Raw genomic sequence first — 144,179 nt, 5'->3', positions numbered from 1 at the left:
GTGAGATTCAGGCAGGCCCATCCTGGGAGACCTCGCACTCTTCAGATTCTTGCTTGCTTCAGTGACCCTCCTGATTTGCTAGACCTTCCTCAGATGACACAGAGGTCCTGGAAACTTCACCCACTCTTCACTCTCTCCACTCAGGGTCAGACTTACATCATGACTGACTGCTTCTCAAACTTCTGCACTTCCTCCCTCTATTCTTTCACAGGCATTTCCCCTAAAAAAAATCTGCACACTTGATCCTGTCTTAGCATCTGCTTCTGGGAGGACTCAGAATACACCCCTGTGTGTATCTCTAACTAGGCACCCACTAAGCTGTAGTGTACTTGCACATCTGTGAGTTGGTCTTCTATACAAGACCACCATCTTTTTGTCACTGGGGATTGGGCCCTCTTCTCTATCCTCAGTGGCAACATTTAGTAAGGATTCAATATGTGTTTGTCAAATGAAAGACTGCATCACTCACTTTACTGAGCTTTCAGTCCTACAGACAAATACAACTAAATCCATTTAAAAAATTGACTTACTGTACGGCACTCTGGTTGCCATAGGATACAGAATGCTATTAAGATAGCTCCCCATTTCTCAGCCTATAATTTTAGATCTGGAGAGAGAAAATTATAAATACATTATGCTTACATAAAGATGTTTGTGTGTGTGAGAGAGAGAGAGAAAGAAAAAGAAAGAAAGAAAAAAGAAAGAAAGAAAGAAAGAAAGAAAGAAAGAAAGAAAGAAAGAAAGAAAGAAAGAAAGAAAGAAAGAAAGAAAGAAAGAGAAAGAAAGAAAGAAAGAAAAAGAAAGAAAGAAAAAGAAAAAAGAGAAAGGAGGGAGGGAGGAAGGAAGGAAGAAAGAAATGGTGCTATAAGAGATTCAGAGAAAAGTGAATTTATTATAGGCTGGGAAAATGGCATAGGTTTCATCAGCCATAGTATTTCACTTGACAGTGTACAGATTGCTTAGGGAAAGAAAAGATTATATAATAGCGAAGAGAAGGACAATAATAAAATCTTGATGAGAGTGCTTATGGCGTCTTTGGGCATGAGCAAAGTGTTAACAGTGTTGATATAGGGTGATAAGACTGGATAATGTTAAATGCCAAACTTGGGAGTTGTTTTATAAGAAGTTTCTTCATTTTCTGTCCACTAGCCACCCATACTGGCCTCCTTGCTCTTCCAGGAACATTAAGCATGCTTCTGCCTCAGGGCCTTTTCACTTGCTTATCCTTCAGTATTATTAATTTTCTCTTTTCTTCCAGTTTTTTTTAAGTTTTTATTTAAATTTCAGTTAGTTAACATACAGCATAACATTAGTTTCAGGTGTACAATACAGAGATTCAGCACTTCTCCACAATACCCAGGGCTCATCACAAATGCACTCCTTAATCCCCATCACCTATTTCACCCATTCCCCTATGCACCTCCTCCCTGGCAACCATCAGTTTGTTCTCTATAGTTAAGAGTCTGTTTCTTGGTTTGTCTCCCTCTCTTTATTTCCCTTTGCTCATTTATTTTGTCTCTTAAATTCCACATATGAGTGAAATCATATGGTATTTGTCTTTCTCTGATTTATTTCACTTAGCATAATACTCTAGCTCTATCCATATTGTTGCAAAAGGCAAGATTTTATTCTTTTTTATGGCTGAGTAATATTCACATTATTTTTATCCATTCATCAGTTGATGGACACTTGGGCTGTTTCCATAATTTGGCTATTGTAGGTAATGCTTCTGTAAACATTAGGGTGCATGTATCCCTTTGAATTAGTATTTTTGTATTCTTTGGGTAAATACCTAGTAGTGCAGTTGCTGGATTTACCAAAAGAATACAAAAATACTAATTCTTTTTTTTTTCCAGCTTTTACTCGGGTATCACTTTCTCAGTGTCTCTTTCCCTGGTCATTCTAGCTAAGGGTTCAAACCCTTTCCAACATTTCTCTCATGTTCTCATTAGTTCCATCACTAACATTCTATATATTGAACTTCTTTAATATGGTTTATTTTTTACCTTTCCATTAGCATGTAAGCTCAATAAAAACAGAACTTTGTCTCTTTTGTTAACTATCATATTTTCACTGTCTAGATTAATAGCTAGTACATACTAGGCATTCAGGAAATATTTTCTGAATAATTGAAAATTAAGGAATCACTAAAGATTCCTAATTGAGGATGTGAATATTATGTACAGTATTGTGAAGGAGTGGCTGGAAAAAAAAATTCCATGCAGCTAAATTTTGCAGAGCAAGTCACTTGGGGGTGGGAGTAATGATGGGAGTCAAGGAAAGGAGGTAGGCAATCATTGCAAGCTGACAAGGGCCAAACTATAATAATGGCTATGTTTATAAAAACAATGATTCTCAAAATCTGACTCTTGAACAAGCATCATCATCATCATCTGGGAATTTGCTGGAAATGCAAATCCTCCATCTCTACTTCAGGCTTATTGATCAGACACTGAGGATAGGGTCTAACAACCAGTGTTTTAACAAGCTGTCCAGGGATTCTGAGGACACCATAGTTTGAGAACTACTGATATAAAGGAAAAGCTTAATCTAGGTGGGTAAATGTAGGAGGTAGATGAAATGAAAGGTACTATCGAAGATTATTTAAGATCTAGCAAGTCTTGACCCAAGGCTTTAGTTGAGGACTAAAGAGTGGTAATTCCATGTAAAGGAATAAGGAAATCCAGAAAAATAACTTGAATGGGAAAATACATAATACTTCAAAATCATATTTTCACCAGCCTATTGATTTACACACGCACATGTATTTATTAGTTAAAAAATCTTTAGTATTGTACAATACTAAATTAAATTCATTGTGTCTGATCTCTTTGTTGCAAACCAAGGTGACCATTGATGCAGATCAGAGTATTTGGATACTTCAAGGACTTCCTGTCATCAATTTCCCAAAATGTAGTGATGCTTAAAAATATCTGTAGACTGTTAATAGCCCTTGTCACAGCTCATGAACTTCATAAAACATTTGGTTATCTAATTTTTTTTAAATTGTAGAGATCAGAAAGATAGCCATGAAAACTATCTAAACTAAGATATCTAGTATCCTATCTAAGTGCTAATATTTCTGACAACATTTTACTGAGAAGCAGGAAACTAAAATATATCCTCAACAAATATTTAAAGAAAAAAAGGATACAAGTAGAAAAACTCATTGACTTTTCCAGTATGGACTGAAACTAAAGGAAGAAAGCCATATGAATCTCACTGATAATTTTTCCCAAGTTTTAAGATGTTGTTGTCAAAAATTTTCTAAAAATTAATGGAATTCCATAGGCTCAAGATTGTTTGGCATTACCTATGGGAAAAATCAGCCACACACACACAAAAAAATACTTTCTGTACTCTTTGAGTTTAATTGTTATTCCCTCTATGATTCTTCTGAATCTTAATACTTCAAACCTCAAACCTCAGTAAAACCTTGTCTTCTGATCTTGACTCACCATTTCTATAGATGTACATAATAACAGTTATTTTAGGGAACATTTTTTTTCTAAATGCTCATGCTGCTAAATTACTGTGGAAATAATTTGATTCAAAGAGTAGTTGCACTCAGAAAAGGCAGAGTGCTCGGCTGGCACTTACTCAAAATCCTACTATAGTAACCGCTTCCCTTAGGTCCTATTGTAATCTCAGGCTCCTCACATATTTTAATGGATACTGGAAGTAAAATAAATACAGGTTTATTTGATGAATGCTGCTTAGAATTTTCAGATGAAAAGGACAAAAAAATTCTAATTTTCATTTCCTCATCTACTATTTAAAAAAATGCAGAGAATGAGACAGTTGAACATGACTTTTTATTACAAAACTGAGCCATTATTGTTTTTGGAATATTAGCTTTCCTTTCTCATAATAAGTTTTCACACTGAATTAAAAAGGAGCACTTCAATTCAATTTTATTGATTTACTTAACATGTGATTTTGTAGTCCCAGAAAATTGCACTCTTCTATTCTGATTCTCCCATTCTTATTTTTTTTTAATGATCAAGGATTCTGAGAAGAAAGTTTTGCTTCACATATCTAACTCAGCCTCCTCCAAGAAAACTTCAGTTATTTTCCTCTTTTCAGTGCTCAGGAACCAAGCACAGAAACATGTTCTATAAATTTTCAGTTTTAATATATCAGGTTATGGGGGAAAATCATATCATCATTCCTCTGCCCAAATGTATAGACAATGTGCTCACTAAGAGCAAGTCACCCTACCGAAGGACAATTGCAGTCATTCTAGTTTTTTATATCACTTTGAATCCCAGGCAAAGGCTTTGATTATATCTGTATTGTTTCAGTAATGAGAAAGGAGATTTACTATTAGCAACTTAAAACAGAAACATATGTCAGAAACATAATTCTGACACATGAATGAAAAGTTTCTTAATGTTTCAGATAGGACTAGACACAAAAATAAACATGTGGACATGTCATTGTTGGACATGAATAATTACAATATATGTTTTTTTAATTTTTGCCTGATTACTCCTCCCATATCTATTATGTCATAATCCCTAACCTTCACTGAGTGCTTCTTTTGTGCCTTGATTCAAATGGAGGTAGTCTATTTCTAGGAATTGAACTCTTAATTACTTCATTATATTCATCAGTCTTATAAAGATACACAGAATTTTATAGAAACTGTTTTTGAGGGAGGCAAAATGTAATTCTTAAATAAAAATTATTAGAAAATTATTAGAGCTGCTAAACAGTAGTAGAGATTTAACCTTTATGTTACGCATTTTACATAATAATTTTACATGATACAAATACAGTTACAGCAGTAATACATTACTGTTTTTTCCTGTGAAGAATTAAACCATTATTTATAATGAAAAAGCCTCCTTTTCGTATGCTTCCTGTACAAGTCTGCATTTCACTCATGGTGAACACCTTTAGGGTAAACACTTTTTCTGGTCAAAGGTTAACAGGGATTCTAGAGATACCTAGGGATTTAGGGAATGTACCCACACTTGACTGTATTAGCCTGATTCTTTCCTGGCTTATTGTGTGTTGTATCTTGCAGTATACATTCTGTATAAGGGCACATCATTAAGTGCTCTTGACCAGTGTGAGGTAGTCTCTGCTAAACTGGATGTAACTAGATGTTAAGTTAGAAACTAGACAAGTACAGGGATATTCTTACAGATTTATGCTTCTAGAAGGTCTGGAGTTACTGTAAGTCATCAAAACATTATCATGTGCAATTTTTCACTTGCTGGTGAGGCATTGCAATAAGTAATTATCCTGACCATACTGATGTCATAAATTATAAGATTTGATAATATATTCTCCTACTTTGTAACTTGACATTTCCTATCTAAACATATAAGAAACCAGCAATAATTTATAATCATTAAACTAAAATTTTTTATCAAAAGGAATTCACAGGGGTGCCTGGGTGGTTCGGTTGGTTAAGCGTCCAACTCTTGATTTCAACTCAGGTCATGTTTTCAGGGTTGTGAGATCGATCCTTGTGTCAGGCTCTGCACTGAGTATAGAGCCCGCCTAAGCTTCTCTCTCTCTCTCTCCCTCTCTTTCTGCCCCTCCCCTCCCCTTCTTGCATGCCTGCATGCACACATGTACTCTCTCAAAAAAAAAAAAAAATGGAACTGACAAAGTATAAGTATCAAAAATATATAATTCTCACAAATAAAGTCCTTTACAAAAAGTGATATCCATCAACTATAACATAATAAAACTAGACACCAGCCTCAAAAAATAGAATTCATATAATTGATAACTTAAAAATTCTAGATAACTCTGATTACTGAAAAAATAGTAAGTATTTAGGACTGAATTATGACAGAAACATTTGTTAAAAGTCTGCAGAATGTAGTCGAAGAGCTCATCAGATGGGAATGTAGAATTCTAATGTTGTTACTATTTTCTTTTTTACAAATGATACTGAGATGTACAGTTTTACTTACTAGCTCAAGATCACACACTAGTAAGTGTTGTAGATAGGATTTGAATCTAGGTAGTTCATACTCATACTGCCTATTACAGAACAAGGTGATGGACATAAGTCTAAATAATCATACTGATTATAATAAAAATGCCAATGTAATAAGCTTTTCCAATTAAACTAAAGCCTCTTAGTTCCAATTACAAAACAAAACTAAACAAAATGCCATTTAGGAAGAATGCATAAATTATAAATGGAAAAAAATCATGCAACATTACATAAGGCAAGTATGAACAAAATGAAATCGGTCAATTACAATAGTTAGCCTAGGCAAAATGCAGTCAAGGCAAAAAATGAAGATGATTGTGATTAATATTTTGCAATAATAAGGGGTAAAAGTCACAAGAGAGAAAGAATTGCCAGAGACCTTTCCAGTGTAAATAGTGTGTCTCTGAATCACATAGACCAAAATTAGTAGAAATACAAGAATTGAACAGAAAAGTAGTAATGCTGGAGAATAGTTCTACCATACAAATAGGCAAAGATAATAATATGAGCAAATCTTTTTGCAAATTTTAATTCAGAAAAATCCTAATATTCTGTGGCTCTCAAGAGGAGAATGTAATAGTTGAGCTGATCTAAACAACAGGAATCCGTAAAAGATTACATATTGCAAAATACTTAACTTGGCATTCTGGTTACACACTTTGGTTTTAGGGACTGTAAATCAACGTCTCCAACTCACATGTACCATGGAAAGTAGTTAAACATCATTTATGAATCTGCTCAGGGGAGTACAGGGAGCTAAGTTGCATGTCTCATCATTATGCTATCATGTGACTGGCAATTGCTTCCATTGGCTCCTCACCTTCTCTAGAGAATCTTTAATTCAAAGCTTCTAGGAGTTATACGAAAGACTTATCCCAATAGAGATTTTCAGAAGAAATTTTTGACCTACACTTCTTTCTTTACCATAATTTATCCAGCCCGTCCCCTGACTGATAGGCTTTGCTTTGTTTTCAGACTTACATCTGTAAATAAAGCTTTACAGATAACCTTGGACACACTTTGTTTTGCATTTTTCTAAGATATCTTTAGTATGACACTCCTTCAAATTTTTGGAATTTGATGAGTTTTATTAGAAATTGAGAATACATTTCAAAGGTAACGAAGATTGTTTTTGCTTGTTTAAAAATTTTCTCTTAAGTTATACTACTTTTTCCTTTATAACTCCTTTTTGGTTATAGACTGGATAAAAAGGAATTAAATCCAACTATGTAGATGATAGATAGATGATAGATGGATAGATAGATAGATAGAGGATAGATTCATTATTGCCTGAGGAAAGCAAAAATAACAATGTGAACTAATTGTCACCTGTGGCAGAAATAGCTCGGTACTTATAAAAATCCATTTCTTCTCACTAGACATAAAATTAAACCACATTTCCCCAGCCTCCTCTGCAGATAGGTGAGACCTTTTGCCTGAGCAATATTTAATGGGATGAGTAGAAGGGTGATGTGCTGTTTTCAGGCCTGTTCCATAAAATCCTTTCAAGTGTGACCACTGTGTTTATTCTCCACTTAAGTGATTTTCAAAGTGGGGTACCCAGATGAGCAGCAGCATCACCAGGGACATTGTTAAAAATACAAATCCTTGGCCTTCACCCCAGTCTGTTGAATCAGAAATTCTTCAGGGTGGATTGAATAATCTTTGTTTTAACATATCCTCTGGGTGATTCTGACAAACACTAATTTGAGAATCTTGGTTCTATTCATTGGCTGAATGCAGAGGATTCTGGGGCCTTAAATGAAGGCAGAGCCACAATGTGGAAGATAACTTGGATTTCTGGATGCCATGTAGAAGGCCATGCTCTAATCAGGAATACCTTTATTTGTCTTTAACCTCAACAGGAGAGGATGTATTACAACAAAGACATTTGTAACAACAGGAATATATTAGTGACCAAATGTCCTCAGTCTCTGGTGGACATAGCTAATCTGTTATTGTCTGTCAACAGTATTGTTGACATTCTTGACATCACAGTATAATTATAGATGGGAATGGATGAACAGCCATCTCCTGGTGTATAAAAAGGGGATAAAGAGGGTAAATCTCTGCAGATTAGTTTACATAAGAGACTTAACAATATAGGGTTCTAATGACTCTAGTTATTTCTTTGTTTGATAATTTTTTGTTTTTAAGTAGTTTCTGTATAAATGGGAAGTTGCTCTTAGCTAGTATACATCAGTTAATCTAGGTAGATGTTGTAATGTTCCTGTGATCACTAAACAGAAGTGCAGATGTCAGCTTTTCACAGGACTTTGAGTAGCAGGCTGTTGCCATTTTTAACATTGGTATTACAAGCATGATATAAAACAAAAAATTAATAAAAAAGATGAAGCAGTCAACTGGGGAGCAATTCAACTCTGTTCTTTATCTTTTGCTAAAATAATCTTTGGGTCAAAACTCAGGTATATTTTTCTGGTTATAAAGACCAATATATGTTATCAAAAATAAGATAGAAATGCCATCAAAGCATGTACAAGGGCAGATAATCAAGCTTTGTTAGGTGCATGCACATTTTTAAATTCCCTCCTGATTGTTAGTTATTTTTTAGTTGACTATCTCAAAAAATACTATAATAGGTATGTTTTCTTTTTTTATGAAAGGCTTTCATATGCCACTGAGTCAGAAAGTTCTGTACAGGACTGATTATCATGAATAATTAAGTATTGGATTCAAATCATATTTGGTTCAGTAATTACCTTCCTCCTGGGATTTTTGGTAGAATACATCATTCATATAGTTAATGGCCATTTCATGCAACCTGGTAAATTTATTCTCATTTTGCATGATGATGTACAAATCATTTTTAATTGGTGACTCAGGAATATACTGTCTTATTAAGTGCTAAATGTAGTGAGACACACTACCTTTCACTTAAAAATAATTATCATTAATCTTTTTATTCAAAGCAAAACAGGAAAGGCCATTGCCATAGAGTCGAGAACATTTAAAATAAAAATGAACAACTGAACTATATTGAACAAAGAACTGTTGAATGTTCATTGTAAGGTGTACTGTTTGGCTTGATTGCCAGGAAATAATTCTTGAGAAGTAATCAATTACAATTAGCTTGTTAATCCAAGTAGCTCTAATATGCTCTGCTATGATTTATGTAATTACACTAATTAAAGCCACATTTACGTAGAATTAACTGCACTAAATACCCAATATAATTATTTTAAAAAATCTCATGAAACATCTCCATCCTTCAGAACTGAGGACAAATATTTTAATAATGAAATTTGAGCCTACTAATTGTGTTTGATAATTGTAAAAGACAAAATTAGAACAAGATTGTTAAGAGAAGAAATGCTAAAGAACTTTCTTCTGAACATCACCTGCTTTGAAATAGAAGGGAAAAAATCTGTGTATTTTTATAAGGCCAGCTTGAGAAAATAATACTCAAGGGAAGTGTTTGCAAACAAATTCTAAATGTTCTTTTCTCAGACATCTGTAAGTAAAGTGAACAAAGTGGTCTTCTTGGATTGGAATGAGATAAGGCCCAGTAGAAGGACCTTTCTACCTTTTTTTTTTAGATTTTATTTGTTTATTTGAGAAAGAAAGAGAGAGAGAGTGTGAGTAGCAATGCCAGCCACAGAGGGAGAGGGAGAAGGATAGAAGCAGACTCCCTGATGAGCACGGAGCCAGACATGGGGCTCATGGGGGCTCTTGGGGCTCACACCCAGGTACCCTGAGATCACAACTGGAGTGGAAATCAAGAGTCCAGTGCTCAACTGACTAAGCCACACAGGTGCTCCAGACCTTTCTACTTTTGATGTTTACTTTACTTTGCTAGTATATGTTCTAAATTTTCTTCATAACATTGAATTTGGAAACAAGTGTCTTTTTTCAAAGAGGCATTCTTTCTTTATACTTAGTGCACCTAGATGCCTTGTGCCTTTTAAAAAATATCATCAAATGTTTAAGTATTTCACTAATGAAAAACCAACAATCTCAGTGTCTTCACACCTAAAGAGTTTGCTTTCTTTCCTATATTAGGATCTTGTATTTGGATTAAATCTCCAGTGCTCTGTAAATCTGGATGGAAATAATAATGCATAAAACTCAACTCTTGAAGGCATATTGCAAGATGATTGCCTCTGATGACACATTGAATCAAAAAACACAAGACAACTGACAACTCATCACTTTAAATCTTTTTGCTAAATGCATTTCATGGAGACATGTTAGAATTGTCCATTAAATAAAATTAAAAGTTGATTTAATTTGAGACAGAAAGCTAGTGTTCTCTGTTCTTATTAGTAGGATTTAAAACAGATATGTGTTACACCAAAATGGAAAAATTTCTAATTGAAATAAGTTTAATGGAAACCAGTGAAGGAAGTAAGCAACAGAAAACAACCCCCCTCCCCAGACAAACCCTAAAACTATATGGAAGAAAAGCCTCAAGAGTAATTAAATAAAAGGAAAACAAAGAGCTCATTAGTAGTCAATAATTTTGGAAAGATTTCTTCTTATTTGTAGATTATGGAGGACTTCCTCCCATTTATGTCATGAATTTTAATTATCCACATCTTTGCATTACAATAGTGTTGGCCTGAGTAGTTCTTTAGTAGTATAGTTTTATTATTATTATTATTATAACAATCCCCTACATTTCTATAGCACGTTATATGTCCTTTCATGTGTTTACTGCATTCAATCCCTATACAGCCAAGATGATGAAGAAAAAAAAGACTTTCTTTAGAAATATTCTTTATTATTGTTCTTAAATTCATAGTTCTCCCCTACACTAAGATTCTACCAACAACAAATTTGAAATGATAGATGTGACTAAGAAGTCATACTTAGCTTCTTGTTCTAATCTTACATTTTTATATAATATCTCCATGTATATGTTGCCAAGAAATAAGTGATTCCATGAGATAATGGAAAGAGCTCTGACCTAAAAGGTAGACTATCAAGTCCTTCCAGGTCTGTTTTCACCTAACTTATGGCCCAAGAACTCATTCAATATATCTGATAATTTTTATATATGATGTTACTCCCTTACTTGACACATGAATTATGTTATTGCTGAGATTCCTTTAGTTTTGAAAATCTGTGACTCAAAAACTACTTTGGGCTCCTTCAAATAAATCTGCTACTTTATCTTTTTTTTTAAATTTTTTATTGTTATGTTAATCGCCATACATCATTAGTTTTTGATGTAGTGTTCCATGATTCATTGTTTGTGCATAACACCCAGTGCTCCACGCAGAACGTCCCCTCTTTAATACCCATCACCAGGCTAACCCATCCCCCCAACCCCCTCCCCTCTAGAACCCTCAGTTTGTTTTTCAGAGTCCATCGTGTCTCATGGTTCATCTCCCCCTCCGACTTACTCCCCTTCATTCTTCCCCTCCTGCTATCTTCTTCTTCTTCTTTTTTCTTAACAATATTGCATTATTTGTTTCAGAAGTACTGATCTGTGATTCAACAGTCTTGCACAATTCACAGTGCTCACCATAGCACATACCCTCCCCAGTGTCTGTCACCCAGCCACCCCATCCCTCCCACCCCCCACCACTCCAGCAACCCTCAGTGTGTTTCCCGAGGTTAAAAATTCCTCATATCAGCGAGGTCATATGATACATGTCTTTCTCTGATTGACTTATTTCACTCAGCATAACACCCTTCAGTTCCATCCATGTCGTTGCAAATGGCAAGATCTCATTCCTTTTGATGGCTGCATAATATTCCATTGTGTATATATACCATATCGTCTTTATCCATTCATCTCTTGATGGACATCTTGGCTCTTTCCACAGTTTGGCTATTGTGGACATTGCTGCTATAAACATTGGGGTGCACGTATCCCTTCGGATCCCTACATTTGTATCTTTGGGGTAAATACCCAGTAGTACAATTGCTGGATCGTATGGTAGCTCTATTTTCAACTGTTTGAGGAACCTCCATACTGTTTTCCAGAGTGGCTGCACCAGCTTGCATTCCCACCAACAGTGTAGGAGGTTTCCCCTTTCTCCACATCCCCGCCAACATCTGTCATTTCCTGACTTGTTAATTCTAGCCATTCTGACTGGTGTGAGGTGGTATCTCATGGAGGTTTTGATTTAGATTTCCCTGATGCCGAGCGATGTTGAGCACTTTTTCATGTGCCTGTTGGCCATCTGGATGTCTTCTTTGGAAAAATGTCTGTTCATGTCTTCTGCCCATTTCTTGATTGGATTATTTGTTCTTTGGGTGTTGAGTTTGGTAAGTTCTTTATATATTTTGGATACTAGCCCTTTATCTGATATGTCATTTGCAAATATTTTCTCCCATTCTGTCGGTTGTCTTTTGGTTTTGTTGACTGTTTCTTTTGCTGTGCAAAAGCTTTTCATCTTGATGAAATCCCAATAGTTCATTTTTGCCCTTGCTTCCCTTGCCTTTGGCGATGTTTCTAGGAAGAAGTTGCTGCGGCTGAGATCGAAGGGGTTGCTACCTGTGTTCTCCTTTAGGATTTTGATGGACTCCTGTCTCACGTTTAGGTCTTTCAACCATTTCGAGTCTATTTTTGTGTGTGGTATAAGGAAGTGGTCCAGTTTCATTCTTCTGCATGTGGCTGTCCAATTTTCCCAACACCATTTGTTGAAGAGACTGTCTTTATTCCATTGGACTTCTTTCCTGCTTTGTCGAAGATTAGTTGACCATAGAGTTGAGGGTCCATTTCTGGGCTCTCTCTTCTGTTCCACTGATCTATGTGTCTGTTTTTATGCCAGTACCATACTGTTTTGATGATGACAGCTTTGTAATAGAGCTGGAAGTCTGGAAATGTGATGCCGCCAGCTTTGCTTTTCTTTTTCAATATTCCTCTGGCTATTCGGGGTCTCTTCTGGTTCCATACAAATTTTAGGATTCTTAGTTCCATTTCTTTGAAAAAAGTGGATGGTATTTTGATAGGGATTGCATTGAATGTGTAGATTGCTCTAGGTAGCATTGACATCTTCACAATGTTTGTTCTTCTAATCCATGAGCATGGAACGTTTTTCCATTTCTTTGTGTCTTCTTCAATTTCTTTCATGAGTATTTTATAGTTTTCTGAGTACAGATCTTTTGCCTCTTTAGTTAAATTTATTCCTAGGTATCCTATGGTTTTGGGTGCAATTGTAAATGGGATCGATTCGTTAATTTCTCTCTCTTCTGTCTTGTTGTTGGTGTATAGGAATGCCACTGATTTCTGTCCATTGATTTTATATCCTGCCACTTTACTGAATTCCTGTATGAGTTCTAGCAGTTTTGGGGTGGAGTCTTTTGGGTTTTCCACATACAGTATCATATCATCTGCAAACAGCGAGAGTTTGACTTCTTCTTTGCTGATTTGGATGCCTTTGATTTCTTTTTGTTGTCTGATTGCTGTGGCTAGGACGTCTAATACTATGTTGACTAGGAGTGGTGATAGTGGACATCCCTGCTGCGTTCCTGACCTTAGGGGAAAAGCACTCAGCTTTTCCCCATTGAGAATGATATTCGCTGTAGGTTTTTCATAGATGGCTTTTATGATATTGAGGTATGTACCCTCTATCCCTATACTCTGAAGAGTTTTGATCAAGAAAGGATGCTCTACTTTGTCAAATGCTTTTTCTGCATTGATTGAGAGGATCATATGACTCTTGTTCTTTCTTTTGTTAATGTATTGTATCACATTGATTGATTTGCGGATGTTGAACCAACCTTGCAGCCCAGGGATAAATCCCACTTGATCATGGTGAATAATCCTTTTAATGTACTGTTGGATCCTATTGGCTAGTATTTTGGTGAGAATTTTTGCATCCATGTTCATCAAGGATATTGGTCTGTAATTCTCCTTTTTGATGGGGTCTTTCTCTGGTTTTGGGATCAAGGTAATGGTGGCCTCATAAAATGAGTTTGGAGGTTTTCCTTCCATTTCTATTTTTTGGAACAGTTTCAGGAGAATAGGTATTAATTCTTCTTTAAATGTTTGGTAGAATTCCCCTGGGAAGCCATCTGGCCCTGGGCTTTTTGTTTCTTGGGAGATTTTTGATGACTGCTGCAATTTCGTTAGTGGTTATAGGTCTGTTTTGGTTTTCTATTTCTTCTTGGTTCAGTTTTGGTAGTTGATACATCTCTAGGAATGCACCCATTTCTTCCAGGTTATCCAATTTGCTGGCATAGAGTTGCTCATAATATGTTCTTATAATTGTTTGTATTTCTTTGGTGTTGGTTGTGATCTCGCCTCTTTCATTCATGATTTTGTTGATTTGGGTCATTTCTCATTTCTTTTTGATAAGTCTGGCCAGGGGTTTATCAATCTTGTTAATTCTTTCAAAGAACCAGCTCCTAGTTTCGTTGATCTGTTCTACTGTTCTTTTGGTTTCTATTCATTGATTTCTGCTCTGATCTTTATTATTTCTCTTCTCCTGCTGGGTTTAGGCTTTATTTGCTGTTCTTTCTCTAGCTCCTTTAGGTGTACGGTTAGGTCGTGTATTTTAGACCTTTCTTGTTTCTTGAGAAAGGCTTGTATTGCTATATACTTTCCTCTCAGGACTGCCTTTGCTATATCCCAAAGATTTTGAACAGTTGTGTTTTCATTTTCATTGGTTTCCATGAATTTTTTTAATTCTTCTTTAATTTCCATTTTGACCCATTCATTCTTTGGTAGGATGCTCTTTAGCCTCCATGTATTTGAGTTCTTTCCGACTTTCCTCTTGTGATTGAGTTCTAGTTTCAAAGCACTGTGGTCTGAAAATATGCAAGGAATAATCCCAATCTTTTGGTATCAGTTGAGACCTGATTTGTGACCTAGGATGTGATCAGTTCTGGAGAATGTTCCATGGGAACTAGAGAAGAATGTGTATTCCATTGCTTTGGGATGGAATGCTCTGAATATGTCTGTGAAGTCCATTTGGTCCAGTGTTTCATTTAAAGTCTTTATTTCCTTGTTGATCTTTTGCTTAGGTGATCTGTCCATTTCAGTCAGGGGGTTGTTAAAGTCCCCCACTATTATTGTATTGTTGTCAAGGTGTTTCTTTGCTTTTGTTATTAATTGCCTTATAAAAGTGGCTGCTCCCATGTTAGGGGCATAGATATTTACAATTGTTAGATCTTCTTGTTGGATAGACCCTTTAAGTAAGATATAGTGTCCTTCTTCATCTCTTATTACAGTCTTTGTTTTAAAATCTAATTTGTCTGATATAAGAATTGCCACCCCAGCTTTCTTTTGGTGTCCATTAGCATGGTAACTGGTTTTCCACCCCCTCACTTTTAATCTGGGGATGTCTTTGGGTCTAAAATGAGTCTCTTGCAGATAGCATATCAATGGGTCTTGTTTTTTAATCCAATCTGATAGCCTGTGTCTTTTGATTGGGGCATTTAGCCCATTACATTCAGGGTAACTATTGAAAGATAGGAATTTAGTGCCATTGTATTGCCTGTAAGGTGACTGTGACTGTATATTGTCTGTGTTCCTTTCTGATCTATGCTGCTTTTAGGCTCTCTCTTTGCTTAGAGGACCCCTTTCAATATTTCTTGGAGGGCTGGTTTCATGTTTGCAAATTCCTTTAGTTTTTGTTTGTCCTGGAAGCTTTTTACCTCTCCTTCTATTTTCAATGACAGCCTAGCTGGATATAGTATTCTTGGCTGCATATTTTTCTCGTTTAGTGCTCTAAAGATATCATGCCAGTCCTTTCTGGCCTACCAGGTCTCTGTGGATAGGTCTGTTGCCAATCTAATGTTTCTACCATTGTAAGTTACATATCTCTTCTCCCGAGCTGCTTTCAGGATTTTCTCTTTGTCTCTGAGACTCGTAAGTTTTACTATTAGATGTCGGGGTGTTGACCTATTTTTACTGATTTTGAGAGGGGTTCTCTGTGCCTCCTGGATTTTGAAGCCCGTTTCCTTCCCCACATTAGGGAAGTTCTCTGCTATAATTTGCTCCAATATTCCTTCTGCCCCTCTCTCTCTTTCTTCTTCTTCTGGGATCCCAATTATTCTGATGTTGTTTTGTCTTATCGTATCGCTTATCTCTCGAATTCTGCCCTCGTGATCCTGTAGTTGTTTATCTCTCTTTTTCTCAGCCTCTTTATTTTTCATCATTTGGTCTTCTATATCGCTGATTCTCTCTTCTGCCTCATTTATCCTAGCAGTTAGTGCCCCCATTTATTCATTGCACCTCATTAATAGCCTTTTTGATTTCGACTTGGTTAGATTTTAGTTCTTTTATTTTCCAGAAAGGGTTGCTCTAATAACTTCCACGCTTTTTTCAAGCCCAGCTAGTATCTTTAAAGTCATGATTCTGAACTCTAGATCCGACATCGTACTAATGTCAGTATTGAGTAGGTCCCTGGCAGGTGGTACTACCTCTTGTTCTTTTTGCTGAGGTGATTTTTTTCATCTTGTGATTTTTGTCCAGAGGAGAACAAATGAATGGGAGAACAAAATGCTAACAGGTTAACAACATCCCCAGCAAATATACTCTATACAAATCAGAAAAGACCTGAAACCAGGGGAAAAGAAAGGGAAAGAAAGAAAAAAGAAAGAGAAAAAAAAGAAAAAGAAAAAGATAAAAACAAACAAAAACAGAATAAAACAAACAAAAAAAACCAGAATATGATCAAATATGATCAGGCTAGTGCATAGATCAGTGCCACACACTAGGTTTTGGGTGTATTTTGGTCTGTTAGAAGAAAGTGCCTCCTAAAATTTTAAAGGAAGAAAGACTTGTATATGTACAAATAAGGGTTGATACAATGAAGGGATGGAAGATGACTGTAAAGATGAAACTTATAAAAGGTTTTATAAACGGAATTGATAAGAAGTTGTTTGAAAGAAGAAAGAAGAATTAAAAAAAAGAAAAAAAAATGGGAGATACTGTGATCAGGCAGGAGACTAGAACAAAGCCATACACTAGTGATTTAGGGTATATTTTGATCTGTTAGAAGAAACTGTATATCAAAATTTTAAAGAGAGAAGAACTTATATATATATATGCCAAAAATAAGGGTAACTACTATGAAGGGATAAAATATGACTCTAAAAATGAAAAATAAAAAATGTTTTTTTAAAAGAGGGATTGATGAGATGCTGGTTGAAAAAGGGAAAAAGAAAAATTCAAAAAAAACCCAAAAAACTGTTAAAGAAATTAACTTTGAAAGACTAAAGAATCATGGTAAAAAAGCCATGAATTCTATGTGCAGTATTCCCCTAGCGCTGGAGTTCTGCCGTTCTCCTTCATCGGTAAACTTGGTCTTGGCTTGCTGGCTGTTCGTGCTGATCTTCTGGGGGAGGGGCCTGTTGCTGTGGTTCCCAAATGTCTTTGCCATAGGCAGAATTTCCCTGCCCTTGTTGGTCCGGTCTAAGCAAGCTGCTTGGGTTTGCTCTCAGGAGCTTTTGTTCCCTGCAAGCTCTCGGCACAGCTTTGGAGGACCAGGGTGAAAATGGTGGCCTCCCACTCTCTGCCCAGAGGAGCTGAGAACTTGGGGCCCTGCTCCTCAGTGCGCCCCCAGAGAAAAGCAGTCAATCACTCCCGTCTCCCCGGTCTCTGGCCGCACTCCGTGCTCACACGGCCTGTGACCGAGCGTTTCTATCTCTGGCACCCGACCCCGTGTGGAGTCTCCAAACCCAGCAGATCCCTGCGGTGTGCTCCCGCGCCGCTCCTCCCGGGGGAGGAAGGGGAGTCTCCCCGGCTCTGCTGCTTGTTGGGTCCCTGCTGAAGGCGCAGTGGCCCGAGTGGGCCGCGGATCACAGTTTATGGCAACCCCGAGCTGCAAGCCCGCGCCTTGGCTCCGTCTCTGCAGCCAGCTTCCCCGCTCCACTACCTGGGAGATCTGCTGCACTCAGGCACTCCCGGTCTTTCTGTGACCCCGAGGGTCCTGAGTCCACACTGTACCACGAGGTTTCTACCTCCCGCTTAGCCACTGGAGAGACGTCCCTCAGCTGAGCCGACTTCTAAAAGTTCCGATTTTGTGCTCTGCGGCTCTATCACTTGCCGGTAGTGGCCGACGGAGGCCCCCTCCCCCACCGTCTGTCCTCCCGAATATCGCCTTGGATTCACTTCTCCGCACGTCCTACCTTCTAGTAAGTGGTCGCTTCTCTGTTCAGAGAGTTGTTGCTACTCTCTTCTTCAATCTCCTGTTGAGTTCGTAGGTGTTCAGAATGATTTGATCCCTATTCAGCTGAATTTCTGAGACCAGACGAAATCCAGGTCTCCTACTCCTCCGCCATCTTGCTCCGCCCCCATAAATCTGCTACTTTATCTAAGGGAACTATTAAGCTACTGGTTAAGACCTAAATTAAAAAAAAATCTGAAATTGTGAACTAAGACCTAATCTATATGGAAATTACCTTACAGAAGTAGGACCCTGACAGCACTTGAGTTGACTGTAATCTCTAATTACATTTTGTTTGGCTTGCAGAGATTATAAAATAATTTTAATTAATTGCCAACATTTAAAAGCTTTGAGATTTAACATAAAAAATATTTAGATTTAAGATTTTTCATGAAAATTCCGGAGATCTAATAACTATCTGCTAAAGCCCATTAATGGTTTCACTTTTAGAAAAGGCATGCATTACTCAATTTGCCATAGTCCCTACCATACCTTATTGTTAACACTGCAACCCCTTATTCATTTATGTTACCTGTCAGTCTCTTACTGGAAGTAGACTGGCAAACCAAGTATTTTGTGTAGAAAATAAGGTCCCCTTAAATCAAATGCAGTGGTTTCTTACAGATATTTTCAAGAATGAGCAAAGAAGATATTGGACATCTGCCAAACCTATTACTACCTACATGTGGGCACGGTGACTTTAAGGAATAATTGTTGCAAGGTACATTATACAATATAAAAATAAAATGCTTTTGTTCAGTGTATAATAACCACTGGATAAGTATCCTTCAAAATAGGTAACTTTTAAATGAACATTTTAAAGACTCTATCTGGCAAAAGAAATAGGAAAACAATAACTTGGTGCTTAATAAATAAATCTTTGTGCTTCTTTCTTAAAATAAATTGTTTTATAATTAACCAAGAGGATTTGCCACAATTGGGTAGCTCAACTGTGGCTAAACTAATAATGCAAACTTTCTTGCACTAAATTTGTAGCACCTTTAAAGAGACCTTAAAAACAGTGTTAAAAGAATATTATGCAGCCATCAAAAGGAATGAAATCTTGCCATTTGCAATGATGTGGATGGAACTGGAGGGTATTATGCTGAGCGAAATAAGTCAATCAGAGAAAGACATGTATCATATGACATCACTGATATGAGGAATTCTTAATCTCAGGAAACAAACTGAGGGTTGCTTGAGTGGTGGTGGGTGGGAGGGATGGGGTGGCTGGGTGATAGACACTGGGGAGGGTATGTGCTATGGTGAGCGCTGTGAATTGTATAAGACTGTTGAATCACAGACCTGTACCTCTGAAACAAATAATGCATTATATGTTTTAAAAAAAAAAAAGAACAAGAAGAAGAAGATAGCAGGAAGTGAAGAATGAAGGGGGGAATCCAAGGGGGAGATGAACTATGAGAGACTGTGGACTCTGAGAAACAAACTGAGGGTTCTAGAGGGGAGGGGGTGGGGGGATGGGTTAGCCTGGTGATGGGTATTAAAGAGGGCACGTACTGAATGGAGCACTGGGTGTTATACGCAAACAACGAATCATGGAACACTACATCAAAAACTAATGATGTAATGTATGGTGATTAACATAGCATACTAAAAAAATAAAAGAATTAAGACATTACATTACATTACATTACAATACATTAAGAATTAAGTCATTAATTCTTCTACATATTAATCGTTATTTTACTTATTTTACAATAGCTACATGTGCAAATTTTACAAGTCAGGCACCCTGGTAGAGATGCAAGGGCATATACATTTATTACTCCCCAGATTCAAAGGTTTCTGAGAACGTTTGAGGAAAAAAGTTGAAATTGAAGATATTGAAATTGAAGATATTGAACGTTTGAGGAAAAAATTTGAAATTGAAGATACTGAGAACGTTTGAGGAAAAAAGTTGAAATTGAAGATTTTATATGTAAAATAATGTTTAGATGAGCCAGTGCCTAGACTGAATGTACAGAAACCTCTTTTATTTTTTTAAAAATACCAAAAATAAAACTACAAATGTGTATGTTAAATAAATGCATCATTTTCCCTCTTGAATTATTATAACTAGATTCTGCGTCATTATTTTCAGTTGTTACCTCTTCATTAGAAAATTTCCAAATATCTCTTCCCTAGTTTTTATTAAAGAATAGCAAGCAAATCATTTATACATTTAACAGTAACAGACACATTGTTTTTCTGTGTTTGATTCCTTATCACATGTTTTTTCCCTTTCAGTTGTTAATAGTCCTGGACTCTGAATCAGGCTTGGATTACTTTGGGTGAATGGCCCTAGGGTATAGGAAAACTGGAATGAGCTCTTTCTAACCCAGATTAGATCTCCACGTAAAAAAAAAATTGCACGAAGTCACAACAGCCATCTCCTTTCTACATTTCTCATCCACCCTCCTTCCTTACAGACATGAATAGAGTATATCAGGTGGCAGAGTGGGCAGTGGAAGCATGTTATGCCCATGAATAGAGCATCATGGATGCAGTCAGTTCTCTGTCTTCCATAACTTTCCCCAAGGTTTCACTGAAAAAACTCCCACTCCTATAGCATGGCTTCTCTTCCAGTTTTATCCTTAGTCCCAGCCCCACTCATTTTGTAGTTTCCAAAAAACAGACAATACTAAACTCAATTCCTTGTGGTTACCAAAAGATTACACATCAGTTAATTCACAAATCTCAGAATTATATATGAGATAATCACTATAAAGATGGACTCACCTTATAAGGTAAAGTACCCATTTTATGAGAGTGACACGCTGCCCACTGAGCTAAGAAGGCGGTTAAAGTACCCATTTTAAAGACCTTTACACTTAGAAAGCAGAACTATGTGACTCCAAAGGGTAGATTTATTTCAAAAATATTTCATAAATGAAAATAAATGAAGATTCATGTGTATTTTGCCATATTTGTGCCACTGCCCTTAACTGGCTTATAGAAAGCTATTTCTATGTGTACATAAGTATAAAATTGACTTTCATATATTGAACTTGTATCCTATGACCTTGCTACATTTACTTAGTAGTTCATATTTGACATATAATAACTGCATATATTAAATTGTACAATTTGATAAGTTTTGACATCTGTATACACCAGTGATACCATTTTCACAATCAAAAAAGACAACATATCCATCATAAAGTTTCCTGAGACTTCTTGTAATCTCTTCTTTCTATCCCTCTCCAGATTTCTCCCTCATCCAGACAATAACCTGCATTTTCTAATATTTTTATATAAAGTCATACTTTATATACTACTTCATGTATGGCTTCATTCACTTAACATAGGTTTTTGATACTTATCATTGTGTTAGCATGTATTGAGAGTTCAGCTATTTTATTCCTACTTCATATTCCATTGTATGAATATAACACAATTTGTTTATCCATCCAACTCTTGGTAGATATTTGCTCTTTTTCCAGTTTGGCTACTATGAATAAAGCCACTATAAATATTCACATACAAGCTTTCGAATGGACATATGTTTTTATTTCTCTTGTTTAATACTGACATTTCAAATGTCTGGGTCATAAGTAGGTGAATATTTAACTTTTTAAGACAATGTCAGCCCATTTTTCCAAGGGGCCTATACAATTTCACACTCTGATTTACAATGTATGAGAGTTCTATCTGTTCTTTATCTTTGCCAATATTTAATGTAAGTCTTTAATTTTAGCTATTCCAATAGATGTACAGAGTTTTCTCATTTTGTGGTTTTTTTTTTTTTTGGCCTTGTTTTTTTAATTTTTTTTATTTTATTATGTTATGTTAATCACCATACATTACATCATTAGTTTTTGATGTAGTGTTCTATGATTCATTGTTTGCATATAACACCTAGTGCTCCATTCAGTAAATGCCCTCTTTAATACCCATCACCAGGCTAACCCATCCCCCCATCCCCCTCCCCTCTAGAACCCTCAGTTTGTTTCTCATTGTGGTTCTAATTTGAATTTGCACAGTGAATAATTATGTTGAGCATAATTTCATGTGTTCACTATCTTCATCTTCTCTGGTGAAGTGTTTGTCCAAAGCTTTTTGCCCATTTCTTTTTTTTTTTTTAAGGTTTTATTTATTTATTTGAGACAGAGAGAATGAGAGAGAGAGAGAGAGAGCACATGAGAGGGGGGAGGGTCAGAAGGAGAAGCAGACTCCCTGCCGAGCAGGGAGCCTGATGCGGGACTCGATCCAGGGACTCCAGGATCATGACCTGAGCCGAAGGCAGTTGCTTAACCAACTGAGCCACCCAGGCGCCCTTTGCCCATTTCTTAATGGGTTGCTTTCTTATTATTGAGTTTTGAAAGGTCATTGCATATTCTAAATAAAAGTCTCTTATCATATACATGTTTTGGAATTTTATTCTAGTCAATGGCTTATCTTTTAATCTTAACATGATCCTTCAGAGAGTAGAACTTCTTAATATTGGTTCAATGAGACTAGAATTACCTTAATAATAAAACAAGACAATGATATTATTAAAAAAGAAATCTGTGATCTCTAATGATCATGGATGCAAAAATCCCCAGTAAAAATATTAGCAAATAGAATTCAGCATTACATAAAAAAGAAAATATACCATAGCCAAGTTGGGTTTATGTCAGAAATGGAAGGTTCATATGGTTGAATAGCATGTTCTGAAAATTCCTGTCCATATGGAAATAAAGTCAGAATGTGACTTTATTTAGGAATAAGGTCTCTGCAGATGTAATTAATTAAATTTAGAAAAGGTCACACTGGATTAGGGTGGTCCCTAAATCCAATGACTGATATCCTTATAAGAAGGCCAGGCAGAGATACCAACACACACATAGGGAAGATGCACATGTGGAGACAGAGGGAGAAATCGGAGTGATGCAACTTGGTATAAGCCAAAGAAAACCAGGAATTGCTGGGTAGCCACAATTAAGCTAGCAAAAGGGAGGCGAGGATCTTTCTAGGGCCTTCACAGGGAGAACAGCTTTGCTTTAGTTTTGGACTTCCACCCTCTGGAACCTTGCAAGAATTCCTGTGGTATCAAGCAACCCCATTTGTGGTTATTTGTTACAGCAGCCCAAGGAAACTATTGTTCAACATTTGAAAATCAATCAGTGTAATTCACCCCATATTAACAAATAATAAAAACTACATGATCATCCCAACATGTACAGAAAAAGCATTTGACAAATTTGTGATTAAGAACTCTCAGCAAACTAGGAAAAGAAGGGCAGTTTCCTAGCCTAATAAGGAAATCTTAAAAAACCTGCAGGTAACATATTTTATGGTGAAAGATGGAATGCTTTCTGTCTCCCATTCCCACCCTGAAGATCATGAACAAGACAAGAATACCCCCTCCCACCATTCTCATTCAATATCACACTGGAAGTTCTAGCCAATTCATCATGGCCAAAAAATAGAGAAAGGAAGGAAGGAAGGAAGAGAGAGAAAGAGGGAAGGAGTGAGAGAAAAAAAAAAAAGAAAAAGAAAAGACTTATAGATTACATATGAAGAAATAAAACTGTTTCAGTTCACAAATAAATTGCCTATGTAGAACATGCCAAAGAATCTGAAAACAAACAAACAAACAAACAAAAACAAAAACAATTCAAGCTTCCCAGAACTAATAAGTAAATGCAGCAAGGTTACAGGATACAATTTCAATATATAAAAGTCAATTCTGATGGGGGAGCAAGATGGTGGAGGAATAGGAGACCTGGATTTCGTCTGGTCTCAGGAATTCAGCTGAATAGGGATCAAATCATTCTGAACACCTACGAACTCAACAGGAAATAGAAGAAAAGAATAGCAACAACTCTCTGAACAGAAAAGCGACCACTTTCTGGAAGGTAGGATGTGCGGAGAAGTGAATCCAAGGCGATATTCGGGAGAATAGACGGCGGGGGAGGGGGCCTCCGTCGGCCGCTTCTGGCAAGTGATAGAGCCGCAGAGCACAAAATCGGAACTTTTAGAAGTCGGCTCAGCTGAGGGACATCGCTCCAGTGGCTAAGCTGGGGGTGGCACCCTCGCTGGGATAGTGTGGTCTCAGGACCCTCGGGGTCACAGAAAAACCAGGGGTGCCTGAGTGCAGCAGATCTCCCAGGTATCGGAGCGGGGAAGCCGGTTGCAGAGACGGAGCATAGGCACGGGCTCTCAGCTGGGGGTTGCCATAAACCACGATCCGCGGCACATTCAGGCCACTGCTCCTCCAGCAGGGACCCGACAAGTGGCAGAGCCAGGGAGACTCCCCTTCCTCCCCCGGGAGGAGCAGCGTGGAAACGCACTGCAGGGATCTCCTGGGTTTGGAGACTCCACACCGATTTGGGTGCCAGAGATAAAAACGCTCGGTCACAGGCCGTGTGAGCACGGAGTGCGGCCAGAGACCTGGGAGACGGGAGTGATTGCTTTTCTTTGGGGGCGCACTGAGGAGTGGGGCCCCGAGTTCTCGGCTCCTCTGGGGTGGAGATTAGGAGGCCGCCATTTTCACTGTTGTCCTCCAAAGCTGTACCTAGAGCTTGTAGGAAACAAAAGCTCATGAGAGCAAACCCGAGCAGATTACTTAGTCCGGAGGGGCAAGGGCGGGGCAATTCCGCCTCCGGCAAAGACATTTGGGAACCATGGCAACAGGCCCCTTCCCCAGAAGATCAGCAAGAACTGCCAGCCAAGACCAAGTTTACCAATTAATGAGAATGGGAGAACTCCAGCGCTAGGGGAATACTGCACATAGGATTCATGGCTCTTTTACCATGATTCTTTAGTCTTTCAAAATTAATTTTTTTAACTGTCTTTTTTTTTAATATTTCTTTTTCCCTTTCTCAACCAACATCTTATCCCTTTTTAAAAAAACATTTTTATTTTTCATTTTTACAGTCATATTCTATCCCTTCATAGTAGTTACCCTTATTTTTGGCATATATATATATAAGTTGTTCTCTCTTTAAAATTTTGAGATACAGTTTCTTCTAACAGATCAAAATATACCCTAAATCTCTAGTGTATGGCTTTGTTCTAGTCTCCTGCCTGATCACATTCTCTCCCTTTTTTTTTCTTTTTTTTTAAATCCTCTTCTTTCTTTTTTCAAACAACTTCTTATCAATTCCTTTTATAAAATTTTTAATAATTTTCATCTTTACAGTTATATTCCATCCCTTCATCATATTAACCCTTATTTTTGTACATATATTTTTCTTTCTTTAAAATTTTGGAAGGCACCTTCTTCTAACAGAGCAAAATACACCCAAAATCTATTCTGTGGCACTGATCTATGCCCCAGCCTGATCATATTTGATCATATTCTGTTTTTTTTTTGTTCTTTTTTTTGTTGTTGTTTTATTCTGTTTTTGTTTGTTTTTATCTTTTTTTTTTTCCTTTTTCTTTCTTTCCCTGGTTTCAGGTCTTTTCTGATTTATTTAGAGTATATTTTCTGGGGACATTGTTGCCCTGTTAGCATTTTGTTCTCTCATTCAGCTATTCTCCTCTGGACAAAATGACAAGATGGAAAAAAATCACCTCAACAAAAAGAACAAGAGGTACTACCAACTACCCAGGACCTACTCAATACAGACATTAGTATGATGTCGGACCTAGAGTTCAGAATCATGATTTTAAAGATACTAGCTGGGCTTGAAAAAGGCGTGGAAGTTATTAGAGAAACCCTTTCTGGAGAAATAAAAGAACTAAAAACTAACCAAGTCGAAATCAAAAAGGCTATTAATGGGCGGTAAATGGCGCTAGTGGCGGGAAAGTTGAGTGTTTGGTTAGCCCAGCCTCCGGGGTGATGTGTAGTGACTTCCGCAGGGCCGAGTCTGGGACAGAGCTCCTTGGCCGACTTGAAGGTAGAAGTTCCTTGAAAGAAATAGAACCATATCTGTTTGCTGATGAAGATTCATCTGTACATGGTGATATTCTTGAATTTCATGGTCCAGAGGGAACAGGAAAAACAGAATTGCTTTATCATTTAACAGCATGATGTATACTCCCAAAATCGGAAGGGGACTGGAAGTAGAAGTCTTATTTATTGACACAGATTATCACTTTGATATGCTTCGGCTGGTTACAATTCTCGAACATAGACTATCCCAGAGTTGTGAAGAAATGGTAAAATCCTGCCTCGGAAGGTTGCTTTTGGTGAACTGCAGTAGTAACACCCAGCTGCTCCTCATGCTGTACTCACTAGAAGCATGGTTTGTAGCTGCCCTTCCCTCTGCCTTCTGATCTTGGATAGCCTGTCCGCTTTTTACTGGATAGACCATGTCAATGGAGGAGAAAGTGTTAACCTACAGGAGTATACCCTGAAGAAATGTGCTCAGTTCTTAGAGAAGCTCGTAAATGAGTATCGCTTGGTTCTTTTTGCAACAACACAAAGTATAATACAGAAAACCTCAAACTGGACAAAAGGGCCTTCTTCTGCCTTGAACCATCCGAGTGAGGCAGATGCGGACTATAGACCCTATCTCTGTAAGGCATGGCAACAAGTAGTAAGGCATAGAATATTTTTCTCCAAACAAGAGGATTTTAAAACCAGCAACCAGTTTTCTTTGGTTTGACGTCATTTAAAAAGTAACAGTTTACAAAACCATATTTTTATTATTGGAGCAAGTGGCATTGAGTTTTGTTGATAGTATCATAAAATAGTGTTTTTCAGGATATTATGCAAAATTTAAAAAGTCCTTAATGGGCTAAAATGATTTGATTATAAAGCTTTAAACTCTGGGAGAATTAATATAAATGTTTCTACACAGAATGAATTTTTTTTTTTTTTTCCAGAACAGATTTCTTAAACTAGTACAGTAGAACTTTATTCTCTTCTTAGGTTGTTGAAGATAAATCAAACTGGTGGTAATAATTAAACTGTATATTAAGCTTGTTTTAAAACTAAATAAATAATCTACACATTGCAGCCTAAATAAAACGAACTTTAAAAAAAAGGCTATTAATGAGGTGCAATAAAAAACGGAGGCTCTAACTGCTAGGATAAATGAGGCAGAAGAGAGAATCAGTGATATAGAAGACCAAATGATGGAAAATAAAGAAGCTGAGAAAAAGAGAGATAAACAACTACTGGATCACAAGGGCAGAATCCAAGAGATAAGTGATACCATAAGATTAAACAACATTAGAATAATTGGAATCCCAGAAGAAGAAGAAAGAGAGAGAGGGGCAGAAGGTATATTGGAGCAAATTATAGCAGAGAACTTCCCTAATGTGGGGAAGGAAACAGGCATCAAAATCCAGGAGGCACAGAGAACCCCTCTCAAAATCAATAAAAATAAGTCAATGCCCCGACATCTAATAGTAAAACTTATGAGTCTCAGAGACAAAGAGAAAATCCTGAAAGCAGCTCGGGAGAAGAGATAGGTAACCTACAACAGTAGAAACATTAGATTGGCAACAGACCTATCCACAGAGACCTGGTAGGCCAGAAAGGACTGGCATGATATATTCAGAGCACTAAATGAGACAAATATGCAGCAAAGAATACTATATCCAGCTAGGCTATCATTGAAAATTGAAGGAGAGATAAAAAGCTTCCAGGACAAACAAAAACTAAAGGAATTTGCAAACACGAAACCAGCCCTCCAAGAAATATTGAAAGGGGTCTTCTAAGCAAAGAGAGAGCCTAAAAGCAACAGAGACCAGAAGGGAACACAGACAATATACAGTCACAGTCACCTTACAGACAATACAATGGCACTAAATTCATATCTTTCAATAGTTACACTGAAGGTAAATGGGCTAAATGTGCCAATCAAAAGACATAGGCTATCAGATTGGATTAAAAAACAAGACCCATTGATATGCTGTCTGCAAGAGACTCATTTTAGACCCAAAGACATCCCCAGATTAAAAGTGAGGGGGTGGAAAACCAGTTACCATGCTAATGGACACCAAAAGAAAGCTGGGGTGGCAATTCTTATATCAGACAAATTAGATTTTAAACCAAAGACTGTAATAAGAGATGAGGAAGGACACTATATCTTACTTAAAGGGTCTATCCAACAAGAGGATCTAACAATTGTAAATATCTATGCCCCTAACATGGGAGCAGCCAATTATATAAGCCAATTAATAACAAAAGCAAAGAAAACCATTAACAACAATACAATAATGGTGGGGGACATTAACACCCCCCTGACTGAAATCGACAGATCATCAAAGCAAAAGATCAACAAGGAAATAAAGACTTTAAATGACACACTGGACCAGGTGGACTTCACAGACATATTCAGAACATTCCATCCCAAAGCAATGGAATACACATTCTTCTCTAGTGCCCATGGAACATTCTCCAGAATAGATCACATCCTAGGTCACAAATCAGGTCTCAACTGGTACCAAAAGATTGGAATCATTCCCTGCATATTTTCAGAGCACAATGCTTTGAAATTAGAACTCAATCACAAGAGGAAGGTCAGAAAGAACTCAAATACATGGAGGCTAATAGCATCCTACTAAAGTATGAATGGGTTACCCAGGAAATTAAAGAAGAATTAAAAAATTCATGGAAACCAATGAAAATGAAAACACAACTGTTCAAAATCTTTGGGATGCAGCAAAGGCAGTCCTAAGAGGAAAGTATATAGCAATACAAGCCTTTCTCAAGAAACAAGAAAGGTCTCAAATACACAACCTAACCCTACACCTAAAGGAGCTAGAGAAAAAACAGCAAATAAAGCCTAAACCCAGCAGGAGAAGAGAAATAATAAAGATCAGAGCAGAAATCAATGAACTAGAAACCAAAAGAACAGTAGAACAGATCAACGAAACTAGGAGCTGGTTCTTTGAAAGAATGAACAAGATTGATAAACCCCTGGCCAGACTTATCAAAAAGAAAAGAGAAAGGACCCAAATAAATAAAATCATGAATGAAAGAGGAGAGATCACAACCAACACGAAAGAAATACAAACGATTTTAAGAGCATATTATGAGCAACTTTATGCCAGCAAATTGGATAACCTGGAAGAAATGGATGCATTCTTAGAGATGTATCAACTACCAAAACTGAACCAAGAAGAAATAGAAAACCTGAACAGACCTATAACCACTAATGAAATTGCAGCAGTCATCAAAAATCTCCCAAGAAACAAAAGCCCAGGGCCAGATGGCTTCCCAGGGGAATTCTATCAGACATTTAAAGAAGAATTAATACCTATTCTCCTGAAACTGTTCCAAAAAATAGAAATGGAAGGAAAACTTCCAAATTCATTTTATGAGGCCACCATTACCTTGATCCCCAAACCAGACAAAGACCCCATCAAAAAGGAGAATTACAGACCAATATCCTTGATGAACATGGATGCAAAAATTCTCACCAAAATACTAGCCAATAGGATCCAACAGTACATTAAAAGGATTATTCACCACGACCAAGTGGGATTTATCCCTGGGCTGCAAGGTTGGTTCAACATCTGCAAATCAATAAATGTGATACAATACATTAACAAAAGAAAGAACAAGAATCATACGATCCTCTCAATCAATGCAGAAAAAGCATTTGACAAGTAGAGCATCCTTTCTTGATCAAAACTCTTCAGAGTATAGGGATAGAGGGTACATACCTCAATATCATAAAAGCCATCTATGAAAAACCTACAGCGAATATCATTCTCAATGGGGAAAAACTGAGAGCTTTCCCCCTAAGGTCAGGAACGCAGCAGGGATGTCCACTATCACCACTGCTAGTCAACATAGTATTAGACATCCTAGCCACAGCAATCAGACGACAAAAAGAAATCAAAGGCATCCAAATCGGCAAAGAAGAAGTCAAACTCTCACTCTTTGCAGATGATATGATACTGTGTGTGGAAAACCCAAAAGACTCCACCCCAAAACTGCTAGAACTCATACAGGAATTCAGTAAAGTGGCAGGATTTAAAATCAATGGACAGAAATCAGTGGCATTCCTATGCATCAACAACAAGACAGAAGAAAGAGAAATTAAGGAGTTGATCCTATTTACAATTGTACCCAAAACCATAAGATACCTGGGGATAAACCTAACCAAAGAGGCAAAGGATCTGTGCTCAGAAAACTATAAAGTACTCATGAAAGAATTTGAGGAAGACACAAAGAAATGGAAAAACATTCCATGCTCATGGATTGGAAGAACAAATATTGTGAAGATGCCAATGCTACCTAGAGCAATCTACACATTCAAAGCAATCCCCATCAAAATACCATCCACTTTTTTCAAAGAAATGGAACAAATAATTCTAAAATTTGTATGGAACCAGAAAAGACCCCGGATAGCCAGAGGAATGTTGAAAAAGAAAAGCCAAGCTGGCAGCATCACAATTCCGGACTTCCAGCTCTATTACAAAGCTGTCATCATCAAGACAGTATGGTACTGGCACAAAAACAGACACATAGATCAGTGGAACAGAAGAGAGAGCCTACAAATGGACCCTTAACTCTATGGTCAACTAATCTTTGACAAAGCAGGAAAGAATGTCCAGTGGAATAAAGACAGTCTCTTCAACAAATGGTGTTGGGAAAATTGGACAGCCACATGCAGAAGAATGAAACTGGACCACTTCCTTACACCACACACAAAAATAGACTCGAAATGGTTGAAAGATCTAAATGTGAGACAGGAGTCCATCAAAATCCTAAAGGAGAACACAGGCAGCAACCTCTTCGACCTCAGCCACAGCAACTTCTTCCTAGAAACATCGCCAAAGGCAAGGAAAGCAAGGGCAAAAATGAACTATTGGGACTTCATCAAGATAAAAAGCTTTTGCATAGCAAAGGAAATAGTCAACAAAACCAAAAGACAACCAACAGAATGGGAGAAGATATTTGCAGATGAAATATCAGATAAAGGGCTAGTATCCAAAATCTATAAAGAACTTATCAAACTCAACACTCAAAGAACAAATAATCCAATCTAGAAATGGGCAGAAGACATGAACAGACATTTTTCCATAGAAGACATCCAGATGTCCAACAGATGGCCAACAGACACATGAAAAAGTGCTCAACATCGCTCAGCATCAGGGAAATCCAAATCAAAACTCCATGAGATACCACCTCACACCAGTCAGAATGGTAAAATTAACAAGTCAGGAAACGACAGACGTTGGCGGGATGTGGATAAAGGGGAACCCTCCTATACTGCTGGTGGGAATGCAAGCTGGTGCAACCACTCTGGAAAACAGTATGAAGTTTCCTCAAAAAGTTGAAAATAGAGCTGCCATATGATCCAGCAATTGCAATACTGGGTATTTACCCCAAAGATACAAATGTAGGGATCCAATGGCGTACGTGCACCCCGATTTTAGCAGCAATGTCCACAATAGCCAAACTGTGGAAAGAGCCAATATGTCCATCGATGGATGAATGGATAAAGAAGAAGTGGTATATATATACAATGGAATATTATGCAACCCTCAAAAGGCATGAGATCTTGCCATTTGCAATGACGTGGATGGAACCGGAGGGTGTTATGCTGAGCGAAATAAGTCAATCAGAGAAAGACTTGTATCATATGACCTCACTGATATGGGGAATTCTTAATCTCAGGAAACAAACAGGGTTGGTTGCTGGAGTGGGGTGGGGGAGGGATGGGGTGGCTGGGTGATCGACATTGGGGAGGGTATGTGCTATGGTGAGCGCTGTGTATTGTGTGAGACTGTTGAATCACAGATCTGTACCTCTAAAACAAATAATGCAATATATGTTAAGAAAAAAAGAAAGAAGATAGCAGGAGGGGAAGAATGAAGCGGGGGAAATCGGAGGGGGAGATGAACCATGAGAGACGATGGACTCTGAAAAACAAACTGAAGGTTCTAGAGGGGAGGGGGGTGGGAGGATGGGTTAGCCTGGTGATGGGTATTGGGGAGGGTACATTCTGCATGGAGCACTGGGTGTTATGCACAAACAATGAATCATGGAATGCTACATCAAAAACTAATGATGTAATGTATCGTGACTAATATTCCAATAAAAAATTTAAAAAAGTCAATTCTATTTCTATACACCTACATATCTATATTTTTATAAGCCAGTGGAGAACAATGGCACAAATATGACAAAATGCACGTTACCCCATAACTTGTTTCTACTTAAGAACTTTGTGCGTAGAAAAATCACTTGACAAAGCACAGCATGCTTTCTTGATAAAAACCTTCAACAAAGTAGGGATAAATGGAATATACCTCAACATCATGATGGCCATATTTGAAAGACTTACAGCTAATATTATCTCAATGTGGAAAAACTGAGAGCCTTTCCCCTACAGTCAGGAACCAGATAAGGATGTCCACTCTCACCAGATCTGTACTCTGGAGACTATAGAACACTTATGAAAGAAATCAAAGAAGACACAAAGTAATGGAAAAGCATCCATGCTCACTTTTAGAATGTCTATACTACCCAAAGCAATCTACACATTTAATGTAATCCTTATCAAAATACCACCCAGCATTTTTTGCAAAGGTAGAACAAATAATCCTAAAATCTGTATAGAACCACAAAATACCCCAAATAGCCAAAGCAATTCTGAAAAAGAAAAACTAAACTGGAGGCATCACAATTCCAGATTTCAAGATATATTACAAAGCTGTAGTCATCAAGATAGTATGATACTGGCACAAAAACAGACACATAGATTAATGGAACAGAATAGAAAACCCAGGAATGGACCTGCAACTATATGGTCAACTAATCTTCAACAAAGCAAGAAAGAATATTCAATGTTAAAAGACAGTCTCTTCAACAAATGGTGTTGGGAAAACTGAACAGCAACATGCAGAAGAATGAAACTGGACCACTTTCTTATGCTACACACAAAAATAGATTCAAAATAGATTAAAGACCTAAATATGAGATAGGAAACCATCAAAATCCTAGAGGTAAACCCAGGCAGAAAACTCTTTGACTGCAGCTGTACCAGCTTCTTACTAGACACATCGCCAGAAGCAAGGAAAACAAAAGCAAAGATGAACTATTGGGACTTCATCAACATAAAAAGCTTCTGCACAGTGAAGGAAACAATCAACACAACTAAAAAGCAGCTTATGGAATGGGAGAAGATATTTGCAAACAAATCTGATAAAGAGTATCCAAAATTTATAAAGAACTTATCAAACTCAACACCCAAAAATCAATCCAGTTAAGAAATGGACAGAAGACATGAACAGATACTTTTCCAAAGAAGACATACAGATGGCTAACAGACACAGGAAAAGATGCTCAACGTCACTCATCATCAGGGAAATACAAATCAAAACCATGATGAAATACCACCTCACACCTTTCAGAATGGCTAAAATTAACACAAAAACGAGGTATTGGCGAGGATGCAGAGAAAGGGGAACACTCTTGCCCTGTTGGTGGCAATGCAACTGGCGCAGCCAGTCTGGAGAACAGTATGGAGGTTCCTCAAAAAGTTAAAAATAGAACTACCCTAGGATCTAGCAATTGCACTACTAGGTATTTACCCAAAGGATACAAAAATGTAAATTGAAAGGGGTACACGCACCCTGATGTTTATAGCAGCGTTATCAGCAATAGCCAAACTATGGAGAGAGCCCAAATGTCCATTGACTGATGAATGGATAAAGAAGATGTGAGATATATATACACAACGGGATATTACTCAGCCATCAGAAAAAAAAAAAGAAAGAAAGAAATCTTGTCATTTGCCACAATGTGGATGGAGCTAGAGCATATTATGCTTAGTGAAATAAGGCAGTCAGAGAAAGACAAATGCCGTATGATCTCACTCATATGTAGAATTTAAGAAAGAAAACAGATGGAAGAAAAGAAAGAGAACAGATGAACATATGGGAAAGGGGAAAAGAAAAAAAGGAGAGAGGGAAACAAACCATAAGAGACTCTTAACAATAGAGAACAAACAGGGTTGTGGAGGAAGGTGGGTGGGGGATGGGCTAGATGTGCAATGGGTATTAGAGAGGGCACTTGTGATGAGCCCTGGGTATTGTATGTATGTGATCAATCACTGAATTCAACTCCAGAAACCAATATAGCACTGTATGTTAACTAATTAAATTTAATTAAAAAAATACCTTCATGCATAAAATGTTGTGGAGACTAATATAATGAATGCCCATTTAACCCTTCAACTCAGCTTAAGATACAGTATTTTACAGATTCAGCTGAATCTCATGTTATATTTCTCCCAAATCCTATTTTATTCGTTCTCAGAGTTTATCACTATTTTATATTTAGAATTTCCATTCCCACATTTTTTAAAATAAATGCACATATAAATGTTTAACCACAAATAACAAATTGTATTGTTTTTATTTAATTTTTGTTAAAGATTTTATTTATTTATTTAGGAGAGAGACACAGTGAGAGAGGGAACACAAGCAGAGGGAGTGGGAGAGGGAGAAGCAGGCTTCCCACTGAGCAGGGAGCCCGATGCGGGGCTCGATCCCAGGACCCTGGGATCATGACCTGAGCCGAAGGCACATGCTTAATGACAGCCACCCAGGTGCCCCTGTATTGTTTTACCTGTTATAAAAAATGTATATAAATAACATGCTGAATTTATCCTTCTGCAGATAGTTTTTTTTTTACTCAATATTATGTGAGCCAGTTTCATTGATATTTATACAGGTGGTTTTAGTATAAGTGTCCTCCAAGTTATATATATATATATTTCATGGTATACTCCAAATTATACATCTATTCTGTAAATGAGCTTTAAGTTTGTTTCCAATTTTTACTACTGGAAACAGTGCTGCAATGGACACTCTTTTACATATCTTATTGTGTGCATGGATAAGATGTTTCTCTATAGTAGTTTCTCTACAGTAGTCATTCTCAGAGCCAGCAGCATCACTTGAGATGTATCACTTGAGAACTTTCTAGAAATGGAAATTCTTATGGCCCACCCCAGCCCTACCGAATTAGAAACTCTGGTGGTAGGGACAGCAATCTGTGTTTTAGCGTGATCTCCAGCTGATTTTGATAGGGGTTAAATTTGCTGACTCCTACTTGAGAGACTATATCCAGGTGTGAAATTACTACATCAAAGCATATGCACGTGCTCATCAACTATATGTTATACAGTTCTCGAGTTATTGGTACTACATTTGCTCTGTATCATCTCCAACATATTAAAAAATTCATATTAGAAATCTAGTGTATGTGAAATGGCATTTCTTTTATATTTCTCTGATTATAAGTAAAGTAGAACATTTTTCATATATGTGTTTGTCACGTACGTATTTCATATATTAGTTTATTGATGTTTTGTCTTATGCAGATTATTCATTCATATTATTTGCCACATATTTTTAAAGCTGGGGCTTTTGTCTTCTTCTAACTGATTTATGAGATTTCTTGTATAATTTGGGTACTAATATATATTCAGTTATTTGTGTTACGTATATCTTTTCTTAGTGTCTTGTCTTTTCTTTTTGCTAGTGGCATATTTTGCTATTAAATTGAGTTTCTCACTCTATCCCATTCATTTTCTTCTAAGCCAAAACATGTAGATCTAACGTGCTTTCTGAGTATAATGATGTGAATTTATTGAACCATTCTCTTATTGATAGATGTATCAGTCAATAGCCCAGTTAGAACCAAATGGCATATTCAAGCTGAAGATAATTTAATAAAATGACTATTTAAAAAGCAGTTAGGAAAGATTATAACAACAACAAAGGGCTGGTAACACCAGGGAACCACTAACACCAAACCACCCCCCCCCCCCAGAACCAGAATGGACAATAGAAGGGAGTAGATACTAGAATTCAGAGAGAGCAGCCCGAAGATTAATTCTTGACAGGAGTTGTGGCCTTTGTCGAGGGTTTTAACCAATTCATGGAAACCTAGCAGGGAATGAGGTTGGGGAATAAAACCCCAGGCTTACACCCCTCTCTTCCTTCCCCTCACTATTTAAATCTGAGTGGAAAAGTCTGTCAGAATGTAAGAAATCCCTGATGCAATTCTCACAGATCAGCCTCCCAGGTCATCAAACAAGAAGGATGGAGAATGACACTGATTTTCAAAAAGCACATGAGCCATCCAGTCTGAATTTTATTTTTCATTATATAAACAATGTTGCAGTAAGCATTCTTGTTTATGTATACAATGTATTGATACTCTCATACTGCATCACTGATCCCCAGATTTGGGATTCTGGAGTCAAATTATATTCTTTCTGTTTTAAAAGAGATTAAAAAGTATCTTCCCCCAAACATAGAAATTCATGTTGTCATAAACAATATATGAGGATGTTCTAATTCTTTGTGATATTTTCAATTTTGATAACCTGAATAAAAACTTATAGACATCTCAATTTTAAAAATTTTGAGGAGGGCACGAGATGTAATGAGCATTGCATAAGACTGATGCATCACTGAACTTTACCTCTGAAACCAATAATACATTATATGTTAATTAATTGAATTTAAATGAAAAAAATAATTTGGATGTTGTTGACCATAGTTTATTAGATATTCACATTTCATCTTCCATGTTTCCATGTTTTCTTCTGTAAAGATTCTGTCTTAATTTTATTTTTTTAATTGGATTTTTTTCTTGTAATTTGGCAGATATGTGGGTAGGTATATCAGCACACTTTGATTGCCTTAAAAGTTACACATGTTGTCTTCTAGTTTATTGCTTTGCTTTACTTCTGATGACAAATGTATGAAAGGGGAATACTGAGAAAAGATATCTCGTGTGAATGTTTTGGGGGATTTGGTTATCAATTGGATTCCAGTTATAGTTATCTCTAAGTGGTTTAGCACAGCTCTAGCTTACATTATTGGATATAGCAAAACTTTCATGTCAGGGAATGACATTGATTCATACTCCATTGGTGGGGTAGTCGTATTCCTAGAAAGATAATGTTGGACTCCTCTTGAAATAAATAATTGAACTGAAAAAGAAACTCACAGGAATTTTCATATATGTCAAGAGGAAAGCATTATCAGTATATCTTTTTTCATTCTGAGAGTATGCATGCCAGAATAATTTGTTCCATAGAGCTCAGTCTAATTCTCCTTTCAAAATGTAATTAACAATCAACAGCTTAATATGGGAATGTGAAGTAATTTTGTATTATTGTGGTATACAAATGTGGTTCCGGTATCTTACCTGTAATTTTCATTGGTATCAACAGGAGCTATTAGTTTATTGATGTGGGAAAGGAGACTTAAATGTCTTCACTTGCTAGGTTTTCCAGATCTTGAGGATGTTGTTAATGTACTGAATATACTAATTCTTTCCCTCTCTAAAGAATTGAGTCACTTTATAACAATGTATAACAATAAGGTTAATGTAAAAATAAATTGTACTTAAAAGAATCACAGGTATAAGGTTACACTATGACCCAGCAATTGCTGGGTATTTACCCCAAAGATACAGATGTAGTGAAAAGAAGGGGCACATGTACCCCAGTGGTCATAGCAGCAATGTCCACAATAGCCAAGCTGTGGAAGGAGCTGAGATGTCCTTCAACAGATGAATGGATAAAGAAGATGTGGTTCATATATTCAATGGAATATTACTCAGCCATCAGAAAGGATGAATGCCTACCATTTACATTGACATGGATTAAACTGGAGGGTATTATGCTAAGTGAAATAAGTCAATCAGAGAAAAACAATTATCATATGGCTTCACTCATATGTGGATTATAAGGAATAGTGCAGAGGACAATAGGAGAAGGGAGAGAAAACTGGGAAGAAATCAGAGAGGGAGACAAACCATGAGAGACTCTTGACTCTGGGAAACAAACTGAGGGTTATGGAAAGGGAGGAGAGTAGGGGGATGAGGTAACTGGGTGATGGGCTTTAAGGAGGGCATGTTATGTGATGGGCACTGGGTGTTATACGCAACTAATAAATCATTGAACATTACATCAAAAACTAATGATGTACCACATGTTGGTTAATTGAATTTAAATTAAAAAATTAAAAAAACACAGGTAATGAATAAATGTGAGTACAATTTTTTTCAAAGTTAACACACTTGCTGAGACTAAACTATATGTTTGCTTTTGATATTCCTGATAACCAGTGCAAACCAGAAAATACAGTGAATGGAAGGCACTTAGCATATACTACAGGAAGACAAGGATTTTCCTGTGAGATAATTCTAAATAAGTTTGAGATGAACATTTTCTAACCAGATTGAATATTTAGTGCTAGACCTATTTCCATCATTATTTTATGCCTCACCTCAATTAAAGTATGAAATTATTTAAACATCCCAAAGGCCACCTTCTATTATCTAAGGAGTATTTGTTAGGATGCCCTTGGTCAAAGGCCTCCTTCTATTTATCTAAGGAGTATTTGTTAGGATGCCCTTGGTCAAAGTCCTCCTTCTATTTATCTAAGGAGTATTTGTTAGGATGTCCTTCATTTTGTTTTTGTTTTTGTTTTTTTTGGTTGTTGTTGTTCCTATTAGGCTATCTCAGTAATATTAAGTAATATTAAGAAGGAGACAGGGTTAGGTAATGTTGGACATACATTAAGTTGTTCAAAAAGTAAAAATAGAAAAAAATACTAAACAATAATGATTTAATGCTGTAAATAAAATTTAAAATAAAATATATTTGTTTTAATGAAAATATATGGCAGTATTATGCTGTTTATTTGGGGCATTTGTCAGCTTTTTAAATAATTTCAATGTTTACATTTATAAAGATATATTTGGAAGTGTTAATTGATATTTGTTCACAGATAACCCAATAAGCAGACAGGAAAGCACACAAAAAAAATTACAGAATGAATGTAATGCTGAGTTAAATTATATGGCAGGAGGTGAAATGAAAATAAAAAGGCAAACACATATGGTTGAGGTGGGAAGATTAAGCATTAGTTAGTAAAGGTGTTTATAAGCCAAAAGCAGATCAAAAACAGTATCTGTACATAGTAGCAGCCTATTCACACTGTATTGTTAGGTAGCATTGTCTTTGATCATTATTTTCATAATGCTCCTTAAAATAAGTACAGTAAAGAAACAGAAGAATAATAAAGGGTAATGTTATTATTTGCTACTATATGTCAAGCACTTTTCTTGGTGATTTACATGTAATGATCATACTTACTCCTCAAGCATTTTTATGAACTGGGTATGGTTATCATCCTAATTTTACACATGAAGAAATTTAGGCACAGAGAGATTGAACCACCTGCTCAGAGATTACACAGATAATAAGTGGTAGAGCATGATTTTGAACTAGGAATATCTGATTCAAAAGCCTGCGCAGTAATTCACAGTGCTGTATGGGTTTCTCAAGCCACCCTTCCTGGCCAGACATTATGTTTCATATTTCCATCATATACTTTTATTTAATGTTCACAATGCTACTAATTGCACATTGCTATCATTATTTTATAGAAGACGAAATTGAATATAGGCCACTTTTTTCATGTTATAAAGCATGCTAGGTAGGCTACAAACACCATATTCTCATAGAATAACCATGAGAGATATATCCATCATTCTGTGCCCACATGATATTAGAAGAACTAAAATGAAGCAAGGATTCCACGCTTCCACCATTCAAAAACTAAAATAGTAGGATTCCACCTACTATTTCTAATTTTCTCTAAACAACTAAACAGAAAAATAATCAGCCCAAGCAAAACAGGTTCTTCCTCCTTTGATCTCTCATAGCAATTCTGTAAATATTGCAAATATAGCACTTAAACTGAATTACAATGGTATATTTATGAGAATAGTATCTGTGTAAAATGGTGGGGAGGACCATACTTTTTCCAGCTGTGAATTCCTGAATATCATAAAATGCCTGGTATATGTAAGGTATTTCATAGTAGTCTTGGTTATATAATTGGCTCAATAACTTAATGAATCATGACCTTTGGGATCAATAGATCTTTGAGAAGCAAAATTAGAGAAAGAAACTGACATTCTCCATGATGTCTCCATTGGGTATATAAAGTTTTTATGTCATATTATCAAAAGCTAGGAATAGATAAGCTGATGAGACTCCTAATTCAGTATTTAATGCTTGCTAAGTGTTCCAGTAAGGTCAAGGGACAACCTGAGTATATTTTAGGTTATAGAAATTATAGCAAGTGTTGTCTTGCCTCAATATGAATGGACTATAAAAGAGGGAAAGTGAGTAGAAAATGTGCAATTTTCATGATAACAAAAAACAAGAAATAGTCTGCTAACTAAATGGAAGAAGTATTTGGGAGCAAAAAACTCCAAGTGATTGCATACCAAAGGAGATAATATTGTGTAATATAATTATTCTGTGAAGTGGATTTAACATTCTCTCACTCATAGATGTGAGAGGAGAATTAGATAAAAAATTATGGCTGATGTGGGCTACAATATAATATTAAGTGATGTTTATTTTATTTTATTTCATTCATTCTTCTAGTGAACATTTAACTGAGTGACTGCTTAGTTCCAGACATCATTCAAAATACTGGGGATATAACAGTGGATGAAATAGCAAAAACTAAATAAATAAAAATCAATTAATCAATCAATCTCAGGTCTTAATTCTAGTGGTGAGAGATGTACAATACAACCATGTATAAGTAAAATATCTGTACATTAAATCATGATAGATGATATGGAGAGAAATAAAGTAGAAGGGTGTAAGGAGTGTTGAAGGGGAAAAGGGATTCTACTACATATAGGAAATTGGGAGCAAAGAGACTTGTGAGCCAACTTGAACTAAAAAGAGAATGATAGCTGTACAGATATCTGGGGATACCTACCAGGTGGAAAGATTAGCAAATGTGAAAGTCCTGGAACAGAAGTTTGGTATCTTTGCGGACAAGAAAGGAGACTGGAATGACCAAGGTGGAATGAAGTAGGGTAAGATACGTGGGAGATGAGACCATCAAGAAAGTGAAAGCCAAATCTGGTGGGGGCCTGGGGAAAAACTGGGTTAAGGCACAGGCCTGCAATCCTTATAAGGGAACACCTGAGGGAAAGAAAAAAAGATGAGCCAATCACGGATGATTGTCAACATGCTGATAACAAACTTTCTGGCAAACAAAATATCTGTATTTGCTAGCCAGAGAATACTTGTTTATGGAATGCTCTCAGCTGGATATACCTGATCGATCTAGGATTGCATGTGATAAACAAACTTAGAATTGATGGATTCATAGAACATAGTTCTAAGAAAAATGTCACAAACCTGAAAATAAAATAGAGATGCTTACATTACACAAACAGAAACCTTTGAGTAATAAGGTGCATATATTACTTTGAGATTTCATATGTTACTCTGCATCAGAGCAAATCCTGATGCAGTGAGAAAAGATATGGGGAGTTGTGTCCTAGACCTCTCCCTGCTTGCCTGCGCTTAGGGATTACTTTTATTTTTGAAATTATCAGTAAAGGTTGATACTGAGAAAGACCTCTGATCCCCATGAGGTGACTGGACAATCTGATCCTTTGTATTATCTAAGGGCCTCATAGCAGGCTACTCTGAGGATTTTGGTTCTTGCTCTGATTGAGATGTGGTCATTGGAATGTTTTGAAAAACAGAATAACATCATATGACTTGAATTTAAATTGGGGAATACATCATAGAGGAACAAATTCAGAAGCAGGGAAAGAATATTGCAACTATGCAGGCAGGAGCTGATAGTGGTTTGGATCAGAGTTGTAGCAGTGCAGGTGGTAGAAGTGATTGGTTTTTGGATGCTATGGCATCAAGAATATCAAGACTCAAAATATAGCTTACTAAGAAGAAGTCTACTAGAACCATTGTTAGGTGAACAATACAGTGATTCCAGGGAAGCACACAGAACTATCATGACCAGGTAGTTAAACCATTAAGGTCTGAATGACAATAGATGATGTCCTAGACGATAGTTAATTTAAAATGTGGGTAAATTTTAAAGCTCTGCATTGGCAATATTCAAATAGCATAATTGAGCAGCAAGTATGAAGATGAGATGGTGTGGGATAGGTTGATAGATGTGAGCATAATTTCCAAGAAGCAGAATCACATTTAGGTGAAGCGCATTTCTTTTTATTGCTGAATTTTTCCTTGTATGGATATACCATTATTAGATTAACCATTCATCTGTTGATAAACATTTATAATACTTTCAAATTTTAAAATTGTAAATAAAGCTGCTATGAACGCTCACGTACACATTTTTTGTGCATGTAGATATAGGGTCTTTATGTCCCCTTTCAAAATAAGTGCTCTAATCTCCTATGACTCCCTTTCAGTATGTTTTGTTTTTTTTTTTTTTTTTACTTAAGATAGACTTTAATTTTTGGTAGCTATTTTAGGTCAACTTAGGATAAGCCTCTTCTTGTTTATCCTAAAGTCAACTTTAGGATAAACAACACTGCCTCTCCTTACAGTGGGAGAGTGCTTTCTAGGCTTACAGGGAATTTGATGATTGGGTGTTGTCTTTCTCTTAGTAATGCCATAAGTATGGGTTTTGCTTCATTTATTCTTCTTAATTTCATCATTTTTGAAGAGTATGTTGGAAGATTTGAATTAAATGGTCAGCATTATTCCACTATAAAGATAGAAAGAGGAATAATATGATAGGCAGAATAATGCCCCCTCAACGATATTAGTACTAATCCCTGGAACCTGCAAATCCCTTACTTTATAAGGGAAACAAAAAGGTGGTTTGTTTTTGTTTGTTTGTTTGTTTGTTTTTACAGATGTGATTAAACTAAGAATTATGTGGTGGAGAGATTGTTGTAGATAATGTGGGTGGGTCTTAAATTCAAAAGCAAGTGTCTTTATTAAGAAAGCAGATGGAGATTTGACAAACACATGAGGAGAAGATGATGTGAAGACAAAGCAGAAAGGGGTTTGAGGATGCTGGCCTTGAAAACTGGAATCCAAGGAATGCCACGAGCTGCCAGAAGCTGGAAGAGCAAGGAATAGATCCTTCCCCTAGAGCCTCCAGAGGGATCACTCTTGCTGACACTGATTTTGACCCTGGTATACTGATTTAGAATGTCTAGCCTCCAGAACTATGAGAAAATACATTTCTGTTGTTTTAAGCCACCCACTTGTGGTAATTTGACACAGCAACTATAAGAAACTAATATGGAGAGCTTTCCTTTTTTAGCTTTACTAAGGTTTGAAGATAGTAAAGTATAACTATAATGCAAGAAAGGAAAACTTAAAACCTAACAACTTCAGATATGTCTCCACTTAATGACGACTAGACACGTCCATTCACAGGGCCATCGTTATCGACAACTTTTCTCCTTAACCTACATACTGATGTTATGTTACAGGAACTCTGTCCTATTCAACAATAGAGAGTCAGCATATATTTGAGGGATGTTGAATGAATCTGTGCAGTGAGCTATCAACATCATCCTGTAAAATGGCAAATTTACTAATCTGAAACACCCATAGTTGAATTATTTTACTGATTTGGGTCTTCTTCAAGTAAATGAGTAATGAGGTGATATAGTGTTAAGACTTAATTAATCATCTTCACTAGGATAAAGTAAAGAGTATATCTCAAAGAAAAATTTTAGTTCCCACTCTTAGAACCAATAAGAAATCAGGAATATTCTCATCCAGCTCCAGAATAGCCTGTTAGAAGAGTTAGAAGTGCCAGTTAGAAGTACATAACTGCCTCTGTTAGAAGCACGTAACTGCCTCTTTTCTTTCTTTAATTTTCTCATAATATAATTAGTACTTCAGGAAAAGAGAATAAGCAAATTTGGAGCAAAAGCAGAGGGTATTCATATATTATGTTTATTGATTGATGTTTTCAATTGTGAAGAAAATCCCAAAAACATAATGGAATTTTGGCTAACATGTAAGCGATTGATGAGTAGTTCCAAATTACTTCTAATATGTGGAAAATGTAATCATCTAGTATTTAAAAATACTTTCCATGTAAGTAGTATTTGAAGTATATCCTTTGATCATCACAAAAGCTCTCCAAAATAAATAAAAACAGTTCATAATATGGTAATTTCATAGATGGAAAAAAAATGAAGCTCAGAATGGTTAGGTGACTTGCTTCAGATCACAGAGTGGTGTAGCTCCTTTAATATCTACATGTCTAATGTTCTTTGCACTTAAATCATCTTTTTGTGACAGGTTAAATTTAGAAGTACTAATGCTATGAATTCACTTGAGAAGAGAGAAATAACTCCAAAACAATTCAAAATTAGTACCTGTGCATTGAATAATGTGTTAAAATTATCACTCATTTTTCAAATGGGCTAAGAGTACTTTTTTGGAAAATTTGTAACTTTCAAATTTGAACATAGCCTCTGAATATTTGATCTTGTAAGAAATTATTCAATGTGAACTCATTTTAATAAGATTTCAAGTGTGTAAAATAATAACAATTAGTGGAAATAATATTTTCTTTATTAATACTAGAAGCAATGCATTTTATCAAATAAATGATTTTATTTGTAGTTGTAATGGTTTTGCTATAAAATGACTATTCAATGGCCTTTCTCATCTCTTCTCACAAAACCAAAATGAATTCAAAATCAAAACTAAAGAAGTGAACACAAAGTAAAGATTCGGTAACCCTTAAGAATCTGCAGAAAGGTTTCCATGTTTCTTCTTTCCTTAGCAAACCCAAAAAGCCAATAGAAGAGCACTGTCTAGTCTGTGATTTATATCTCTGCTGCAATGTAGCAGGACTTTAACTATTAATTGAACTTTCTCTTCCTGAGCTATAGAATACTAGGCCAGAAAGCAGTCTTTTGCTAATTGTACTGTGTAATGAAGTGTTACTCTTGAATATAATAGCACACATTTTGCTTTTTTGCTATTTCTCAAATTTTTCTGTAGCATTTCTAAACAAGTAAGAAAGGGTATCACAGCAGCTATTGTATGTAAAAATGAGATGTATGCTCTGCATATTCTTGCTACTAACAATGGAAAAGTTTATTTTTTTTTTATTTCATTTTTGTTTTGAGGAAATAAACTGTAGCTTCCTGTGAGGCCTGGAACTAAACCAGAGAAATCTCTTATTTTTTCTGAATATGAGAATATTCACCTGTTTATATATTTAATAATTCACTTATTTTCAATATATTATTCAATTACCAGTTAGTGATTGCCTACAATGTACTAAGCAGCCTTCAAAGTTTTAGAAATATAACTGAACAAACTACAGTCACAATTCTCAAGGGACTAAGTTTTTTATGGGAGACAGGAAAGGGAAACTAATTCTCTTGTGTAGAGTACTATGTCAGAGGCATGTTTGGTTTGAAAAGAGAGTACCAAGAAGCTTCCAACTTAACCTGAGTGTTTAAGGAAAAGTCTCTCAGAAGTAGTGGTGTTTGACATTTCCATAATGGTATTGATTTTGTCATCAAGACCACCTGTGGCTTCTTTTATAGGCAATCTTCATTTCATAAAATTCTCCCATGAAGAAAGAGCTCATACCCTTTGATTTCCATTTCAGGTGGCTTTTTTTTCATGTCTTATGCTCATGCTTTAGGATGATAGATGAGTAGAATTACTGACGGAATGAACTCCTGTCTACCTGTGTTCCCAGATGGCCTTCATAAATGAAGATGGGTAAAGGGGCCCATATAACTATACAGTTCATGCTATTTTTTTTTAAGATTTTATTTATTTCTTTGACAGAGAGAGATAGAGAGAGAGAGAGAGAGCAGGGAGCCCAATGCGGGGCTCAATCCCAGGACCCTGGGGTCAAGATCTGAGCTGAAAACAGACACTTAACTGACTGAGCCACCCAGTTACCCCATTATTTTTTAATTATATGGTAAATATGTTTATATTCATGGTCAATAGAAAAGGTAGCTCAGCAATGACAGTGTTCATCATAAAATATTGCATTTTAAAGCCCCAAATCACTGCAAAATAATTGGTTTTAGAAACTGAAATCTAATACTTGACTTACTCATTATAATGAAAATTTGCAAACTTCATACCAATCATTGTCCTTGGCCTCAAAGCTTTTTGATAAAAATAAATAACTTCTACTACCATGCATAGATATTTTTATTTATCTTTGGTTTTAATGTTTCATTGCTCTCAATGACCATCTAAAAATGTATTTCCCACCACCTTGTTCAATATGCTTGCTCATCTCTTCTAGAGAAGGTAGAGGAGGTAGAGTATGGACCATCCCATCTTTCAGCCATCCACACCTATAGACATTAATGTGGGAGCTCTCACTTCTTTTCCTCTAGTTTCTGATGATGTTTTCCTCTTGTTCTATTCAAGTTCACTCCCCCACCAATTTGGACTCTGATGCTACCCCTACTCTGGGACTTCACTTTCTCACTTGTCTCTTCTTCCTGTGTAATCTTCAAGCTCTCTCTCTCTCTCTCTTTCTCTTCTGACTTTTTCCCTTTAGTATGTAAACATGTTTGCATTTTTTTCTTCCTAACAAAAATCAACAATAACAATCACTTAACCCTAAATACATGGCTCTGGCTACAACCCAGTTTCTTCCATTGTGTTCCATCAAAGCCTGTCTACCTTGGCAGTCTCTCCCCACTTCTGGTCATGCTTCACCCTCACCACAAGAGTGCTAATGGCCCTGTTGACTGCCATATTGCCAAACACAATGTTATAAAAATGAAACTTTCTCTTGTACTTGGCACCTTTGATCATTCTCTGCATTAGATGTATTTTCTTCCCTTGGAACTTCACTTGTTTCTAAGACAGCTTCATGTTAACCATGAGGCTACTGTGGTAGCCTCTCACCTCTTCTCTAACATTTTAGGCCCACACATGTCATCTCCTGAGCTACAAGAGTAATCTAACGGAAATGAGAATCTTACCATAACATCCCTTGATTAAATCAGTTGGAGACTTTCCATCATCTCAAAAGTAAAGTTCTAACACCTTAAAAAGAAAAGTCACATTCTTCCTGATTTGACCTTGACTCTCTTTCTCCAGCTTCAGCTCCTTGTTTTTCTTATAGTTGTGACTCCTAACTTTTAGTGCTTTCAGAATTTCATTCTTTATTTACTATTTTCTTTAGTCAGCCATTCTCCTGAATGACCTTATCTACTTAGGGTTATCTACTTAGTGGTAATCACTTCATAATCACCTCAAATTCATCCTGTCAAAACTGAAATGATAATTTTCCATTTAGACATACTCATTGTGGTTCATTTTTTTTTCACTTATGTAAGGTGAATCATTGTTAAAACAAATAAATGCCTGCGTAGATACAATAAAGTCCAATATGTGTCAGTAGTGAGGTTTTTTTTTTCCTAGAGTCATTCAGGGATGCAGACTCCTTCTGTCAAATGTTATGCCCTCCCCTGGGGTCTTGGAGTACTCCTTAGAACTCTATGCATACAAAGGAGTGACAGGAATAACTGCAAGATAGCAGAGGTTTTTATGAGTCAGAACCAGAGATAACAATAATTCTAACTATATTCCACTGGTCAGTATAAAGTCCTAAGATCTCCTTAACTGCAACAAGGTTAGAAAATGTAGTCTATCCACAAGCCTGGGGAAAAAAGCAATGGGATATGCTGAACACACAGCATTATCTCTGCATGCCAAATTGTTTCTTCCTCCTTTATTTCCTAAATAAATCTCAAATCTGTTACCTCCTCCATTTTTTTTTAAGATTTTATTTATTTATTTGACAGAGAGAGACAGAGCAAGAGAGGGAACACCGAGGGAGTGGGAGAGGGAGAAGCAGGCCTCCTGCTGAGCAGGGAGCCTGATGTGGGGCTCAATCCCAGGACCCCGGGATTATGACATGAGCCGAAGGCAGATGCTTAACAACTGAGCCACCCAGGCATCCCTACCTCCTCTATTCTTAACTAAATCCATTCTCATGGGTCAGGTCTCATCATTTCTCAAAAGAACCACTACAATAACCTCCAAACTACCACTGGCTTAACCCTTCCTATCTATCATCTACACAGCTGCAGGCATAATCAAAGTAAAATGGAAATTTTACCTGTAAAATTCCCCTGATAAAATCCTTTCAGTGACTTCCTATCATGTACAGGGTAGAATAGAAACATCAGAGAATGGAAAAATAATCCTCCTGACTTGACATCTGCCTATTTCACCAGCCTCAATTCTGGTTAAACATTTTCACTTTGTGCTACGTTTTTCACTTCTGCCAACCTGAATATACTCCATTCAGTGGCTGCTCATTCAGTTTCCTAATCTGGAACACTTTTCATCTCCCTGCTCCACAGCCCCGTAGGATGAATTAGCTGCCTCTCATCAAAACTTATGTAATCTCTGGTACCTTTATTAATTAGTAACTTACTTCATTGTACACAACACTCTATGCAAGTGCCTAAATAATTCACTGAACTGTGAGATCCTTGACAACAGGGACTGCGCCTTACTCACTTGCCACTCCCAGTTCTCATAGCTACTTGGCACATAGTAATCATCTATAAATATGTGTCAAATGAGTAAACTGTTCCTAAGCAAAAACATACCTTGAAACTCATTCCTTTGCCTGTTTCCCCTGTACTCTATTTTGCCATTCACTTCCATCACCTTTTCCTAGTCTACCAGCTGGAGTTTAGTTTTTTATAGGCTGATAACAGGATGATAATCATTGCTTTGTTAAATTGCCCACTTTGTACGCTGCCCATGTGGTTGAATACCCTGGCAGCTCATGAGCTTCCTATGACACTTTGGGCACTATGTTATAAGCCCAGAGAAGCCCATCTAAGCTTTCTGGAATTAGTCTCTTAAACCAAGTCAGTTTCTCAAAACCCATAACTATCTTGAACAATAGATTCCTGCTTGTAACCTCAGCTACAACTCTGCTCATTCAAGTAACTAATAATGTCTCACAACCAAGGCTGTTTCATATTCTAACAATAGACACTTAAAAGTTGGGCACTTCTACCACACAGTGGGATCAAGAGTGTGACCATGATAATAGTACAAAACAATACATATTCAGTTGGAACAACAGAAGAATGTAGGCAGCAATCTAAATGGAATTTCCTGTTTTTCTCTGAATTCTAAAATCATTGGTGCCAATTGTGAACTGTATTTTAAAAAGCAGCCCAACATTGAGTGGAAAGTGCACTCAATCTTCCTCCATTAAGTTTTGGTCCCACTTCAAAAATGGTAGAGCCAAGCCTTCTTCTTCCAATATATTGATTGATAACTTTCAAATGATGATTTGAGACCAAGTACATTAGTTGTACTTGGGCCTCACAAAGAGTACATCAATTTTCATTAATTAATGCCATTGAATTAAGTTAAGTTATGGGGAAAATGAGACAAATGCATAGCTTAAAACGCCTGGATGTTTAAATAAGTATTGTTTAGAGATTATCCAGAAATTTTGAATTTGAGATATAACTTGGTACCTTTTCCTAATATGTAAAGGGAGAATAAAAAATAAAATAAAAAAATATTAAGACATCTAAATTTAGGGATATTTTGGGAAACTATTATTTATTTTGTGGTTTGCTTTTAAGGAGACATTCAGTTTATTTGAGGGTTTTTTTTTTCCTAATATTCAAAAACCCAGGGGGGCTTGGATGGTTCAGTTGGCTAAGCGTCCCGCTCTTAGTTTCGCCTCAGGTCATGATCTCAGGGTGGTGAGATCAAGCCCCTTGTTGGGCTCTGTGCACAGTGTGGAGTCTGTTTGAGATTCTCTCCCTCTCCCTCTACCCCTCTCCCTGCTTGCACGCACATTCTCTCTTTCTCAAATAAATAAATCTTTTACAAAACCCACATTACATATATATGTGTATATACATATATATGTATATACACACACACATACACATGTACATAAGTTAACATATGTCTTTGGAGACTTGAAAAATATATTTCTTTAATCCTACTTGATTACTTAAGAATAAATATAATATAAAGATTATACTATTCTTTTTCAGAAAATGAATTTAATAATTCAATATTTTGGGGGCACCTCGGTGTCTCAGTTAGTTAACTATCTGACTCTTGATTTCAGCTCAGGTCATGAGCTCAGGGTTATGGGATCTAGCCCCTCGTTGGGAATCTATGCTCTGCAGGGAGTTTGCTTGGGGTTTTCTCTCTCCCTCTGCCCACACCTCACCCTCCACCACTTTCTCTCTCTCTCTCTAAAAATAAGTAAATCCTTAAAAAAAGTAATTCAATATTTGGTCAAATATAATAAATATAACTCTACACTTTGACAGTGTTTTCTTCAGCTTAAAAAGAAACAGTCTATTTCTCAGGTTATGCATTATATTTTGATTCTAATGTTGGCAATTCATATTCTGTCAATTATTCTTATAAATACCAGTTTTTTCGGATTTATAAATAGATCATTTAAAACCAAAATAAACCAAGAAAGATTAAGTCTGTCCTGTACTTTATACTAAAGATAAATAATCATTTTGAGTTAGCTCAGAAAAATAGAATATAAGAGAAAGTATACTGTTTGTTTCTACAGTAGAAGATCTTAATGATAACTCTGTATGTTAGGAAATGATTTTACTATGTCTGTGTTTTTAAATTTCAAATTATCCTAAGAGTTCAGAAAATGTCCCATCGTTGTTTATTTCTGTATCCTTTAAATACACACACACAACAAATTATTCAAGGCATTTGCTCAGAACTCAGAAAACATATACTCATGCAAATTATAAATTGTTCCAGATTGCCCAACACAAGAACATTTTACCCATGCAATAAATACACTAAAATTAGTGGAGGACCATAGAGCCTCTTTGAGCTCTGAGGGTTCTTGGGAAGCAGAGGGAAGGTGGAAGGAGTGCTAAACCTCCAGACATTTTATCCTGAAGATGAGGATGGAGAGGGGAAAGGGAGACCTGAGAGTGTCCAGTTCTTTCATAACAAGAAAAAGGAGTATTTTTTTTTAAAAGGGGTATCAAAGAATTGTGAGCATTATTATTATTTTCACAAACATTAAATGCTTACCTACAATGCTTCATACATTCTTCACAGTGTAGTTCAGGTGTTGTCTTCTCTGTCAAAAGCTTCCCAGAAGTCCCAGCTGAGGGTGTACTGATATTGCTCTCCCATGTATTTCTATGATAATATTTGATGAACATGCTCCGTTAGAGCACTTCTCACAAAATTCCATGAAATCTCTCTGTCCTCATATATTCTGGGATCCTTGAGAGCAGAGACTGTCCCTTTTGCACTCTTCCATGCCCCCCACAAGTGCCACCACCACTGTTTCATCATGTAACACCATGACAGGCAAGAATGCATGTGACACAATTCGAGAACATTAAATGTATGTCAGGCTGAGTAGCTTAATCATGGACTGTGGACAATGGGGAGCCAACAAACCCTGTGTCACAAATTGAAATTCCTAGTAGGTTCTCAAGAAAGTGACAAAATGTAACAGGAAGAAAAGAAAATTTTTTCTAGTGTTAAAAATAAGCTATAATATAAGCTCTAAGGTTGATGACAAACTTCAATCAATAGTTGGTCATAGTATCAGGATGACAAGAGAGAAACATTGCCTGGCTCAGATCTCTGCCTCTCTTTCAATCTTGTGGCAACAAGGAAATCTGGTTGCATATTTTTACATGGTACTAAATTCTAAGAAAAGCCAGAAATCAGGTATTTACATGACATATTGCAGTTCTAACATGTTGGCTTTAAATATATATATGAACCAAGCACAACACACTTAGAGTTTGAAACAGAGGCCATCAGAGTTTTAATGCCCTCTGAATTGCTCTTTGCAAGACTGACAGAGCTCAATCAGTATTTTAGGAAGTTTTCATTTCATACCAGGCTGTTTAAATATTCCATACTGATGCACAAATATATTCAACTCCAATTCCCAAGGTGCATGGTGACAGTGGCTTCCATTTCCTGTATTTGACTCTCCTGGGTGAGCACTTCAATGGTACAGCCAAGTCAGGTCCAAAATCAGGACCTCTACATTTCAAACGTTATTGGTTTTCTCCCCTTTACTTTTATCACTGCTATTGAGTTACTGTTTCTTACTACATTTCCCATAATTCTTCACTATGTTCATTTCACCCAGCCAGCTCTTTTTTTCACCCTCCCTAGAATCTGACAGGCCACAGAAATATCTGATTTCAAAGAGATGCTCGCATTCTATACTGATCCCATCTAGGAGTGTAAATGCCAAATGTCACGCTGCCGAGTGGAAAAAGGTAAGAAAAATCGCTACTGGTCTTTGTATTCCTCTAATCTTTTAAAATCTTTTGAAGAAACAGAAATGTTTTATTTTTCAACCACTGTCTTAGTTACTTTTTTTTTTTTTGCTCCATCTGTGCAAACCAAAATGCAATAAAATGTTTGAATGATAGAACTGGAACGTGTACTCAAAATGTGACACCAATAAGATTGCAAGGAATATTGAAGGAAGTCTTCGATAAGGCTGACAATGATTCTGACTCCAACAGCATGGGTTTGAATATAAATCTTGCACAAATAAATGAACTACTAAGAAAAAATTAATCTGCGCTCCTGCTAGATTGATATATCTGTATAGCAATGCAAAGACAAATAGATTCATTTAAATTATGCTAGAGCCTTGATTATTTTTTTTCACAACTATCAGAAAACACGTATTAAATTCCTACTCTAAAATAATCTCATGATATGATTGTTTTTCACATTTTGCAAAAAAGGAATCAACATTTAAGACAAGAAAAAATCCAAAGAAAATTTGAATTGGCTAAAGCAAAATTTAGTTACTCTGGTAGTAACAGGATTTTTTTTTAACTGAATGTGAGTGTAATCAGACAATCCTATTTTCCAACGAGTGTAGATTATAGTTCTGTATTAAATATATGCATCTGAAGATTGTTTGATTTTTTTACTGCTTGAGATTGATATAAAACTGGTATATTAAAATATGCCATGTATGTGGTTAAACCAGTTGCAAATCATTAAACCATTATTTAGTAATTAGCAGTGTTCTTATAAAAAGAATGAGATACATGCATCATTTATTTTCAGTACAGCTTTACATAATTAGAGTAATAGGCAATTTGATCTATTAAACTACTAATTAAATACAAAATATTTAATATGTACCAGAGAGTTGTGCTCTGAAATTGCACAATTATCCATTGTGTGGTTATTTCCTTCATTGACCCTTCCTCCAAAGCATGGGGGAGTAAGCCATAAAATACTTTCAGGGAAAAAGGGAGTATTAAGATACAATGAGAGTCACAAAGAAGTCCTGAGTTGGTCAATAGTGTTACACTTCTCCAGGCAAGTAGAAAAATCTGATTTGTGTTCTACCTCCTTCCCAAGCCCTTTGTGCCTTTGAATGTGGTGTAATGAATAAGATGGCCCCAAACAGTCAGAAAAAGGAAAAGGGGAGCAATTTGAAGTGTCTAGATTATTGAAAAACTGGAATTTTTTTTCCAGTTTTATTGAGAAATAATTGACATATATCACATCACTTATGAGCTTAAGGCATACAACATGATGATTTGATTTACATGTATTGTGACATGGTTACCACAATAGGTTCACCCTACATACATTTTCTCATTTCAGTGCAATAAAAAGAAAAGAGAAAAGTAAATAATAAAGGGAAAAAATGATCTCCTGGTGATGAGAACTCTTAGGATCTACTCTCTTAACAACTTTCCTATCGTATAGCTTGGTTAGTTGTAGTCATCATGTTGAACACCATATCCCTAGTACTTTTTTTTTTTAAAGATTTTATTTATTTATTTGACAGAGACAGAGATAGTGAGAGTAGGAACACAAGCAGCGGGAGTGGGAGAGGGAGAGCAGGCTTCCCGCAGAGGAGGGAGCCCGATGTGGGACTCAATTCCAGGACCCTGGGATCATGACCTGAGCCAAAGGCAGATGCTCAACCACTGAGCCACCCAGGTGCCCTCCCTAGTACTTTTATATAGAATATTTCTAAAAAACAAAAGGTGTTTTTTCAATCTTTAATTAGGGAGTCTATCTTTATGAAGATTCCTATCCCTGGCGAGAGGTCAAAGTCATATATTCTTATTATTCTTCTCTAATTTAGCTTCAACATGCTATCAGATGAAATCTTATCACTTTATTCTACTCAAGAATCTAGCACTATCTACAATACCAAATCCAGCCTCATACATTACTCAAGTCCTTCCTATATATCAGCTCTTGCTAATATTAGAATAATAATAATGAGGATGAAAACAATAAAAGCTAATATTTTGTGCTAAATGAGTTACAGTATCTCATTTAATTGATTGAGGTTAAACGAGGGGCTCCTGGGTGGCTCAGTTGGTTAGGTGTCCAACTCTTGATCTCTGCTCAGGTCATGATCTCAGGCTTGTGAGATCGAGCCCCAGGTTCAAGTGGAGCCCACTTAAGATTCTTTCTCTCCCTGTCCCTCTGTCCCTCCCCGCACTCACATGTGTTTGCTCTCTCTCTCTCTCTCTCAAATAAAAAAATAAATAAAATATTTAAAAAAAGGTAAAAAATAAAAAAAAATGGGAAACAGATTGTGAGAGGCAACTCAACTTAGCTTGAGTCTTAAAGCTTCTACGTTGCAAAGCTAAGCCAAATCCAAGGTGATGTGATTCAGAACCAGTGTTCTTGACCATCCACTCTCTGCTACAAACTTCACAGTATCCCAACACTCCTCAAGCCTCCTCTGAACCTTCTCTAAATGAATCAGACCAGACTCTTCCATGTACTTAGTATTGACTTATTCTTTTCTCCATGCCTTAGTTCATGTTGTTTCCTCTCTGTATGTACTTTGTCACTTAGCCAAATATTCCTCCTCTTTCAAGGTGTAAGTCACATGCCTTCTCCTCCACAGCTCTTCCATCCAAATGCATACCTTAGATCTAGATCCATTCCTATTCCCACAGTGCCTAGTGTAGAGATACAAAGGTGATTATCTCTCAATAAATGTATTTTCTGAAAGCATTAATAGTAAAGACATAAATAATCCATTATAAAACAAAGAATGTTGTCATGCACATTTGATTCCTTGTTACAAAAGAGAGGTTTGCTGCCAGACATATTTCCTGTGCCAGATTTTCCATCATCAACAAAATTTACAAAAAGATTTTCATTCACTTTCTGACTGTCCTTGGCCTGTGTCCAATTTTTTTTTTTCTTAAGAGCTTCCAAATTTAGTTTTAACTTCAAGTACTGCTGCTGAATACAGTAGTAAAGAGCCAGAGTAAGGATTTTCCTTGCAGAGAAATGGGATCCATTTTAACCAGGAGGCAAAAGAGGGAACTGTGTTGAAGTTGCACCTGTTATGTTACCAGAAATGGCAGACTCCATTCTTCTTCTGGCTTTTCCTTCCTAGTAATCCTGCTCCCTTTACCATCAGACTTAGGTGCATTAACACTTCTGGGGCAAGTCCTGGCATGGCCATGATAATAAAAAGGAGAGCTCTTCTTGAGAAAGTGGTGGATTCACTAAGCTCCAGTCAAGTTGATTTCATGTTATTCTGACCTTTAACAAAATCCTACCTTTGTGATGCCCAAACTCCTTTTTGTACCTCTGATGTGTATTGGCAGGATGTGGCTGACCGCCAAATTGTCAGGCTAGTGAGGGGGTTGCTCTGGATCCCAGGCTGGTGTGACTAGGTAGCACGTTGCTGTTTCTTTATGCTACACAACATCAGTAATCATTTCAAGGATGTCAATTTAGATTCATTGCATAATTGTACTTATAGAAAAGGCAGCATGGTATAGTGATTGAATGGACTCCAGAGCCAGACTACTTAGGGTCAAGTCCCAGATTTGATACTTACAAACTGTGTAACCTAGGACAACTTATTTAACCTCTTAATACTCACTTTTTTTCAGTTATAACACAGGGATTATGAGAGGTCCTACCTCATAGGGTTTTTGTGAGGATTAAAATGAGTTAATATTTGTTAAGCATGTAAAGCAATGATAGCACTCAAAGAGTATTAGCTATTGGGCACCTGGGTGGCTCAGTTGGTTAAGTATCTGCCTTTAGCTCGGGTCATGATCCCAGGGTCCTGGGATCCAGCCCTGCATCGGGCTCCCTGCTCAGCAGGTAGCTTGCTTCTCCCTCTTGTGTACTCTCTCATTTCTGTCTCTCTCTCTCTCTCTCAAATAAATAAATATTTTTTTAAAAAGTGTTAAGCTATAATTGTTTAATCTTTGTTGAGTAAGCAAATAAATAAAAGATAAATTTATTGTGTAATACAATTTTTTACTTCTTTCCTTCCTTCTCAAGACCCAAACTCCTTGAAAGCAGAGAGCAGGTATTACTCATCTTTGTATATCTGCAGCATTTCCCAGGAGGATGGTACATTGTATGTGTCAACGGCTATCTGCTGAGTGGATGAGAGCTGTGGTAATTAGAGAGAAGGGTAAAGTGAAGTAGAGTTTAAGGGTGCAATAGTCCAAAATGTTTAGGAGTATGGAGACTATTATACTGGTAGGCTTCTCCCCATCAGGGTTGAAGTCACACCCAAAGTGATGGAAGTCATTAAAGTGGAGAGAGGAATTGTTGAGACAGATGTCACAGGTCTTAGAAGAGAAAAAATTATGAACCAAAAACATAAGAAGGCATGGGCGTGGAGATGAGGTTTGACTGTGGGCACAAACTACATATAAAGAATTTTCCATGAAGAGGAGGTTATATTGTGAGGTGGCACTTGGGGAAAGAGGAAAGCCAATGCTACTTATAGTATATGATGTATGGAGTATCCATTTACGATGACTGCCCTATCTCTTTTTTAAACATCCTAAAGTAATTTTCAAAACAGAGCTCTTGATTTCTTTCATTTCCTACCACCAAATACACACATATTAATAACAACTATGTTCTGGGCTGAGTTACATCCCCTAAAAATTTGCATGTTGAAGTCCTAACTCCCGGTACCTCAAAATGTAATTACATTTGGAGATATGGTCTTTAAAGAGATAATAAAATTAAAATCATCATTAGGGTGGGCCCCAGTCCCATATTACTGATTTCCTCACAAGAAAAAAGGAAACTTGGTCATGGACAGGTTTAGTTGGAAGACTGAAGACCCAGGGAGAAGATGACCCTCTTTGAGCCAAGGAGAGAGGCCTCAGAAGAAACAAACCTTGCTAAAACCTCAGTCTCAGACTTCCAGCCTCCAGAACTGTGAGACATACATTTCTTTTGTTTAAGCTACCCAGTCTGTGGTACTTTGTCCTGGCAGCCCTAGCAAACTGATACAAGCAGCTAAAGCAATCTATTCTTCCCCTAGTCTTTGTCTTTTCGGTAAGTGTTACCATCATCCTTATAGCTGTTGAAATAAAAACCCAAGGACTCATTTATTTTTAATTTTCTTTTTTCTCTTGCTGTCTGTATCCACATGTTATCCATCAGCGATTTTTTTACCTCTACTTTAAAATATGTCACAATTCAATGAAGTAAACTACACCCCTATTTTAAGCCACCTTTACCTCTCTTCGTTTTCCTCTTCAACAAATTTCATATCATCCTACTCTGAAACTTTGCTACAGTCACATTTTTTTTTTTTCTTTTCTTCGTATATTCTAGGTTCATTCTCAGTCTTGGGAGTTTTTGCTTTCTCACTAGTTATTTCCTCTGCTTATAATTATCTGTGCCTTCCTCCCTCCAGATCTCTATAACATTGACCCATCTGGTCATTGTGTTCTTAATGAAAGCTTTCACAACCTCTCAATCTAACAGCCCTGACAAATAAGCTTACTTTATTTTCATATATGTATTATTATCTGGTATTTGCCTGCTTATTACTGGGTTGATAAATAATGTTGATTGGGATTTATTGCCATGCTAGAGTTGGCAACTTGTTTGCAGTTGAAAACAGGGGATATTAAATATTCCTATATTTTTTTCCTTGTTAAAGAACTATAACTGTAAGGATATCTACAACTAGAGGCAGACAATTCTCTTTAAGTTCATTCAGAGGACACAAAACTGGCCCTACCCTCAGTACCATAACACACAACCATCCCATAAAGAATCTATAGAGATGATTGGGGAACAGAGAGAGAAGGTGCTTTTATTCATCCTTACCCTGAAGCCACGTAGGATAAAGGGTTGAAATTGGGGGTGTCTGCAAGAAAGAAGTATCAACATTTCATTCCCCACTGTATATCTTCTCAGGCTGTTATGTCAATGTTCCTACATAAAGATGGCAGTGACTTCACAAGAGGAGAGAAGAGATAGCATTGGACCCATCTGCAATCTTACTGATAGTTCAGGCAGGTATGTGGATGTTTCCCATGAGTGGACACCCCATAAGTTAGGAGGACTTTTGCTGTTTTGCTCGTATCCAACCCCAAGACAGCAGCCAGGAGAGGCCATGAGGTATACCACTGGTGAGTGAGCTGAGGCAACAAAAGAGGTAGCATTAAAATTATCTCCCACATTACGGGGTTCTATGGTCAAAGACCTCAGAATGTCATGTGGAATTCTCATACCAGGGCCTTACGTGAGAGGCAGATTTTGAATACTTGCTGTATAGAAGGTATCAGCCACAACATAACATCTGCAAAGAAAGTGACAACAAACAAACCCAAGTTGCAAGTCTCTTTGCCTTTCACTCCTTGATGCTCCCAACAATTGCCTACAGATAGAAAGGAGGGCTGTAAGTCTATGAATCAGGTATGAGATTGCAATTTTAAAACTGGGAGAAGCTAACATTTATTAAGCAAAAAGTACCAGAAAATTATGGACTCTTCCCTTTAAGAAACAATAACAACAACAACAAAAATGAATTCCATAGAAAACAGCTAAGAGAAAAGCATTCATATTTTTATACCATAAATTTGAGATTCCTTAATGCACTAACTACAGCTTATTAGTATGATAGGTATGGTTCATGTACTCTTGTGTTACCTCTGTATCCACAATGCCTAGAAGAGTGTCTGCATATAATAGAGTGTAGATGACTAGCTAACTTTGCATTTTGGTTGGTAGTTGAGAGTAATAAAAATGGAAAGAGTGGGGAGAAGCCGGTTTTGATGTTCTAGGCATAGTCAGTTTGAAACCCAGACATTTAGGTGATAATGTGATTAAACTATGCCCATGGTCAGCAGGCCACTGACCTAAAAGAGGTTTGGACCTAAAGTCCTAAAAGAGGTTTGCAGAGAAGTTCTCCTGATAGCCTCAAGGGTTCTCAGCATAAATACTTGAACAATTGACTACCACTGAGGATACTTCTCTCTGATGGAATCAACAGTAGCCTCTGCTGATTTGGAGGCCTTAGATTTCAGTGCTGAAACTAGATTGTGGTGGGGCCCAAATAAGTCTCGAAGACAACTCTGCTCAGGTGGTTAGAGGCCGAATTTTGTTGTACCGATGATCTCCCTGCACAGAATGATTGGCCATGGAATATTTTGAGGAATAACCTATTAAGGTGTTGTATAAAACATAAAGCTCAAAAGAGATGCAAAGCATTAATATGCATACGTTATAAAATGTTTAAAAAAAGGGGTGCACCTGGGTGGCTCAGTCAGTTAAGTGTCTCCCTTCAGCTCAGGTCATGATCTCGGGGTCCTGAGATCGAGCCCCGCATCGGGCTCCCTGCTGGGCAGGAAGCCTGCTTCTCCCTCTCCCACTCCCCCTGCTTGTGTTCCTCTCTCGCTGTGTCTCTCTCTGTCAAATAAATAAAATCTTTAAAATAAAATAAAATAAAATGTTTAATATGCATATGTTACAGTTTTGGTGACTCCTTTACCTTCCAGACTGCCTTTGAGCTTCAGGTTGAACTAATTTCTTCTGGGTGGAAGTGTGAAGGAAAAAGAGATAAAGGCAGTGAGGTAGTGAGAGAGACTGATGGTCACCTCAGGGGTGTGTGACATCAGAAGAACCCTCATGTGTCCTAATAAGAGCCAGCTCAGCTGCTGTGTAGAGCTCCCCATGGCAAGTTCCTAGTTATCAGCAGGAAGACCAACAACCAACAGAGGACTGTACCAATGACCAGTTAAACGAAGAAGTGCTTGCCTCTCCCTTCCCCTTTCCTAATGCCAATTTTTCTCAAAACTTACTCTTGTATATAAATGTTTCTAACTAGTAAAGACAAAGAAGAAAAGATGATAAGGGATGCACCTATGAACACAGTTGATATTTTTACTAGTTTTTTTATCCAAAGTCTTTGATTAAAAAAAAATCTTTTTCTTTTTACAGTGTCAACATTTTTTTTAAATAATTCAAAGACTAACTTACAGACTTTGATTTAACAGGTTGAACTTTAGAGCACAACTTTTTTCATTATTTTTAATGGTTTTCAGTGGTTTTTATTTTTTTTCAGCAATCCCTTTTATGTGTTACAAGGAAGAGAAATACAGACAGATAAGTGAAAGCCATTTTATTTTCCCCCAGAGAAACAACATGAATGCTCTAATTTGAAGGGAATGGCAAAGTATGTACTGATTGGCAAACATGAAATCTACTCTAAAATTTGGCTTTAATTTGATGCTTAGTGGGTAGAATCATGGAAGAAAATGCACTCATCTGTGGTATCGGGAGATCTCCAATCTAATCCCAGCTGAGCTGATATTTTTTACATAAATTTTGGCATACATTATATTTTCCCTGGGCTGCAGATATATATAAGAAGGAAGTTGGTATAGAAAATATTTAGTATCCCTTCCAAATATGATCTATGACAACTTGAGGTTAGGAATCACCCCAGACTATTTTTAACTAAAGAAAAGAGCCCCCCGACCATTTGGCAGTTCCTTAGTCCACTGTGAAATGTCTCTAAAGGCCATTTCATTTCAGACTGAAATGTAAAAATGTTTCAAGATAGAGCAAGACATAAAACTAAAAGGAATATTTTAAATATTTCTCCCATATAGAACAATACATTAAAGGAAAATGTTATATAACTAACCAAAATTCCATGAGGTCAAGAATTGAATCTGTCTTATTTGTTGTTCTATTGTCAGTGCCTGACGCAGTGATCAAATAACTATCGGTTGAATGAATGAATGACAATAATTTGTGACAATGAAAAAAAATCTTAAAAATAAAGGTAAACCACCACTAGCTCTCTTTGATCCCACGTCTTCTCCACCCTGCAAAGGCACAGGACAATGTAGACATGAGGTGGGATAAATGAACAGTGCAGTCTCTGCCTCAGAATCCGGGCAGCCCAAGGTTCTGTGCCCCATAAGTGACTGCTGCATTACTACATTGGATCCGTGGTCAGGGAGTAAGGATGTTTATCCCAGTGCTGACTACTAGGTTTTTGCATGAGCCAAAGCTTACCCCCCTTTGCTGACAATAGCTTTAATGCCTTGTTTCAGAGCCTGAGTCCTCTCTCTCCCCACTCTAAGGAGGGTCACTCAGATTTAGGTTTCTGACTTGGTCACTGCTTTACATTTTGATTTCTGTAAGTTGCCAGCTTCTACAATGTCCTAGTTGTAGTTGGGGATCCAAATAGCTTTTGAAGATTCCCATAACATATAGAAGCCCTTCATTGAAATTCCAATTCAAGCAAAATCCTGTTAGCCACAGTCATCATTTTCCTCCATCTAATATTTATCTGAGTTACCTACAATTCTGAATATTGTACTCCTGGCTTTTCCAACCCATGGCTCTTTTTGGAGCCCCTCCTATGCAGGCTTTTGCTGCTTTGGTCCTCTAATGGAATCTCCACTTATAGAGGGGCCTGATGTGAAAGCCAACCTGAAACTTCCTTAGCCTGGTATAAATAAATCATCACATTTGCCAAGTTGTCCTGAGGTATAATAATAAGTCATTGGTTTTAGCATGGAAGCAATTAGCAATGCTTCCTGTTTTAGGATCAATGAGAATATGATCTGACAAATATAATAAGTATTCAGACCCTAAATTTTGAAATTATCAACCAGTGAGAAAAATGTTGTTAGAACTTCCAATTTTATCACAAGGAAGTTCTGCATCACACTATTTTTGAATCCTATATGGAAAGGAAAGTAAAATTTACCCATGCTCTTCTTTAAAATGATGTAAAAAAGAACTAAAAGTTTCTTCCTTCACTTTTTCCAATCTATTGCCTGGAGAAAATAATTATTATTCACCGAACACCTACCATGTGCCAGGAACTATTGTAGGTGCCCAGAATCCATAAGCAAAAAATAAATTTATCTTCCTTCATGAAGCTTATATTTTGACTGGAAAAGCATACATAAAAAATTAAGTGAAAAAAATATAATGATAAGTGGTAAAGAGAAAAGTGACATTAGAATGGGGATAGGAAGTGTTAGGGGAGTCCATACTAAAATTTTAGGTTGGGGGGCTGGGAAAACTTTATAGAGGAATTGATAAGTCAAATCATGCAGATCTCTGGAAAAGAACATTCCAGGCAGAAGGAATAACTAGAGCAAAGGCTCTGAACTGAGAGTATGACTAGAAGGTTTGAAGACAGTAAGAAGATTTGTGTGAAACTGGAAGGAAAGATAAAAAGGAAATGATGTTATTACTGGGTGGGTATGGGGAGGGGGCAAGGATATATGTCATAGTAAGTACTTTGATTTTTGCTCTAAGATGAAAAAAAATATAGGAGTATTTTTAAAAAAGAGTGAAACAATCTCAGTCTGGCTTGAAAGGGTCATGCTGGCTGTGTTGAAAACACACCGAAGGGGTAAAGCACGACTCAGGAAGACAACAAAGTCTTGCCATGATTCAGAAATAGGTTTGCACTAGTGTAGCCCTGGAAATTCCAGGACAGTAGTCCCCTCCCTCTGTATCTATGGGGGGATGCGTTCCAAGACCCCCCAGGATGCCTGAAACCCCAGACAGTACTGAACCATATATAAACTAGTTCTTTCTTCCTCTACATAAAACACCTATGATGAAGTTTAATTTACAAATTGGGCCCAGTAAGAGATTAACAACAATAACTGGTAATAAAATAGAATAATTATGACAATATAATAAAAATTATATGAATGTGGTCTTTCTCTCTCTCTAAATATCTTATTGTACTATTCTCAGCCTTCTTGTGATGATGTGAGATAATAAAATGCCTCCATGACGAGATGAAGTGGGGTAAATGATGCAGGCATTGTGACATAACATTAGACCACTATTGACCTTCTGATGAGTCATCAGTTGGACCATCTGCTTCCAAACTGTGGTTGACTGCTGGTCAGGGCAACTGTGGGAGAGGAAGGTCACAGGTGATGACAAGGGATTACTGTGACTGGATTTTCAGTATGATTTGAAGGTAAGGCCAACAGGATTTGCTAATGGTGTAGATGTGGGACAAATGGTTTAGATGGAACAAAGAATAGATTCAAGGATGCCCCCAAATTGTTAACCTTAAGGAACTGGAAAGACAGAGTTGTCATAGAGTGAGATAGGGGATTGTTAGAACAAGTTTAGGATGATGTAAGAACCAGAAGTTCAATCTTATTTTTATTTATTTATTTTTAAAGATTTTATTTATTTGACAGAGAGAGAGAGAGAGAGCACAAGCAGGGGGAGTGGCAGGCAGAGGGAGAGGGAGAAGTAGACTCCCCGAGGAGCAGGGAGCCCGATCCGATGCGGGGATACATCCCAGGACTCTGGGATCATGACCCGAGCCAAAGGCAGTGGCTTAACCAACTGAGCCAGCCAGGCGCCTGAGAAAAGTTCAATTTTAGACATGTCAACTTAGAGATAATTATTTAAGTGGAGATGTGAGGAAGCAGTTGGATATGAATTTGGAGGCAGGGAAGAGATCCAAAATACAGATATAAGTCTAAGGGTCATCAGCATATAGGTATATTTAAAGATAAAGAATGGATGAAATCACCAAGGAAGTGATTGTAGATGAAATGAGAATAGATTCAAGAACAAATCTTTGGCTGAACTTGAAGTTTAGAGGACTGGAAGAAGTAGAGAAACAAGCAAATAAAAAAAAAAGAGAGAGAGAAACCAGGTAAGAGGGAAATTAGGTGAATATGTTGGCTTTTAAGGTAAGGGTAAAAAGTGATTCACGGTATTTGTCCTATGATTATATAGATCCTATATGCATAATCAAATGTCTATGTATACAAATTAATGCATATGCATGTTTGTTTATGTGGGGAGCAGTTTTTATTTTATAAAATGGGATCATGCTATACCTAGTCATCTAAAATCTACTTTTAAAATTTATCACAGAAGAAATTTTTGTATCATCTTCACTTTTAAGAGTAAAGATGTTTTATTTTCAAGTTTTTGATTGTCCAGGATTATTAAAACAATGTATTATGATAAACTTAAAAAAATACAACACAGTGAAAATATTGGCTTTAATTTTTAAACACTTGCTCTTTTCTATTTACTTAACAAAAATCCTCCTTGTAAAAAGAAAAAAAACAAAGTAAGGAATAAGGGAGTAGGAACCAGATAGAATAAATGTCAAATTGTCCTTATACCTTATTATTGCTATTAATACATTTCAATGCATGCTGATTCTCTTTTATTCGAATGAGAAAGTAAGCTTTGAATAGAGCAGAAATTTTTATGAAAAAAATCATGAAACAAATGACAGTTTCTTCTCATTCTTAGCAGAGATAAAAGTGCTTTTTTTTTTTTTTTTGGTTTGTTTTTCTCTAAGATTCTAACATCTATTGCTTTCACAAAGACAAACTCTATGGCAAATCACCTATGTGGGAGCTCCATGATTTTCATTAGATGGAAGAGATGAAAAATAAATAAATTAACAGTAGTTATAATGTGTTACTATTCACACATTTAAAGCAGCAAAAATATGGTCCATTATTTCACTGCATCTGGAAAACAGTGAAGAGTTGAAGGCATCCTTTTAGAATATGGAGAGAGTATCTCTCAAAGGCTCTCCTTAGTTTCCCCTAGTTTTCCCCCAAAACATATCACTTTTTAAACAGTGAATTGGGTATGTCACAAGACATTTCATCTACTAAAACAAAAATGAAAATCAAGTACATGATTATTAAACATTAACTACATACAAACTGTGGTAGGCAGTTTGTAATTTGTATAATGTTTCAGATTGTTCACTGGTGTTCAGAGTGGAGTGTATGGAAATATTTCTTTAGAAGTAATTCTTTCAAATTGAATAATAGAAATCTTTATGGTGCATACTTTAAGGACTTTATTAATAAGAAGTAAGTACACTGCCAAACACAATTTTTTAACCAATAGTTCTTATGATCCAAGGGCTAAAACAAATTAGACATGTCACTTGAAATTTTCTGAGCATACAAGTGATGTTCAGGCTGCCTGTATGGAAAACTCTCACTGAATAAAAAAATAACAGAGGTGGACAGAGTTAAGTCTTTTTTTTCTTCCTCCACTGCCTATTAAATGCTATTCTCCTTCTTCCTTTATCCTTTTTATTTTTTAAAAAAAATCAGCTGTATTGAAGTAGATTCCATGTGCAAAAGTGCTTGCTGAACAGATGTGTAGTAAACAAGTAAGAAAGGATTGCATGTTTGAAAAGATTTCTAAACTGGTATTCTAAATCAGGCATGTAATCTCAGCTCTGCTGCTGACTAATTAGTCTTGTCTTTTAGGTCCTTAGGCCCTCTGTTCTCTTTGTAAAATGAAAGCAAGCCATGACGAAGCACTTGTTCATGAGAACAAGCAATGGGATGCTGAGCAGAAACTTCTAGATTAGAGACCAGTACATTTGGAATATCTCTTTAGGTGATGTATTTGCTTCAATAGCCTGGAAATTCAGAGAGGAAATTATTAGGGTATGTGAGGTTTGTTTCTATTTTTAGGAATTACAATGGCCCTTCATAGACCTGTCCTTTCTCCCCCTTTTCTTTTCCTACAGAGATGGTTTCTCTTTTAATTTGTTCTATTTTAACTGAGAATTTTTGTTTATTTTCTTTATTTTACTTTCACATTATTTAGGTTAAAACTACTCTTAGTTCCATTTTCTTCCCTTGCTTTTATATTTTCATCTGTTCTGTTTACAATTCCTCAGAACTGACTTTCTGCAGCATCAATTGTGCTCTTTAACAACAGGTGCATACTTTACATTCTTCTTTTTTTGAAAATAATTCTGGAATTTTTGAAATTGAGTTTTGTGCATGTGTCTGTCTCCTACCTCACAATAAATATTGGTTGAGTGACCAACTTTCAGCCTTGTCTCTGCTATTGTTCATGTTTCTTTTCCATATCTTGCCAAGAACATGCACCTGATGTTCTAAATCGATGTTCTGAATGTCTTCTTTCTTTCAGAAAATAATTTTCAAACTTCAGTTCTTACTCTCATTCTTCATGACAATTCTTGCCTTTTCTAAGACCTCATTTCATTTGTTTGCTTGTTTGCTTTGTCTGTTGAATATTCAGCTACCCTTAAATGGGGTATGATGAGTCTGTCTAGAATTTGGTAGAACAGAGATTTTCTTTCCTCCCTCCTCCCCCTCATCCTTCTTAAAAACAATATTGAAATACAATTAGTATAAAATGTCCTATTAGTTTCAGGTATACAGCATATTGACTGGACAATTCTACTCAGTGCTCACCACAATACGTATAGTTACCATCTGTCACCATGCAACATTATTACAATATTATAGACTATATTCCCTATGCTATACTTCTCATCTACATGACTTATTTATTATATAACTGGAAGTTTGTACCTTGTACTACCCTTTATCTATTTCACCCACCCTCCCACCCACCTCCCCTCTGGCAACCACCAGCTTGTTCTCCATATTTAGGAGTCTGTTTTTGTTTATTCATTTTTTAAGTTTCCACATATAAGTGAAATCATATGGTATTTTTCTTTCTCTCCCTGACTTATTTCACTTAGCATAGTACTTTCTAGGTCTATCCATGTTGTCACAAATGGTAAGATCTCATCCTTTTTATAGATGAGTAATATTCCATTATGTATATGCATAATATACATATCTTCTTTATCCATTCATCTATCAATGGACACTTCAGTTGTTTCCATTTCTTGGCTATTATAAATAATGCTTCAGTAAACAGAGGGGTGCATCTATCTTTTTGGGATTAGTGTTTTCATTTTCAATACCCAGTAGTAGAATTACTGGGTCATATGGCTTTTCTATTTTTAATTTTTTGAGATACCTTGATGGATCTGAGACTTGCATCCCCTTCACTGTGTATTTGTTTTGCTGTAAGTTACTATACACATCCTCAGACCTAGACCAAGAAGCCAGGTTGATGCACAAGGATCCTAATTCACTTTGTGGTATCCAGTAGAGATTTATTGAAGTAGGGCTGCTGGACTGAGGTTCAACCTCATGCAGGTTCTCTGACCTGGAAATTCTGTGTCCTTTACTATCGAATTGTTTTGTTCTAGTCTCAGCATGTCAATAACGAGTTTTGTGGCTGGACTGGCCCTTGTGTTTCTTATGATGGTTGCAAGATGCCTTTAACAATTACTGCCAGGAAACTTTAAAAGAGACATGGTTTATTACTTACAAGTCCTGGAAATTACACAGCACACCTGGGGCCACATACTGAAGTCTCAAATAGAAAGAAAGAGTGCATAGGCCTGTGGTTCTGCTTTTATTGGGGTCAAGGGTGGGGACCTAGGGTTTTGCAAGATCAATCTTTATTGGTGAATTTTAAACATAAGAGAGGGAATTTAAAGCACAGAAGAGAAAAAAAAAAAAAAAAAGGAAAGGCCAAATGGTCAGTTATCAAAATCAACCAAGATCTCTAAAACAAAGGAGCCTGGGAGGCAGGTGCAGGTGGTTCTTTATCCATATAGTTGTGTGACTGGCAATGCATTTATTTAAGTGGATGCCTCAGCAATAAAGCTTAAGTCAGGCACTTGGATTACAAAAAAGAAAAACCAACTGTCAGGGCTTATACTACAAGAATAAAGATAGGAAACATTCTACCCCAAAGCACACAGCACTTCTTGGTGCTCTTCCTATTTTTCCTGACAACAATGTTTTTTTCTTCAACAATTTAGCAACACACGTTTCAATGTGTTTCTATACATCATATCCCACTTCCTGCCATGTCACCTACTGGGTGTTGTATCATTGAAGGGATGGAAGCAGAAAAAAGCTAATGGGAGTGGAAGGGAGCGATAGAATCTATCTCCAAAAATAGTCCCTGGGCATTTGGAAATAGGAGTGACAATTTTGTATGTCATAGAGTTAGAGAGGAGGGCAACAAGATAGTGCTGAGACTAGGATGCTTTTCAATCTTCCTCTTTCTTTCTTCCTTCCTTCCTTCCTTCCTTCCTTCCTTCCTTCCTTCCTTCCTTCCTTCCTTCTTCCTTCCTTTCTTCCTTCCTTTCTTCCTTCCTTCCTTCCTTTCTTTCTTTCTTTCTTTCTTTCTTTCTTTCTTTCTTTCTTTCTTTCTTTCTTTCTTTCTTTCTTTCTTTCTTTCTTTCTTTCTTTCTTTCTTTCTTTCTTTCTTTCTTTCTTTCTTTCTTTCTTTCTTTCTTCCTTTCTTCCTTTCTTCCTTTCTTCCTTTCTTCCTTTCTTCCTTTCTTTCTTCCTTCCTTCCTTCCTTCCTTCCTTCCTTCTTTCTTTCTTCCTTTCTTTCTTTCTTCCTTCCTTTCTTCCTTTCTTCCTTTCTTACTTTCTTCCTTTCTTTCTTTCTGTCTTTCTTTCTTTCTTTTGTCTTTTTTATTTCAGGGAGGGGGTGGGAGGTAAGGAGAAAGATGGTTCCCTGCAGTGTTCTAATTCAGAGGATGGAGGCGTGATGAGTATTCCAAGGTTGTATTTTTCAACACATGATCATGGACAATGCATTAAGTAGGAATTGACCTCTGGGCTTTACCAAATAGTTTTTGCTTACATTTAGCTTACTCTGTTTTTTTTTGTTTTGGGCATTTTAGTCTTTTTGTATGTTTTCATGGATATTTACTGTGAAGTTGAGAGAAGTTACATCATGCACTACAGATTGTTTACATGTGAACTAAAGGGCTTTTGAAGCTCATCTGAAATCAAAGCCACTATTCCAGATTGCTGGTTATATATGTCCATATTTCCTCTAAGACTTCTGTGACAGTTATTAGATTGGGCTATAAAATTCTGAGAGCATATTGAAAAACACATAAAGAAGCACTTTCATGTAGAAATGCAAGGTCATAGCAATAAAGAGTCCAGGGTCCCAACTTTTATATTAATCTACTTCTGAGTTCTTAAACAAAAATATACCATTACAGGTCTGTAAAATTTAAGAGGCAATGAGAATCAGAGAAAATCCTTATTTAAATTTGCAGGGAATGATTTCCAAATTTGCACATATTCACAATATTTTTTGAATCCAATTATAAATAAAGGTCTATATTTATGTTTATTATAAATAAATACATAAATACACTAGACAAAAGAAATCACTTTGGGCTTGAAATCGAGGATTTTCCAGCTCCATTACCAACTGCATTGTGATATTGATCATTAATCACAAAATGATAGAACTTTAAAAGCCTCTTAAAAATCAGTTAGAAAAGAGCGCCTGGGTGGCTCAGTTGGTTAAGCGACTGCCTTCGGCTCAGATCATGATCCTGGAGTCCCAGGATCAAGTCCCGCATCGGGCTCCCTGCTCAGCAGGGAGTCTGCTTCTCCCTCTCCCACTCCCCCCTCTTGTGCTCTCTCTCTCTCTCTCAAATAAATAAATAAAATCTTTAAAAAACATCAGTTAGAATGATGGTTCAATGTACTACTATAAGCCACATCTTCTTTTTGATAAATTTACAAATGTGATGCCCCCTCAAAGAATATGATAACTTTTCCATAGGATATTTGTGGGTTTTTTATTGAAAATCACTATGCAGCTGAATATGTTTTCCTATTCAAACTGATATAGAACCTGTCAAGCTTTAGTGTCCATAATTTATCTTTGTAGTTTTAAAAACATAATAATACATATGCAATATAAAATTACAATCTCAAAATTTTGACCTTCCATCTCCTCAGTTGAAAACAAATTATTGAGGTTAACTTCTTGATTTTAGACATAATAAAAGTCCTGGAGAAGTACACTATCTTGTCAAGTGTTGTTCTACTTGTATATGGAAGAACCGAAGGCCCTGAATCAGGCTTTCCACAGTATTACACAGTCCAGCAAGACAGAATCCACTGATATTACCCCCCAAGTTGATATAATTTGCTCAGGATTCTACTCTTTTCTGGTTTTCCTTTGTGTACTATGTCAGTTAGGACTGTTTTGAGCTGCTCTGTTACCTGTATCTTCTAACTTTTATCCTTATGAGCACAAAATGGTTGTTCCAACTCTAACCATGGTGCTTAACCACAGGCATAGAGGAGGAAGGGGCAGTAAGCAGGAAGAGGCGGTGCTTTCTTAGAATTAATCACCTTATGCCTTATTAATCCAGGAATATATCATATAACCACCCCTATTTCAAAGGGGTCAAGAAGTAATTTTGTTTTTTTTAAGCAAGACATTGACATCTCAAGCAAAATTCAATCCATTACCAAATATCTACTATTCAGTAAATATTGAGCAATTGGAAGTATCTGTCCCATATACATTTGTGTTGCTGTTGATATGAATGGATATTTGTAACAATTATCAAGAGCTGCTAAATTAATTAGATATATTATTTATGTCAGCTTCAAATAATAAAACAGCTTTCCTAAATTTTTATTGGCCCTCTTTGTAATTCTTCTAGTACTTATGATCTTTTCTTTTTAAATTCAAGTCTCTATTGATGATCAATATTTTTCTCTTCTCAGATTTCAGTGATAGATAAATAATACTCTATAATGATGGAGATTTTCAGTCTCATAAATAAGTCATGCTCTTCTAGGCCAGCTGAGTGACACATCTGAATCAACCAACTCATGCTAATGTTTATTCATTAAAATCTTATGAACATCAGAGTGAACTTTAATGATATTGTAAGCTATTAATGTACTTTTCAAATGAAGACATTCCCAACAAGAATATTACAATGACATTATGGTGTTTCACAGTTTTTGAAAAGAACTTGTCTTTTAGGTTATCTTCCTATAATATTTTTTTCTCAAATGATTGAAAGAAGTTGATTTTCAACAAGATAGTGACATGTTCTCTGGAAAGCATGTAGACCATAACAATTCTTTGTTTTGCAGGTAAGTGTATATTTATGTCTTAAAGAACCATATTTGAGGTTATGATTAAGATTTTATTGTGGAATTTGAAGTGTCTAGTGAGAATTTGTGGCTGAATACATGGAAAAGTGAGGTGAAATTATCCCCATAGTCAATGGTCCCTCTCAAAAAAAATTTTTTTAATACATTAACAAGCACAGAAAAAAATGGTTAACAAACTTCCAAGAACAGCTTTCTAGAATACTATTTAGAATCTTTTTTTCATAAAGAGTTCTGTTTATTTTGTCCTTATAATATCATGTACCTTATCAGCTCCCAAAAACTTAGCAGGTGAGTTCCTTAAAAAGAAAGCATAAGTAAAAATAATTACACTTAAAATTTCTTTTCCATGAGAAGCATATTTTTTAAAGATTTATTTATTTGAGAGAGAGAGTGCACATGTGTGAGGGGTGGGGATGGGGTGGGGTGGAAAAGGGGCAGAGGGAAATAAGCATGGAACCTAAAGTAGTCTCCATCTCATGACCATGGGATCATGACCTGAGCAGAAATCAAGAGTTGGACACTTAACTGACTGAGTCACCCAGGCACCCCAAGAAATAGTATTTTTAAAAGATATTGCTCTTCCTGGTCAAGGTCTGTTGCACAAAATTATGAGACTGGTTATGAAAATCATGTACTATGAGCTTTATGGATCTGTACAGTGTTTTGTAAGAAGCTTTCTAAAATCTGGGAAATATAATCAGTAATTTTTTCTCAATATTTAATTTTTTTCATGAAATTGATGCCCAAAATAGTATGGAGGAAGAACGATAATTTACTAGAATAAATCTGGTGGGCTGATGTTTGAATGGACAGACCCTGAGATCCTTTAGCAATAATCACAGTGGTTGTACTAGGAAAGAAAAAACTGTAGTGGTTTTTACTAACACTAGTAGATTTATACCAACATTGATAGGTTTCATATGATCAATAAAATTTTGACTAAAAACAATTAAGTGAAAAAAATAAAATTGGATTCCTAGAATAGTACTATTTCCTAGGATGGGTGGGTGAAATACTTAAGAACACAGACTCAACACTTCAGTTACACAGATTCAGCTCCAGTTCCTTTATCTTACCATCCATCATCTTTGTAGGGTGCACTTTGTGCAATACCAACAGGTAAAATTCACATTCTATTGTATATTTATTCTTAAGAATGCGAATGGCACTTCCAGGCATTATAAATGATTGGTGCTTACCTGCTCTGCCTCAATATTCTCACGTGTGAAATGGGTATAATCGTAATAATTACCTTGTGAGGTTGCTGTGAGGATTAAAAGAGGTAATGCATGTGAAGAGTTGTTTAAAGTGCCTGGAATACAATATGTGTTTACTTACAAAGTGCCATTAGTACATGCTGCCCCCATTAGTAAAAGAAATATAGATCATCAAGTTCAACTCATCCCAATTTATGGTCGTACCATCTCCAGCCTTTTCTTCTTTATTTATTCCAAGGTTTCCTAGGAAAGACCTCTCTCTGAATTTCCAGCTGAGATTGGGCATGAATTGAGATTCGCACATCCATTAAATGTCATTTTATGTGTTATTGCAAACTACCCTCTATTTTATGCAACTTCCATGTTAACTATATGACAGCAAAAGTCTAGGTTATGGCAACATTCTTTGGTATATATGAAATACTTCGGAATAGCTAATCCCTAACCTAAATCCTTGACATGTATAGGTGTGTGTGTGTGTGCACACACACACACACACATGTGCTTGGAAGCACTTTTAAGAAAACACAAATTAAATTGACAGAAAATGATAGTAGAGGCCTCATATGCAGTGAAAAGGGACTATGCTAGCAATATAATAATTGCACTCCACCTAAAATTACATTAAAGAGGTAAAGAGTTTTCCTGCTAAAATTTTGACCTATTGCTAAGATTTTGGGTAGCCTACTAATCCTGTCAAAAGTAATTCAATCTCTACTCCACAGCTAGGCAACTAGTTCTTTTAGATTATCCCTGATAGTCTTTGAGTGAAGTGTTAGCATATCATATGAAGAGAGTCGGTGAACAACATAGAAAAACCTAAAATGGGCCTTATAGTCATTAAATTTTGATTAAATTTTGATATTATTGTATTATATATTATTATATTTCTTAAATATATCTATTAAATAATTCCAGATCATTAAGAGCTGAGTTTTCTATGTATGTATATATATATATATATATATATATATATGTATCTCATATGTGTGTGTGTGCCTGTATATATACATATATATGTATATATGTATCATGATTGTGGAAAAAAGACTTAGCTGAAAAAATGTTTTCTTCATGTGCTTTATTGTGCTCAGAAGAATCAGGATTTTATCAATTGCATTCACACAGTTTCAGAAAAGAGAGGAATTTAGCCATTGGGATATTTGAGTATCAATTTTTCCTTGCATGCAATAATGAAGTAATACAATAATGCAATTGTACAATGCCTTAACCCAATATAATTTTTCATTATATTATCGATATCATTTTTCCTATTCAGACTCAACTATAAAAAGTTGAATTCCATTGCTCTGACAAAATATTTTCATATATTAAATTAATAGTAACTAGAATTAATTGAGATCACATAATTTTCTGATCATTTTTAATAATGACCCTTTTATAACTCCCTACAGAAAAAAAAGTCAATATTTTCATCCATGTTGCAGAGAGCCTAGAAATATTATAAATGCATTGATGATATTAAATTCTTTAAATGTTGTTCCAAAATAACAAAATCACTTTAGCACACTATCTTGAAGTTGTGCATCATTACTTAGAATAGAAGGGAAATAAAGAAACTAAATCTTAAATTGGTAATAAAAAAGTTGATGAACCTCTTTTCCTTTCTAAATTATACTGCCAGCATGAATTAAAACTAGTTTAATAGTCTGTGCAGAATATGTAGATACAAAGTCATAAAATCTATTATTGAAAATCCTACAGCTCGCTAAAATTAGTCATTGAATAAGGAAACCAGGGTTTACAAATCTGGCTGTGATCACAACAGTAAAAAAAAAAAAAAAAAAAAAAAAATGAACATATAATGAAATTGTTCTTCTGACTCCAAAATATTAAACCATGTTTGGAGGAACACTTATGTAATGCTAGATCATCCAGCCAATCCAAGAAATCTTACAACAATGGATATAAGAGCATATCATATCTTTTCAGAAGAGTTGTTGAAATATCAACAATTTTAGGTATGAAAAATTATATACTGTTTCAAGCATTTTTTTAAATCAAAAACTTTTTCAATAAGTCTAAGAATTTTGGGCCCAACATTTTTTTAAAGATTTATTTATCTTAGAGAAGAGAGCAAGAGAGAGAGCACAGGGGGAAGGGGCAAAGGGAGAGGGAGAGAGAGAATCTCAAGCAGGCTCCCTGCTGAGTGCAGAGCCTGGGCTCCATCCCATGACCCTGAGATCATGACCTGAGCAGAAAACCAAGAGTCCATCGAGAAACAGACTGAGCTATCCAGGCATCCCTGGGCCCAATATTTTTTCAAAGATTCCAAAAAGATAAACCGTAAGTTAAATTTGTTTTTAAATAGTACTTGCTGTCAATATTATAAAATATTAAAATCAACATTGAACAAATAGATTTTTGCAATTAATTATTCAGTTTTCAACAATTATTTTATTTTGAAATGACTTAATCTAGGAAAAGCAAATAATAAATACCTAAAGTAGAAAATCAGAAGGAATATGTTGTGCAATAAATAACTACATATGGAATGAGAGCGATTCATTTTTTTAAATTTGCATGAAACAGTATTTTTTTTATGTAAGCATAGTGAACATACAGTTCATATTAGTTTCAGGTGAAACCATAATGATTTAACAGTTCTAAACAGTATTTAGTGCTCACCACAAGTGCAGTCACCATCTGTCTCCAAAGTTATTACCATGTTATTGACTATATTTCCTATTCTGTACTTTTCATCTCTGTGATTTATTTTGTAACTAGAAGTTTGTACCTCTTAATCCCCTTCCCCTATTTCACCCATCCCCCCATTCACCTTCCCTCTGGCAACCACCAGTTTGTTCTCTTTATTTAAGAGTCTGCTTTTTCATTTATCTCTCTTTTTCCTTGTTTGATAGTTTTGTTCCTTAAATTCCACATGAGTGAAATCATGTGATATTTGTCTTTCTGACTTATTTCATTTAGCATAATGCCCTCTGAGTCCATCCATATTGTTGCAAATGGCAAGATCTCATTCTTTTTTATGGCTGGGTATATTCCATTTTTTATATATACCATATCTTCTTTATCTATCCATTGATGGTCACTTGGGTTGCTTTCATATCTTGACCATTGTAAATAATGTTGCAATAAACATAGGGGTGCTTATATCTTTTCAAATTACTGCTCTCATTTTCTTTGGGTAAATATTCAGTAGTGGAATTACTGGGTCATATGGTATTTTATTTTTAATTTTTTTAGGAATTTCCATATTTTTTTCCACAGTGCCTGCACCAATTTGCATGCCCATCAACAGCGCAAGAGCATTCCTTTTTCTCCACTACTTTGCTAACACCTGTTATTTCTTGTCTTTCTATTCTAGCCATTCTGACAGGTAGAAGGTGATATCTCATTGTGGTTTTGATTTGCACTTCCCTGATGTTTAGTGATGTTGAACATCTTTTCATTTGTTGGCCATTTGTATATCATCTTCAGGAAATTGTCTATTCAGGTCCTCTGCCAATTTTTAAACCAGATTATTTGGGGGTTCTTGGTGTTGAGTTGTGTAAGTTCTTTATATATTTTTGATATTAACCCCTTATTGTATATATCATTTACAAATATCTTCTCCCATTTAGTAGCTTGCATTGTCATTTTGTTGATGGTTTCCTTTGCAGTGCAAAAGCTTTTCATTTTAGTGCAGTCCTAATAGTTTATTTTTGCTTTTGTTTCCCTTGCCTGAGGAGACATATCTAGAAAAATGTTTCTATGGCTGATATAAAAGAAATTACTGCCTATGTTTCCTTCTAGGAGAATGTATTTCTTCTAAATACAATTCAGTTCTATCAATACTGGGAGTTTGGTCCTGGGGTTAAATTAATTACTTATGTGTTATGACTCCAAGACTAGTATTTTCACCTAAAAATTATATTATCTATAAAGGCAAACTGATTAAAATGAATACATAATCATAAATACTGTTCTAAATTATTATTTTTATTTTTTTCTATTACATAATTCAATATGTTACTGAAAACAAAGCATGAGCTACAACTGATCAAAAAGTTAATCTTTCAAGGCTGGAAATCAGACGTGATTCTCAAATGCTAAGGAGTAAGGAAAGAAGAAAATAAGACAATTAATGATTGTATATGCCAGGTTCTTTCTCAGATATTACAAAGCCCCTACAGACTAACTGGGCATCTAAACATAATAACATCACCACTAAAATCTTTATTAAAACTGAATGGCATTCTCTTCTTCTGAAAAATGGAATACCACCAAAGTTCAATTCTATCTGCTGTACTGAACAGAGAAACCATTTACAAGATATAATGAAGCCAGAATCTCTTTAAAAATACATGAAGGGAAAATGTGTTTTCTTTATGAGCTTCACAAATTTGATGCACGTTCTAATTTCTTTCTGTTGTAGCTTCTAGGGTTCCATTGATCCTGTGGCGTGGGAGGACAGTTACAGTATGAATCTGTTACCAAAAGCTATATGACAGCATTAATTAAGTTGTGCTTTGGGAAAATGAAAGCAAGCAAAATGCGTATTTGCTTTTCTGCCAATAAATGCTTAAGTATAGCAATGTGCATAAATTCCTGGTACATTAATCAACTTGATTTTTTTTTCTTCTTTTGTTGGGTCTTTTGTTCTTTATTTATTCCCTTCCTTCCTTCCTTCCTTCCTTCCTTCCTTCCTTCCTTCCTTCCTTCCTTCCTTCCTTCTTTCTTTCTTTTGCTTTAGTGATAGCTTCTATGCTTGTAATACAAGGGCAGTTAGCAGGGAACAGATATTAGGCATGGATGCACTATAACCCCTTATTTATAGAGAAGTTTAAGAAAAACACATGAAATAAAATTGAGTTTCAAGAATCATTGGGGCCCATAAGCAACCTTCTTAAATAATTTGTATTTTTTATACATGTGTTGGTGTCTAGTTTGTGTTTTGCTGGAAGGAGAAAAGCTGCTCTTTATAGTAAAACTCTTACTATATGAAGAATCATCTAGAGTCACCATTTTGAGGAAGGTGATCCCTCTTTTCATGATCATCTGTCTACATATCTTTCTTACATTCTTACTCTTATTCCAAATGAGCTTTCACTTCATTTGCCAAGTTGCCTTTCTTCCAAGAGAACATTTCTTTTAATGATGAAGTTGACAGGTTTTGTTTTGTTTTGTTTTAACTCTATCTGTGTAAAGGGACAAAGCATAAGGTTTAAACTCCTTCTGTTTGCTTACTTAGTCTTCATTTACCTCTCCTATCTTGTGTCTGGCCCTCCCCTACATCAAGACTGCTGTTCTCCTGTGATGTTCCTCTTGACATGCTGTTTTCATTGCCACATTCCATCCCCTGCCCCCTTGAGAATTCTTTTTTTTCTTTAAATTTTTTTATTGTTATGTTAATCACCATACATTACATCATTAGTTTTTGATGTAGTGTTCCATGATTCATTGTTTGTGCACAACACCCAGTGCTCCATGCAGAATGTGCCCTCTTTAATACCCATCACCAGGCTAACCCATCCCCCCAACCCCCCTCCCCTCTAGAACCCTCAGTTTGTTTTTCAGACTCCATCGTCTCTCATGGTTCGTCTTCCCCTCCGATTTACTCCCCTTCATTCTTCCCCTCCTATCTTCTTCTTTTTTTTTTCTTAACATATATTGAATTATTTGTTTCAGAGGTACAGATCTGTGATTCAACAGTCTTGCACAATTCACAGCGCTCACCATAGCACATACCCTCCCCAATGTCTTTCACCCAGCCACCCCATCCCTCCCACCCCCCACCACTCCAGCAACCCTCAGTTTGTTTCCTGAGGTTAAGAATTCCTCATATCAGTGAGGTCATATGATGCATGTCTTTCTCTGATTGACTTATTTCAATCAGCATAACACCCTCCAGTTCTATCCATGTCGTTGCAAATGGCAAGATCTCATTCCTTTTGATGGCTGCATAATATTCCATTGTGTATATATACCACATCTTCTTTATCCATTCATCCGTCGATGGACATCTTGACTCTTTCCACAGTTTGGCTATTGTGGACATTGCGGCTATAAACATTAGGGTGCACGTACCCCTTCGGATCCCTACATTTGTATCTTTGTGGTAAATACCCAGTAGTGCAATTGCTGGATTCTTATTCATTTTTAAGGTTTATCACATGTGTCTTCCTTTCCCAGCCCCCTCAGCCTCTCTCAAGTAAACTGACTTTTTTTTGCTATTATATTTTGTTAATGACAACATCATAGAAACTGCCATATTTTCTTTTTCAAATATTCATATATGGTCTCTAATTGGGCTGTGAATTCCATGAGGACAGGGAATGTGTCCCGTTCCTTCAATTTCTTTTAGATGTATTTGTTATGGTTGTTATTATTTTACCAAGGAATACTTGCAACAAATTATTTCTTTATATTTCCCTTCACCTTTTTGCCTTGAACTTCTATCAAAGTGAATGACAGGTATGTTCTGTCCCGTGATTATAACAAAATATATTTACTAACTGCTATTGTGTGTCAGGGCAGGCATTGCTCTTGGTGATATTCATACAGAAGTGAATAAGACAGAACCTCCAATTTAGTGGGGTAGGTCTTCTATGCTTAAGGACACTTGATTATTTAATATTAAAATAAATGGATTTTTAATATCAAGTATATAAAGTATTGAAATCCTGCATGACTGCCTAACTAGTGGGAATGGATTTGAAGAGGAAAAGAAATCTACATTTCTTTTGTATCATTTAAATGGAAAACTTTATCAAAACCAAATGCATTATCTTTTTCTTATTTAAGTAATTTGCATAAAGTAATGTTACATTTTGTTTACTTATTATTTGGGTTATGACTTTCTAGCTTCACTGTCTCTTTTTCCTGGTATTTCTAATTTCCTTTGCTTTTCTTCTGTTTCTCAATTGTGTATAGAGTAAGAAGTAATTATTCTCAACAAATCAGTAAGTTGACCTATGGCTTAATAATATGTTTGTTAGGGGCGCTTGGGTGGCTCAGTCAGTTAAGCGTCTGCCTTTGGCTCAGGTCAAGGTCCCAGGGTCCTGGGATCGAGCACCACATCGGTCTCCCTGCTCAGCGGGAAGCCTGCTTCTCCCTCTCCCACCCCCCTGCTTATGTTCCCTCTCTTGCTGTCTCTCTGCCAAATAAGTAAATAAAATCTTTTAAAAAATAATATATTTGTTAAAAGACAATATCGGGCAGACTTCTTAGACTTTAGTAAGTCTATAATCCAGAGATTTTCTTTTAAGTGCACTCAAGGACTTTTCATAATTAATTGATTACTTGAATTATTTTTGGCCCTGCTAAGGTATACCTTCAAATAATACCTTTTAGAATGTGAAGACTTTTTTAGTCTTCACATTCTAAAACTGTTATTATTTTGTTCACACTTGACTGGTGGTTTAGCTGGGAATGGGATTCAAATTTCAAAGCAGTTTTCAGTGGAGACATTGGAAACATTTCTGCATTTTCTTTAAATGTTTGGGTTTTTCTGGGGAGAAATATGTTGCCCTTTTCTACCATACCTGCCTAAATTTCAATAAATCCCCCACATGCTCTTATCCCTAGAAAAGAAGGAATCATATATCTCATATATTTTTTCTTATAGTGCCTATAATGGTATTTCTACTAGAACAGGTACTCAGAAAAGACTGTTATTGATAGAAGAGGATGATGATAACATGAATAATTTTATATTCATGTTTAAGAAATAACCACAAACCTTTCCCTCACCTCCTCCTCCTTAATTTAACATTTTCATCCATTCAGAAACCTGGTAGTCATCCTACATCTTGCTTATGCATATGATCCATTAAGTTAATTTGTTACCATTTATCAAGCATTTTCTGTGTGCTTGGCACAATTCTAAGAGTTGGGAACAAAATGGCAAAAGAAAAAAAATCCTAACTGCCCTGAGCTTCCTTTTCAGTGTCCTAGCAATAACAGCACTAAAGTATCTTGAATTATATATTTCTTTGCCATCTCCATAGTTGCCATGTCCTCCCCATTCAGATGTTGAAGCCCTAATCACCAGTTTGAGGGTATTTAGAGGTGGGGGCCTTTACAATGTACTTAGGTCATGAAGGTGGGGCCATCACGAATGGGATTAGTAGAAGGAGAAAAAACATGCATGATGTCTTTCATTGTTATATGAAGGTAAAGCAAGAAGGCATCCATCTACAATCCAGGAAGAGGACTATCACCAGAACCCCATGCTGCTGACACCTTGATCTTGGACTTCCAGCCTCCAGAACTGTAAGAAATAAATTTCTATTGTTTAAGTCACCCAGTCTATGGTATTTGTTGTACCAGCTTGGACTGATTAAGGCAACAATGATTGTCATCTCTTGCTGGTCCTACTAAAGTAGACTTCTTACTCATTCCTTCTAATACCCAGCTCCAGTAATCCTCAGACCTCACTAGAACCTCTATATCATTAGCCCCACTCTCCTCATCCTCACTACCCACTTCTATCTCTCCACCTTTATACATTTTCATAGTTCTTATTTTGCTTAATTTCCCTGGTGATCATTGTTATAAACACCTAGCATATATCCTCACCACTCCTCATGTGTCAAATTCTTGGTTAAAATGCAACCCTTGTTCAAATTCATCTACCCACCAATTTTGCTCATGCTCCCATGCAGCTGAGCATGGCTAGAGACAAACACACAGCTCTAGACTTCACCACACTCATTGTCTTTTCCTACCTTCCACAGAATTCACCAAGTAAGTTCTTTCCTGTTGGACACTTTTGTCTATGCTGTTCCCTTGTCCTGGAGTCTCCTCCTTTGCTTTTCATATGATTCACTGCTCCTCATTCTGTAGCTTTCAGTTCAAATATCACTTCCTACAAAGTCCCTTCCTGACTGGTATTTTAAAATAGAATGTATATAGATATATTCTATTTTATATTGATGTATTTTTATTTCCTCGAACCGTCTAATAACATCCTGTTCTTTTATTTCACAAAAAAATAGGATTAGAAAGCACACAAATTATATTAAATTGATTTTATTATGGTGTTTAAAGCAAATTTTGTTGCAGTAATGTTTGTGCTTCTTTATTGCATTTAATGACATGATCATACTTTGTATCTAGTAATTATGATTTCTCAATAGTGATGGTAATAAATGATAACTTGGGATATCCATAACAACTGTATTATAATACAAGAAGATCTGTGACTTCTGTTGGTGAAAATTTCTCAAGTAGTACTGATATGATTATTAGTTTATTGAAGGAAATGCTAAATATTTCACTTAGAGGTTTTGAAGAGGTCCCTTAGTTAAAAAACCCTGACTTATACAAATCCCTCATTTTGTGAATAAGAAACTCTTTTTATATCCTAAGGTTTTGTGCATGAAAATGAAAGCCTGTTCTCCCCACTCTCATTCCAGTGCTGAAAGGCCACACATGGTCTCTGAAGTAAGTAACACAGGATGGATAACATTGAAATACTGGAGGACAACATCACGTATAGCAGTGCTTTGTTAGGTCCTTAAAAATCTACAATTGCAATTATTACATAGTAAATGAAGCATGAAGGTACTTGTACCTGACCCTACCACTGTTGTACTCCACTCCCCTCATTTTATTTATCTCCTTGGGCCACTGATCATTAACTGAAAAAACTTTAATATTTCTAAGATACTAAATATCTTACTTTGTCTTTTTGTTAACTGTTTTACTGTCTACCCTATTAGAGAGAGTGTAAGCTTCATAAGAACAGGGATTTTCGATGTCTTTCATACCACTGTATTCCTGTGGGAACAGTATTGCCTGGCACATAAGGGTGCCAAATAACATTGTTGAATGAATTGACCAAAGTTATAAAATCCATTGCATAGAAAATCTTTATTTGTGTTGCATTTTTTTTAGAATTCAAAAATAATATAAAATGGTTTAATGAATAAAAGTCAAGATTTCTTAATTGCTGGCCAACAAGAAGACAATGTAAAAATCACCATCTATCATGAGACCTACTAATATAAAAATACAGTATAGAATTCTTCTTCTTCTTTATTTTAAAGATTTTATTTATTTGTGTGAGAGAGAGAACAAAAGCAGGGGGAGCAGCATGACGAGGGAGAAGCAGGCTCCCTGCTGAGCAGAGAGCCCAACATGGGACTCGATCCCAGGACCCTGGGATCATGACCTTAGCCCAAGGCAGACACTCAACTGACTGAGCCACCCAGGCACCCCAGAATTATTATTCTTAATATAAAGGATAATAAACTTTCAGGGGCACCTGGGTGGCTCAGTTGGTTAAGTGGCTACCTTCAGCTCTGGTCCTGATCTCGGGCCCCTGCTCAGAGGGGAATCTGCTTCTCCCTCTCCCTCTTCTGCTCCCCCTGCTTGTGCTCTCTTGCTCATGGGCGCTCTCTCCCAAATAAATAAATAACATCTTTTTTAAAAATATAAAAGAAAATAAATTTTCAAATCATGATTATATCAGATCATACCAAAAAAATTTCATAACTTATTGGTAAGGCTCAGTAAGTAAGGAAGTGTATTCATTTAACTACTTGCATTCAGAAGAGTATATATATATATAGTACTGGGCATATATTTTACTTGAAAAGCAAACTTATAGTTTTTTGGAGTAAGTTTGCCTGAGAAAAATATATCTATTTATATATCAGCCGCTAGAATTCACTAAAGGAATCTTCAGATCTTCGTGCAGGTAGGTGGAAGATGCACTTGTTTAAAATGAAAGGCGACATCAGGGAAGCGGGTAGGAGGAATGAGTGAAATGGTGTAGGCAGGAGCAAAAGCACAGCAACGGGAAAGAGAGGTATTTGACCTTGATGTGGGTGGTGAGAAGGCAGTGAAAAATGTGCTTTCGGAATAAAAATGAGAGGTGCTTGGGGAAAAAAACAACAACAACTGAGTTTTAAAAGATCATTTACTGTAGGGCCAGGAGAGCCAAATGCACAGTGAAACAGTGCTAGGCTGTGCTCACAGCTCCCTTAGAGATGCTGCGCACACTGTCACCTCGTAGCAGACGTGAGGAATTTGTCTGCCGCTATCATGTAGGACAATCAGTTCATGCACCTCTCCTGGCATGATGAGCTCTTTGCGAAATGAAGGAGTACTTAAGACAGACAAAAATCATGCTATGACAACCTCTACTCCCTCTATTATTTCTTATTAAAGATCCCTCTTGATTCCAGTGAAAACCATTAGGGTGGTTGAGAGAATAGACATTGAAATCCAGCTCCAGGTTTCCCATTTACCAGCTCTGCAACATTGTGCAAGTCCCGAACCTCCCGACGTCTCAGTTTTTGCTGGGGTAAGATGAGTCATTGCAAAAGCAGGGGCTAACATGAGGTCCAGCACAGAGATGATTCAACCCCAATAAGCATTGTGGATTACTATCGACTTTTGCTGCTGCTACTGTTGTTTTTATTATTATCCTGAGTCAGATCTAAATCTATTTGATTTGACTGGTTAGTTGTTTGTTTTTTGTTTTTTTCCCAGTTCTTTCTAAAAAATGTTTGGAGAGACTCCATCATTTTTTGTTCCAGTATCAAGGAACTAATATTCTATCTAACACCATTTTATTTCATAACTTATATTTACATTGCAGTGGTTAAATAGGTCTGAATTTACTGCAATTTATTCAATCATATAGAGGTTGAAATTATTTTACTAAACATTTAGAAACAGAAACATAATATCACTAAGTATACAGTGATTCAGGCATATAAATGATGGTTAAACAATATTAAATTGGCTCAATTTCCCCTACACTTACTCAATTACTAGTAGTTTCTTGCTAATTTCTATTTCTAACATGACTCTTAAGCACAGAAATATCTAGAGAAAACAGACTTCTTTCTCAGGTCTTGATTTTCCCAAGGAGTTCATATGATTTCAATCAAGTAATTTCAAATTTTGCAAAGCTAATCTGTACTAAACTAGATAATGCTAAAGTGTACCATCAAAACAACTGATCCCATTTTAATAAAATATCCTGCTTCTCAGATGAAAGAAAAAAAATCTCCCAGTCATGAATTAATTCCATACCAAGTGTTTAATATCCATTCAGTATTGGTATATAGTTTATGTAAGCATAACTACTTTTTCTGAAGATTCTTTAGAATGGGTTTGAAACTATAATTTAATTTTTCTACCTAAGCTGTACTTGGCATTTGCGGAAAAAGTATTGTCAATAAATTAGGACAACCTATTTATATGACTAATTTATTTATCTATAACTCACTTTGTTCCAAAAGAACAAAGTCTATAATCAGGTAGAATCCAACTTACTGTAGTTGAAATTTCCACTGATTATTGGATCTTTTCTGTAAGATTATGAAAGCAGTCAATTAAAGTTTGATTAAGAATTAATTGAAAATTGAGGCCATCCCTCAACTGGCGTTTCAACTATAAGGTGACTGCTACTGGATGCCATGTCTGAGCAGAAAATAAAATGAGTGAATATGTGGATGTGGGAAAAACAAATTCATGGTAGAAGCTTATGGTAAAAGTGTAAAATGTTTTCTTATCTACTCAAAGCATTACACTGCCCTGTCATTCATCCGGGGAAAAAAAAGAGAAATTGTTTTAATAAAACATTTAATTTATTTAAAATAAAATATAAAATGAGGTTTTGAAAGTTTACATTAGGAAAATGCATAAATTCCTAGAAGACATGTATAAGAATATTCATAACATTTATACATGATAAGCTCCAAACCAAAAACAGCCCACATATCCAACAAGAGTAATATAGGTAAGTGATCTATAGTTTATTTTTACAGTGGGATAATATACAGAAATGAGAATATTAAAAATTACTAATATTTAAGAAAATGTGAATGAATCTCATGAAAATATTTAATAAATCAGATGTAAAAAGCATGTTCAAAAGCATGTTTCATAGAAAGTTCAAAAACCTGCACATGGTAACTTGCATTAAAAGTATCTGTCTTTAGAAGTGTTGATATAGGTTCCCCTGAGGGTGAGAGTGATAAGGTGAGAGGTGACATGGGAGTGTAGGGGCGTCCAGGACGGTGGTTGTGTTCTGTTTATGATATGCGTGCTGCTTACACAGACATATTCACTTTGTAAAAATTCACTTAGCTGTATGCTTATAATTTGTGTACTTTTCTGTGTGCAATAAAAAATGCTTCAAAATAGAAAAATGTCAGCGTAGATTGTTCAATGCCTCCCACTGTAACATCCATCAGTATAATATGCAGTAATTGCCTGTGGAAAAGCTGGAGTGTTCTGGACTTCTGAATAGACAGCCCATTCTGAGTAAGGGGACCATACCATCAACACTATGACTAGTTGAGAGCTGAAACAAAATTGGCATCTTCAATTGACTCCTCTCTAAAGATTCGAATATTTTATTTTGTTTTTTTAAGATTTTATTTATTTATTTGACAGAGAGAGACAGAGCGAGAGAGGGAACACGAGCAGGGGGAGTGGGAGAGGGAGAAGCAGGCTCCCCGCTGAGCAGGGAGCCCGATGCGGGGCTCGATCCCAGGACCCTGGGATCATGACCTGAGCCGAAGGCAGATTCTTAACGACTGAGCCACCCAGGCGCCCCGATTCTAATATTTTAATAGATGAAAATACTTCACAGGTGCTGAACCGTCTAGCAAGATCAGAGTTACGTTCTGTGAAGTGAAAGTTCTCAATTCTTAATTGTTTTTTCTCAATTGAAGGTGCGAACACTTTAACTCATGAATTTTCACAAGTACTGTAGTTTTGACTTGTTGAGCACCCTTCTTAGACAAATATTTTCGCAAGATAAAATTCATCAAATAACATCTCTTTGTGTATTTTGATTGGTTGCCAAACTTAGGTGCTGTGAAATTGTAAGGCTTCTTAATTTCCGTTCCTTCCCTTATAGAATATAAATTTATCAAATTAAAAATAGGAACGCAATCAAAAGAGACTTGTACAAGTGGAACTATTCTAAAGCGCAATTACAAAATTAAATCTTCAACACTATGTAAACTCTCATCATCCAATTTGTTCAGTTCCTCCCTTGCTTTCACGGGGACAAATTTTAATGTTTTCCTGTTCCCATTCTATTTTAAATAAAACTTTGATTCAATAAAAGCTTCAAAAGCCAAAGTTAATTGCGGCTCTATTTATTTAATACTTTGATGAAAGATTTCAAAGAAATTTTAAAAGAAATGTAAACAAAATTTAAAGGGCTGATATACCAAAACATTTAAAAGGTATCATAGTATATACAGTTGATTCACAAAGTAGACTTCAAAAGCTCATCTATGTTTAAAATCAAATTGATGAAAGGAATCTAAGTCAGAAAACATACACTGCAAAGCTGAAGTAGTCTTTTGTGTTCAACATCTGCTTCATTTCAGAAAAGTTACTTTCCCTATGTCTGTATAAAAGTAGTTACACATTTTGACACTTCAACTTCTTTTTGGATTGGTATAATAATGAAGCTAGTTTCTGCACTATTATAAATTAGGTGTTTATCACAACCAATTCCAAGAACATTTCTATTCCTTAAATTTTCTTAATTAGTAAGAACCTGGTTTTTTCTCCACAATGTGCTCCAGCAAAAATTGGATTCACACTCTCACCTCAAAAATCACATTTGATTTTGAACATTAGTTGAATTTATATTAGCATTCAAGATGTCAGGTATTTCACATTTCACCTAACAAATTGCCTAAAACTTTTTTTTTTTTTAGATTACATGAATTGGATGAAACAATATCACATTTATCAGAATTAATTTTTTTTGTTATTCTATTTAGAGTATCTGATAACATGTAAAATGTGTATTATTTGTGTGTTCTTGAAAATCTTCTGTTAATGGAGCTGGTATCACAGCTATTGCTTCACATTCCGTATGTGCACAGGAAAGCTTAGAATTAAAAAGCAAGAAATTCGATCTAAATGCAAAATCAAACTTTACAGAGTAAATTGCAATCATACTTGCTGAAGTTGTGTGGGTTCTTAAAATAACCCCTAATTTTTTTGAAGTAGATGCCGAGGCTTTGTGGCAGTTTCTGGTCTTCATGTGTTCAAGGATTTCACTTGTGGATATCTTGTAGTAAGTGGTAAATATCAGCAAAGATTTTGTGGAAGGTACATGTTTATCATCAACTTTCTAGAGAAATTAAAATGCCAGAGGCATTTTACTAACATTGACTTTTGTTTACATTCATTGTTGTCATAAGAGTCTACTGTAAAATAAAGAAATGCGTTACCAAACCAAAAAAATAATATTTGTAAATTGAGAAAGATTGGAGAAAATCACTGTAGCAAAGGCATCAAGATTTTTCTCTACCATAGGGCAGGACAGCTCCACCTCTGATCCCCATGTATATTTTGTCTAAAATTCAAAAGTATAAGTTTCCCCATTTTCATTAGCCTCCACTGACTGGTGGCCAAGTGACTTAAGTGCATCTCCTTAGGGTGTTAACAGAGGCCACAACTAAACTAGCTGGTACACGGCTGGGTCCATAGGACAAATAATTCCTAGTCCTACATAGACTGGAAAGAGTTAACTGTGTCTGGCCACCTAATTCTGAGAGCACTTCAGTTATCAGCTAACACCCTGAACACTATCCTTGAAAAGATGTTAGTTACCTCACTTTCCTCTAACTTAGAGAAGTTTCTCTGGTCAGCTTTCAGATTTACGCAGTCATAAGAAGAACTCTGTTTTCTGTACACGTATCTCATACCACTAGGTCAGACCGTGACCAAAGCTGGAGGAACAAATTGTTTGTCTACACAATACATCCCATCTTATTTTTTTTTAATTTTTATTTTTTAAAGATTTTATTTATTTATTTGAGAGAGAGAATGAGATAGAGCATGAGAGGGGAGAGGGTCAGAGGGAGAAGCAGACTCCCCGCTGAGCGGGGAGCCCGATGCGGGACTCGATCCCGGGACTCCAGGATCATGACCTGAGCTGAAGGCAGTCGCTTAACCAACTGAGCCACCCAGGCGCCCATCCCATCTTATTTTAATACAACAACTAATAGGAATATTTCATTGAAAACTAAAAACTCTGGGACAGATGCTAAAGTGCATGGGATTCTGGGACACTAGATGGCAAGTTAAGAGCCTTTCCAAGTTTTTGTTTTGGGATTCATGTAATCGGTTCTCGAAGAATGAGGCTTTCCGGATAAGGACTTGCACGCATCAGAATGTATCCCATTGGTCCCTACCAGTCTCTTTTTTATCTGTTGCAGTAAATCGTTACTTTTTCACAGTTCTACTCAATATGGAAGTGAAAGAGAGGCGCCTGGGTGGCCCAGCGTGTTAAACATCCAGTTCCTGGTTTCAGCTCAGGTCATGATCTGGAGGTCCGGGTGGAGCCCCACGTTGGGCTCTGCACTCAGCTCAGCACGGAGTCTGGTTCAGGTTCTCCCTGCCTCCCCCTCCGCTTCTCTCCCTACTCATACCCTCTCTCTCTCAAATAAATAAATAATAAAATCTTTAAAAAATTTAGAAGTGAAAGAAAATAAAAGGCACTTTAAAAAGAAAAGATAAGAAAAAGCAGTCCATAAAGAAACGTAAGCAGAGCCGTTTTCAAGTTGACCAACAATTCTAGGTGGGTGGGAGGGTAATTGGAAGTCCAGTGAACTTATGTTCTTTTTCTTCCATTGGCTAATATATGCCGTATTGCTTTATTCAATTCAGATTGGCAGCAAATTAATATAATTCACTATTTGACACATATTTCATTCGATCGCTTCTATGGGTGATAACTCCATGATTCTTTGGTCTCCATTTGGAGCTGGTAGCTTTTCTATTGATTTAATACTTGGTGTTCAATTTCACAGACATATGTTGTCTCGGGAAATTCTGCAGTATAATACCCTGAATATATGTGTAGTACCTGTGATTGGAGGAGCCAATATAACCAACCACCTGTTGACATCTTACTTAATCTGAATGTGTGCATAGAAAATAAAAATGTAGCAGAAATAATTGTCTTCAAAGAGAATGGCTCAACCATCAATTATGATTTTTCTCCCTGTGACCTTAACAATCTTATTTATAATAAAAGCTTTTTTCTTGACACTGGTAATAAATGATTATGTTTTGGGACCCCTGGAAATCGCCCCTATAGTATTTTAAAATATTATAAATTTAAAAAATCATAGTCCTATATCATATTGTTCTCTGGAGAAAGAATAAGCCTGATTCCCAAAATAGATAACTCTTCAAAATATAGTAAGATAATTTTCACATTTTCAGATAATCACTGCTTAATACTCTCATTTCCTCAGCCTGGACTTCTCCATATATGTTCTTCACTGAAATTTAATTTAAGCAATCAAACCAAAACATATTTTGCATCTTTCTTTAATTTTGAAACTGATTTCCATTTCATGGCTGTCATTATGACATGACCAAATTAAACTGTGAATAATTGAACATTTCATATTATAATATGGCAGTAACATTGGTTGATCATTTGGTTTGTTCGATGCAACCTAGTTATTAAGATGGGAAAAATAATTCACAAACTTAGTTAAAATTTTTTTTCTAGCAATCTAGAAAACTGATTAAGGCCAATACATTTTTTTTTTAAATTATGACTTTAAATACCATGTATTTTAAATAAATTTTTAGGTAATCTTATTCTGTATCTAAATTGCTAAAGGTTTCTGTAGAAATTGCTGGAGGAGTCATGCAGAAGGGATTTACTGGGAAACTTCAGGGGGATAGATGTTCATAAGAACCTTGGGTCAGAGCTCTGATTATGTAATTAATTTATTCTATCACTTGAGGTGAATCATATTAAAACCATGAGTCTCAACCATAAAATGAGGGGTTGACTATGCTCTCCAAGGTACATTCTAGTTTGATATTTATCAACTGAGTTGTGAAAGAGGAATTAATGTATATCTGAATAACTCTTAAAGCCTTAGAGTGCTTTTTCCTCCCAATATAATTCTTCTTTATCTGGCGAATTCCTTCTCAGCCTCCAGGTCTTAGTTAAAATACCATTTCCTCCCTTTTGCCTTCTTCATTTCTTCCAAATGAGATTGGTGGGCCTCCTATGTTCTCCTATAGCACCTATATAAGCACTTATTCCCATCAAATAAATTATCGGCCTCAACTAATTGCCTATTTGTTTATATATGGTCTTAAAGACAGGACCAAGTTTTTTTTTTTTTAAGATTTTATTTATTTATTGGAGAGAGAGCACAAGCAAGGGGAGTGGCAGAAGGAGAGGGAGAAGGAGAGGGAGAAGGAGACCCCACTGAGCAGGGAGCTTGATGCGGGACTCGATCCCAGGACCTTCGGATCATGGCCTGAGCCAAAGGCAGATGCTTAACTGACTGAGCCACCCAGGCGCCCCAAACCAGGACCAAGTCTTATTCACGTTGTATCTGCAACATCTAGGATAATGTTCAGCATTAATAAATGCACAATAAATGTGTTGAATGAATGAAATATTAAAGTCTGTATTTATAAAAGTAGTTTTTACAAGTTCTACATTAGAAGTACTAAGTACAGTCCAAATAAAGTGAGTAAGTTGCACCAAATGCAAATGAAAAATTTGAATGCTGCCTTTATACAGAAAAAGAAAACTAGGATTAAAAAAAAAAGAAAAAAACTAGGAAATATGGCTACTTAATTGTACTTCCCTTCATTTTTTTTGTTGTTGTTGCTGTAGTTGTTGTTATTTTTATGTGAAAGAAGATGATGAGTCACCAGAAATTTTGTTACATTTGGGCAGATTGAGTGAATACTTTCTTAGGATATTTCAAATGAACAAAATATATTTACTATTAAAAATGACATGAAGATATTTTCGCCTAGGAGATTTAAATGCATCCATGCAACACGTACATGTTCCGGCTGAAGAATACACTAAATATATTAAAAGTACATAGCACAAAGTTACTTAATTGTTCCTGCTTTCTGAGTAATAAGATGACTAGAAGAATATATAAAAACACTAAGAAGGCAAAATAATAGTGTCTTTGTAGTAACACCCAAAATTCATAAGGTATTGACTGTAACCTAATCCATAAATATATCTGGTGGAAGAAAATGTGCTATGGAACTTAAATATATATTTTGTTCAATTGTATGCATGCTCACAATGTTCTTAAAGATCTTCTTTCTTCAATGTACAAAAGATGACAAGGCACCATAATTCTCCTTGCTCCCACTTTTTTTATATATTTTTTTATATATCATTTTTTATATATCAAAGGTCAAACTCACAGACTTGCTTAGCATGGAAAATGAAAAGCAAGTTCTAAGAAAATAGGTTACAAATGTTAAATGCTTCAGGTCATGAGGCATGCCCTAAAGGGATTTCCTAACAAGATTTGGAATACAGAAACAAGGGATGGCACAACACAAGTAACTTTAATCAAAAACATTCCTGAAGGAAACTATCTTTATATCATGTAAAAACCTCACATCTAGAGTTACAATAAGTTCTGTTTTTTCTCCCCTGAGGACAAAATAAAACAAAATAATGTTCTTTTTATTTTTTTTTAGATTTTATTTATTTATTTATTTATTTATTTATTTATTTAAGAGACAGAGCATGCACATCTGAGCAGGGGGAGGGGCGGAGGGGGAGGGAGAGGAAGCTTGGGAGCAGACTGGCACTGAGCATGGAGCCCAACACAGGGCTTGATCTCACCACTCTGAAATCATGACCTGAGCTGAAACCAAGGGTTGGATGCCACTCAGGTGCCTTAATGATGTTCTTTTTAAAGATTTTTTTTAATTTGTTCATTTGAGAGAGAGAGCAAAAGCAGGGGGAGAAGCAGAGGGAGAAGCAGACTCCCTGCTGAGCTGGGAGCCTGAAGTAGGGCTTAATCCCAGGACCTGGAGATCATGACCTGAGCCAAAGGAAGACTTTCAACCATCTGAACCACCCAGGCACCCCTGATTTTCTTTTTAGAAGCTATTTTTAATCTATATCCACTTCTTAGGCTCAAAACAGCTACATAATCACCAAAATTTGAAAAACCTTGTAATCCTATAAAGTAGATCTAGCTATTGAGCTGTCCATATTATCTGAATATAGAAGAAATTGTTAAGAAGTAATACTAGGAAATTCTGCTGTGCAACTGTACATAACAAGAACCTAATGCAATTTCTATTATTCAGCTTTCTTAAAATGTAAAGATTATTATTCTAAGTGAGATATGTAGTAAAAGTCTTAATACTGACCTAGTTTAAGCCATTTAAGACAATGTAAATTTATTAATTAATAAGCATATATTTTCCTAATCTTTAAGAAATGTAATATGTAAAAAGGAAGTACTAACTTTTAACTCCTGACTTCTCACACTCATCTCTGTGACATAGGTGAAAATGTTTAAGTATATTTGAATTTCTATTGGAAAACAAACATAGCTATTAGCTGTTGAGAGTGACCGCTATCTAGCAGAAGGAGAATGGGACTGAGGATCAATTCTTGATTGGGAGTTCCTGATTTCCACTTGGTTCATGATTTATACTCTTACAGTGCCTCAATTTACTAGCTGTGTGAGCTTGAACAAGTTATAAGGTTCTTTTCTCTAAATATCTAGCTGACAATGAAAATAAAACAAATCAACCAATATATAGCAAAAGTCGACATTCTTTCTCTTGTCCCTTCCATGTACAAAAGCACTATTTGATTTAAGTGTCTATTAATGAAGCAGTAAAACAAAGAATATTATAAATTTCAGTGTTGTACATGTTCTTAAAGTTCTATGAATTCAACTTCATCCTTTCATATATGACGTAATGCAGACCCAGGAAAGTTAGGTACCTTGGCCAAAGTCATAAGTGGTGCCAGCCAGAAATAAAACTTGTTCTCTAAACTTATAGTCCAGTGCTGTTCCCAATTGTACCTCCTTCAGAGGTTGTACTATTTTTATAAAATTCCTGTACACAGCTTTTTATTTAAGCGATGATTCTACCAAACCACACTGTCTTGGGAATGTTGTTTAAATTTTTTTTTTAAGATTTTATTTATTTATTTATTTATTTATTTATTTATTTGACAGAGAGAGACACAGCAAGAGAGGGAACACAGCAGAGGAGTGGGAGAGGGAGAAGCAGGCTTCTTGCTGAGCAGGGGGCCCGATGCGGGGCTCGATCCCAGGATCCTGGGATCATGACCTGAGCCAAAGCGCGCCAACGACTAAGCCACCCAGGTGCCCCTGTTTTTCAAATTTTTATGTCCTGTCCTCTCCTTGGTTTACTGAGCAACCAAGTTCAGTCAAAATTATTTATGAACATTTCTTCTTCCCTAATACAGAAATAAAAATTCTCACTATTATAAAGATTCATAAATGTTTGCATTCTAGAGCTGTGCATTGCATGCACCCGCACATGGTAATGACTGAAAAAAATGAAAAGAGAATAAATGATCTTCAAGGTTGAGATTACAAAATGTCAATGAACTGAAAAAGGACACATTAGGGTAATTCTTTTAGATGAGAGCACAAAGTAAAATATGAAATATTATGCAATCAACCTACAAACTTTAAAAAAAAAATCCTAAAGACATTGACAGCACACTGACATAAGCTCTTGTTGCAGAAAATCCAGGTTTGAAATACTGCTCTAGAACTACTTATTAGAATATTGAATATTATGTGGGAGGATAGAGAAGGCAGTCTTTTTATTTTTCAGCCCACTTAGAGATAAATTAAATTCTCTTCAGGCTGATTTATAGAGTCTACTAGATAAAACCTTTCCCTAAATTAAAAAAAAAAAATCAGTCTCTCTACCATTTATAACACAGAGAAAAGGTCCCATGGAGTGTTCTTTTGCACAAAACTGCCTCAGTTTTTCTTAGAACTCCCTTCCATAAGTAGAACACCATTGTCTTGAAATGCAGCTCTTTCCATTTTTTCTGTTAAGAGTATAAGTCATGAACTAAGTGAAAATATTTAAGATCTAAAAGGGATAAAGAATCCAGCATAAAAGGGAAGAATGTTTGAAGAACATATTAGAAAACAGGATGCCTTCGAATTCTCTACATTTCTGGATTTGAAGCTGAATTCAAAATATGTGCACTTCTTATGGTAATTAAATGCTAATTTTAATCTGCAGGCATCGGCACGATGAGAAATATATATTCTGCTTTAGATGAAAACTCTTAGTCTAGTTGAGAAGTGGGAATAAATACAATAAATCATCCTTAAAAGACAGTGGAAATTTTAAAACTTTGAGATCTAATAGTTGGAATTATAAATTGAAGCTCAGGTGGATGAGTTATATTCATTTTTCATGTTATTTTGTACAAGTGGTTCCTCTCCATACATGTGAATTTGGAAATGTCTTTTTAATCCAGCATTAATGTGCTTCCATTACAATAAAATTCCTTTAGAGAGTAATGGTTATAAGATGCACCCTCTGCTAATTGTCAGGCATGGTTTTTACATTCATCTAATTTTCATCCTCAAAGCAGGCCTATGAGGTTTGTACCATTATTTATATTATATGAAGGAGGAAGTCAAGCTTAGTGGTAAGTGAATTACTTGCAGAAATAACAGAGTTGGGATGACACCTAGGTCTGTCATTTTGATTTTTTTTTAAGATTTTATTTATTTATTTGAGAGAAGGAGACAGAACATGAGCAAGGTGGAGAGGCAGAGGCAGAGGGAGAAGCAGACTCCCTGCTGAGTGCTGAGCCGGGCACGGGGCTTGATCCCAGGACCCTGAGATCATGACCTGAGCTTAAGGCATATGCTTAACGGACTGAACCACCCAGGTGCCCCTGTCATTTTGATTTTTTTGTGTATGTGTGATTTAAATTATAATTTAATCCATATGGACATATTAATCTAACAAATTTTCATTTAATTATTTTTAGTATAGTTGAAAAACAAATGATCTAGTATTTATACATTGTTTTTCCCCAGCTTTACTGAGATATAATTGACATAGAACGTTGTATAAATTTGTGTTGATTTGATACATTTATGTATTATAATATGGTTACCATCATAGCTTTGGCTAACAATGCCAGAATGTCACATAATTCCATTTCTTTTTTGAGGTGAAGACATTTAAGATCTACTCTCTTAACGACTTTCAAATATACAATATAGTCCTGTTACTTATATTCACAATGCTGTATAGATCCCCAGAACTTATTCATCCTCTAACTGGAAGTTTGTACAATTTGACCAATATCTCCCATGTCCCCCATCCCTCCTTCCTGGTAACCACCATTCTACTTTCTGTTTCTGTGAGTTCAGCTTTTTTAGATTCCACATGTAAGTGAAATCATATGGCCTTTGTCTTTTCCCCCTTATTTCACTTAGCAGAGTCCATCCATCTCACCTTCCTTCTCATGTCTGAATAATGTTCTATTGCATACATAGTAACATGTCTTTATCCATTCATCCATTGGTGAGCTGTTAGCTTGTCTCCATTCTTGACTATAGTGAATAATGCTGCAAAGAACATGAGAGTGTAGGTATCTCTTTAAGATCCTGTTTTTGTTTCATTTGAATATATACCTAGAAGTGGGATGATTGGGTCTTATGGTAGTTTTTTGTTTTGTTTTGTTTTTTGTTTTATGTTTTTGGGGAATCTTCATACTGTTTTCCATAGTGGCTGCAACAATTTAAATTCCCACCAGCCATGCCCATGTTCCCTTTTCTCCACATCCTGGCAAACACTTATTTCTTAGCTTCTTGATGATAGGCATTGTAACATGTATGAGGTGATAGCTCATCGTGGTTTTGATATTCATTTCCCTGGTGATTAATGATGTTGAACACTTTTTCATGTAGCTGTTGACTATTTGTGTACTTTTTGGGAAAAAAAATGTTTATTTAATTCATCTGCCCATATTTTAAAGTGTGTGTGTTTGTTTGCTTATTTATTTATTTAAGTAGCCTCTACACCCAATGTAGTGCATGAACCCATAACCCAGAGATCAAGAGTTGCATGCTCCACTGACTGAGCCAGCCAGGTGCTCCATCTGTCCATTTTTAAATCAAATTGTTTCTTTGTTATTGAATCGTAGAGTTCTTTGTATGTTTGGACATTAACCCCTTATCAGAACTATTGTTTGCGAATATTGCTTTTTCATGTTATTGATTGTTTCCTTTGCTGTGCAGAAGTTTTTAACTTGATGTAGTCCCACTTAATGCCTTTTGTTTTTGTTGCTTGTGGTTTTGTTGTTACATCCAAAAAATTGTTGTCAAGACCAATGTCCAGGAGCTTTCTCTCTATGTTTTCTTATAAGAGTTTTACAGTTTCAGGTCTTATGTTTAAGTCTTTAATCCAGTTTGAGTTCATTCTTGTAAGTGGTGTAAAATAGGAGTCCAGTTTCATTTTTCTGCATAAACTTACCCAGTCCTCCCAACACCATCTATCAAAGGGATATCTCTTTCCCATTGCGGATTCTTAGCTGTCTTGTGAAATATTAGTTGACTGTATCCACGGAGCTCTCTTTCTGGGCTTTTGATTCTTTTTTTTTTTTTTTATTTCTTTTGTCTGTTTTTATGTCAGTACCATATTGTTTTGCTTACTATAGCTTTGTAGTATAGTTTGAAATCAGGAAGTGTGATGCTTCCAGCTTTATTCTTTCTCAGGATTGCTTTCCTAGCCAAGGTCTCTTGTGATTCCACATGAATTTTAGGATTGTGTTTTCTATCTCTGTGAAAAGTCCCCATTGGGATTTTGATAAGGATTGCATTGAATCTATAGATGATTTCGGGTCATTCTTCCAAGCAATATAGGAATTCTCTCTTCAATCTCTTTTTGTCTTAGTTCACTCATCTGAAAAAATGAAGATATAATAATACTTAATTTTAGAATGATTATGTAAAATGCTTAGAGTAATTCTTATTATGTAGTCTACTCTTTATAAAGATTATTTTTCTCTAATTTAGAAATATAAACAGCTTTTTCTGAGTTGGGATAAAATTTAAAGTAATGCAGAGTAAATAAAATTAAAAAGTAATTTTTGGGGGGATACCTGCGTGGCTCGGCTGGTTAAGCATCAACTATTGATTTTGGCTGAGGTCATGATCTCAGGATTGTGAATTTGAGCCCCACATCAGGCTCTAAGCATGGAGCCTGCTTAAGATTCGCTCCCTCTTCTTCTGCCCCTGTCTCCCCTCTCCAAAATAATTAATTAAAAAATAATTTTTTTGATGAACAAACAAGTTGTAGAGATCTAACCTTACCACTCCCAATACATTTAAGTGATTTTCTAATGAAAATTATTACAATTTGGCCCAAGGCCTATAATGCCCAAATACGGATTTTATGGATATTATCTTTCCAGAAATAAACCATTGCTTGACTTTGTACCAGAACTCAGGAAATGTCTTAATATATGGAAAGTTCTACATTTTATTGGTAATATTGCTGTGAACTGAAAAGCTTCAGTAAGAATGACTAGAATAATTGTTTTACAACAGTGTACTTTAAATATTGCAAGTAAAATAATTTACATTATTGAAAAATACAAAAGAAAATAATCAAAATAAAAATCAAACAAAAGTTTAAAATATAGGAAAGGGAATTTTAGAGGGAAGTCATGTGAAGACAGTGACTTTACAGTTAATTTTGGACACTTAAATTGCAATGACACAAACTTTTGGCACCAGTTAAGAGCTTTCTGCCCCAAATGTTCCAACAAGAAAATCACCAAGAGAAACTTACCTTCCCAAAAGCCCCCTCATGAAGTTCCCATAAAATAAAGAAATAACCTGAGTCTCAATGCCTAAGCTGAGCCTTTATCAGCAACTTTTAGGTAGCTCAGGTTCCATAAAAAAATTCTTGCTTGGCTTTAATTGATTTGTTAATGACAATATAAGATACATACTTCATATTTTAATATATTGTATTCTTTTGTACACTAGATTACATTCAGTGTAGATTGTATTTTTATCCTTCTTTCTCTTCTTTTCAATAGGGTGAGCCAAACCCTAAAGGAAGAAGTTTCTGTATTAGCTGTTCTCATACAAGGGAAGACAAGATGTCTTTTTCTTCCCCCATTTGGGTAACTTCCAGAATTTTCTTCTATCCCCTAGAAAGCAGTCTTCTATTCCATTCCTAACTTGTAACTGTAAATATAGAAATTGACACCTTTCAACAACTCAACAGAACCATTAAGTTAAAACTTTTCCTAAGAAAGCATCAATAAATGAATAAATAGAATAATACACTAATATAAATAAAATTAAAAATTAAACAGTTTTGAAATATAAATATAGACTGTAGTTTAGTTAGTAGTCTTGTACCAACCTCCTGATTTTGATGATTGCATTACGGTTATGTAAGATGTTATCATTGGGGAAAGGTAGGTAAAGGACATATGGAACTCCGTATTATTTTTACAACTTCCATGTAGACTTTAACATTATTTCAGAATAAAAAGGTTTTGTTTTCAACCCAAATATGGCAGAAAGGTAATATGCTTGAAATTAGAATATTTTACCCCTAGGATTACTTAGTCCACATGTTAGGAAATGAAGTCATGAAGCACTGTCATATTCAACATTTCCAACACATGGCTCTCTGTTAACAGCCAAACCTTCCCGTCCATATTGTAATTAACAGTGCTGGATGTAGGAGTGAAATGACATACCTGGAGAACTTCCAGAGGATTCCCTTATTGCATTTAGCTCTTAAAAATAATCAGGTGGTCCAGAATATCTCACTAAAATAGTTTGGGTAGTGTAGCACAATGGTGTTTCCGTAATGAAGCTCTTGAACCCATGTTTCATTTTTCTACCTCTGAAATAAACCTAATTACATTAAACTAGCCCCCACTGAGAAGGCATCAAAAGGATCTTTCTAGTGCATCATTCTTTCCAAAACACTTTTATCAGTGTGTATGCCAAGAACAAGGGTCATTTTATGGAACATATGAGATTATATAAATGTAATATATATGTGTGTATACATATATATACACATTATATATATACATTATATATATATATATAATCATTTTACAAACTCTAAAGCAAATACCCATAAAGATGCTGTGATCATTTCTGTTTGAATCACTCTAACAGAGTCTTCTGAATGAGATGAGATGAAAGTGTATGGCCTCTTACTGAAGGTAGATAAGGCTTTGCAGTAGCTAGATGAAATTAGACAGCCCTCAGTATGTCTGAATCTCTGTTTCCTATGAAAATAGGGATAAAGAATCAGGAATTGTGAAGATTTTTGTTACATAATTATGTTAAACTGTCTAGGACAATTGTTAGCATATATAAGAAACTTGCATAAAATGTTTCATTCCCCACCTTCACTACAAAAGACAGAAATTAAATTATCCTTTGACAAGTGACCCCTACATTCCTTGAGAAAATGTGTCCTGTCCAATATTAAGCTTCAGCTTCTACAGTCATTTGGAGATAATGTCTTGACTATTTTTGCATTGACTATTTAAGGATTAACAGGAGCCCTGAAGCTCTGAAGATGAAATCCACAGACTATAAGTAACCAGAAAGCATTTCCTGTTATTATAGCTACACAGTAATACATTATATTGATTTGAATTTTTATTATCCTGAATTGTTTTTAACATAACACAGCGTTCATTGTGTAACTAAACTAGACCAGACTGTAGTAGTTTCTGATTATCTCAGCATTTAGCACAGTGCCTGACACATAATACTCAAAAATATTTGTGGGATGAATAAATGATGAATGAATGAAATACTTCTTTAGTGATATTGGTGAAAAATAGTTAAGTGATTCAGTGTATTTCTTTTATGCAGCTATAAGAACAATTAAGACATAATTATTAGGATATGTTGTGCAGTTTTGTAGAAGAGTTTCAGAAGAATATCACTGAATCTAGACCACATCTGCTTAAATTTAGAGTAACCTCCTTTTGTATGGTTTTAGGTGATTAATTTATACATACAGATCCTGATAATGGAAGTATGTGCTAACGACAGTATTAAAAAGGAAACCATTTGCTCTAAGTTATCAATGAATCTTTTTAAAGAGTGATAGAATTAGAATGCCTTATGTAAGAATGTGGAATTCAACACCAAATGCTTGCTAAAGAAATGCATTTTCTATGTGAATAAGTAAAGAAATATTAAGATTCATCCATTCTTTCTCAAGATCTCCAGCATCAGTCTTTTATCCTTACTTGCTCCTGGCTAACACAGGACCCACCCACTGCCCTCTTCAGTTGCTACTTGCTCAAGTGTCAGTCTCTCTACAGGACATAGCAGCTGTCCCCAGGTATATAATCACCAAGTGACATGATGTCTACAATGAGTCCTATCACATCTTACAGTTCTATTAGTCTTAGCCACCAACAGAAACTTACACCTGTGTCCCTTTCTAGTCAATCTCAAAACTCCGTCAGCAGCATTCCCTCTGTTGCTATAATAGGTTAATTAGTAGTACTTGTTAATGAACTTCGTGTGGACTCATACAGTATGTACTCTTATGTCTGGATTCTTTCCTTTTGCCATACAAAAGAAGTTTGAAATCTGTTACTCTGTTGTATCAATATTTTATTCCTTTTATATTGAGAGGTAGTCCATATTCTGAATACACTACAATTTGTATAGACATTTTTCCTATTGTTAGACGTTGGGATTGTTTCTAGTGTTTGGCTATTGTGAATAAAGATACTATTAATATTCTCTAATAAGTCTTTGTGGACATATGTTTTTCATTTCTCTAATAAATGCCTGTTCAAGGTGGCACAGTCTTAATTAGTCTTTTCAATTATTCTATGTAGTTATTTTACATCTTCTATTAGAAATATTATGTCAATCTTTATATATATTTATATAAAGATAGAGAAATATATATAAATATATTTCATATTTAAATTTAAAATAAATTTTATAAATTTATATATATTTTCTCTCTCTGTATATAATTTGCCTCTGCATGTCTTTAATGTAATCTTTTCATAAGACATTTCAAAGTTTGGTCTAGTTCAAATTTTCATTTTTTTGTAGCTAGTGCTTTATGATTCTTTCCAAAGAAATATTTGCCTACCCCAAGTTTGTGGTTTGTGAAAGTTTTCTCCTATGATTTCTTCCAGAATTTTTGTAGCTTTAACAGTTATGTTTAGATCTTTGAACAATCTTTAGTTAATGGTAGTGTATGCTGTGAAGTATGAGTTTAATTATATTTTGTTTTATCTCAAAGGACAGTTTGTGTACCATTTGTTCAAAGGATTTATTTTCTAGTTTGTTGCTTTGGTTGAAAATCAGTTATAAGTATAGTTATAAGTTATAAGTATAAGTTATACTGATACTGTATAAGTATCAGTATATCTTTGAACTCTCCTTTCTGGTCCGCTTATCCATATTTCTAGCTTTAGCTATTCTATTTTGATAACCATAATATTAAAGTAAGACTTAAAATCAGGAAGTGCAGTTCCTCCAAATTTGTTATCTATTGCAGATTCTTTGAATTTCCATGTAAGTTTTAGGATCAGTTTGTTAATATTTACAACAAAGACGGATGAAATTTGGATCAAGGGTGCCTGGAGTTTACACATCAGTTTGAGGATAAGTGAAATTCTGGTATCAATTTATCTTTGCAATATGTTATAGTTTTCACTGCAGAGGTCTTGCATGTCATCTGTTAAATTTGTTAAATTTCTTCCTGATTATCTTAAGTTTTCTTGATGTTATTGCAAATAAATATTTATATTTTAATTTTATTTAATTGTTTTTAATTAGCATATGGAAATACAATTAATTTCTATATATTACCTTGGATGAAATGAACTTTCTAAATTTTCGTATTTGTTCTAGTAATATTTCTTACAGATTTCCTAAGAGTTTCTTCAGAAATAAATATATTAACTATGAATAAAGACAGTTTTAGTTCATTTATTTCAATCTTTATTTCAGTTTGGTAATTTGAGCCTTCCTTTTTTTTTGTAGGTAAATCTGTAAAGTTTTTTAACCTTTAAAAAGAACCAAATTTTATCTTTTAAAATTTTTGTCTACTGTCTTTCTGTTTTTTTTTTTTTTAATTTCATTGCTTTCTGCTCTCATACTATTTTTTTAATAACTTTTACTCTGGGATTAATTTGCTTTTCCTTTCTGTGCTGATTAAAAACCTAGAATTATTGCTTTAGTAATTTTTTTTCTTCATATAGGCATTTAAAAGTATAAATTTCTAAGAAATGCTTTCTCTGTATCCACTAAATTTTAATGTGCTATGTTTTCATTATTATTCAGTGAAAATATTGTCTTCTTGGTGGTTTTTTAAAAATTCATGGTTTACCTACAAAAGTGTACTTTATTTCCAAATACTTGCATATTTTCTAGATATTTTACTGTCATTGGTTACTAATTTAATTCTATGATAATTTTAGATCAGATTTTATGAGATTTTTCTTTAAAGATTTTATTTATTTATTTGAGAGAGAGAGAGAGCGAGCACAAGTTGGGGGAGGGGTAGAAGGGGAGGAGGAGAGGGAGAAAGAATCCTGAGCACTGAAGCACAGAGCCTAGCCTGGGTCTGGATCTCATGACCCTGAGATCATGACCTGAGTTGAAACCAAGAGCCGGCCACTCAACCAGCTAAGCCACCCAGGCATCCTAGAATTTATAAGATGTTAGTCTTGAGTTAGGTTTATTTTATAGCCAAGCAGATGTTTACCTTGGGGAACATGCACAAAGTTTACGCATTTTGCACATGTTGCAGTCATATTTTAATAATGTCAATTAGAACAAGATGTGTAACAAAGGTGTTCAAATTTCTTGATCCTTGCTTATTTTTTTCTTGTGGACCTTCCTTGGATTCACGGGTTCCTATATCCAAATGTCTGTTACACATGTCAGCTTTAATGTCTAAAAGATATTTCAGACTTCACAAAGGAAACTTTGCCCAAATATATCCCCCCACCAAGTCTCCACTAATTCAGGAAGTTCCACCGTTATTCATCCCTTTGTCCTTTGCTCAGGTCAAACACTAAGAATAATTTTGTATTTCTCTCTGTCTTCTCCATGTTTTTTTTTTTTTTTTTAATCTTACACACTCCTTTCAACCCATTAGTGGATTTCATTCTACCCCAAACATATTAAAATCTGACATCTTATTGACATCTCTACTGATAAATCTGTAGTCCAACCAGGATATCTTTCCCTAACTGCTCTCATTGCACTGCCTCTCTGCTCATGGCTTCACATGCCAGTTGTCAAAAAGAGCCAGGATGATCTCCTTAAATCTTCCTTTGGCTTCCTGTTGCAACCAGAATTACATAAACTGCATATCATAAACTCCACAGGCCCTACATGAGCTGGCCCCTGCATATTTCTCCAATTGATCTCAAGTTACTCTTCCCCTCCTTCATTATTCTCCAGACATGGTAGCTCCCCGCTGCCCCTTCTATATGAAGTTTGAGGATTTGGCATTTCCCGTTTCTTCTATTTGGAGTAGTAGTCTTCCTGTAGATTATCTGTTTACCTCTTTCTCTTTATGGAAATCTCAACACAAATATCAACTCTTCAGAGGGATCTTCCTTGACTTCTCAAATTCATGTACTACCCACCATCACTTGCTCCATTTTATCTTTTTCATGACCCTTTTATTCCCTGAAACTATTTTATTTAGTTGTTTACGTATTCCTTATCTTCCTCATTCCTAGAATGTAACGTTATCAGGGAAGGAGTTAGATGATTTGTGTTCAGTGCTCTTGTTGTATACCTTCTCTCTTGTACAGTGCCTGATACATAGGATTTACCCAATAAATACTGATGGATTGAATGACTCCATCTCTCTGAGTTTAGAAAGGAGACCCAGGCATTTGATTTGATTATCAATGATAAACATTCACAGATGAATGGGAAGATTCCTATAAGTCATTCACTTTTTAAATAACCCTCACTTTTTCTGTTTTACTTAAATCCCTTCCCTGCATTCTAAATCAGTTCCTCCTGTCTCAAACCAGTATATGAACAACAGCTGCTTGCCTTTTTCATTCAAAAACCATCATAAAGTTAGGCCTCTTTCTTCTTTCCAAACTAAATAATTCTGCCGTTTTTTAAAAAATCCTGCCATTTTTAACACTTCATAAAGTTCTGTATGCCTACCCTTGAATTTTTTCTGTACTCTATTTGCAGCCGTATCCGACTGAACTTTTTGCCATATGCAAATGTTCTATATCTGTGCTGTCCAATACAGTAACCCCCAGCCATATGTGTGTAAGGAGCACTTGAAATGTGAGGGAACTGAGTGACTGAATTTTAAAATTTTATTTAATTTTAATTAATTGGAATTTAAATATCCACATGTAGTTAGTGGCCACTGAAATAACACAGTTCTTTTGGAAATTGTGGAATATTCTACATGCTCTGAGGCAGAAGCACATTTTACTTACTAGTTGGTGACCCATATTAAATATGAAATAGGATATTATTTTTAAGTTTTGGGGGGAAAACATGTCCCAACACATTATTTAAAGCAAAATTTGAATTTAGATTGTCTTAAACTTGACTTTAATTATAAAATTGATGTTAGAACATTAATTAGCTATATCAAAATCTTTCTGTTTATGGAGGAAGCTGACATTAAGAATCTTGATTTATGTATTATAAAAACTTCTATGATGTTTCTCATATATGGTGATACCTTCTTGATGAAATGAAATATATATAACTATTTGGTTTTCCTAAATTTTTTTAAGATTTTATTTACTTATTGGAGAGAGAGAGAACACAAGCAGGGAGGAGGGGCAGAGGGAGAGGGAGAAGTGGGTTCCCCCCTACTGAGCAGGGAGTCCTACACTGGGTTTGATCCCAGGACCCTTGGATCATGACCTGAACCAAAGACAGCCACTCAACCAACTGCCACCCAATCGCCCCTGGTTTTCCTAACTTTTTGAAATAAATGCCATTCAGACTAGATTTTCCTCAGATACCATTTTATGATGCTATGTTTAAACTTCTTAAGGCTAATGAAACCCCTTGATGCTATACTTATTTTCAATTTCAAGGTGAGGGATGTGTATTAATTAGAGACAGCTAGAGGTGTTTAAAAGTCAACCTCACATATCTGGGTCATGGTTATGTCATGATATCCAGTGTGCTTTCTGATTGAAATAACTGTTCATTAAACTCATAAGCAACATTTATAACAAATTTAGCTATCAAACACATTTTCCTATTTCTGAATTCCTATGTTATATCCTTGCTTCTGATTTGAGGGATTAAAATGAGCGTTACCTTTATTTTATTTTTGTTTTTTACAAATAAGGAATGTCTTAGTTTAAGAAATGAATGTCTATATTTGCTAGCTTACTTAATTGAGCTCGGCAAAACACTCAGGTTCCAAAACTCATTTATGCTGAGTAAATTGGATATGAAATATAAAATGAATGTCTTTTACATTGAAATTTTAGTACTGCTGCTAGTCACAAAGTATGCTTGTAGCTTGTGCATTTCTATACCACTTCTAATACCAGTAAAAGCCTTCCAGATGTCATCTGTGTTATATCTCCCCTAAATAGGAAGCAGAACATATGGTTCATGAAATAAAGGGAACGGTGGACCATCATATTTTTAGGATTCCTTGAATATACTATCCCCAAACCTCTTTTATTTTCCTTTCCCCCTCTTCATGGAATTAGCTATTTCTGACTTGATATGGCAAAAGTATAATTTTTAAAGAAAATTAGTAGTAAACGAGATAGTGCTTCAATAGCATTGAAATATCATTTAAATTTGCCATCCAAGCTCTGGAATGTTAATAAGCTAGGAGTAACACATTTTACAACCATGTCTCTTTCAACCTCTCTCTGTCTCTTTCTCTGGGACACACATGCACACACATGCACACACATACAATAAAGATCTCAGCTTTAGCAAAAGTCAGTCTACTTACATAGTATCTAATATGCTCTTCACCTTTTATTAGTACAAATTATAATAAACCCTCAGTAAAATAAATATACAGTTTTGTTTTTGTAGATTAGGAGTCTTCATATGTGCAGGATTTCCCCCCCAGTACAGAAAGTGATATTGCTCAAAAGCCACATATTTCATTAGTACTAGGACAACTGAAAACTGTGACCTTGGTGCTCATAAATGTGAGACATTTTTCACCTCCCCTCTTTAATGATGCATGCAAATGCTATTTCATGTGTTGTGATGAATAGTAAGCATGCCAATGACTATGTTTGCCACCGTCAATGGTGAAAATAAGAGATTTACTAGAAAGTTTTCCCCATGAAATTTCCAAACGTAATTAAATGAAATCCATTAAGAAGTGTGCCAAAGGCATCACAGAAAAAGGGACAACTAATGACACACACATATATGTATATGGTTGATAGTTTTATATATATAGTTGATGCAGTGAAGAAATAACCACTTTATACATATATATACACACACACACACACACACATATACACATACTTGAAAAAATATTTTTTAATCTAGGAATTGAGAATTCACAAATACCAGCGTCCTTTGTATGAACCAATACATGGCATAGCATAGTTTTTTTTCTCCCCTATCCTACTAATCTCCACACACACACACACACACACACCATTTTCATCTATAAAGTCTTTTCTTGCTGTAGTTCTTACACTTTTTGACTCATCGAATTCTCATATGGATCTTTCTTTGTATACAAATCTTATGTTTTCACATCATTCCCAAAGCTTGACCAGGTACTTCTCTCTTCAGGAACTTGAGAGAAAAAGCTTTCAAGTGTTTCACTATATCTGGTACACTCAACAAAGGTTTGTTGAGCTGTAATCTTGTATCTTCTAGATAAATCAAACTACTGCATTTTCCTCCAGACAACTTTAAACTTAAAAGGTCTTAGGAGCAGAAACTGAAAGATAAGCGTTTTTTCTTTATTTGACAAATTTTATTCTATAATATTCAGCTTCCATATTGTTAGTCTAAAATATATCTTTAAATGCAGAAAAAATTTAGATCCCATAGTAATTTACATTTTATTAAACAGAAACAGGTGTTAAATGATACCATCCTGAGAATTGAAGTAATATAGACATTAGCTAGTAAAAACCAATGCAGTATTTAAATCACTCCCAAGAGATTTACCTGTTTCCTAAAATTTAGGGTGACTTTGTCTTTATTAGTCTTGCCAAAGGTTTGTTGATCTTATTCATCTTTTCAGTGAACCAACTTCTGGCTTTGTTGAAGCTCTTTACTCCACTTTTTTTCTATTTCATTAAGTTCTGTTCAAAATCATATTATATCATTTCTTTTACTTTATGGTTATTGTGATTTTTTTCTGACTTTTTAAGGTGAAATTTTAATTGATTAATTTTCAAATTATTTTGCCTTGTTTCCTTTTTTATCCCCCTTTTCACAAATTAAAATGAAAAAAATTAGCAAAATGGAAACAAATGCAGGAGCTTAAATATATTTGTTACATGAGTTTGGGAAGGAGAGAAGAAAATATAATATAAACAAACACACCATGTAACTGAAAACATAGACAAAAACAGTCCAGTGATTAGGCATAGGCGTGTGCAAATGTAGATGAATCTATACAAACATAACAATTAGGAAAAAAATAAAAACACCAAAGGACCCTTCAAAGAAACAAAATTTAAAAGGGCCTCAAATTTTTACTCCACAATAATAAATGCCAAAAGACAACAAATAAAACATCTTCAGGTATTTGAAAATCTCTTTATTCATTTTATAATGAGAAAAAAACCTATTTTAAATGGAATGTGAGTATAACAAAGAATGATAACAATGAGCAGAATTAATAGTATAAAATTGCAAAGGTGTAGTGATACAAAATAAACTCTTCTACTAGTTAAGGCTAGAGATAAAAAGACCAAAACTATATATAATTAGCAAATATGGAAAGAAAAAAACAAGTTTGAAAGTCACTGTTGTTGTATGGCATATTAGGGTTAGCATAAATCTTAAATTATGGATCATTTAACTCAGCCTCAGCTTACCATATGGGAAATAGGACAATTAAGCCAAGCCCACAGGATTATGTAAAGTAATACTGTTATTTCCTTACATTTCCATTTCCTCTCCATTTAATGAGATAATGTGTGGGAGGAAGCAATGTAAACTTCCAAGCTATATTCCAATATCAGGTATTATTCATGATTGCTTTTATTGCTAAAGGTAAACAGAGAGGATTTGGCAACTCCTTTTATCCTAGAAAGGAAAGAAGAGGAAACTCAAAAATTATTCCAGGATCCTAGGTCTAAATAACTGAAACAATGGCACTGTTTCGAAGAAAGCCTGGGCTTACCATTTATTTACTTTTTGTGAATTCAGATCTATGTTCAAGGTATTACTAATGAAAATGTGTGTATATGAAAAAAAGGCACAATTAAAGGAGCAAAACCATTCATTATACTATGGATGTGCTAACACTGAGAGCATTTGTGCTAGAACATTTTAGTGGAGGTAGAAATGCTGAAGTTAAGCAAGCAACCATACACTGAAATCTGGCACTTCAAAGACAACTTGGATTTGCTATTACACAGCCACAGAATTTTTAAAGGTCATCATTATTTAAAGATGGACTCTGCCTCCTCACTTCTTAGGTACAAAGTTTAGGCAAAACAACAGATTTAGAGGATGCTTAATGAATGAATGAAACAAGATGAATAAAATATAATTTCTCATTAGTTAAAGTCTTGAAGTCAGATTTTTTGTTGCTGTTGTTTGTTTTGGGGAGACCATGCACAGTGAAAAAACATAAAATCAGGATTTAGTGTGAGGCGAACTTGATCAGGCAGTTCAGTAAAATAATATCATGGAAAATAAAATGTAGCAGTTGTAGAGGCTGGAGTAAAACCAGTACATTGTAATAGACAAGGTGAGGCAGCAGAGTTGCAAATGGATGTTCAATAGAACCAATAATAGGAGGAAAGTCAAGGAGAAAGAGAATATTAAATTAAAAAACAACAACAACAACTAATTTTGGAACAAGGAAACCATTGGCAACCTTCAAGAGAACAAACAGAATATGAAATTTAAAAAAATTTAATTTTGGACCAAGGAAACCATTAGCCACCTTTGAGAGAACAGCAGAAGAGAAGTGATGATGGAAGATAGCTGGTGGGCAGTTAAGGCAGTGGGGCAAGGAGAAGAGACAGAGCCATCCATCCTTAAAGAGACAGGGATCATTTTTCAGGTTGGTGTTCTCAGAGCCTATCACCGTCCCTGCCATTTAGTAGGAATACCGAAAGCATTTTGAGATGAATTGAATTTGAGTGTGAGAGTTCAAGATGCTGGTAAGGTTAAGAATGCAAAAAAATCAATAGGTACCAGAGTGGGTTTGGGCCACCGAAATGATAGGAGTCATTGTTGACACAGACCTGGGATTTTGAGCCGGTTGCTGATAGATCAGAATATTGTTGCACAAGGAGTCTCAAAGATTCAGGCTAACAATGATGTCAAGACCAAAGATTCCAACAATCATCTGGACAACAGCTGAGGGGATTTCCTCAGAATGGTATTATGCTAGTCTTCGCCATCTAGTAAATTCCTCATACCTTTCTTCTGCACTAAAGCCAATCCCTAGGCAGGAACAGAGAAGACATGGAAACTTAGAGATAACAGGAAGATGGTACACTTCTTGGGAAACTGAGTTCAAAAAGAGAAAAAGAGAAGCAGAAATAAAATTTGTAGTCAGTAGAAGAAAATCAGTGCTAGGAGGGGGTTTTATGATTAGTACTCAGATCTACTGAAAATCAGGGAGAAATGGAATGCAAATATAAGATGAAGCACTAGCTCTAAAAGAGATCTTTCTTCCCAGAGCTAAAGAGGAAAAACAAGAAGAAAGGTATAGAAGAAAAGTTGTCAAGTTGATGATGAGGAAAAATGCAGAATTCGTATCAGAAAATGTAAATCTTGGACGCCTGGGTGGCTTAGTCGGTTAAGCATCTGCCTTCGGCTCAGGCCATGATCCTGGAGTCCCGGGATCTAGCCCCACGTCGGGCTCCCTGCTCAGTGGGGAGCCTGCTTCTCCCTTTGCCTCTCTTTCTCTCTGTGTGTCTCTCATGAATAAATAAATAAAATCTTAAAAAAAAAAGAAAATGTAAATCTTCTTGAAGAATAAAATATTGGGGTATCTAATGAAAGAGAGGTCAAAAAAGAGTAACAGAATTGAAGATGTCAGAGCATAGTTGTTCCTGTGGAAAATTCACAAAGTAAACAGCAAAAGAAGAATTACATATTTTCCCACATTAAAATAATGGGCTAGGAACTATTTTGCAACATGCATCATATATCATGACAAGTGGACAAAGAAAGTGAGAATGATTCAAGAATATGATAGTAAAGCACATCATATTTGAGTTAGCCATGTCAAATTAAGTCATAATAGCTGAATGATCTCTTGCCTTCATCTGAATTGTTCTTAAATATCTAGTATTTTAGGTTTTCATATTAGTGTCTATCAGGACAGCCAGTAATTAAGCTTTCTACATGTGGTTTATTTATGCGCTACAGACTTCCAAATATGAAAGCATTGCTATTCTGGTAGTTCTCAACAAATCAACTTTTCAAAAAGAATAGACTAGACTAGGAAAATATTCCCAGTCATCCATGTGACAAAACTACTATATATATATATATTTTAGATCCTTATCTCAAAAAAATCTTACTATGACATGTGTTTTACACACAAGTTCAACATCTGTGAAGTGAGGTCCTAACTGTAATCAAAAGGACTGTGTTATTTTAAAATTTATGTCAAACTTTCAACTTGCTCTCCTAAGTATTTTTTTTCCCTTCATTGATGCTAGGTTTCTTCCAATAAATTATTAGTGAATTAGTTCTCAATCACTGTTAAGCGGGAATTGACACTGTTTTGTTATCATGCTTCTCCAATTCTTTAGTTTTAGGTATTTTATAGTTTGGCCTTTTTTTAAATTACAGATTCAATAATATTTGCACCTCAGTGCTAGGTGCAGGAGATCAATGGGACCTACAAATACTCAGAATTCCAGACCACATGGATCTGTCTAGTAGTAGAGACAGATAATAATAGTAATAATATGGTCCTATTTACATTGAGTGATTAAAGGCAAGTAATATCATAATTTTCCTCTTTGATCTCCTAAAAAGATGATAAAGAGAACATAGAAACTGTTAACTACAATGGGTAATCATATCGTAAATAGTATATATGTATACAACATCTAAAACTATATATATGGATAACTATAATTTGGTTAATAATTATACATAAATAACATATAACTATGCTAACTTTATATGTATATTCTATCTCTAAGATAGCTAATTGTACATATAGTTATGTATATGTGTTGTATAACTGATATAATAGTAAAATAATGTTATGTATATATAGGTATGCACATTTTTTACATAGACCTATATAACATTAATTTAGTCTAAATTGTGAAATTTATTAAGATCTTTAGCTTTATCTGTATATAAATATTTCTGGTGTGAACATCCATTTCTACCTTTTACCCAAATTGAAATAGTGTCCAAATCTCAACAATAGATTGACTCTTAATCAGGCTATTCTTATCCAACATCTTAAGGCTTTACCTCTTGTTGTTTTTATCATTATTACACAACAAAATGCCACCCTTACTGTCACTGATTTCAGAACCAGCTGCTTTAGCATATGGTCCCTACATGCAGAAGGTGCCCTGCACATTTTCACCCACCGACATCAACACCAACATGTCACTCCTGTGCGGAGACAAGTAAATAAATGTAAATGTTTGGCAGAACAGGCCCACCGGTTCCAAACCCACCTCCTACTTTTTTTAAAAGATTTTATTTATTTATTTGAGAGAGTGGGTGTGAGAGAGAGCAGGAACGGTGATGGGGTGGTGGAGAGGGAGAAGCGGGCTCCCCCCTAAGCAAGGAGCTGGACAGGGGCTGAGCAGAAGGCAGACACTCAACCTACTGAGCCACTCAGCGCCTCACCCACCTCGTATCTTCGGCAACTTCTTGTTTTATAATATATTCTCATACTTTCCTGCCTTTTCTTCTTTAATTCTTTTACAATGTTGGCACTTCAATAATACTATTCTTTTTAAATTGCTCTTTGTTTCATACTCTTTACAATTCTTAAGAATGTTCATCTTAGGAGATACGATACTTATCTTGAAAGAGTCAACTTCTCTGAATCACAGATTCCTCAGCTGGTAAAATATAGATAGAGATCTCAGCCCTGGAGAATATTGTGAGAATTACACTGAAAAATGTGTATGCACTTAGGATAATGTTCAACAATATGGTTACGGTGACTCTCTAGATTTAACATCAATGTGGAGCTTCCTCTAGACTTCCAAACATCGTCTCTCCTCACTTCACCATTCCACATAACTGCCTAAAGCAGTTAAGTCCTTTTTGTATGACCTCACTTGTCTTTAGTCCTTTACTTTTGAAATGTTTACCTTTTTCTTTCTAAGATGTTGAACTGAATAAATATTGCCACAACAAAATACCATCCTGAACCTGATTATTTTCTTCTTGGGCATAATTAGTGTTCCCTTAGTTTATTGACTTAGCACCTGGACCAGTTATCCTGTTTTGTTAGAGTAAGAGTTAACAAGGCAAGAACCAGGGGTTCATTCCCTATTTAGGTCAGTTAGGGTTGCACTGAAAACACATTTCTTTCATGGTCACAGATGTGACCCTAATCCTGACCATCTGCTTAGCAAATGAGCAGAAGGGGCAGGGTAAGCCACACTGGACTCTATTATACAGCCCAGTCCCAGCATTAAGCATTCTGGCCCACTAATCGCTGCATCATCATATTTAAAGACTAGAGCACAGCTGAGCAGATGTCTTGGGTGTGATCCAGGAACAGTACCAATGGAGGGGTTGAGGAAAATAAAAGCCTTAGACAAAGTGGCATCCAACACGGATCCTGAATATACTGATGTAGATGTGCCTTTTATTACAAATTATTTTAAAAGACTAGGCAGTTTTTATCATTAATGATTCTTCAGTTGATCCTCTCTAAGAGGTTCAAGTGAACATCTATTTAAAATTTTTATCCTCCAGCCAATTTTACATGGTTATATATATATATATATATATATTGAATTGTTATATATATTTACATTGATTTATATTATTGGACAACACTTTAAGTTTCAAAATGGTGTGCTCTTGGTTGCTATGTCATGATTTGTCAGATTTGGAAGATTCTAGTTAAAATTTTCACTGAATTAAAGAATTTGAATTATAGCCATGAAAAGGAGACTTTTGGCAAGCAGTGTAAGGGATCTCCAACCTCTCATTGCCTTCTGAATTCTAATTCGGCAAATATAAAGTGGTTCTGTGTCAGAGGAAGCTGCCCAAAAGACAAAGCTGCCCCATTAAATCAAAAGGCACAAACGTCAGCAGAACTCTGAGACACTGGGGTTTCCAATAAGAAGAAAGCTCATTAAATGAATGGTGCTTTTCACGGTGTTCTGTTTTTATTCCCTGTCAGAGAAAATTATGAGAATCTATTTCTTCAAAGGGAGAAAACAAAGATGTTCACAGATGAATAGCATTTATATATTTGACACTTTATCTTCCGGGGACAGTTTGATCAAGTTACTAGTTTATTATCTTTGAAGTACTAATGAGATTTTTCCTTACAGAGGAAAGTATCCTTTGCTCATAAGAATAAAGAAATGCTTCATTTATCAAAGGTTTTTCTTAGTAGTAGGACATATATAGTGTGTAGTACTTTTAGCACTCAACAATTAAATCGACGGCCAGTGACCTTTTGGGAGTGGCATTCCAAGTCTTTATTCACTTGAATTTCAGATTTCATGAGCCAGAGATGTACTATAATGATTAAGATATTTAGTTATATAAGTATCATTGTAGACAAGCAATGATTTTAAAAATTGTTTATGACAGTTTTTTTAAATTAGAATAAAGATAGCCCCCGTGATTTTTGATTTTGCTTTTTTTTTTTTGTAAAAGTTGCAGGATAAAAATCACCCCTTGTGGGAGTTGTTATGAGTCATATTTCTCTGTTCTGTTATTCCTGGGACAGCTGTTGGGAGCAGGGGCTTTCAAGAGGGAGCATAATGCTGTGTTTGCGGGAAGCAGGGAGTGTTTTATTTTATCTTTGCCTCCTCTGTGCTGGATACATAGGAGGTATTCAGTGGATGGTTATTCAATAAATAAACCCAATTTGGAGATATTCTTTTCAGGTATGGCTGTATTGAGGTACTATGGTATTGAATTACATTTTTCTCCCATTTCACTGTGGGCTCCTTATCTTTGTAGTGCCACCTCCAAGGAGGTATGAGCGAGGCCACCAATCATTCCTTTATTTTATAAAACACCCTTAATCTAACTCAATGTCTGACCAAATACTAAAGCTCATGGATATGTTCTTAATTAGAAACACAGAATAAAAAAAAAAAAAAAAAAACAGAATATTAACCTTCCAGGCACTCATCCTGAAAACAAACCATAATTCTCCAATATCTAGTGTGTATGAAAATTCTAAATGTTGAAAATGTCCTCAGGGAAATGGATATATATATTTCTATCAAGACAGATAACTAAAGGAATATTTTTCAGTTTGGCCCTAATATTTAGAAAAGCTGTAATCCCTAAAAATCTTAAGGGCATTATGAATTTTTTAGTTGTATTTTTCTGCTTTCGATCTCAATTTTTAAAATCATTTTTATATTTATATTACTTCAAAGAGAATTTAAAAGTTTCTTTTATCCTTTTATATTATATAGGAATTTTGTAACATACCTCAGATCTTATGGGCAATGAAGATGTTATAAATACGTATATATGATTTATAAAATTTCCTTTTTGCTCTCTCAGTATGTAGTATAGTGCCTCGCACATAAGTGTTCAATGAATGCTTCATAGAACTGAACTGAGAAGCTCTATGTCTGAAAATAGAATTGAAGGGCAATTGAAGTTATGGAAATACTTATTCACAGACTACAATAAGTAAATGAAGGCCACAGTCCGTAAACCCTTGCAGTAAATTATGATCCAATGGTGAAAAAGGACAGAGGAGAGTAATTTCATTAGTAGGACCATCTCGTTTTGAACTGAGGTGAGGGAAATTATCTAGTTAGCCAAATCTTGCTTCAGAAGTAAAGTTGAAATAAAAAACAAAGCCCATTTTTGTTTGAGAGATAAAAGAAAGTGAATTAATTTGTGAATTCTAGAGGAGTAAATGACTTAAGCATTGCCAAATTGTAAAATATTCTGGTAAAATTTTTGACTTTGAATTCTTCCATATGCTGGGTAATGATGATGTATTGTTTATTCATAATAGCTTAATTTTGTGTCATAAATGCTGACTGTCTCAGGCATGACTCACTAATAATATAAATTAGAGGAAAATAGGATTTCTAGCTTCATTGAAGCCATCTCTCAGGATCTATAGGTAGGTCGAGGAAGTTTCCAAATCAATATCAATATGATATTTCATTGTGTAATTTTTATGTTCAATCTTCTATTATTGATGTTTTCAGAAGAAAATTATTTAAATGGAAAATATATTGCCTTTCTGTAATACATGATGAGTCTAATATGTAAACTAGAGAAACCCTTGATGCTTTCCAGATATTCTTGATTAAATAAATTGATAAATGTGGTTATCCTGCTTAATTTAAGGTTAATATTTTTAGGCACAGACAAAAAAGTTAAGGAAGCCCTAGTTTAACAGAATCTCAGATGAAACTATTATCTCAAAGAGATACCTGTATTTCCATGTTCATTGCAGCGTTATTCACAACAATCAAGGTATGGAGGCAACCTCAGTGTCCATCAATGGATAAATGGATCAAAAAATATGAAATATTCAATCTTGAAAAAGAAGGAAATTCTGTCATTTGAAATTCATGGATTAATCTGGAGGGTATGTTGGTAAGAAAAATAAACCAGATAGATATTACACATGGCATCACTTATATGTGGAATCTTAAAAAAAAAAAAAAGTTGAACTCATAAAAACAGAAAGTATAAAAGTTTTTTCCAGGGGCTGAGAAGTGGGGGAAATAGGTAGAGGCTAACAAAAGGTGGTTTGCAGCCTCAAGAAGTTGTCCAGGCAAAAACTGAAAATGGCCTCTATATATATGAAAGGCAAGGAGAGGGCAAAGAGGCAGACCACTCCAGATTGGTAGGTGGCAGGTTTAATGAGTAAAGGAACTCACATACATCTGAGGCTTGTCTTGGGTGACTGCAAGATGAGTAGATCTCTGCAACTGCCTGCCAGAATCTTACAGGTCTCTACAGAGGCTTTAATTGGGTTTGGTCATGTATACTGTCCAGGTAGTCTCAACAATACATGTGCTTCCTCAAGGTTACATCCTTGAAAATGGCACCCAGCATGGGAATGGTGAGCAGAATGTCCATTCCAAGGATAAGGGAGGGGTAGGGGCTCCCTGTTGCCTGGGTCTAGCTCTTGAGTCAACCAGCAGTCAGATCCTCTTGATGACCTCCTCCAACAATAGGGTACAAACTTTGTTATACGATGAATAGGATGATGATCCAATTTATAACATGGTGACTAAGTTGGTAACACTGTACTGTATAACTGAAATTTGCTGAAAGTAGAAATTGTTTTCACACACACACACACACACACACACAGAGAGAGAGAGAGAGAGAGAGAGAGCAAATATGTGTGTTAACTCCAAGGGGGGAATCTTTTCACAATGTATATCAAATAATCACAATGCGTACTTTAAATATGTTACAATTTTTATTTGTCATTTATACATCAATAAAGCTGAAAAGAAAAACAGAGTTCCAAGATCTATTTGATAAACCTGAGAACTGTGTCACTCAGTAGCACCAACAAAGCAATTGCAAAGGAAAAACAAATGTAAACTTGAGGTTTTTTTTTTTCAAACTTTACATGGTAATTAAGTAGTTCTTACACATTAGTATGAATTAAGAGTCTGTGTCTGTAGAGCGTTTGTATTAGACATCATGTTTTCAGAAGCATTCATTTAAAAAGTCACTGCACTGAGCATCCAATTATGAAATTGAAATGATCCTTTATTTCTGAAGGCTCTTTTTACATCATGGTCTCTTAGCAGGAACTGAATTAAAATTAGTGTTTAACATCATTTTTCCACTGGAGGATGATTGTTCAAAAGATTAGAGAAGCTACTGGGCTATTACAGGTTTGAGTTTCTCATGGATCAGTCAGGTTTGTGCTAAATTAAGTAATCATAGTCTCCGTTCCCGACTAGGAACACAAGATCCCGGTCATAGAGGTCTTACAATAATAACGTTAAAACTAAATGTAAAATTGTAATATAATTAAATAATAAATAATTGCTACAGTCAACTGATTTGCTTCATTTAACGCTCACGGCAATCATATGAGATTTTCACATCCATTTTGCAGTTGAGGATATGGAGGCTTAGAGAGGTTATGTGGACTGCCAGGTGATCCAGGGCTAGTACTTGTCAGAACCAGGATTTGAACCAAAGTATGTAAAATCCAAAGTCCATGCCATTAACCTGTACGTTACTGTTTCCCCTGCTTAAAAGTTTGTGGATATATTCTCGTGAGTTTGAGAATTCCACTTGAGTGAATATGTATGACTGCCACGAGTTCAACATTTTCTAATGAAAGAAGCAACAATTGGTCCATACCTAATATTGCAGTAAAGTGAATTATTTTGCATTCTATTTTCCAAAATATTTATTGATCAGAATATGCTGGTCACTCTGTTAGGCACTGGAGAGAAAGGAGAAATTAAGCACATGGAAATTCCTTCCTCATGGAGTGTGCATTTTGGTGAGGGAAGACAAACACTAAATAGTAAGTAATTAAAATGCATGGAATGGAAATTGGTGGTAAGTGAGGGTGAAAAAAAAAAAAGAAAAAGAAATCAGGACCTGGGGAGGAGATGCATGGAGTTATGGGATTGCAATTTAAAAGAGGATGGTCAGGGAAGACCTCATTAAGAAGGTGATATTTAATCCAAGAACTGATGGGAGTAAACAAAGTAGAACAGATTAAGCCTTAAGATCATCTGGGAGAACAATCCAGGCAGAGGCAATCTAAGGAGGGGATCCGGAGCTGCTGGACACCTGCTGTGTTCAAGAAATAGCAAGGAAATCAATGTGCTGGGACAGAACAAGCAAGGTGAAAGCAGTAGGGCAGATTGGGTGGGGATCTGGAGGCTATCATAAGGATTAAGCTTCATTCTGAGTGTGATAGGAGCCACTGATGGGCTCTGGGCAGAGGATTAAAGTGATGTTGCATATTTGGAAAAAAAAAATCACTCTGGTTGCACTGTCAAAAATAAATAGTAAAGGTCCAGGAAAAGGAGCAATGAGTCAGGAGGCTATTGCAACAATCCAAGTAAGAGAGAGTTTGGGGCCATACAGGATGGCATGAATATGGAAGAATAGTGGGTGTATATAGGACAGAGTAAGATGAGACTGAACCCTAGAGCTCTAACTATAAGAGGTCAGAAAAATTAGGAGAAATCAACCAAAGAAAGCAAAAAAGAGCAGGAGAGGTGGGAGGAAAAACCAGAAGAGTATAGTACACTGAAAACCAAGCAACAAATACATCTCAAGAAAGGCAATAATCAACTGTAACCAATGCTGCTGGTTGTTAAATATGATCAAGACTAACAACTGACCATTGGATTAGCAATCCGGGGTCATTAGGGACCTCACCAAGTAGTTTCAGTCTAGTAGTGGCTTCTAAGCCTGATAAGAAGACATTTATATAGCGCAACCTATCCATTTCTTAATTTATTTAATAAAACAAGAAAGTGATTTGTTATCACAAAAACATTTGTGCATCCTATTTTTATTTGTTTCAAGGAAGAATTTTTCATAAAGTAATAACTTAAAATTCTTTATGTTGCATTTTGGGACCTGTCAAAATAGTAATTTTTAGATTTAAAAAACTATCCATTGTACAAAAGGAACAATAAAACTTTGATAACTGATTTGCTCAGTTTTAACTTGAAAGCCTATTTGGCTTTATAGTTTTATTGGACCTGTAAACGTAAAGAGCTTATACCTATATATTATCCCCTTCTACCTAGCATGTGACCATACTTATTTAAAAATATAATTAAAGATAATTAAGTCAATATGAATGAGGAATATCTGGGAATTGTCTTTCTTGGGAAGAGGGTGACATCGCTCAATAATGACAAAAACTCCACTCCATACTATGTCTTACAGCAGGAATCAATCAAGTTTGAAAGGAGTGGAAATTATTATTATTTTTTAAAGATTTTATTTATTTATTTGAGAAAGACAGAGAGAGCACAAACAGGGGAGGGGGGTTGGGGAGAGGGAGAAGCAGACTCCACCCTGAGCAGGGAGCCCGACTGGGGGCTCTATCCCAGGACCCTGAGATCAGGACCTGAGCCCAAGGCAGGCACTTAACCTACTGAGCCACCCAGGGGCCCCAGAGTGGAAACTATTATTGATGTCAATTGTAAAACCTCATAAGTCATTGTGAGTAATGATTTAGTATAAGTTTATGCCCAACACATAACAAATGTCACGCTTGCTATTATTATTACTGGGAATTTTGGAAATACGAGTATTTGGTGGACTGCAAAAATTACTTTACATTTGATAATTTAATAACACAATCTTAGTTGTACCCTAAATTTTACTTATTTTAATATCATCTTTACATATAAGCAAAGTGAAATAATAATATATATAGATATAAATAAATAGATATATTTAGAATAATTAGATCCTGGGACAGATTGTAGGGCATCCTGAACACCCTTTAAAAGAATGATATATATGTATTCTATGCTTGAGGCTCTTGACATCTTACTTTTAACCTTAAGTTTTGACTATTCATAGTAATGGATTTTCAGGACTGCCTTAGTTCTTCCTTTTATGTCATGCCATTATATGAAAAAAATCATTTTTGTGTCTTAATCTGAAAGAAGTTGGTATCTATTAATAAAACATATATAATAGATTTATATAACCTATATATATGTATACATAGTGTACATATATAAGTATAAGCATATATAATGTGTATATTTATGCACATACATGCATAATACATATATTATATATATATATATATATAAACAGAAAATATTGTGTGTGGTGTCATACATGATTTGGAGTGTGAATAATTTATGTTTGTATTTATTTGTAACCCATATTTGTGTATTTATATATAAAGTATGTAGCTTTAGTACAATATAAAATGGGATCTTTTAATGTAATTCCTTTGTCCAGATAAATGATAAATTTAAAAATTGTAATTTTTTAAATGAATACATACAGTTTAAAAAATGACCATTATTCGTGGTCACATTAATAGAGATTCCATTAATGATACATGATTTTTACCACAATGATATGTTTAATTTTGCCTTGGAATATAAGGTGAAGTATTTTAGATTCCATAATTCTAAAGTATGTTTTGTCCTAAGTCTGAGTAATTACACGGGATTCCATCTCTCCCCCCCAGAAATCAGGCTTTCCTAATCCCATATTTAAAGTCTTCTATTTGCATATTGGAGACAGTGTAGGTTGAGGTCTTTGAAACAATTTCAACTTCAATTCTCTGTCTCTACATTCTCTGTATTTCATGGAATGCTTGAGGCCAATTCTGCATGAAAGACTCCCAAATGTTATTACTTTGTTGGAAAAAGAAAGAGGAAAAAAGAATGTCTTAAATTAATTTTTTAGACCATACTTAGTCCAGATTTTCTTTCCTTTCATATCCTCTTCTGCTTTTTGGTATTATTGAGGTTCTTTAAACAAGGCCTTGAGCTATTCATTGCTAGTGATTCACTACCAAAAGACTTTTTGTGAAGGGATTTTATTTTGGTTCAAGGAAAAGAAAACTATGAAACTGGTAATTCTATTTTGAAATGTTGTATCAGTGAAAAACCAACAAATGCAAGTTTTAAATATTAATAAAAGTTTAGGAAAGAAAACAAAATTTGCATAAATAACTTTTTATTTGAGGCATTTTCAGCCTCCAAGGTACCATGCTATTAGGTAAAAATGCATTTTATTTTCAGTGCTTTCCTATTTAATCTTTGTGATGTTCCCTGTATGAACTTGCTTTCATGAAAGGGAAATGATTTTTAATATCTATTTCTTTCCAATTAAATATCAATTCCATTCTTTTGGTGTGTGTGTATATATACATATATACATATATAGTTCAAAATATGTCCTTATTCAGCACAATTGCATATTTTTCCTTTAGATATATTAAAAGAAAGTCAAACTAGCACATATACTCATATTTATAACCTGTTTTACATTGCTTCATTTGTCTTGTTTTTTGAGCTGAGTTGTGGCAAAAGCAGGGGGTAGTTCTCCACTCACATGCTTTGTACATGTGAACAGCTTTATTCTTGTAAATCTAGCAGAAATGTGCAGCCAGTGTTTCAGCCCTTCGGGCATTCATCATGCATCGATTGTTTACAGAAGTGAACTGGGTGGCAAGAATTTAAAGTGCCTTGAAATCATTAGATGATTAGCTTTCCCTTGAGTTCCATGTCACCCTGAACAGGCTTTCTGAAGGGCCCATTATAGTCTTCTTCCCCTTGTACTGATCAAGGAAAACAAAAATAGAAGCATCATTGAGTACAATGTTGATTTTGAGACGAGGCATTGTTTAAAAGGAGAATGCAAGGAAACTGCTATAAAGTACAAACATTTATCTAGGCATAATGGACAATGCCAATTGTTTTGCCTCAAAGTCCAGAACCTTTAAAAAGCCCTTTCTCAAGTGAATAAAATCTCAAGAGAGCTTACTGAGATTATTTCTGTAAATGGTAAGCAAGCACATGGCTGTTCAAGAGTAAATTTACCTTTTCATGTGAAAAATGTTGAAGGTGTCAATTAATAATGCTTATCCTGGTTTTGTGAAGTAAATAAAACTGTGCTTGATTGAATAAAGGCTGATTTAATATTCTTAACATTAAGAGTCTACTATCAATATAAAAAATGACCAGGTCTATGCAACCAGTCAAAACTAGAAATAGGATCAACTCTCCTTGGAAAAAAAACACATGAATATAATGTGAACATTTATCACTTATTGCAATATTCTCTGAATATATGCTATGCTGATTACTGGATGTAAAATATGGAAAGAGAAATTTTAAGTAAAAATGGATAAAGTTGGTGCATCTATCTTTCTCTTTGATTATAACTGAAACACTTGAATGCACAGAAAACACAGATCAAACATTTCTCTTAATGTTAGGCATGTGTTTGGACTTTGGGGGCTTGACTAATAAGACTTCTCTAGCAATACCATTAAATAGGATCTTTTTTCCTCATTTTTGAAATTGGTGTTCAAACAAGAGCATCAATAATTTTTTTTTCCTAAGTAGTCCTTTTAAAAAGCTAGTACTCATATTAGTGCCACTTTTAATACAACTTCTTAGTGTTATCCTTATGAACAAGAAACATGTCCTTTAACCACTCCAATCTTAAAAAGAAAATATACAAGTTTTGTTGTCCAAGAAATGAGAATGTGGGGCTGTAATTGGTTTCTTAGGGTGGAATAGTGAAGGTTGGTGGTTGTTAATAAGTATTTACACAAATGCTACAAATTGCAGAGGTTCCCCAAAAAGGGCCTTATACAGGCCCTCTACTAATCATTTAAATATTTAAAATTTCACATTGCAATTAAAAGCTTATTTCTAAATGAAGTTTATGATCATTCTGGACATTAAGCCTAATGCCACTGGCTCAGTCCTCAGGAAGGAGTGACAAGAAATGGGCTCATATAGAATAATACTGTAATTATTCCCATTTTTGTTGAGCCCCCACTTACATGGCAGCTCTAAAAATTTTTTCTTTCTAAAAATTCTTTCAAGTTTCAGATTATAATAATATTTAATTTAGTGATACTCGAGTGTGACACCCCATCCCCCGGTGTCTTCCATAGGGTGAAAACTAGTTCCAGTGTTTTTTTACATTTTTTAGATATACTTAAATGCCTGTCAATTTCAGCTGAAAGTCATTGTCTTCCCAGTTTGTTAATTGCCAAATTAACAGTTTCAACATAAAACCTCTCCCTGAAATGAGAATTTGCACTTAAATTAACTAATTTGTTTATTAATCTGTTTATTTGCTGTAAGAGTAACAGAATGAGATTTTGCTGATGGATCCCATTCTGTCAGGTAGTCCTAATTTACAAAGTAACATTTTTGATGTCTATTAGAATGACATGGAGAACTTAGAATAACTAATGAGTTGGGCAAATGTGAAAGTTACAGCCTGACTAGCTGCTTCCCTTTCTATTGCTTCTTCCCAACCACACCCACACTAAACACAAAACACAAACTATGTGTATAACACTAGGAAGCTGTGATAAATCTTAGCTTACAAAATGAATTTTCTAATTGGGCCCCTTATTTCCAGCATGGGTAGGAAAAGCAGGAACTGAGAGTCAGGTAGGCAGCCCCCATTTTACCCCAAGCAACTCCACTTCTCTCTTTTACATCGGGAGACACAGCTGCTTCAAATATTTTTTTACTTGATTTTGGAAGGAAGGAAGGAAGGAGGGAAGGAAGGAAGAAAGGAAGGAAGGGAGGGAGGGAAGGAAGGAGGGAGGGAGGAAAGAACTAACTCTATGGCAAGAAACAATTATCTAGAATATGTTTTTAAAAAATTGTTGGAAGTTTATTAGTTGGCCTTTTTGGATCTAAAATCTAGCTTGTGTTACTTTGTAAACCTGTGATCTTTTTTGTTTGCCATCTGAAAGGAATTTTTAAAGAATCAATTACAATGAATCCTTCTATGATAAATGAAGACATTTTGCCTAATTCCAAGGACAGTGGAAGAGTTAGTTACTGTGTACCTTAAAGTTACTCCATTACTGGTTTTAAACTAACATTATTTTGCAAGTATGTTAATGTAATTTTCTATCTTTAAAAGAAGTTACACAGGGGAAAAAAAAAAGCTGAATTGGAGAATATCATAAAACTGTATCACCAAACAAATGATACCAGATGAAGACACTAATATTAGATGACCTAAAGGCAAAAATATATTCTAAATACAATAACAGCAAGAGAACCTTGTTTTCTACTCACCCAATTTTTATTTTTATATCTGCTTATACAGAAATTATTTCCTTCTATGCTTGAAAGAATTCCCTTACTGTCTTGACCTTTCAAAAATTCATCTTTCCAAAATCAGGAATGGGGAAGAAAGAGACCCTTGGGGGCACTTTAAGGCCTATTAACTTATCAAAACATTCCATTAGAAACACCCAGACTTTTTCTCTTACACATCAGGTTCTAGTCTTATAAAAGTCTTTACTACTGATAAAAGTTAATACTTACAGACAATCTGGAAATGTAAAAACGCATAAAGACGAAAGTCAAAATCCACAAATCCCAGCACTTACCAATATTTTCGTTTATTCCTTTTTCCAAGTCATTTTACTATGCATATGCATTGAGACACATGTATAGGCATAAATATAATTTGATTTTTCAGCTAATCACTCCTTAATAAAAACATGCTGAGCAAGCCTATTAATTTGAAAATTCTTGTCAGCAATGTTACTATTTTAAAATGTTTCTTATCTCAAACGTTAAACGTTCATTCCCGAAGATACTTCTCAAAGCAGAAATACCTTAAGGAAGGGAGAGCAACTATGATCACATATGAGTGTATCAATGCCTACATGCTAATGCTTTATGAAGAAGAAAGAGAGGGCTTAGGTATAAGAGATTTGCAAAGTGACTGAAAAATTGTGCTTGTTTTATTTCCTTCAAGTTCAGGCTTATAGGGGAAATTAGCTCTTGTCCTTTAGAACCCTTGCCATTGCTTTAATACCCCAATGGACTTTTACTTTGAAACTGTCAGAGTGATCATCAGAATATATGACACAATTATAACATGTATTATATCTTATGGAGAGTTAGGATAGATACTCAAATTTTTAGGAGGCGGAAAGATATGGATTCAATGCTCAAGTTTACAAAGCAAAACTGGGTCTTAACCAAATTTCCCAACACCAAGATGTGTTCATTTTTCACTTTTCCATATGTCTCTTTTATAGGAAGACCCAGTCTCACAATCGAAGGCACATCTGCTTATGTGCTAAACAAATAAAATTAATTTAACATAAACTCACTTCAAAATGCACATTGTTTGAGCTTATGTATTTCACCAGGAAAAAAACATAATTTTCTAACTATCTTTATAATAAAGTATTTTAGAGTCATAGATATTTCGGGTGGTATTATATGAGTATGGCAAATAAACAGCAGTCCCTTATTTTTATTTAGCTTATATTACTATCACAGATATTGACTAGTCAGAAGTGTCAAAGGAAATTTTTAATTTGTCTCCTGTGTGCCAAAGCTAAAAAGAAGAATGCTTTTGCAAGACAGAACATTTCTCTCAAAAAATTGCCATGTACAGGTGGTTATTCTGCTTCATTTCTTATTTGCCTGACAAATCCTGTTTGACAGTTCTCTGTTCTTAGACAAAATTAGAAATGTTTACTCCTCAAAAGGAGCAGAAAATACTATCCCAAAATATGTCTCTTTGGCATAAGGATTATTTTGAACTTATTTTTTTTAAACACAACAGATATGGGAGAATTTTTGAAAACTTCTGAAAACAGAGAATTTACCTTTTTGTAAGAATCATTTGTGTTTTCTTCTCTGTACCAGGAAGGAAATATGATTAAATCTCTAGAAACCTAAATGGAGAAGACAAGGACTTACATTTGCATATCAATCATACTCTTGTTTACTGTGCTTGCCTGATAACTTCCCACAACTGACACCCCTTACCCTCAGTATCTTTCTTTTGTCATTAGCTGAAAATGGTATTTATTTTTCTTCAAGTTTTTATTTAAATTCCAGTTAGTGAACATACCGTGGAATATTAGTTTCAGGTGTAGAATTCAGTAATTCAACACTTATGTACAATACCCGGTGCTCATCACAAGTGCCTTCCTTAATCCGCATCACCTATTTAACCCAACCCCCCCACCGCTGCCCACCCCCTATCCACAACCCTCAGTTTGTTCTCCATAGTTAAGAGTCTGTTTCTTGGTTTGCCTCTCTTTTTTACTCCCAATGTTCATTTGTTTTGTTTCTTAAATTCCACATATGAGTGAAATCAAATGGTATTTTTCTTTCTCTGACTGACTTTGCTTAACGTAATACTCTCTAGCTTCATGTTGTTGCAAGTGGCAAGATGTCATTCTTTTTCATGATTGTGTACTATTCCATATATAAAATGGAATACCACAACTCCTTTTCCAGTCATTAGTCAATGGACATTTGGGCTGTCTCCATAGTTTGGCTATTGTTGAGAACGCTGCTATAAACATTGGGGTGCATGTAGCCCTTCGAACTAGTATTTTTGTATCTTTTGGGTAAATACCTAGGAGTGCAGTTGCTGGATCATAGGGTAATTCTATTTTTAACTTTCTGAGGAACCTCCAAACTGTCCAGCATGGCTGCACGAGTTTGGATTCCCACCGACAGCATAAGAGGGTTCCCCTTTCTCCACATCCTCATCAACACCTGTTGTTTCCTGGGTTGTTAATTTTAGCCATTCTGACAGGTGTGATGTGTGGTATCTCATTGTAGTTTTGATTTATATTTCCCTGATGATGAGTGATGTTGAACATCTTTTTGTGTGTCTATTGGCCATGAAGATGGTATTTATGATGATGTTGGGACACTTTGAGTTTTCCTAGATAAGTACAGGAGGTACACATGTTATTAAGCTTCTGTTTGTTTTTCTCCTTTTAGTCTGTCTTGAAAGATTACAGGGCATGTCATAGCCAAGAACTTAGAAGGGTAGAGGGAAAATTATTTTTCCTCCCTTATACTCCCTTCTGTTCATTATTTATATGAATACAATATAGCATGACTATGCCTTTTTTTCTTCCCTCCCAGATATAGCTTTCAACTGGAATTTAATTTACACTAGAATAAGATTACATTTTTAGTATGGTGTGAAAAGACCAAACTGAAAAATTACATTTTTATTCCTGATGGATATTGAAGGGGTTCAGAACAAGTTTCCCCAAGATGTGCCACTTTGGTATGTGAACTAATTTGAGCTGAAGGTAATCAAGATCCTGTGGGCTCAAGGGAAAAAATTTCCCTCTCCCTTAACTACCTAGAAGAATCTAAATTGGGGTCTTTTCCAGAATAAGAGTTATTACCAGAGATAAACTTTATCTGAGTGACTCATCTGCAGGGCAGGGCAAACATCTAATTCCGCAACCTCTGATCACCTTCCTCTGGCCCTGTGATGTGTCCTTTTTTCCTTTGAAGCTCCAGGTACCTGTTTCTTTCTTTAGTTCAGAATGGCACATATACCTCCTTTCACCTTCCTGCCTTTGAACCTCTCGTGTACGTGGGGCACCCATACACACAAAATTAAATTTTTCTCCTGTTAATCTGTTTTGTGTTAATTTGATTGTTAGACCAGCCAAAGAGCTGAGAAAGGATGAGTAAAATTTTTTCCACCCCAATAATATGGTTTTCAAAGAAAATAACTGCAAACAAAATGAAACAGGCTTTGTTAAAAAGAAAAAAAGAAACAACAAAAAGAAAAAGAGAAATAGAGATGACGATGATGCCTTAAGGAGACTTTCCCTTATTTCCCGCTACTTGAGCCCATAGAACTCTCCTATTTCATATTTTTCTGACACTTCGTTTTCCATTAATTAGATTTCTCTATGCTATCCAGACTACCATCAGCTCTTCTAATGAATCTTTGAGCCTAAGTAACCTAGAGTTATTCTTCTGCTCACCATAAAGAACACTAACAGGAACAGGGATTACATTACTTTATAAATAAAATATTTCAGGTAAAGTGTTAAATATTGCACCACAAAAATGTTATTTTCTAAAAACTATATTGTTAACCTTAAAAATAAAAATGGCCAGTTATTTTACCAGCAAATGGTGGTTTATTCAGCAATAAAAAGAGTTGTAATCTGAGACAAACAAGCCGCAGCAAAACCATTGGTAAGTCTGAGGAACAAAGGAGAGGCATGTTTTTTGGTTTGTTTGTTTGTTTTAAAGGAGAAAAGAGGTAAGTTGGGAAGGCTGTTGTAAACTAAAAGTCTGTTGGAATAGGAGGTTCGAAGTAGGGTGGCTTTTCATTGGTTCAGCTGTTGCCCAGGGAGGTAAGGGAAGCATCTCTTCCTCCAGCTGGAATAGTAGAGTGGTATCCACATTCAAGGTCAAGTCTATATAAAGTCAAGTCCATCTCTTTCTGTTTGGTCTGCAACTGACTAGGAGTGTCAGGGCATCAGAGCTCCCCCTGCCAAAACCTCCTGATTCCATTTTAGTAAGATTTCCTATTATTAATTTTCATAATATCATTGGTAAAATCTTATATAAAACTATATCCAGCACCTCAAGAATAAATTGCACTTCAACTTGAAGGAGCAAATGAAACTTTCCTATGAGAAATGATGTATTCCATATACTTTATGCTACAGGCTTAATTGTAACTGACTTTTGCACTTTGAAGGGGTTTAAAACAAGTTTCCCCAAAATGTGTCACATTGGCACGTAGACTATTTTTGAACTGAAGGTATTCAAGACTGAGAAGATTCAAGAAAAATTATTACCTTTCCCTTAAACTACCTAAAGTCATTTAGATAGGGGGCCTGGCTCAGAAAGAGAGCTATTACGACAGGATAACTTTTTTATCTGAATGACCTATCTGTAAGGCAAGGCGAACATCTAATTACCAAACATTTGCTCTTCTTATTGTCCTATGAATCACCCCCCTCCCTTATGAAGCCCCAGCCCCTATCCCATTCCTTAGCTGAAGATGGCATATAAGCTTCAACTGTCCAACGTGTTCTTGGGTCTCCTATTCTTACAGGGCCCTTGTATAGTGCACAATAAATTTGTTTTTCTCTATTTAATATATCTTATGTTAATTTGATTTTTAGACCATCCAAAGAACCTAAATAGGTAAAATACTTTTTTTCCCCCTTCCCAAGAGCTTAAAATTAGAGGATTTGTTTCTTTCCCCTCTACTATGTCTTTAGAAACAGAGTGAAGAGAACAGGAAATTAGCATCCATGCTAGTTCTGTCAGGATTAGAGATTAGTGTTAACTCCACTTTTTCTTAAAACATGACAAAAAATAATAATTAAAAAAAAAGGCTATAGAGAAAGGACATGAAGACTTTAAGGATTTCTAGTTTGGAAAGTAGTTGCAATCCTGATTCCTTCTAGCCTTTTGGGTTTGACGTTTCCAGAGTGGCTGAAAATATGCTTTTTATTAAGGGGACAAGTTATCAATTATCAGAACTTAAACTATTAAATTAAATATTAGCAGCCTTGACACATTTTTTAGTGATGTGAATGATAAGAAAATAATTAAAGTCCTATTTTAGTTTAATGCCTTCTGGAAAAATCAACACAGCATAACTGGATTGAAACTGAGAAGAAAGAAACTTGATTTTAACTTAATACTAGTTCGGGAGGGGTATTTTTTTTTTCTACCCCTTCCTCAACTTCTGTCCCTTGCCACTGCTAACATCCTCCTCACTTCCCAGCCCCCAGCCCCAATAATCGCTCAGAAAAATGAGGAAACTAACGTGTAGCATGCGAAAGCATTTCTCTTCCTGTGTTTCCTAGGGATTGGGGGAAAGCTGTGTACAAAATCTGTCACATGAAATATGTAATTCCAAGTATAATTGATTAGAAAAAGTGTCATGCAGACTTAGGAAGTTTGGGTTCATTCATAGTCCTTTTCTCTAAAAGTGAGGGTTTTGGGGCGCCTGGGTGGCTCAGTCAGTTGAGCGTCCAACTCTTGATTTTAGCTCAGGTCATGATCCCCGGGTCTTGAGACCGAGCCCCGCATTGGGCTCCATGCTCAGCTCAGAGTCTGCCTGAGGATTCTCTCCCTCCCCCTCCTCCCCCACCCCCACTTGCATGCTCTCTCTCTCTCGCTCCCCCCGCCAATAAATAAATCTTTAAAAAAGAGTGTTTTGATACCTGCTTGCCACTATGGAGGAAATTTATTAATAAAATATGTGATTTTCTTTGTTTTGTTAAAATATTGGATTTTTCTCCTGTGTGATGTTCACTTAACAAATAAGTTTAATATGCAAATTATAAATATACTATTGAATATATCACACAGGATATATTAAGCTCATATGAGCATATGAAGTTATTTAATTCATGATTTATACTTTTAAATTAATAAAAAGGACTTTATACTTGTAAGAAAAAATTTAAAATGTAATATTAAAAATAGTTTATTACTTCCAACAATTTCCTTTTTTTAAACATTCCCACTGCTCCTTCATACCAGTTATAAAAATTAGAGAGCGTTTATAAGTATACAGTTGTAGTTAAAAAATATAATGGAAACTGAACTGATACTAAAATGTGATAATTTACAAAATGTTCTCACATGCATTCTACTTTCATCACTGCAATATGCTAGGCACTGAATTCCCAAAGATCATTGGACCTCTTCTCTTCCTCTGAAGAAGTGAAGAGTTAGTGAGAAATGTAGGAGCCCTGTGATTCCCATTACCTCAGTCCATTTTGCAATGCTGTCAATAATCCTTTTACATCCCTCTACCCCTGGGATTCTCCAAGGTTTGTTGCAAACTGCTCTGAATCTCCTCAAGCCCTTTCACTCACAGTAGATATGGATGCCTCACGTTTGTCAGAGTCAGAGCCGCGGAAATTCAGCTTCTCTCAATGCTCATGTGTACATCAAGACTTTCTTCTCTTAACTATGAAGGAAGTCTCCTTCTTTCTTTCCATGCCATACTTTTTATATGATTTTTAATCTCGTTATTTTATAGCTTTTTATCTTCCACTTAGATTGTCTGAACTACCCTTGATTATAGCTGCCTCATTCCCAGTGTGTTATTCGAAGTTTCTCTTGGTCCTCACTCAATCACCAAGAGAGAGGGGTATGGGTGTGAGTGAGAATGAACTGGAGTCATCAGGCACACTCACTGGGACTGTGGTGCTAGGATATCTTCTTAGGGATGCAGGATTGGACAATGTGTCTTTCATGCAGTCGCTATCTTTGGGCAGTGGTATGGTGGCATTACTGCCTTCCTCCGCCCCTGCTCGCTCTCATTCTCATCCCCCCTCTCCACTTGCTCTGCCTCCTCCCCCTTTCCCACTTCTCCTCCTTCTCCATCTTCTATCCCTTCTCTTTCTTATTGAAATAGGTCTTTTCTACATCACCTTATTATCTCTGTTTTACCTTGCTTTCAACTGCCATGACAATATATGTCTTGGGTCTTCTCCTAATTGAAATTATACACTTACCTTTAAAATGTTGCTAAGTAGGATCAGGATAGGTCCCTGGGAAAGTAAATACATATCAGATCACCTAAAACTATTCAAGAAAATATCTTCTACTCAACTCTCTTGTCATGCCCCCATTTTCTTTTTCTTTTTTTTTTAAGATTTTATTTATTTATTTGACAGAGAGAGACACAGCGAGAGAGGGAACACAAGCAGGGGGAGTGGGAGAGGGAGAAGCAGGCCTCCCGCTGAGCAGGGAGCCCGATGCGGGGCTCGATCCCAGGACCCTGGGATCATGACCCGAGCCGAAGGCAGCCTCCCAACTGACTGACCCACCCAGGTGCCCCATACCCCCATTTTCTATCCATAGTTAGAGCCAAATCTGAGCAAGTAAGTTTGATTACAGAACCTCCATATGTAACCACTATGCTCTACTTTATAGGTACCTGATTAAGGATGTTGATATTTGGGCCATCATTACTCTTTTTTTTTTTTTAATTGAATATCTAGTATAGTTTTTCCATTTTAAGTGAAAATATATCCAGGGAACAAGATTTGGGGCAGCAAACGCATGCAGGGACCTCAAACTGGAAGAACAGTTGTTCTTCCTGAGGATAAGTACCCTAGGCTTAGAGCATGTCTGTATCATTGAGAAAAGATCTTGATCCCCAGTGATATTCTGGTATTAACATGGATAAAACTTGTTTCTGGCACTAAAGAAGGTTTGATTGACAACCCCATGTTCTAACAGGCTTTCACTAATCGTAGAAAAAAGCAATTCTCTCATGTAGAAAGAGAACAGTATTGGCATTTGCATAAAATCTTGACCAGGAATTGATTTGGGGTCAAATTCTTACTTAATGAACACATATATATTCTTTAAAAGTACTCTATGCTTACCTGAAAAGAAATCTGCAATACCAATCTAAAACACACATTAAATACTTAAGATGTGCCAGCCACAACAAATCTATGAGATAGGAATAATCTTTTTTTTCACTGTATATAGAAATGAATTAAGGTACAAAGTGGTTAAGTGATATTTGAACACAACACACCTAACTCCAAAAACATACCCTTAACTATTATATACTGCGTCCTTCAGCAATAGAAAAATTGGGTCTGGAATTCAGTCATGATGTCCTCTTATTATTACCAATGTACTCCCCTCCATAAAATAAAATCAATTCACAATTAATTAATCAATTACAAAAGTCCTTTTTCCTTTACTCCAGTTGCCTTTCAAGCTACTATCTTTTTTATTCTGTAATTTGGAAATAAACCTTCTGAAACATGGATGCACATTTTCTGTACTCTTTCTCAGCATCTATTTACTACTTAGCTAATTAAAACTTGAACTTTACTTCAACTACAATACCAAAATATTACACTAAGGTTAACAGTGTCCTTGATTTTTGTACTTTGGAAATATTTTTCATTTTTTCGTATACCAATATCATTTGGCTCTTTATCGGCACCCATCTTCCCTCTCCTCCTTTTTAAAACTTTTTTTTTATTAATTCTTTCACTACTTTCCTTTTTTCTGTAAGGTTCTTCCTCAGAATCCTTTGTTTGTGTCTCATCTTCAGGCTAGCTGTTACTGCTGTCCTCTTATCAATTAAAATAATCTTTTTAAAATCAATCCATTTTCTTGCATGACCTGAGCCAAGTTGATGTTGCAAATACATATTTCCAGTTAGATCTTTCTCTTGAGCATCAGAGTCATATTTATAACTAACATGTTGGCATCTAAACTTGACTATCCCACAAGTGCCTTGAAAATGAACACATTCAAACCACTCATTATCTTCTCTGCCGTTCCACCCCCCACCCCGGGTTTATATGATTATCTTAGTTAAGGGTACTGTTAACTGCACAGATTCCAAAACCAGAATCTTTAACTCCTCCTCTTCACCCTTCTCCACACCAGTCCCATCACATCCTGTTTAGGAGGACTTTTTTTTTTTTTTTTTTTTTTTTAATCTTTACGTTTTCTTTATTCAGTTCCGTGCTTAGGAGGACTTCTAAGGACAGTCTTTTCTCATGATTAGATCACCCTTTTACTACCCTTTCCACCTCTCCCTCCATGGATGATCTCACTTCAGAGTCAGTAAGTTACTTTTAACTGTTCTCACTTTCTCTGGTCAACTCCAGGCTCACCCCCATTTCTATCTTTTGACCTTGATGCTGCCAGAATAAGCATTGGCACAAACTTAATTTAGCTGTCACTTTTTTTCTGCAAATGTCCTCATTGCCTGTAAGGTAAAATCTAAGATCTTTATCAAACATTAGTGCTCAGATCACCTTGTTTGGTTAAGATCTTTCAGCACTCAGAACATTTGAGTTCAGAAATGCTAATACCTCAGAAAATAAAACCCTTATTTCCTCACTTTGGTCTAAGTCTGGAAGAAGGAGTAGACTGCAAAGCACTTCTATAGTCAGACAACTACATTTGCACAACTTAAAGAAGTCTATAGACTACCCCACTACCTCTGAGGGAAGGAAAACTTCCATTTACCTTCTTAGCTTCTGTGGCTGGCCTAAGAATTAAACTGGCATAAGACAGATTAATAGGAAAGAAAACATGCACATTTTAAAATTTATTTATTTATTCATTTATTTTTATGTGTACACAAGTCTTCAGAGGGAAAATGAAGACCCAAAAAAGCTCAAATGTTTGTGTACTTGTGTACCTTTTTACACAAAGAACAATAAATCATGGGAATGTGACAAGACAAAAGGGCTTGAGTGAGGGGCAGTAAATTGTGGTTCAGGGACTAGGAAATATCTGAGGGGGTAGAATTAATGAACGATAAGGGTTATTTTAGTAAGTTTGTTTGCATAGGTCCATTCAACTCCCAGTCTCTGATGATAAGATTATTTTTCTCTTCCTGATACAGGGAGGGAAACTTTCTCATTGGAAATTTTATGACCTGCTGTTAGATTGAAAAAGTTAGGTCAGAGAGTGCTTCCTGCATCTGCTGTTTCTCAAGCATCTTCAGCTCAAAATAATCAAAATGCCAAAGAGGTATATTTTGGCATGGCGTAAATCCCTTTACTTCCATCATTCAGGAAGTTTTATACTTATACTTGGTCTTTATTATTCCCTATCAATTCTTAGATTCAGTTGGGGTTTTTGTAAGCCTTTGCAATTGAGCATGAAAATCCCTCTTGATGAACCACACTTACACTTAATCATTGCAGTAGCCCGAGTGCTATTTCTTATGACTGCTAGGGTGAGGGTGGCTGTCAATCATCTTCTAAAAGCATAAAATTATGTGGTTGAATTCATTAATCTAAACCATTCAGAGGCCTGTTGTTGATGACTGTTACTGGTTTATCCAGGTTAGAGCCTTTGTAGAAATCTTGACTAAAGTACATCTCCTTCATGCAAAACCTCAGTTCAAATGGTTTCCCGGATCTTCTATCCTCAGACTCTAACCTGAGTCTTAATCTTTACTGCACCATTCTCTCACCAAAAATCAAACTTCTAATTGCATCTATCTACCAAAATTCACCTCTAATTATTTTTATTATGAAACATTTCTCTTGGGCAGAGTTACTGGACTCCGATTATTTTTAGCATTCTGTTATTATGTCTAGTATGGCAATTATGACTTTCTATTTTGATAAGCTGCTTATGCATCTGTCTCCCACCCTAGATGGACTTTGGCTGTCTGAAGGATAAACTCTGTGTCCTTTACATCTCTTAATCTCCAGCACATAGGATAATCCCTGGGACACAGGAGATACTCAGTATTTATTTAGTAGAGGAAAAGAAAAAGGATTGAATTATTGAATACATGAATGAATAAAAATGAGCTGGTGTGGTATGTTTACTATTATTGCACTTTGGAGCTAAGCACTGCTGTTTATAGATGGTTTTACAGTGTTGAAAGCTCTCTCAAAGGCATGTGATATTCATAACCTCACCATGAGGCAGACAGAGCTGATATCATTTGTCTCATTTTAGATATAAGGGCACTGGTTTTCAGAGCTAAAGAGACTAACCTGAGATAATATAAAACTGGACCAGAACCCAGATCTCCTGACTTCATGAATAGCAAAATATAAAGTGACCTTATAGTTTATATTATCTATCATTTATGGAAATTAAGATGTCTACAATGAAATATGGTAGACTATCCATCTTTATTTATTGATTTATTTATTTGAGAGAGAGAGAATGAAAGAGAGAGAGCACGAGAGGGGGAAGGGTCAGAGGGAGAAGCAGACTCCCTGCCAAGAAGGGAGCCCAATGCGGGACTCGATCCTGGGACTCCAGGATCATGACCTGAGCTGAAGGCAGTCACTTAACCAACTGAGCCACCCAGGTGTCCTGAACTATCCATCTTTAATTCACAGTAGAGAAAGAAGAAATTCAAAATAATATGAAAGATATCCTTGCAGATAAGACTCAAGTTTTCAATGTAAGAGTAAGCTTTCAAAAGAATAAATTTTACACTTTTTTGAATACTCTGTGTACCACATACCTTCAAAAAATCTTTTTAAGTTTTCATAGTTGCTTCATTCTACACAATTATCTGTTCTTTTAGAATACCTTCTAAAATGGATTAGAAATACAGTAAATCTATGGAACATAATTACTAGTTGTGTTCATATCTCAGATTATATGAAGTCTTATTTTGTTTGTCTCTGATGATCCTCCTTGAAGCCACACAATTTAACAAGTTCCTGTTCCAGAGAAATCTTGGAAGACCTAAGCCAGGCTAAGTCTGTGCTAAAGTAGAGCTAAGAGTGCATAGAAAGAGCTGTGGGTAAAGTTTCTGGGTAAGAAGAGATCACAGTTGCTCTTGATTTTTAAAAACATGTAGCCTCATAATTTTGATAGAACCAAATTTCTTAAATAAGCAAACTGGACTAAAAGTTGCATTCCAAAGACAATGGAAAAGATTTTAAAAGTATCAGTGATCAGTATCATCCACCCTCCCAGCTGCCTTATAATGCAGAGGGGAGCAATAAGAAGTAAACTCTTCTACCATAAAGGTCAGGTGCGGGTTGTAAACTAAGAACTTTCTTTCTGGTGTTCTACAACTTCCCACTTAACTTATTGTTTAATCTGATGTATGTTGTACTGCTCATTCAGAGGCACTCCATCAAAACACAATGTGCGTTCCCCCAGAAATGACTAGTTTTGCTGCTTACCCAGAGTACCTGTTATCATGCCTGAACAAGGGAAACTTTCCTATAAATAACCTATAAAAATACTTCTGTCTACATTTTGAACCTTACCTGTCTCACATCTCTTTTTGAATAACATGCTTTCTCTTGTGGCTCTAATCAATAAAAATATCTCTGTCTCTGTCCTAATGGCTAGCAATTCTTACCACTGGAAAGGATCAAAATAGGAAAATTACCAAAAATGAATTTTAATTCATATTTCTTCTAGAGTTACAATTCTTATTTAAAATCAACTTCATCATTAATTATTTTTATTTCTTTATTTACAAACAAGAAGACTCTCCTACTTAAACTGAGTTTTATTAGTATGATTGATGCCATACAATTGTGTATCCACCACCATGATCAACATAAAGATCAGTCCTCTCTCTCTCTCCAAAGTTCTCTCTCTCCTTTACTGTCTGTCCTCCCCTTCTCGACTTGAGCACCACAGATATGTTTTCTGCTATTTGTTTCATCTTTTCTAGTATTTCACATAAACAGAACCAACAGGTACATATTCTTTTGCATTTAACTTATTTTACTTATAATGTTTTTGAGATTTATGCATGATGTTGAATGTGTTACTATTTCCCCCTTCTTGTTACCATTATATAAATGAGCCAAAGATGGACCCCAAGTTTGTTAGACCCTAAGTTTTTTCGTTTCTTCACAGAAGCCTGAAATACATTAACTCAGTAGGCTGCTGGCACCAAACTAAAATTTTTACACATCCAGTTGTTTCAAAAATAGATGGATTTTTAGCATTTAGGATTTGCTTGCTTTGCATCCCTTGAGAAATTACACCCAGTATCTGCTGATCATTATTAAGATAGAGCCTTACGGTTATAAAAACCAGAGCTGCTATTGCCATTTAGAGGTGACTGGTCACTGATTTAGAGACTCCCCACTATGATGCTGAAACATATCAACTAGACATGTAGGTTTTCTCTCTAATCCCCCTGTTCCCTATAAGTCCTTGCACTCTTCCCCTCCTGGATGGTATCCCCTTTCCTGTAAACCTCAGGAACAGTCTCCTCCTGTGAAGGATTTTCTTCTTTGGCATCCCTGTCTAAAACCCACTCAGTAAAGTTTGCTGTGTCTTACTAGCTTGTGTGGTCATATTTTTTTTCCCTTGATAAATCCCTATATCCCTCTAACTCCTTACAATTACAAAGAAGTATTACATAGTATAGATATTTGCACATTTTCTTCATTTATCAGCTGAAGGACTGATTTTTTCCCCCCCAGTTTTGGCTATTATTCACAATCCTGCTATTAACATTTGCATACAAGTCTTTATGTGGGCATATGCTTTCATTCCTCTGGGGAAAATACTGAGAGTGTGCCTAAGTCATATGGAAAATATATGCTTAACTTTAAAAGAAACTACCAAATTATTTTCCAAAGTGGCTGTATGCTTCGTATTTCACCAAGAATGCAAGTTTTAAATGCTCTACATTATCTCCAGCATGTCCTTGTTAACTGTTTTTATTTTAACTTTAGCAATTCTTATGGGTGGGGAGTAGGATCTCATTGTGGTCTCAGGTTGCATATCCCTGATGACTAGTGATGTTCAGTATCTTTTCGTGAGCTTATTAGCCATTCAGATATCTTCTTGGTAAAGTGCTTATTCAAATCATTTGACCTGTTTTAAATGAGTTGTTTGTTTTGTTGTATGAGGTTCTCTTAAAATATATTCTGGATGCAAACCATCTGTCAAATACATATTTTATTTATTTTTACTTTTTTTTTTGCAATCTCTGGCAATGCATTTTCACTTTCTTAACTGTATCTTCTGAAGAGTATAAGTTTTTAATCTTAATGAAGTCCCTCTTATCAAATGTTTTCTCTTACAGTTTATGCTTTTAAATGTCCTGTTTAAGAAATTTGTGCCGTACTCAATAGCACAAATATTTTCTATCATGTTTTCTTTTAAAAATTTAATAGTTTTGGATCTTATATTAGGTCTATGTTCTACTTCAAGTTAATTTCTGTATGTGGTGTTAAGTCAGGGTCTGGGCTCATTTGTTTTTCACCACACAGAAATCTAAGTGTTCTAGGCTCATTTTCTGAAAAGACATTTTTTTCTATAATACATTACCTTGACACATTTGTCAAAAATTAATTGACCACTTAAGTGTCGTCTATCATTTGTGATATTTAAGTGCCTTTTCTGACTTAAATTTAGCAATCCGTTTTCCACACTGCTGTCCTATTGATCCAAATAAAAAACAATGTTATTATGTGAAGGGTTTAAGAACATGCCACTCCAAAATATACTACTTTGGCACGTTGATTATTTTGAGCTGATGGTACTTGAGAAATAGCAGATGCAGGAAAGGCTTTCTGACTTCCTCTTCTCTACCTAAAAGCAGGTCATAAAATTTCCCATGAGTAAGGTGCCTTCCTTGTTCCAAGAAGGGAAGAACATCACCAGAGATGGGGAGTTGATGCCGGAATGGACCTGTACAAACAAACCTATTAAAATAACCTTTGGAGTTCATGGGTTGCCCTCCACCCCAGTATATCTCCCAGTCAGTGCCCTACAACTTACTTCCTTTAGGCCAAGCCCTTTTGACTTGTCACATCTCCATACTTTATCATCCGTTGTTCAAACAGATATACAACTTCTGGGGCCTAAAGCCTTCTTTGGGTCTTCATTTTCCTTTTGAAGATTCTCATGTGCGAGTAAAATTATTAAATGTGTGTGTTTTTCTCCCATTAATCTGTCTTATGCCAGTCACAGAACCTGGAACGCAGAGGGAAGAGTTTTCTTTCCTACACATAGTATTCTTCTACTTAGAATTCTTTGATGAGTCCCTAGTCCCCACAGAATAAACTCGACACATTCACATTGTCTATAATACCTTTCATAATTTTGGCAGATAGAAGATGTCCTTACACATGGAGAAGTATATGATGTGCAAAGATGCAGGAAGTTAAAATGTATAAGGCAATTTAAGAGATCTCCAACTACTTTTGTATTGCTGTAATATAGATCATGAAGTCTAATGTATGAGCACCCGATTAATAATTTTCTCTATCTTTTTTTTTAAGATTTTATTTATTTATTTGAGAGAGAGAGCGTGCGGGCACCTGGGTGGCTCAGTTGGTTAAGCGACTGCCTTCGGCTCAGGTCATGATCCTGGAGTCCCGGGATCGAGTCCCACATCGGGCTCCCTGCTCAGCGGGGAATCTGCTTCTCCTTCTCACCCTCCTCCCTCTCATGCTCTCTGTCTCTCACTCTCTCTCTCAAATAAATAAATAAAAATCTTTAAAAAAAAAAAAAAGAGAGAGAGAGAGCGTGCATGCACATGAGCAGAGGGGAGGGGCAGAGGGAGAGGGAGAAGCAGACTCCCTGCTGAGTGAGGAACCTTACATGGGCTCCATCCCAGGACCCTGAGATCCTGACCTGAGCTGAAGGCAGACACTTAACTGACTGAGCCACCCGGGCGCCCCATAAATTTCTCTATCACTTGTAATTCGTCTTCTTTTATCCCTGTGTCCTCTATTTATCTTTGTAGTGTTTTATCTTAGTGCCATGATCTAGTTCAGTCCTACTCAAAATATTCTCCGACAGGCATCAACAGATCACCTGATAGTATATTGGAAACACAAATCTCAGGTCCCACTCCAGGCCCCCTAAATCAGAATCTTTGAGGGCAAGGCCAGGAATTGGTGTTTTAACAAGCCCTCCTATTTATTCTTATGCAGGGTCATTGTTGTATAAGACCTAGCTTCTGTTCTTTAGCATCTGTTCTATAATTTCTAAGATTTCTAACACACAGTCAGTCATTTTTACATCTCTTAATATAATTAAAGCATTGACTAAGAAAATGACTTTTCAGATGATATTCAGGGATTCTTATACATAGCTCCTAAAGACCAGTTATTTTTCAGTATTAACTTTGCTAAATTAACAGGTACAGTTTTCACTCAAGTACTGGATGTTTGTTAATTTATGGGAGTTGGAAAATCATACTATGTGAATTCTTGGGATAATATAGAAGAGAAAATGATGAGATGAGTTTTGAAAATGAGTATCAAATTCTAACACACCATTTATTTTTGAAACTTTGACAATTATAATATAAATTTTCTCCTTAAAACATTAATGTTGAGAACTAGATTAGATTAGATTTCTAATGTTAAATGATTCCTAGATGAGCTCTTCTTGATTCCAATGTATGGCTACTTTTTTCTATTATTCTGTTGAGTTTTATTAATTTAATTTATGTAAAGTTTGTGATCAGTTAATGTATCATATGACTTCAAGACAAGAGTGTTTTAAAAATATACACCAAGAAACCCCACTCCTCCTCCCCTCTCTGTCCCTCCACCTCATTTCACGATTTTTATTAGTTTCCCATTTATTTTTTCAGTTTTTAAGTTAATAAAAGCAAGTGTGTTTATGCATATCACCTTCTTATCTTATATATGGTGGCATAACATATACATGGTTATGTACTCTTTTTTTCTTTCTCTTTACAAAAATATCCTAAAAATTGTTCCACATGGTTCTAAGTCTAATTGTTTTTTTAACTGTGTTTTTCTCTGCAGAATAAAAGACACAAGTTTCTTTTTTTTTGCTTTTTTTTATTATATGTTATGTTAATCACCATACATCACATCATTAGTTTTTGATGTAGTGTACCATGATTCACTGTTTGCGAATAACACCCAGTGCTCCATGCAGAGATGCAAGTTTCTTTAACCAGATCCTTATTGCTGGATATTTACATTGTTTCTAATCATTGGTTCTGAAGAAAGCCACACCCACACAAAACAACTGTGTCTATATATTAGAATACCCTACTTGTTATTTAGATTACATGAGGTAAGGTTTCTGCGTGAAAGGGTAAACACATCTATAATTTTGGTAGATACTGCCAAATATTTGCCTCCTTCAGAGATGCCCCATTGTTTGTGTGCTGACTTCACAGCTAAAGTATTTTCAGATTTTGGAAAATTTTTCCACTGGATATGTGACAAGTGATATTTTAAAATAAGTGTGTTTCTCTTAATATAAGGCAATTTTGATATGTTTTCATATATTTGTCCTGTGAACTATCTGTTCATATTCTTTGCCTCATTGTCCAATGGGTTGTCTTTTTTCCCATAGATTTCTAGAAGTTTTTAAAGTTGGAATGAGACTAATCTAGGTCTTTGACTTGAACAACTCATTAAAGAAAGTTTGGAGAAGATGAAGGTTTGAGGAGGAGGGAGGTAGAAATTAAGAGTTTGATTTTTGACATGCTAAATTTGAGAGATCTGTGAGACATTTAAAATAGATGTAAATTAGGCAGTTGGGTGTTCCAATTTGGAACTCATAGGAGAAATGAGGGTTACTGATATAAATTTGGTAGTCATTAGCATATGGAGGTAATAGGGCTGTGGGAATGGATGAAGTCATCCAGGAAGAAAAGGTAAAAGAGAAGGGAAAAAAAGAATAGAACTTTTCCCTATGACATTCAAATATTTACAGTAGCCAGAGCAGAGCTTCACTGAGTCCCTCAGGGATTGAATTATCCAGACTGGGCCTGAGCCCGCTGGATCCCCTGGGCCAGTTGCCTTTGAGAGAAGGAAGTCACACTGGGACTCCTCCAATGAAAGTTAGACCAGAATGGGGTCTGATGGCGCATTTCACAGTCTGTGCAACTGGGGAGCATGGTAAAATCATATGGAATTTGCTGGTCCACCATAAGGGCTGAATACAGTTAAGAAGAAGCTTGACCATCCCAGTATCCATCTAGGTACAGTTTGTCACATGGCCCATTTTGGGCAAGTTATCAACAATTGCTGGAACAGTTCATTTTCCAGTTCCCAAGGAACTAGATTCTTAAACCAAACTGTGGCCACTCACTATAGCTTAACACTTTATTTAGTCTTTCCTTCTCTCCCCACCTACCCCAGTGTTTGCTATATCATTAGGGATCTCTAAGGCACCAATGAAAATTTAGTAATGCATATATTTTCTTGATGGGTTTTTGAAAATCTGATACTCTTAGCATCTTCAATTATACATTTTCTAGGAAAGCAGTCTTTAAACAATATACTATTCATAATAACCAGCCCAGATCTCTCTCTTTCTCCTTCCCTCCCCCTACCTCTCTTACTCTCCCTGACAAGTAAAAGATATATATCTTTTTTTTTCTTTTTTTTACGATTTTATTTTATTTATTTGAGAGAGAGAGAGAGAGAGCACAAGAGGGGACAGGGTCAGAGGGAGAAGCAGACTCCTGCTGAACAGGGAGCCCGATGTAGGACTCGATCCTGGGACTCCAGGATCATGACCTTAGACGAAGGCAGTCGCTTAACCAACTGAGCCACCCAGGTGCCCCAAAAAGATGTATATCTTTTTATATAGGCAAGCAAATTCTTAACCAACTGACACTATCCCAGATAATAGCTATAAATTCTGATGAGAAAAGAAACATCAAAATAAATACTTGAAGGCTCTGGAGAGTGAAAAAATCAGGCAAATTCTAAAGGAGATTTGACACTTGGAAAAAGGAAACACAAAAAACACAAAGTGTGAGTTTTCTGTGTGTGTGTGTGTGTGTTTTCTAAGTTTAGCGTGAGGGTAGGAAGTCATGCTGCCTCAGCTGTGACTAAAACTCTGATAAGTCATTCTTTCTGGCTTGAAGAAGAAAAGGATTTCAGAACAATCACATCTGTTGGAGAGTAAAGGAAAAAAAGAAATCCAGAGAGGAGGTGCCCCAAATTCTCTGTGTAAATTCATTCTAACATGTTAGCTAAACCTTGAGCCACCTAACCATGAGGCAGTTGAAAAAAAAAATGCCTAGCTATGACCTGGGGAGAAGGAAGAACTGAACTTGGCTGAAGCTGCCACCCCAGAGTCAGTTTGTAGCTTGAATCAAATCAAATTAATTTCCTGCTTTTAAAAAAAAAAATTCAACAGTCTTGAAAATAATCTTACAGGATCCAGAATCTCCACAATATAACATTTAAAATTATTTGTGTTCAATGCAAAATCACTTGACATATAAGCAACCAAGGAAATGTAACCCATTCTCAAGATATAAAATAATCAATGGAGACAACCCCAAGTCGCTACAGATGTTGAAATTATCAGACAAGGATTTTAAAGCATTTATTTTAACTATGCAGAACTAGATTTAAAAAATACACTCATAATGAATGAAATGACAGAAAATCTCAGCTGAAAAATAAAAAGTATAATGAAAGTACCAAATGGAAATTCTAGAATGAAAAATTACAATATCAAATCAAATTTTTAATAAAAACATTTTGATCTGCTTCACAGGAAATAGACTTACATGCAAATGACAACAGCCACAAAACTGAGTAATAATCTGAAGCTATAGAACAACTTAAAGATTTGAACTTCATTCTGACACCAAAGCTTTTGCCTCCAAGCATTTCAAAGAATATGATTCATTTAATAGAGCAATGCAATGGAGTTAATATTACAAATATTCAGGAAATGAACTTGTATCAAGTTAAAGATATATGCCAAAGTTTTAACAGAGATTTTCTTTGTTGAAATTGAATATGGTTTCCATTTCCCTCTTTTTAGTTGTTTTTTTTTAATTTTCTTAGTTGAAAGAAACCAGAATATGTCACCCCCAAAATATGCCTCTTTGACATAAAAATCATTTTGAATTGAAGACAATTCAGAAGCAGCAAATGCAGAAAAAGCTGCCCCTTTTCTACCAAAAGGCAGGATCTACATCTCCCCAGGTCTCTCCTTTAACTGGAGACAGATTTATCATCCCATAGATGGCACCAGAGGAATC

General features: G+C 35.7%; 2 long non-coding RNA genes and 1 pseudogene across 3 annotated transcripts; 2 read left to right on the top strand and 1 right to left on the bottom strand.

Annotated features, from left to right (window-relative positions):
- The first annotated feature begins 25,822 nt into the window (after window positions 1–25,822).
- LOC113923155 lies at window positions 25,823–26,663 on the top strand (annotated as a pseudogene).
- A 31,391-nt stretch (window positions 26,664–58,054) lies between these two features.
- On the bottom strand, window positions 58,055–59,609 carry LOC113923142. The gene is made up of 3 exons (XR_003520190.1): window positions 59,572–59,609; window positions 58,313–58,380; window positions 58,055–58,219 (listed from the first exon to the last, which is right to left on the bottom strand). It is a non-coding gene; the product is annotated as an uncharacterized LOC113923142 (long non-coding RNA).
- A 3,311-nt stretch (window positions 59,610–62,920) lies between these two features.
- Window positions 62,921–115,853, top strand: LOC113923140. 2 transcript variants are annotated; one of them, XR_003520187.1, is made up of 4 exons: window positions 62,921–63,048; window positions 80,236–80,334; window positions 81,433–81,507; window positions 115,702–115,853. It is a non-coding gene; the product is annotated as an uncharacterized LOC113923140 (long non-coding RNA). The 2 variants fall into 2 exon arrangements; XR_003520188.1 differs by lacking the exon at window positions 115,702–115,853 and having other exon boundaries at window positions 81,480–81,914.
- Window positions 115,854–144,179: the final 28,326 nt, after the last annotated feature.

Source organism: Zalophus californianus, chromosome 9 (assembly GCF_009762305.2).
Source record: "Zalophus californianus isolate mZalCal1 chromosome 9, mZalCal1.pri.v2, whole genome shotgun sequence".
Classification (NCBI taxonomy): Eukaryota; Metazoa; Chordata; class Mammalia; order Carnivora; family Otariidae; genus Zalophus; species Zalophus californianus.
This window is presented reverse-complemented; position numbering and strand designations above follow the sequence as displayed.